This window comes from Perca flavescens, chromosome 2 (assembly GCF_004354835.1).
Source record: "Perca flavescens isolate YP-PL-M2 chromosome 2, PFLA_1.0, whole genome shotgun sequence".
Lineage (NCBI taxonomy): Eukaryota > Metazoa > Chordata > Actinopteri > Perciformes > Percidae > Perca > Perca flavescens.
In genome coordinates, this window is record NC_041332.1 from 26,395,277 (window position 1) to 26,516,851 (window position 121,575).

The 121,575-nt window shown below is 40.4% G+C and overlaps 4 protein-coding genes across 5 annotated transcripts in view; 1 reads left to right on the plus strand and 3 right to left on the minus strand.

Moving 5' to 3' along the window:
- The first annotated feature begins 6,987 nt into the window (after window positions 1–6,987).
- Window positions 6,988–23,205, plus strand: smox (spermine oxidase). 2 transcript variants are annotated; one of them, XM_028564769.1, is made up of 8 exons: window positions 6,988–7,155; window positions 12,511–12,626; window positions 14,148–14,382; window positions 15,823–16,049; window positions 17,826–17,999; window positions 19,626–20,370; window positions 21,592–21,752; window positions 22,664–23,205. In XM_028564769.1, the coding sequence occupies exons 2-8, from the start codon at window positions 12,624–12,626 to the stop codon at window positions 22,814–22,816; spliced, it is 1,698 nt and encodes a 565-aa protein (XP_028420570.1). In that variant the 5' UTR covers window positions 6,988–7,155; window positions 12,511–12,623; the 3' UTR covers window positions 22,817–23,205. The 2 variants fall into 2 exon arrangements, with proteins under 2 accessions (XP_028420570.1, XP_028420576.1); XM_028564775.1 differs by lacking the exon at window positions 12,511–12,626 and having other exon boundaries at window positions 6,991–7,155.
- A 7,814-nt stretch (window positions 23,206–31,019) lies between these two features.
- Window positions 31,020–84,046, minus strand: fbxo41 (F-box protein 41). The gene is made up of 14 exons (XM_028566727.1): window positions 83,944–84,046; window positions 69,272–70,077; window positions 67,313–67,542; window positions 50,769–50,976; window positions 46,543–46,616; window positions 42,640–43,028; window positions 39,041–39,279; window positions 38,795–38,910; window positions 38,156–38,308; window positions 37,899–37,994; window positions 37,660–37,778; window positions 37,138–37,296; window positions 36,161–36,276; window positions 31,020–35,047 (listed from the first exon to the last, which is right to left on the minus strand). Exons 2-14 carry the CDS (start codon window positions 69,818–69,820, stop codon window positions 34,985–34,987), a joined length of 2,511 nt encoding a protein of 836 aa, XP_028422528.1. The 5' UTR covers window positions 69,821–70,077; window positions 83,944–84,046; the 3' UTR covers window positions 31,020–34,984.
- Window positions 84,047–102,347: 18,301 nt separating this feature from the next.
- On the minus strand, window positions 102,348–104,342 carry LOC114562783 (early growth response protein 1). Its single transcript, XM_028589383.1, has 2 exons — window positions 104,264–104,342; window positions 102,348–104,004 (listed from the first exon to the last, which is right to left on the minus strand). The coding sequence occupies exons 1-2, from the start codon at window positions 104,340–104,342 to the stop codon at window positions 102,680–102,682; spliced, it is 1,404 nt and encodes a 467-aa protein (XP_028445184.1). The 3' UTR covers window positions 102,348–102,679.
- A 13,031-nt stretch (window positions 104,343–117,373) lies between these two features.
- mogs (mannosyl-oligosaccharide glucosidase) overlaps window positions 117,374–121,575 on the minus strand; it is an 8,996-nt gene continuing 4,794 nt past the window's right edge. Inside the window, exon 5 of the mRNA XM_028597583.1 lies at window positions 117,374–119,757. Coding sequence (XP_028453384.1) covers window positions 117,987–119,757 — 1,771 coding nt within the window. The 3' untranslated portion in view covers window positions 117,374–117,986. The remainder of the gene's footprint in view (window positions 119,758–121,575) is intronic.

Here is a 121,575-nt window from a genome sequence, read left to right on the forward strand (position 1 = left end):
TACAATCCGGCTCGAAGCCCTCATCGCCGGTACAGCCCGGCTCAAAGCCCTCATCGCTGGTACAGCCCGGCCCGAAGCCCTCATTGCCGGTCCCGTCCAGGTCAAAGCCCTCATTGCCTGTCCTGGACATGATCCCGGGGAGCCTCCCCAAGAATATTTTGGGGGGGGGGCGGTGCGCCTCCTATGGGGACCATGGAGGTCCCGCCTACACTGTTCCCATGGCCTCCAGAGGGCTCGGCCCCGCCGTGGCCTCCAGAGGGCTCAGCCCCACCATGGCCTCCAGAGGGCTCAGCTCCGCCATGGCCTCCAGAGGGCTCAGCTCCGCCATGGCCTCCAGAGGGCTCAGCTCCGCCATGGCCTCCAGAGGAGACAGCTCCGCCATGGCCGCCAGAGGAGACAGCTCCGCCATGGCCGCCAGAGGAGTCAGCACTGCCATGGTCGCCAGAGGAGCCGTCTCTGCTATGGCCGCCCCAGGGCCAGCCAGCTCCGCCGTGGCCACGCCTCCAGCCAGCTCCGCCCAGGTCTTGGGGGACAGCCTGGAGTCCGTCCGCATTCTCCCTGTCCCGGACTCCAGGCTGCCCGCCCCCCCTCCCGTGCCTTCTACGGCACGGGTCGCGCCTTGTGGGAGGGGGGATAATGTCAGGTTTACATGGACTTTTCTGTTGGTTTTCATGGACTTTCAAGGTTCTCATGGACTTTCAGTTTGTGTTTCCCATTCACATTCCCCAGCACTCACTCCTCTCAGCCGTTCACTACTGATTACACGCACCTGCACTGCATTACGCCAGATCATCAGTTCACCACCTGCATCTCATCAGTGACCACTTTCATGAGCAGCACAGACACACTCACTCTTTGTCGAGTCTTGCATTTGTTCACGACACTCTGACTTGCTCTCGTATTTCTAGTTTAGTCCCAGTACTTACTTACCTGTTGTAGGCATCCTGTTGTCTGCTGCTGCTCTGTAGCATTACCTCGTCTCCTGCCGGTATCCAGCCTGTTCACACTACTCTCTGTTGGATCATTGTAAATAAAGCTCACTGCACTTACTCCAGTCTGACTCCTGCTCCTTCCGTGCGTGACAGCACCATTGATTTATCAATACACAGCACAGTTAGACTGCTGATATTTCAGAGCCATGGTCGGGGCCATAGTCTAACTTGCACAAACCTCAGTCAGATAGAGGATCAATGAGTCAGGCGGACAAGGGGGATTGCATTCCCCCTCAAATTGCCTACTAGATAAGTATTTAAGTGCCTGTATTTTATGTACATACATTTTGGGGTGGCAGTAGCTCAGTCCGTAGGGAGTTGGGTTGAGAACTGGAGGGTTGCTGGTTCAAGTCCGAAGTACAGAGGTGGACTGGTAGCTGGAGCTGGTAGCACCTCCTGGGCACTGCCAAGGTGCTCTTGAGCGAGGCACCGAACCTGTGCCTGTTCAGCAATCGCAGCTCACTTTTTCTCTATTAGTACCTGAACATGTGTGTAGTGTGTAATAACAACAGAGTGTACATTTACCCATTGGGGATCAATAAAGAGTATAAATTAATACATTAATACATTAATATAATTAATAGTTAGTGTTAATCCACAGAGTGCACTCTGCACAAGACACTATAATTTCAGTAATAGGAAGTTTCCATACATGTGCTCAGTTCATCAAGACTACTCAAAAAGATAGGGCTGTTGCATCTATAAGGGCCTGTTGTAACTGTGATGCCAAACAGAGCATCCCCCCAAAAAATGTGGTTACTGCATCCATCCATCCATCCATCCATCCATCTTCTTCCGCTTATCCGGTGACGGGTTGCGGGGGGAGCAGCTCCAGCAGGGGACCCCAAACTTCCCTTTCCCGAGCCACATAACCAATGAATTTCAGAAATGTCTCCGGGAACTGTCTACCTCTCCGGGAACCACCACCTTATCGTGGTGGAGAGGTTTGTGTGTCTCTTTGAACCTGAGGGCTGTGTTGTCTGGAGCTTTGTGCTCCTGGTAGGGTCTCCCAAGGCAAAGTGGTCTGAGGTGAGGGGCCAGACAAAGAATGGTTAAAAAACCCTATGAAAAATCGAGGAAGAGGTGAAGTGACCCTGCCCGGAGGAAGCCCGGGGCCCCGTCTGGAGCCAGGCCCAGATGGCGGGTTTGTCAGCGAACGTCTGGTGGCCAGGTTTGCCATGGAGCCCGGTCGGGCACAGCCCGAAAAAGCTACGTGGCCCCCATCTCTCCAGCCCATGGGCCCACCACCTGTGGGAGGAATCGCTGGGGTCGGGTGCGCTGCCACACGGGGGGCAGTGAAGGTCAGGGGCCTCGACGGACCGGACCCGGGCGGCAGACGCTGGCTCTGGGGACGTGGAACGTCACCTCTCTGTGGGGGAAGGAGCCGGAACTGGTGCGGGAGGTGGAGCGCTACCGGTTAGATCTGGTGGGGCTTACTTCTACGCACAGTCTCGGTTCCGGAACCATACTCCTGGATAGGGGTTGGACTCTTTTCTTCTCCGGAGTTGCCCAGGGTGTGAGGCGCCGGGCGGTTGTGGGGATACTCACAAGCCCCCGGCTGAGCGCAGCTACGTTGGAGTTTACCCCGGTGGACAAGAGGGTCGCCTCCCTACGCCTGCGGGTGGTGGGGGGGGAAAACTCTGACTGTTGTTTGTGCATATGCACCAAACAGTAGTTCGGAGTATTCGGCTTTCTTGGAGACCTTGAGTGGAGCCCTGCATGGGGCTCCAGTGGGGGACTCCATTGTTCTGCTGGGGGACTTCAATGCGCACGTGGGCAATGATGGAGACACATGGAGAAGCGTGATTGGGAGGAATGGCCTCCCTGATCTAAACCAGAGAGGTTTGTTGTTGGACTTCTGTGCTAGTCATGGATAGTCTATAACGAACACCATGTTCGAACATAGGGATGCTCATAAGTGTACTTGGTACCAGAGCACCCTAGGCCAAAGGTCAATGATTGATTTTATAATTGTTTCATCTGATCTGAGGCCGTATGTTTTGGACACTCGGGTGAAGGGAGGGGCGGAGCTGTCAACCGATCACCATCTGGTGGTGAGTTGGGTCAGGGGGTGGGGGACAGACCTGGTAAGCCCAAACGGGTAGTGCGGGTAAATTGGGAACGTCTGGAGGAGGCCCCTGTCCGACAGACTTTCAACTCACACCTCCGGCGGAGCTTTTCGTGCATCCCTGTGGAGGCTGGGGGCATTGAACCCGAGTGGACAATGTTCAAAGTTTCCATTGCTGAAGCTGCAGCGAGGAGCTGTGGTCTTAGGGTCTTAGGTTCCTCAAGGGGCGGTAACCCACAAACACCATTGTGGACACCGGTGGTCAGGGAAGCTGTCCGACTGAAGAAGGAGTCTCTCCGGTATATGTTATCCCAGAGGACTCCGGAGGCAGTTGCAGGGTACCAAAGGGCCCGAAGGGCTGCAGCCTCTGCCGTGAAAGCAGCAGGTGTGGGAGAAGTTTGGAGAAGACATGGAGAAGGACTTTCGGTTGGCACCAAAGTGCTTCTGGAAAACTGTTCACCACCTCAGGAGGGGGAAGCGGGGAACCATCCAAGCTGTGTACAGTAAGGAGGGGACACTGTTGACCTCAACTGAGGAGGTAATAGGGTGGTCGAAGGAGCACTTTGAGGAACTCCTGAATCCGACTAATACGCCCTCTATGTTAGAGGCAGAGCTGGAGGATGACGGGGGATTGTCGTTGATTTCCCAGGCGGAAGTCACTGATGTAGTCAAACAACTCCACAGTGGCAAAGCCCCGGGGATTGATGAGAGCCGTCCAGAAATGCTCAAGGCTCTGGGTGTGGAGGGGCTGTCCTGGTTGACGCGTCTCTTCAACATTGCGTGGAAGTCTGGAACAGTGCCAAAGGAGTGGCAGACTGGGGTGGTGGTTCCCCTTTTTAAAAAGGGGGACCAGAGGGTGTGTGCCAATTACAGGGGTATCACACTTCTCAGCCTCCCTGGTAAAGTCTACTCCAAGGTGCTGGAAAGGAGGGTTCGGCCGATAGTCTAACCTCGGGTTGAAGAGGAACAATGCGGATTCCGTCCTGGTCGTGGAACAACGGACCAACTCTTTACTCTCGCAAAGATCCTGGAGGGAGCCTGGGAGTATGCCCAACCAGTCTACATGTGTTTTGTGGATCTGGAGAAGGCGTATGACCGGATCCCCCGGGAGATACTGTGGGAGGTGCTGCGGGAGTATGGGGTGAGGGGGTCTCTTCTCAGGGCCATCCAATCTCTATACGACCAAAGTGAGAGTCTGGGAACCTGGCCTGGGAATGCCTTGGGATCCCCCAGTCAGAGCTGGTTAATGTGGTTACTGCAGTCTTTCCTAAATGTGCATGAAACTGACAAGTCTGTTTGAAGTCCGTACTAGCAAACAAAATACCTGACCATATTATGTTTATTCCAAACAATAGCTAAACGGTTCAGGAAGGAGTGCAGTCTAATCTGCAGAGCTATAGGGACCTAAATAATGTCATCCAAAGCACGATCAAATTGACCTACAGTAACCTCACTATCTGAAGATAGAAGTAACCAGTATGTTAACCCAACAATCTGACAGGAAAAGGTGATTTGCCAAAAATACTAAGCCAGTTGAACAATCAGCACCCTACTCCAGTCGAAAAATAAAAACTGCAGCCCTCTGTTAAAGAGCCACAGTTTCCAAACTGAGAGCGGTGAGATTGAACCATAACAGTGAAGTTGCGGAACCAGACAGCTAAACAATGAGCTAAAACTTGATACGAAGCTCCATAAAGCTGAGGGGAGCAGTAGATTTTGGTGATATAATGCTCAGTCAGTTCATCACTACAAGTGACCCCTTTCACATTGTCACACTGCTTTCACATTGTCCTTTGATATGTTGTTATAAAAATGAATTGATTATAGCGGCTTTAAATGTTCTGCCTTAAACAAATTTAAAGACATACCCTCAGTGTCCTCAATGTCTTTACTTGATACAGTGGCCAGTGCTATTCTTCTTTAATTTGCTGTAAAAGCAATGACAATAGGCTGTATATTCAAAGAAACAGATGAATTGGTCATAAAGCTACATGGAATGCATGACATGACGTCTTTTAATTTTCATATCGAAACTATTGTTTCCCTTTAGTGATATGATTTGTGTAAAGATCTTTAGTTTTCTATAGCAGCTTGTGGCATTTTCTGCTGATTATTCAAATGATCAGATGATTGTCTGACAAACTTCCTCTTTTAACAAAGCACAGACAAAACACAGAACAGGAAGGGAGGCAACCTACAAGATGAAGCGATTATTGGCCTATACACAGACAAACGCTGATTACATCCGGGAGGTGCACGACACCACCGAATCATCTTTCTGTTGATTTATGGGTTTGGACCTGTAGACAAAACAGCTGGGGGTGGCCTTTTGGAGAAGTTAAAGGGTCAACCCACCAAAACAAACAGCGCCTGCTTTCCAAGAGATTTCCTGCTCAACAACGTGAAACAAATCCACCACAGGCACCATCATCAATTTGTATCTTGTCATTGAAAAGACACCATAAACACTTTTTTTTCCAATTACCATCTAAACAATTCTGATTGTTATCTTTGCTGATTGATATATTGTTTATTCTTATTAGGATATTTGCTTTGTGTGTTTGCAGGGTGGAGGTGGAGTTGAGGATGGGTATGCCTTTTTTTCTTGTTTATTATTTTGGTAATTTAATTATTGATGCATTTTAGGATTACCATGTTGTACATTGTAAATTACACTTGACACCACTAACTTGAAAATTGTTTTAAAGACCATTGATTTACCAAATAAATTCTAATAATAATAATGTTATGAATAATGTTTTGTTGTGTTTTTGAGTGTACTTTAGTGTCACACACAGTCAACCTCTCCATTTAATTTCACCCTTGTAGACTCACTCTTTACTGATATTTAGTTTAAGCTTGTGGTGTAGCCTTTTTATTAACTATATTAGACTGTTCATCAGCATCATGAATCATCAAAATCAATTAATAATAATAATGTATTTATTTGATTGGGACAGTGCATGTTAATAAACAAACATGGAATACATGCATGTAAACATGCCGGATTGTAGCCAAGGGCTAATTGGTCCCACCTCAGCAGCATAATGTATTATAATCACCGTAATGCAGACTATAGGCCTATAGTAGAGTCTATATAAACATAGAATTTAATTGATCAGCCCCATTGTCCCGATATCCAATCCAGCTATTTGATTCAGTATCAGCCCAATATCCGATATCGTGTTGGATTGGTGCATCCCTAACCTAAATCACGTCATAACTTTTGGCATTGCCAAGACCACACCCAGGCGTTGTCAGAAGTGTGCTTATCCCCAAACAGTGATCCTAAGGTGTCTACATCCAGTTAAGTTAAACCAAAACAACGACAAACAACAGATTTTCAGTGGGGGGTAAGTTACTCTTTAACATACCACATGTGAAATAATATTTGACTTGATAAACCACATTTGACCATATTGGAAATGGTATTTCCCATGTATTATTGCAGGCTGTTTTTTGTCTCCCGTTTCCCACCTGAAACACACGTGTGCCATAATGCATAAAAATGTCAATATAAATTAGCCTAACTTTGTTTTGAGTGAAAAAAAAGACCAGTATCATATAACTAGGCTATTATTATAATTATTTATATTATCAATAGATTTATTGTTTTTATTACTATTGTTATTATTATTGCTGTGATATTATAGTGTTCACATTTTTATTTAGGCCTGTGTATTCATTTCATTTTTTTTCTCGCTTTGATTAAAATGATTTTCTTAGCATGCAGGATCTCTCTCTCTCACACACACACACACACACACACACACACACACACACACACACACACACACACACACACACACACACACACACACACACACACATCCTGCATGCTAAGAACAACAAACGTGTATTACGGTATTACGCAGCAGCAGGCAGCTCGGTGACAGCAGGCTTATACTGAGTGGGGGCTGGTCTTTGTCGTCATTACTGCTCATATTTAATCAATGAGGAGGCAGCGGCCACGGGAAAACTGGCTGCTTCTGGTTTCCACGCATAAATACAAAGCGGTGCCGGTCTGAGGGAAAAACGGGCACAAAGGAAAGCGGAGCACTCTGAGGTTTTAAAGCTGAAGACCAAGAGAGCCAGGTAACCAGCTGCTCTACTAAAAGCGCATAACAGAATTATTATTTAACAGCGGGGCGGTGGGTGATGGTCAGTGCAGGGCTTTACATGTTGACCTAAAAGAACAGGCTGTATACATGTATTCGTACATAACGCTGGAAATACAGTGAGAACAGCTTATTTCTACTGTAATTGTCGGCGCTGTAAGCGACCGTAAATACGGCCAGATAGGCTACAATATACTAAATAATAATATCACACAGTTGTTTGTGTTGATAAGACAGGAAACGCTGCATGAAACTGTGTGACCACACCGATCACATTAAATGTTAGTTACACTGATGTATTGTAGTGTGTTCTTAGTCTGCTCTGGCTGGAATAAGGTGGATTTGTGTTTTTCGCTTTATTTGTCCGCATTAAAATGTGTTTCGGTTTTGCTGCGTCTTCATCACACGTTGTCTTTCGCAGACAATTAATCAGAGTAACTCAGTGAAGTTGTTCGCTTTGTTTCAAACTGCTGCCACTTTTTTTTGCCACATCACAGTTACGTGGCAGTAAAGGATTTTCCCATCCAGATGAGTTGTCCAGCCACGCACTATATAGGATGACATCAAACACTTGACCTTCTTCTTCGTCTTCAGTCAGATTTTTCTTATCTGTTAAAAGTTCTCATTTCATTATTTGCATTTTTGGTAGCCTACCACTTTCAAATAAGATACCTTTTATAAAGGGTTTATTTATTACCATTAATTGTAACTAATGGCTGTATTAATGGTTAATAAATACATTTCTAATGTTTTATAGGTCAGTTATAATCTACTATAAAAACATTAAGAAAGGTCAGATTAGGTCAAGAAAAACTCATTTAGCTACTTTCTAATAAGCATGCACTTAATAAGCCAAAATGATTTACAATCCATCAGGTCTGCAGGTATAAATGTTAATATTTGATAATAAAAAATAGATTTTGGCTTAAGTAAGTGAGTGGTCAAACCTTCCAACCAGATTTTGTACAACCTGGCAACCCAAAGGTTGACCTTATCCTTGGCTCATAACGGATCTATAAAGCATTTTCAAATGCTTTTCTGACTCTCAATAAATTAGTTACAATTTATAAACTCTTTATAACAGGGGGCTTCTTAGAGTGGTACCCACATTTTATTTCTCAAGGCTTTCAAGGATGTGTTTTTTATGACAGAAATATATATAGTTAGAACATTGTGGTAATACTTTTCCTGCCATCATTGTGTAATTGAATGCATTGTGCCTGTTGTGTGTGTATGTTTAGGAATACTACAATAGTCTCAGGGCACTCTTTATCTGCACCAGGGGAACATCCAGTGTAGTGTGTAGCACAGCCGTGAGGTGTCTGTGTGAGTGTGATTAGTGTGAGTGTTAAGTGTGTGTGTGTGTGTGTGTGTGTGTGTGTGTGTGTGTGTGTGTGTGTGTGTGTGTGTGTGTGGTGCTTCCACTCAATCATCCCAGCTTGGGAAAATCAGAGCTGAGAGAGAAGTGTGGAATGTCTGGCCTTTGGCACGAAGCCCTCAGACTACACTGCATTTTTTTTCTTTGATGTAGAGATGTGTAATTACCATGGTAATGCACACATGGGACTAGAGTTGGAATTATCTGTCCAGTATCTGGTCTGGTCCAGTGTAGGCCACCATTTGTCACTATGACACCTTCTGGCAAAATAAAAAGTAGTCTACATGAGCAACCTGTGCTGACAGCATTTTAGTAGGGGGCTAACGTTAGTAAAACTTTATTTAATGTAGAATAACCAATAGCTTAGCTTACTAAACTTTCCAAGTAGTGTTGCCTAACACTGGTAATAAGCAATATGACAATGTGATTAACATAATGTTATGTTTGTTTATAAACGAACAAACTAGCGTAGCCGCTAGTGTCTGACAGCAATTTACCAGACCCACCAGAAAGTGTGCCGGGCTTAGAAGCAAATTAAAGATAGTGGCCAAACAGTGGAATTGCAACTTCCGGCCTCTTTATTTACTAAGCCGATTGCCGCTTTGGGGATAAATAAAGTTCTACTTGACTTGGCTTATTTGACTATACGGTCTATGGTCTCACGTAGACGTGGCTGAGTCAAGTGTGACACCTAGTGGCAAAAGTTTGGCTTAATATTCAAATGGTTTGACATTTTTTCCACCGGCCCAAGTCTACATGGGACTGATAAAGAAAATGCAGATGGGAATCCATCCATTGTGGACCCAGCTGCAATGTCCACAATTAAAGAGAGAGGAAAGCTGTAAAGGTGAAAGAGGAAGTCAGACACACTCATTTAAGATATTACTGCCCAGGGCTGGCCTTGATTTTAAAAAGGCCACCGGCAAAAGCACTGTATTGTTGATTGTCATTTCTAGGTCAGTGGTAGCCCCCTCCCTCCTCACTTCACCACCACCATGAGCCGCCTATCTACCCAAGGCCAGCCCACACATTAATCTGTGTGCAGTGGTGTAAAGCGTGGCGAGGAGGCATGTGGCGAGTGTATTAACCAGCCGTGGAATAATTACAAGCAACCAGGGAGAGATGCACAATCTCTCAGAGGGGCCAGTGTGTGAAGTAATCAAAGGCTGTCTATGAATTCGATCTGTCATTTAAAATCAGTGTTGCTGCCTACGAATTTTTCGAATCAGAATTTTTCACTGAAATGTGCTTTATTTTAAAGGTTAAGCCCAACAATAACAGATTCATTCTGAGTGATCATTGACTCATTAAAGCTATAATAGAGAGTTTTCTCATGTAAGGATGATAAGATGTTTAAATGTTTCCTGTATTACAGTAAAGTGACACAATCATAGACCGTATAAAAGAAGTGGATGTAGCCACTGTGATGTCATCCAGTGGCTACTTAACTTTCATGAACTGAAATCACAGTGAAAGGGTAAAAGTTCTTAGACGAAAATACGGACAATGCCCAACATCTTTTACTCTAAATGGGACCAGCATTTACTAAATGAACATCATGCAGCAATGAAGAAGACCTAAAACTAGCTACCTAACTAACTACATCTTTTTGCAAACAGTGGAGTTGCCCCTTGCTGGCCATTAGAAAGAAGGCAGGTTTGAGGCACTTCCAATTGGCTTCACTCTTTAGATCTGTCATGTTTGTTGAAGTGTCTCTTTACTAAAATGTCACGATCAGACAAGATTATTAGCCATTTATCCAAATATACGCTCAAAATACAAGTGCACTGTATGAAAGTAGACAGATGAGCAGGAAACTCAAGCTTACAGATCTTAATTTTTAGATATCAGAGTCACATCTTTACATATGCAGGATTTCTCTCTTTTTCTGTCAAGGAAGTTAATGTGCCACTGATTCAAATAGTCCCAAATAGCTGCTAAAATGATTTATGAGGAAAAATGTGTGTCGAAAAGAGAAACCTCTGTGTAAAATGAACAGCTGCCTCGTGTGGGTAGCGCATATACAGTATTTCACATCCTATATATTTGCATTTTGTACCTTATTGTAATTACAGGATGGTTTTTTCTATTACTCACAGGACATTTCTTAATTGGGACTTCACAAACATGACCTTTCATCATAAGTGATTTGATTTGCTACAGGTTATGAAACCATACTAATAGATGTACAATCTGCTGCCAGTGTACATATGTTAATATTATATGTATGATATAATATTTGCATATTTGTACGCAAAACGACGTGCAATAAACCTTAGATTGTATGCTCACAGTCCAGGTCGTGGACAGTGATTTGGAAACTATGATTCTGGGAATCAAACTGATGATTAACAATGTTGTTGAACTGTGTTTTTTTATATTTAGTATTCATGGCTAAGGTAAGATAAGTTTTTAGAGAAAGAGACCGAACTGGAATTGAAACATGGCTTTATTTGGTGGAAACAGTTCAGTGTAACTCAGAGGTTTAGCAGTATGTGTCGAGTACAACAAGTGCAGACTGAAGTATTTTAGGATGATGCAATATGGATACATTAATCTATTATTATCTCTGCCAAGGAGGTAGTGTTTTTGGTTCGGTTTGTTAGTTTGTCAGCAGGATTATGGAAAAACACTTTGGTCAAGAAAGAAGTCATATTTTGGAGCAAATTCAGATCATGTGGTGGATACACAAATCATTTTTCCCATAACATTGTGAGGTAGGGCATGGCCTTGGCAGAGGTCTGCGCTCTCCAAGTGCCCTTCTAGTTAAATATCTTTTTATGTTACGATGTACTGATAAAGTACATTTTCTGGATTAGACACCTGGCAAATCAAGAAACCAAATCATGTAGAAATCCGATATTGCCACAAAGCAATTCTGCTCATTTTGATTGGCTACATCAGACAGATTTATATTGTTTTTCAATATATATATATATATATATATATATATATATATATATATTGTCATATTGCCACTTCTAATAGAAAGACCTGTTCATTAATGTCTTACCCACATTCAGGACGACAGTCATGAAGTCAGGTTAGATGACCTGTGTCCCTGATGACCCGTCCAGATTAGCAGGTTTAACTCACATCTGTGTTGGAAGTCAGATATCATTCAAGACTCTGGTAGACTTTGAAACAGGAAGTTATAGAGATTTACGGAAGTCGCTGTATATGACCCTCTAGTTTTGACTGGTTCCTACTTCAACTTATGTTACCCACAGACATCTTTTCTTGCAGCTCTGGATTGTGGTTTCCTCTCTGACTCTCTTTGTCAGCTCTTGTGACTTCTCCAGCTGAGTTGTCAACTTGTTTGGACAACAACTTGCTTACGACACAGTTTACCAAAAGTCAAAGTTAAATCGAGGTTAAAAACAAGCAGAGATGGAAACTATCCTCTATCAAAGTAATGTGTTGTTAGTGCCAATCAGAGGAAGATGAATGATTTGATATATGTATACTATTCAAATCCACTGAATCTTTTCTGCTGTGTGATCTCAACTTGTGGGAAACATAAGTGTGTATCTGGAACATAGTGCCATATGCACTGTCCTGTGTCCTGTGTTGCTGTGGTAACAAAGCGTGGAATGTGTGTATATTGTGTAACACCAGGATATCACCGTCTTACTTCAGAGGACTTGGTGTTGTTGCTGGAAAAACAGACCCATTTCATATTAAAGGCTCTTAGATAACAGTTATACCAGTGTACATCTTCCATGAAAAACGGACGCTTACTATTGTTAGTAAATTTCTCCACAGGCTTGGAACATCTTCTGAATAGACTCCCATTGTGTTATTCTCACACACAGCTGTCCATGCATTCACAGCAAGCAGCCTTGTGTACAGGAAAAACAAGGTTGCTTGTGTATTCTTCACTTTGAATGTTTGTGTCATTGAGCAATTTCAGTTGAGATGTGCAATAATAAATAATTTCTTATTTGTGTTTAGTCTGTTCTCTGACAGAAAAAACAGGGTTGTGGAGCGCTTTGGTAGCAGATTGGTTACAACGCATGCAGCTGTAAATGTGGGTCATATAAGGAAGAATTCCAATAAGCAAATATATGGTAAATATCGCCATTCATTTTGTGAACTCTAATAAAAATATTTTTCAAGATTAGTAATGCTGTTTACGCCAAATTCCTACCCTACCTATATTATGTGGAAAAAAACTAAACAGCATCTCCTCTCCTCTCTACCAGCGGTGAATACATTAATTATTATGCAATGACGTCATCCGACCTCGATGATGACGTCTGCGATCTTCATTCTTTCTAAACTTCAATCAATATTTTGATGGCAGGAATATGATTTATTTTATTGACAGTTTGGGGAAATGTCCAGCCCCCTGGGCACTAAGCTTTCTGAAAATGTATCAGATAGCCTATTATTGTAGCTGAACAAAAAATCCAAGGTTCTTAAAATACTGCTTACGTTTGTTCAAATTGACAACAACATCAGGGCATGCAAAAATCATCTGTGTGTCTGAAAAAAAACGTTTAGACCCCAGAGGGTCAAGAATCACATGGGGTGTAGTTATAATTATCATTATTGAACCTTGGCATAGTTAAATAAAAAAATAAATAAAAAAAGGTTGTATCTACCTTAATGAATGACGGAACACTTGCAGCCGCTGTGGAGTTTATATTGTTTATACATGTCCACATTGTCTGCTTTGGTGAGGTTTATTTTTAGTAAATTCTAAAAGAAGTTTCAGGCTATTTAATGTATGTACCCAAGGTGTCCATAGCTCTTTTTAATTATCATCAGTCTTTTTTCTTGTATGGCTGAATCTCTTTTCTTGTTATTTTTAGTGAGGAAGGTGGTTGTATATTTAAACTTAATAAACAGTTGTATGTGCAGGCTAAAAAGTGTTTCTATAAAAATGGAATTCATTTTCAACTTGTATATAAGTTGACATTTAATGCAATTCACCTAAAGATTTTTTTAATTTTAAAAGTAGCATCTCATCATAACCCCTCCCCTTTTAAATGTAACGCAGTAAAGTTTACTCATTACATTTTAACTGACCTACTTTTTACATTTTTCCACAAGTACTTTTACTTTTAAGTAAAATGTATTTACAGTAACAGTACTTTTACTTGAGTACAATATTCTAGTACTCTTTCTACCTCTGCCAGGGTAATCATTTGTTTGGACAATGTATTGTCTTTTGTTTACAAGATATGGATATGATAATAAGTTGTTTGCAAATGGTAGATCTGATATCTTGTTCACACAAGACATTATCACATTCACACAGAATAATATATTATGCCCAGAAGCTGGGATCAGTAGCTGAAAAATACCCACCAGGCAGGGACATGTTATAGGAGTGCAGGAGGTAACATGAGCCACCCAACCAGCAGCGTGTGCATTCATGAGTTACTTCAAAGTATGTTATGTTACGTTATAATTTTTTCAAGGTATGTAATGTGTCATTTGTAGAACATATCAACTCAAAAATATGTTGAGTTAGATTCCTTACGCTCAATATTCTTCTTCTGTATGAGCGCCTGTCGCCTGCTCTCTTTGTGTCATAATGGGGCCATTTTTAACATGGGTCCTTCTCTTTATTTTGCCAACAGACTCCATCGAAGAGGATCTTGGACGGCATGCAAAGTTGTGAAATTTCCTCAGACAGCACTGATGATCCTCTTAGTAGCGACCTACGCACTCATCGGCAGCCTCGAATAGTAGTGATTGGTGCTGGCTTGGCCGGCCTTGCTGCAACTAAGATCCTACTGAAAAACGGCTTCACGGATGTCACTGTCCTAGAGGCGTCAGACCACATCGGCGGGAGAGTTCACAGTGTTCAGCTTGGTAAGAGGACGCGTTTACCTGCTGTTACCCCAAACTTTGTGTTACACTTGTTTATGAATAACACCTACACAATGTAACGGTGCTTTGTGCAACACACTTATTCTGTACGATACCTCTGCCTTTTCATTTTTCAATTTCAATTCAAATTTTTTAGGGGTAACAAACAGAAACATCAGGGGAACTTTAAGTAATAGCTCGACAAATAGAAAAATTATGCTCAATAGCTTTTTTGCAGAGGATAAAACTCTAGGAAGTTACTGTTTACTAATTGATAACTCCCTGTTAAGCCACAACATGTCAATTACAGTTTGTTTTTTGTATTCAAATAACAAGATATAACGTGTTAATCATCAGTGAGGTTTAGAGTTGCTGATGGACAGATTTTGTTATCTTTGGACAGAGCCAGACTATGCTAAGTTGCTAACTCACTCCTGGCTGTAGCTGCATATTTAGCGTACAGGCGTGAGAGTGGTCAAACTATTTCTTTGAGGCCATCAATATGTGGGTTTATAGTAATCATTTCCCATAGTTTCTTAGTAACAGTGTAAGTGTTTTTACATAGCACTGTAATGCAGAGAAGTGAAATGTTCAGAAGTTGGGTAGCTCAACGGATATTGTTTTTGTGTTTCCCTGTGTGCACAAGACAAATTGCACATTCGAGAACAAGTATTTCTTCCAAGCATCTATGTCACATTTTTCTCAGCTAGATTCACACAAAGCACTATTTGACTCTTGATACAAGAACAAAGAATCTTCTGATACAAGCTGAAGGAACAGTATTTTCTAATCTGCTTCTTTCATATTTAAAATTAACTTTGATTAGCAAGTACTGTTCATATTAACTTAGAATATTGTCCAATCAGCCAGCCAGACATTCATGCTTAGTTTCCCTAAATAAACAGAATTAATGCACTTGGACGCATGTCTAGTTCCAAGGTAAATAATGGTAATAAAAATAATAAAGATGCCTGACAAATTCTTTCAACTGGCAAGAACAAACCAGTAGGGAACAGCATCTGCCGTGGCACTGATACTGTATGCACATAAAAGAGGTCACGTGTAAAACATACATACAAACTTGTATGTCAGGCACACGGATAATTGAGGATAATTGTGTCTGTTATATAAATGCCTGTTTATGTGCTTATGTAATTATAGAATAATTTAGCCATAACTGGCTTTGCATTGCCCCAGTTTTTATTATATAAATAAATATAAAACATATGCCATCAGCAAAGTATTAAATTAATGGTATTCAAGTGGGCTTAGTGCAGTAGGTTAATTGAGTTGACCTCCTTTTTTAACTGTCCCATTATCTAACACACAAGTGTGATTGTGCCTTAACAAAGCAGACTGTGGCAATGCAGAGTTCAAAGAGATCCATTTTTTTTTTTCAAACTCACACTGATCTGCGTTTCTTTTCTTCTTTTTTTTTCAAAGGAAATGCAACTTTGGAGCTTGGAGCCACCTGGATCCATGGTGCCAATGGGAACCCAGTGTACCACCTGGCAGAGGACAACGGGCTGCTGGAGCACACCACAGACGGAGAGAGGAGCGTGGGACGCATCAGCCTGTACACCAAGAATGGTGTGGCTCACTACCAGACCAACGTCGGGAAGAGGATCCCCAAGGACCTGGTGGAGGAGTTCAGTGACCTGTACAACGAGGTGAGGGGACACATGCACACAGAGACACACGTGAATGGATGCATGCATGGACAAGAGCACAGAGATACTGCCTCACATCAAATATGTTTATGTAAGTTCAATTACTCCTAAAAAATGGATGCTATGCAACCCAAATATTGTTGAAGCTTTATTCTCATCTTAAATTACCACTGATATAAAATGTAAATATGTTGGGCTGAATTGGGGGAAATGTGTATGAAATGATAAACAAAGATATCTAGAATATTTCCACTTGATAGAAAGGTGCATAAAAACATGGAGACCTGAGTTTGAAAATTTCCCTTCGTACAGTATAAACCTCCTACAGCTTCCATACAGGCTGAAAATGTAGAATATATAAGAGGTTGTCAGACAGTGCACATTAAGATGATTTTAACAAACTTGAAGCTAAGGGGAAATAAAAAGCCACTGCTAACATTCATCATAACATTATTAAATAGATCTTCAGCCATTTTGAGGTGAACCAGTAAAGCATGTTGACTTTAAAAGGAATGGCCATTTTCGTTGGTCCAGTTTTCTGCTCTGTGCTCTCTGGCAGCCCGTTAGAGAATGATTATTATAGTTTAAGTAGGTCACGTCTGGAAAAGCAGTTACAGAGAGAAAGTATGGAACATGATCTTAGGTCCAAAATGACCCACCCATGCTGGGTCCTTGTGATAAATCTTCTTCATGAAAGTTCACACCCCAAACCCTAACACCTTTACAAACAGTTTCAACATCCTAAAGACTAGATAGGTTATGGCCTTGTCTACATTAATTAGCCCTGTTTAGTCATCTTGTCTACCTTGCTCCAGTTTTCTTTCAGCCATTTAAAATCTTCATCATGCTTTATGTGTATGTTGTCTATAGACCGTAAAGCTCTTTGAAACAAATTTGCTACTTTGGGGTATATTAATAAAGTTGACTTGACTAGAATTATAAAGCTTCCAAGCTGTTGCCATTTCCAGGGTGTGTTTTTCCAATGGCTGCTGTAATGAAAAGAAGAAAAACGAGACCATGCTTCAGGGAAACCTCAACTTTATCACTCGTTGTGATGTCATTCGGCCATGGCTGACATGTTATGAGTGATGAGGACACACAGTTGTCTGCTATTGCTTCTAGCGCCCTGCAGCTGTTATACATTCTCCCTACTTGATAGCTTACTTTCCTTTTCTATAAATCTGTTAAAAAAAACTTCACCCCGATTAATCATTTGGTCTATAAAAACGTCAGAATGATAACAAAAACACCCGTCAAAATTTCCCTAAAGCCCAAGTTGACAAATTCAGATTGTTTCTTTCATTTATTTATTCAATGTTTATTTTGTATAGGGACACGTATGTAGCGTAAACTAATGCCACACACCACAGCATTTATAGTCTAAGCTCATTTTTAATGCCTGTCCCTAGACAATACAGGAGAATTCAAAACACAAACTCAACAATAGGTGCGTGAATTAAAAACACAAGATTCAGAACTCAACAAGAAAATACAGATAAAACAATACAAGACACAAACCAATATAATAAAGCGCTGACCAACAGCCCAAAAATACTCTTGTAGCCACGACTGCATTTCTTTTTAAAGTGCTATGTGATTTGTGCCGCCTGTGGGGTTTCTCCATCATGCTGCAGTTCACCATTTGAAACAATCAAGTGCTGACCCAATCTGCCCTGAACTGAACTAAACTGGTGGTTTTTTTTCTTCCCTCTGCTTCCTTGACATTCTTCCTCATTCTTCTTCCTCCTGATTACTTTCCATCTCACCCCCCTTTAGGTGTACGAGCTGACTCAGGAGTTCTTCCAGAATGGGAAACCAGTTTGTGCTGAGAGCCAGAACAGCGTCGGCGTCTTTACACGAGACGTGGTGCGCAAGAAGATCATGTTGGATCCTGATGATTCCGAGAGCACCAAGAAGCTCAAACTGTCAATGCTTCAACAGTACCTCAAGGTGTGTGTGTGTGTGTGAGTGTGTGTGTGTGGGTGTGTGTGTGTGTGTGTGTGTGTGTATAGTTGATATACAAACCTACAATCCCTTGGAATGAGAAAGCAGATATTCGTCTAACCTGTATGCCTGCTGGCTGGCACTAATATGCCAAGAGTTAATTAGACTTTATTATTTTATTAATTACAAACATTGGGTTTCCAATTACATAGCATTATGAACTTTTGTTTATTATTTACTTCCTCCTAACCTATAATCCATGTAGATATCCAATGACAATAAATCAGGCTCAGGGTTTGTAATTTGAAGCAGAGCTGTTCATTTTCCTACCACACAGTTGAAACCTGTGGTTTACTCATATCTTTTCTCTTTTACAGCTCTGAGAGCAACTAATGATGACCATTTTCTTTATTAACCGTTTAGTTAGAAAATAGTGAAAAATGTCTGACCCAAATTCCCAGATACCACGGTGATGCGACTTGTTTTGCGTAAAGTGAAAATAAAAGTAATTGTTAGAGGGAATCAACATTGAAGGTTATGTTTTCTTTAGTTTTTTTTGTCTGACAGAGATCATAGAAAACATCTAAGAGCTAAAACTCCCCCCGCCGCCCCCCCTCGTAATTATTGTCCGCATGAGACCACCCACCTTAATTTAAGCTTTGTCTCGCTGGAATTTTATATCAACAGCCATTTCATTAATATATTCATGCAAGTGCTACATTAGTGCTATATTCATTTGAGTGCTCCTGCCCACACACAAAGAATCAGGAAACAGAGCATGTTGTGAACTGCAGCAGAGAACCTACGGTGGCACATTAGCCATCTGCTAACTGCTACCATGCTAGCTCACGATTTAATGAGGCAGAAGCAGTAAAATATTTTTGCTTTTCAATAACACGACACCAGTATGTGTCCTCTGAATAAAACATTTTTAAAGCAGTGAAATCTCATTGAATCATGCTGATTTGTTCAGAGCTGTAGCCGTAGAGATGAGTTGTTGACATACCTACAGTATGAATTCAATGGGTGTTGATTCAAAATGCCAAGAGCGCGTTTGCAAAAGTGATCAAAATGTTGTCTTTGGGTGTAACAGCTAATTTCAGGTTTGTGGTTCAGGTAATTAGGCTGCAGGTAATGTGGTGGAAATATAATTAAATGTTTAATATAACAGGTGATCTGCCCTGAGCAGCAGCAAGATAAATCCCCCCGGCGGTGATGGAGAGGTAAAGGGGTGCTTTTGCATTTGTGATGATTGGTATTTAAATGACAGCTGACAGCAACAGAGAGAACCAATTTTAGCGCAGCAGACGTGAATGTTCCGCACGCTTAACGGCCCCATGAATGTGCTAAAGGCAGAGAGAGAATCATATTCAAACAGAGGCAGCAGCAGTATGACAGGACAACGATGTAGGTGTGTCGCTGTGCTATTGGATAGATGAGATCAGCTGATGTGACCAGCTGATGAGAACAGCTGATGTCATGATTGACAGCCCCTGGCAATGACAGCATGGAAATAATGTGTGAGAGGAGTGAATGGCAGGATACATGAGAAACACAACTACAGGCCTAAGCATGCACAAGGATAGTCTTCCTGACTGAACTTATGCTATAGCTTAATTTCTCCTGTTTCAGGTGGAGAGTTGTGAAAGCAGCTCTCCCAGTATGGATGAGGTGTCTCTGAGTGAGTTCGGCGAGTGGACAGAGATCCCCGGTGCACATTATGTCATTCCTGAAGGTTTCATGAAGGTTGTGGAGCTCCTGGCCCTGGACATCCCCTCTCGCACCGTCAGCCTTAGCAAACCGGTCCGCTGCATCCACTGGAACTACTCAGCCCAGCATCAGGAGGTGATCGCCAAGAGCAGCGACACCCACCAGGACAACAATCACAACGAAAACAACCACGGCTGCCAACCTCGCCAAGACCCTCTCATCCTGGGTCACCCCATTTATGTGGAGTGCGAGGACGAGGAGTGGATCGCGGCTGACCATGTGATCGTAACAGCTTCTCTGGGCGTCCTGAAGCAGAACCACGAGGCCATGTTCTCCCCCTCTCTGCCTGAGGACAAAGTGCTCGCCGTCGAGAAGCTGGGCATCAGCACCACCGATAAGATATTCTTAGAGTTCGAAGAGCCCTTCTGGAGCCCGGAGTGCAACAGCATCCAGTTTGTGTGGGAGGATGAGGCTCAGCTAGAACAGCTGGCCTACCCTGAGGAGCTGTGGTACAAGAAGATCTGCAGCTTTGATGTCCTCTACCCGCCCGAGCGCTACGGCTACATGCTGAGCGGCTGGATCTGCGGGCAGGAGGCTCTGTACATGGAGCGCTGCGATGACGAAACAGTGGCAGAGACCTGCACTGAGCTGCTGAGGCGCTTCACAGGTCAGCACGCCCATACACAAGGAAACAGAGCTGTGTATTTTGGTCACATGTTACCCATCATACAGCTTGTTTTGTGTGTTTTCTAGGTTGATATCCACACAGGAATAATTCCTTTGTGTCTCATTTATTCCCACTGTAACAGTTTTATTCAATCATTATCTAACCAAAGATGATCTCAAAAATATTCTTTATAAAAGATTCTTTTATAAGTCTGACTTCTGTAGATTTGTATGACAGAAAACAGAGAGAGAGATCAACTTCCGTCTTCAAACTCTCTCACAAAGAATCAATAATCTTAAACTAACACAAAAGCATTGGAAGGCTGAGGCTGAGCTCAGTGACTCATACAAACAGCGCCTTGGTTGGGTCATTGCATTACATATAAAAGGAAATGACATAAGCTTCAGCTGTGACGTAAGTAGCTTTTTCCATGACAAAAGGATGACAGATAATACAGCTGAACGAGTGTCTGTTTTTGTGTCCAGTGAGCAGTGGCTAACTTGTCCGGTGTCACCACTACAAAAGCACTGAGCAGAAGGATTGGTCATATGTTAGATAAGATGAAGAAACACAAACACACACACAAATGTGTCACAATTGGGGGCTTTTTCTCTGAGGCTTATCCAATGTTGCTGCTACCCGTTACCTAAAACCACATTTTTGTGCAACAGAGGCTTTTTCCTGCTTCAAGGTGCTTCATTGCATGACTACAGGTTGATTCATTGTTTAGCAATAGATGAGGAATGTGCCGATACTGTGGGAAGGACTTGTTTTTTTCCGCAGTAGTGGCAAACTCTTTGGTAAAGGGATTGCCTCAGAAATAGGTCACAGTGTGATTTCATGATGAGGTCAGTGGACTTCCTATAGATTGTAGACTGTAAATCACACAGAGAAACTGCACGCACACGCGCACGCACACAAACACCACGCACACCATGCATTCCTCATTAAGGTCATGGTGGTTTAATCCCCTCAGCTGTTGATTTAATTACATATAGACTCGCTGGTGCCTTTCTGCTCACAGAGGGTCACGATTTGATTAGAGTTGGCAGATTGGACGTCCCTGTAAAAGGCCTTAACTCAAAGCCGCCACATTCTTAGTGGGAACTGGTTTGATTCTGTAATGCAGTGGATTTTGTCGACACCAGAATGTCCATGACCGTCATTAAGTTTCTGCCGCTACTATCTGTACTGACTCCCTCTCTGTCCATCTGTCCACAGGGAACCCCAACATTCCTAAGCCCTGGCGTGTCCTGCGCTCCTCGTGGGGCAGTAACCCTTTCATCCGAGGCTCCTACTCCTTCACCAGGGTGGGATCCAGCGGTGGGGACTGTGAGAGGCTGGCCATGCCGCTGCCTTATGCCAACAGCACCAAGGCTCCGGTAAGACCACCATCAGACAACACAGGGGGTGGACAAAATAATAAAAACACTACCATTTAATGCAATTCAGTAGCCCTGAAAATAACTACCCTTGTACATGTTTTAATGTCAGAAAGGTGTCAGACTCACATTAATGGTGATAGTGGTTAGTGTTGCTACGGCATTAATTTGTTGCACGTTTCTGTTATTTTGTCCACCACACTGTATGGTGTATAGTGCAATGTGTTACTAATTTAAGGGAAAATTAAGGCAAATTTAAAATGAGATGTTATTTGAGTTTAGCTAGTTGTGATGATATTCTAACTAGTTGTTGATTTTAAGAGGAATTTTAATTCCAATGCTCCATTTAAACCCATATTGATTCAATGTATATTCATTGCACTCTGGATGTTGAAGAACATTTTAGCAGTTAAGTACCTTTACAGCAGTATCTTCACTGTTGTTTACACTCCATGCACGCACTCTGAAAGCATCTGGCTAATGCGACCGTGTCATCACTGCCATGTCACATCGCAGCACATGCAGAGCAAATACAGCTGGTGTCAGGGGGGTAATGAAGGCTGTTTCCTGGCCAGCAGTCTACATCATGAAACCTGATGTGTTCTGGCTGAAGGGGAGAAGGGCCGGGGGGGGGGGATTTGTGTGCGCTCACTTGACACTGTTGAAGGAATGGCATGACCTCTCCACTGCAGTCCTTAAACCCTGTCAAACTAAAATCTAAAGGCCTCAGGAAAGTTACCACAGCCTCCTACATGTACGGCGATAACAAGGGAATCAGTGATGAAAATGAAAAATCATGTTGCTCGAGCAGACAAAAATATGTCAGGATGAATGACACAGACGGCTGTGGTTCTGAATTTGGTTTTCTTCTCTCAAATCTTTAAACCTTTGCTTCCCTCCTCCTTTCTCAGCCTCTACAGGTTATGTTTGCTGGAGAGGCCACCCACAGAAAATACTATTCCACTACTCATGGTGCTTTGCTGTCAGGACAGAGAGAGGCCACTCGTCTAATAGAGATGTACCAGGACTTGCACAGAGCTGAAACCACAAAGCCTAATATGTAAAATAAAATGAACCTCTGACTAGTGAAAAAAGAAATACAAAACTGTTGAGTTTTAAGCTTTTTATCTTGATGATTAAGTTACACTTAAAAGCATAACTCGGGCATTATTACATTAATACGTTTGTTTTTATTGTACTGTAGATTCGAATCATGCTACATTTTTATTTGAGATTTACTGTTCAAAAGTTGCCAATGGTGCTGTCATTTCTTGTCTTTATCATTCTGTCATGTTTTTTTTAATCATTAATTTAATGTTTATAACAACAGCATCTGTAATTTAAATTTTTTGTAAGTGCCTTCTGTACGTACTTATTTCAAAAATAATGAAAATGCTAAATAAAAATTTAGAAAGTTTTAAGAAAATAAAAGTTCTATCATCATCTAACAAGACCAGTTAAGTCTTCTTAATTCATTCAAATATTAAACACACTAGTGTTAGCCATCAGATATCTCCTCTTCATCCACTTCTGTCCTGAATATTTTCCAGAAAAGTAAAACCTCAGGCAAGAGCTGTTTCCATACAATCACCCTTTTTAACGCATGAGAGCAAGGCAGAAAGTGAGTGCACACTCAAGAAAAGCTACAATGCTATAATGTATAATGCCTTTGATCATGGGAGACGTCAGAGCCGAGACGAGGAATCTCAACCCCCCCTTACCAACACCAATGCCTTTGAGGATCTGTCTCCTTCACCGACCCCAATACCCCATCCATGTCACCGTTCCCCACTCACCATTTCCCTTTTCCCCCTCCTCCTGTTGAAGTTCACTGACCAGATAAATGAGCTGGTTACTGCTGGAACCAAACTAATCCCTGCCCTACTACCATTTTTCCCTGCGTACCCCTGCCACAGTTTCGACACAATCACCAAAGGTAAAAAAAACATTCTCTGTCTCCTCAGCCTGATAAGGTTGTTTGCAGGGGCGTAGCACAAAATTCAGCCCTGTAGGAAGGCATTCTCTATGGGCCCCTCCCCGCATCCACAGCTATTCATTCTAGCATCTTTATGGGCGCTCGTGTAATCATTTCCCCCCCCCAGTCCAACACCCCTGGTTGCATGTGTACAAAATGCAGCAAGCTGTGATTGATTGGTGCCAGGTCCAGGCTGCACGCCTAGTGGCCCTCATGACTCTTTCTTCCTCGCTTCCTCAATTTCTGCCCTGATAGGTAGGTTAATAGAAAATTAATGGCAAAACCGCTAAGAAACAGGAAGCACTCAACAGCAAAGTTTAGCATCCATTCCTCATCAGCCACAGCCTGTTGCAAAAAAACGGAGATCATGCTTTTAACACACAAAACTATAGCTTAATTAAACATTCAGTTCAATTCAGCCCCTCCCAACTTCAGTTTTATAAATGAGACTCGAGTGAATAAGAAAGGAGCTGGAGTCGCCATTTAGTTTAATGACTCACTCCAATGCAAGCAGATATCTTATAGAGAAATGTTGCTCCTTTAGAATATTTGGCTCTTCAGCTGAGTTCCTCCTCTCGAGCTATGTTCCTAAATATCTACATGCGACCTAAATACTGTGCAACCTTTTAAGATGGCTTTACTGAACTGCTGTCTATAATCTGTATTGACTTTGACTATGTAGGTATTGCTCGTGATTTTAACATTCATGTTGACAATCCCCAGGACAGAGGGAACTGTTCTTGATAACATGTTCTGACTCAGCATATGACGGAGCCCACACAACAAGGGGCACATTCTGGACTTGATTATCTCCACTGGTCTGAACATTTCCAAGGTTATGGTGACTGACTGATGTTGCTTTCTGTGATTATTCCTGCATTTTCTTTGACAGCACTATCTCCGTGTACAGAGGTAATCAGAAAATGGTATATCACTTAAAAAACACCAGTGAAACATTTATTCAGCTTTTCTCCTCCACCCCCACCCTCCCTGGTGTCTCAGTCAATGAGCTTGTAGATTATTTCAATTCTAAAATTACAAATGTTATTGATTCCATTGCTCCCACTAAGGTAAAAGCTGTCTCTGGTAAAAAGATTTCCATGGAGAAATACAGTATCACACTGATAAGAACAGAATGTCAAAAAGCTCCAGGTTCATTTTGACATCTATAAAGAGAGACTGCATTTATAATTTGGAACTGAGAAATGCAGGATGGCCCTTCTTCTTTGACATTATCGCCAAAAACAATAATAATTCATGTGCCTTGTTTGCTACTGTCGACAGGCTTACAAACCCTCCTGTGTCAATTGCATCTGAACTTCTATCCACCATGGCATGCAATAAATTTGCCTCCTTTTTCACTGAAAAGAATCTGAAATTTAGACAAGCAGTCAGTGCCTCCATATCAGGTACAGGATATGTGTTGTCCCTGTGAAACCAATTTAAATACCATAAACAATTTTATGCAATCAACTATAAAAACTTGGAGGACATTATATAATATCGTAAATGCTCCTCCTGTTGCTTCTATATCCTGACAGGCTTTTTCAAAAAAAGTTTTTATTGTTTGGCCTCAGGTCTTCTACAGATTCTAAACACTTCTCTCCCAGCTCTGAAAACGGACGTCATCAAGCCACTAAAATAACAATCTAGACACGTCACTAATGAGCTTGTCACCTTCCATTTTTAAAAGGTCCCATGGCATGAAAATTTCACTTTATGAGATTTTTAACATTAATATGCGTTCCCCCAGCCTGCCTATGGTCCCCCAGTGGCTAGAAATGGCGATAGGTGTAAACCGAGCCCTGGGTACCCGGCTCTGCCTTTGAGAAAATGAAAGCTCAGATGGGCCGATCTGGAATCTTGCTCCTTATGAGGTCATAAGGAGCAAGGTTACCTCCCCTTTCTCTGCTTTGCCCGCCCAGAGAATTTGGCCCACCCATGAGAGAGAGAGAGACATCATGGCTTTCAAATGAGCAAAGTGGCAGTTGGCCAAGGGCACACCCCCATCCTCAACCTTCAGATACAGTATTAGGGGACCACTAAGGTCTGTATAAAAGCATCCAAAGAGCACCATATCATGGGACCTTTAAGTAAAATCATTGATAAAGCAGTTTTTCAACAGCTTAACAGCTTCTTGTCATTAGAACAACTGTTTTGGTGTCTTTCAGTCAGAGTTTCGACCACACCACAGTACTGAGACGGCTCTTGTTAAGGTATTCAATGACATCCACTTAGTGGCAAAATTTCTCCACAACATAGTACTAGACCGATTGGAAAACTGGGTTTGACTTTTTGGCTCAGTTCTAAACTGGTTTAAATCCTACTTAAAAAATAGAGACTATTTTGTGTCTATAGGTAATTACACATAAGCAGACAAATATGACATGCAGAGTTCCTTTATTCTGGGGCCTCTTCTGTTTAACATCTAAATGCTTCCACCTGCTGAGATTATGGAAAAAACAAAATGTTTTGAAGAAATCAATGATTGGATGTGGCAGAACTTAAATTAAACAAAGAGAAATCTTAGAGAATTTGTTTTTGGAGCCAGAGAGGAAAGATTGAAAGTCAGAGCTCAACTCCAATTGGCAATGTTAAAAACAACATACAAAGCCAGAAATCTTGGTGTAGTAATGGACTCAGACCTGGATTTTAGAAGGCCACATTAATACAATTACAAAGTCAGCCTACCTACATCTTAAGAATATATCAAGGGTTAAAAGACTTATGTCTCAGCAGGATTTGGAAAAGCTTTTATCTTAAAACAGCATCTTTACAGGTCTCCATAAAAAAAATCAATTAGACAGCTGCATTTGATTCATAACGCTGCTGCTTGACTCCCCACTAAGACCAAGAAAGTTGATCACATCACTCCAGTTCATTACACTGGTTTCCTTTCTCTCAAATAATTGATTTCAAGATGTTGTTTTATAAAAAAGCCCTAAATGGGTTAGGGCAAAAATACATTTCTGATCTGTTGCTACATTATGAACCATCCAGACATCAGGACAGGTCTGCTTTCTATGCCCAGAGTCAGAACTAAACATTAAGGGCCACATATATGAAACAAACTCTCAGAAAATTGCAGGTCCGCTGCAACTCTGTGCTTTTAAATCAAGGCTGAAGACTATTCTTTGTTTCTTTTCTTACACTGCACTGTACCTTTTATTCTCGTATTTTATATCATATTTATCTGTCTTATTCTATTTTAGCTTTTTTATTTTCTATTCGCTTTAATTAATTATTTTAATTGTTTTTAATTGCTCTTTTCTATGTAAAGCATTTCGGATTGCCTTGTTGCTGAAATGTGCTATACAAAATAAAGTTGCTGTACCAATAATTTAAGAAATGAGAAAATGTGCCCTCATGGGAAACAGCTGAAGTTTATTCTAATGACCAAATTATTCAAAACCAGCAAGTGCCAAGGACACAGAATTGATGCATTTTGTGGATGTCGACTTGCTGCCAACTACAGTTTAAATATCAAGGATCATCAGATGGAAACTTGGTGGATGAAAAGGAACAGAACGCCCCAAGTTCCAGTGTGAGAATGACAGGCATCCAAAATTGAACATGCCATTTTTTTGTGTTGGAGCCAACACAATTAAAGACAACCAGTGCTATGAAACAGACTCTTTAATTTTGTAGTTCTCTCTCTCTCTCTCTCTCTCTCTCTCTCTCTCTCTCAGGGCAACTTCATGTGCAGCCACATTACAGCTATCAGTCAAACAAAAACGAGTCCGTACTCAGGACAGAGAAAATCTAATCACTTTCCGTGACAGAAATCTTCACTACACATTGACTCCGAGTATGCAGTGTGTTCACAGTAGAAAGTTCACAAAATGAAGTATTCTCAAACCACACAGTGCACATACTAAATAACATTGGTTTATGAGTAGGCTGTCGATGTACAGCTGGAAAACAAAAGTCTTAAATCATATGAAAAACATTTTGCAGTCTATTTGAGAAGTTTAATTGGCAGTTTGACTGACGTCCAACACTCATTGTATCATTTCCTGTCGATGTCAAAGTATGTAGAAGTAAATATTATACTGTCTAGAATTAGTATGCCGTATGGCTCAACTTTTCATTAGGCTCGGTAACCTCATGTTATTTTCTGCACAGAGGGATAATCAGCCACAAGTGAAAACACCTGTGTGGGTTTTCAGGGCCTTTAAGAAAGTGTGTGTGACAGCTGCTACTCTTAGTTCATCTTAATGAGCTTGGAGAATCAGTATGGACCTTTTTCACAGCAGACATTTTGGCTTGTCATAGTAGGAAAAGCACAGCTGAAATTGATAACCTTAAAAGGAACACACCAACTTATTGGGACTTTAGCTTATTCTCCGTATCCCCCAGAGTTAGACAAGTCCATACATATCCTTCTCATCTCCATGCGTGCTGTAACTGTCTGACACTCCCAGCATTAGCTTAGCCTAGCAAAGATCCTGCAGGTAACTGGTTTCAACTAGCCTACTGCTCCGAATAAGTGACAAAATAACGCCAACATGTTCCTATTTACATGTTGTAATTTGTATAGTCACAGGGTGTACAAATAACAAGGTCACATGAGACACAGCCATCTTCTAACCATATATAAACTGGGAACTATATTCTCAGAAAGGCGAATCACTGCTACTTCTGCTACTTGGGTGGAGTGATATGCTTGCAGCAAGAAGCACTGGACAGAGAGTAGAAATGCTTCGCTTTTCTGAGAATATAGTTCCCAGTTTATATACGGTTAGAAGATGGCTGTGTCTCATGTGACCTCCAGGATCTGTGCTAGGCTAAGCTACCGGTGGAGCCGTAGGAAAGAGCGCATGGAGATGAGAAGGGTATGTATGGACTTATCTAACTCTGGGGGGTACGGTGAATAAGCTAAATTCCATCAAGTGTCCCAGTAATGCACAATACCAGGGCCTCTCCTAAGTGGAATGCAGCCATCATTAATGGTTTTGAATACACCTGTGCTTTTCCTACTATGACACATCAACATGTCTGCCGTGAAAAAGGTCTATTCCGCTTTATCAGTAGAGTTCTGAAAATGATTATAAAGCAATTCATCAAAACAGTATAAACTGGACAATAAAACAAGTGGGCCATTAAATATATCAGATAAGATAAGTAGGGATTTCTAAATACATAAATATATGAATGTAAAATAGATTCATTAATACCTATAGACAATAACGTTATCTAAAAGTGCTAAGTCCATGCTTACATAGGCTACCATGATCTGGATAACTAAGAATCTTCCCAGACAGACAATATTAAAATAACTAGTCACATTTACAAATACATTTATCAATATAGTTATATAATATAGTTATAATATATAGTTATCAAAACAGAAGGCTTCCCCCTTTTTACTTTTCTATTGACCGAGTCTGTTATGCTTTTGGTGCTCTCTGGAGCCTTGTTGTGGCCAAAACTTTGGTAATCCACTGTAAGATGTAACATGAGCTTCATCTGCTTATGACACCTCAAGGGCACAGACACAGGAGAGCCAGCCAACTCTTTCACCTCATAGCCAATCAAACCTCACGTTACATTTCATGGCACATTAGCAAGGAATTGCCACAACAACGCTTCCCAGAGTTTCTCCCATGAGCTCTGTGTAAAGACATGAACACAGCGTGCCTCATTGGACAGAGTTAACAATCAGTAACTTTATTTATTACTGTGTGCAATTTAGGGAATGCTCTTTTGGTGAAATTAACTTGAGACAGACTCATAGTTGACTCAAAGTTGTTATGGGTAACATAAGCATACGACTGCAGACACAGAGTAACATTAGCAACCATGTTGGGTTATGTTTCCTTATAAATGTAAGTCCAACATTTACTCTTCTTTTACTTCTGTGTTTGTCAACACAATATCTGTGTTTGTATTTTTTAGGTAGTTGGCTAACAATCGTTTGCTGAGTGGCATTTTCATTATAGTGGCATTATATTTATAACGTCTACTATATATTTTTATACTATACCTGCATTGCCTACTATGTTCATATCGCTGCTTATACAGTGTATTTATACAGAGTACTATGGGAAACTGCTCTTCAGATCTCTGCAGGGTAAATCGAGACAGCTAGCTAGACTACCTGTCCAATCTGAGTTTTCTGTTGCACGACTAAAACAACTTTTGAATGTATACACGTTCCACCAAACCAAGGTCCTTCCCGAGGCTATTTTGCAGAGGCGCTGTCATCAAGTCCGGCGCTTAGTGCCATCCAAGACGGGAATGTGAAAAGTGCAGCGCTCGTCCCTCCCTCATTACCACCACTGAGGTGCCCTTGAGCAAGGCCCTTAACCCCAACCGCTCCAGTGGAGCTGCGTGTGATCAGGGTGGTCCTGCAAAAGAGAGGCTTCCTCTCAGTGAACCTTCCCTGAATAAATAAAGGTAAAAAAATAATAAGTAAACAGGATAGTGTTGCTAATTAAACTAAGTAAAATTCCAGATAATCATTTATTGACATTTATATATATCCAGGCTCATACTATTTGTGCTGAGTATGCTTTTTAAGTATGTGTGCTTTATTTTCTTTCTTCTTTTCTTTTTCAGCAATGAATAACCTGCAGTTAAAGAAGACGCAATATACTTTTTTAAACAGACAGTTTATCAAAGCAGGAAATGAAAATGACATACTGGAGCACCTGATGGTACCGAGCCGTCGTTAAATTTGCTTCACCTGCTTTTCCCTGTGTGTGTGTGTGTGTGTGTGTGTGTGTGTGTGTGTGTGTGTGTGTGTGTGTGTGTGTGTGTGTGTGTGTGTGTGTGTGTGTGTGTGTGTGTGTGTGTGTGTGTGTGTGTGTGTGTGTGAGCGCACACAGTCTATGGTTCCAACTGCAGGATACTTTTTTTGAGATTTCCGCTGCCACCCAAATACAGTGCAGGTGAATTAAATTTATTTCATGATGCTTAAAGCATTCACAGCTTTGCTTCATTCAACGTCAGTGTGTAAAGGCTTCCTTTCTCTATATGCAATGTTTTTGACCCTCTTGAACCTCAGCATTGTGTCGTGAATGCAGAGGTTTTTTTCAGATTGCATTTATGAAATTCAACAGAAAACATATCTTTCAAGACACAATGTCATGGTTCTGTATAGTCCACATACCTCACTGCGAACTGGTGTTAGTGATAGTTCGCTCAAGAATGAATTTGCACAGTACTTTTAAACATAATCTTTTTTAAATAGCTGAAGTATGAACAAATACAATTTAAAGCATTTTTATTGATGACAACAAATGAGTGAAAATGAGTAGTAAAACATTTCCATCTATTGCAGTCATTGCAGAAGGCTGATCATCTTTTGGGAACGTTTTTTTTTTTAGCGACAGAATCTATTTTGTCGTTATAGCAACATGGATGAAGTTCATGGGTCAATTGGCATACCTGTCTATGACAGTCAGAAATGAAAAAAGATTACAAAGACAAACTGCACACTTAATTGCCCAGATAAGTGTTGAGGTAATGTGTAAAATACTATTCAGATGAATGGGCAGAGTACAATCATTCATACATAAGATATGTACAGAGAGGTACATGAGCACTCAGACACTGTTTTTTAAATTGCACAGTATGATACATGATATGGAACTGCAACAGAAGAGGAATACGACTTGATTTGAATTATGAAATGATGAAATAAACATGAGGAAGCACCTTGGTTTATAAGTGATGCTTCAGCTTCTGAATCAAAATGAATAGATTAGAAATGATTCTGCTTTATATTTGGAGAGGCAGAGAATTGAGATGTAAGCCAAAAATTATTCTTGGCACCTCTAATCTGCAGTTTACATGTTTAGCAGGTCCATTTTCACGATGGAGCAAATGTATGAGTGTGAAATCTACAGTATAATGCAAAACGAAAACAAAGACAAAGGTGAGCATAAGGTCATATTGGCAATGAAACCGAAAAAGCACTTGAATGTAGTTGAATCAGTTTCAATCTTTAACTTCCCAACTGATGAGATATGAGAGATGGTGTAAGAGAAACTGTACTTCTGTTCAGTCAAGTTTATATGTAATCGCTGTATTTCCAAAATCTTCCTCCCATGAAACCGATCGGATGAAACCGATCGGTTTCATACCACAACAGCAGGCGCCGCCAGGCATCCCGCTGACAGAAACCAGCGTCGTTTCTGACTAAACCAATGACCAACGGGCCGATAAAAGTGTTCAGGAAAAAAAGTGCATCATATTTTGTCAAATACTGAGAAATAGCTGAACATTAAAAACAACACTCTTATAATAAACATCTGAAATATCTTTTTTTTTTTCTCACTAGTGCAACAACAGACTGAATCAAATAAAGAGAAACGTTATTAACCTGCAGGCAATCAAAGCTCTTTAAACATCTAATAATTTTCTTGTCACAGTAGCAGAACAGTTAAGAAGGCAACTTAATGATTGATGCTTGAACACAAACATGCCAACATTATACACATCGCTCTTTTTTATAGAAATAAATAGCTGAATTATCATCTTTATCCTCTTATATAATTTCCATCTCTATATGACTCTGATGCACATTTAATATAAAGTATCTAATACACAACTGCATTTCAACACTACTAGTATACATAATATAATTCTCTATGTTTATCTTTCATTCAACTTTGGGGAAAAAATGCTTACAGAATGAAGACCTGTAAACTTCAACTTTTTCCACTCATAAGTATGACCTTAATATTATATAACATCAAATGTTGGTCCTTTTTTTCTTCTTGTTTTTGTTTTTTTTACAAACATTATGTACAGAGTAGCTGATAGCGAAGGCAGGATTGTCTAAAACTTAAAATAAACAAGTGCTTTGTGTTTTCTCTATTGTGTCAGCCAAGTTTTTACACCTTTCCCACAAACCGACTTCCCTCGATCGAATCAGTACCAGTGTAGGATAATAATATGCAGTACTGGAAGAACACGAAGGAATGGACACCGACAACCGGTCTCACACATTCACCTGGAACATCATTACTACAATAGGCAGCTACACTAGTCCTCACAAACATTTTTTGACAATAAAGCAGAGAACCCCAAAAAACATCAGCTCACAGCTCTCTGCGTCAGTGACTTTTTGAATTTTTAAGAGCCCCCTGTGACAGGCCCCTGCTCAGCCTTCCTGGAAACTGTCACTGTGCTCTGTTGCACACTCCGCTCACAAACGTGTGTTGTAAAGACAAATGTGGTGTGCAAGGTTAAATGAACAACTTGTTAAGCAACCTGCGGTAAACGTGTTGCAAGGAAAGAGACGTGATGTTCCGCCAGATGTGTAAATCATTTTACAACCTGTTTCAAAACTGTGTGCACAATTTCTTTGAAGTGAAGTGATATTAGGTGGCTAATAGGAGCTCCAGTGATTTAGTATTGCACTTTTATAATGTTTGTGGACTCGCAAGAGAAAATAAAACAATGCAGCAAAGTCAGAAAAATCATGACTTTTGGTCCCTAGTCAAGCTCCAAAAATTCCCATAAATAGTCTTTTCTTTTTCTTCTTCAGCTTTCTGTGCTATAAATTTGTAGTTTCCAAGCTGAGATAAGCGTTATGAGGGTTATTTTCTCAGACTTGACTCCTCCAGAGCTCGAAGACATTATACAACTGTTTTTTTTTACAGACTGAGTAGTACTCCTTATGAATAATAAACTAATCTTGATGTGTAAAATAGTTGGAACACTCCCTTTAAGTTATCTGCAGCAGAGGAGTGTACAGGACTGTAAGTATTGCTACCCATACTTCTTGAGAATTTCTGCAATGTAGGTTTAACTTAATTGTAGCCATGGATTGAATCAAATCAAATCCCTAATTTGAAGGTGATACTAAAGACTGTGAGTTCTGCAAAATAGTAAAGGTGATACATGTTCCTTGCTGCAAAGAGTACATATCACACCAGCTGGCTGTTGGCTGTGTAAATCCTTGGGAAAAACCAGCAGAGGGAGCCAGAGGATGTCAGATAAAAAATATAAATCAGGATTGATCAGGGCCTCGGCCATGATGAGCACTATTAATAGGAATGGCACTGTTATTAGTATGGTAAAGTATGAAAGTCACATCATATATAAACACCTAAACACCTGTATACACCTGGAAACCATGTTCCATATGAAACGCAACACCCTTATGGTCAGTAAGAGCTGCTTAGACTCAAATCAAATTCCAACAAGTTACATTTGATTTGAAGAGGTTAAACATCTGCCTTACTGTACATGGTCCCTCTTCCCTCATTAATGGCACATTGGAGAAAACGCTCACTGGAATGAGGACACACACTGTTACAAATGGCACCAGTTTTTGAGAGAAATACAACTATCAAAGAAACACTGAGTCCAGGTTTGTGATATGACGCTGTTCACATACGGGAAGCAGAGAAGATGGTAGAAGAGGGTAAATGCATCGCTGCCATGCAATTGGCTAAGAAGACTGTCAAGGTCTGTGTGTTACAGTGAGGCTGTCCTTGCTCTCTCCACTGTGCCTGGAGCTGGTGCAGCATGTTTCTGTCCTGGGTGAAAGCAGAACGTGTTGAAAGTTGTACAGTTTCAACACACAGTGCAGTGCGGGGCAGGCAAGCTGGAAAACCATTTATTGAATCCTCGACACACACACACACACAAACATAAAGCTCCTTTCTCGAGACTCTTAAGAACTCAAAATCGCTTGGGGAAATCAATTTATCTGTACTTTCTTACTCCTGCCACAATTCCATGTACTTCCTGTGGAAAGTATGCACTCTTTATAATGTGTTCCTGCCCACGAGCTGTCAGTGTTGAAGGTAGTCTTGAGTATATGTCAAGCATTGCGGAGATGCAGACAGTTAAATACAGTGCTGTCACCTGGCTCCGGCCGTTTCAAGAAAGGAATTTGGCTCTGTACGACGACACAATCCATTTGTACGGTGAAAGCAGAAAATGAGGAAGAGGAATCTGACAGTTTTGTTGTCTTATTTGATATGTATATATACCGGTATATATGCATATATATATATACTGCCATTGTTTGTCCAAATAAGCCTCCCCTTTTAATCATAATGAAACATGAAGGCGATATTGATTTCCCCTTACTGGAATAGTGAATGAGTTTTTTTTGTTTGTACTTGTGGAGTATGCACATTGAGCCTTGGTTCTGGTTCACCGTGGCGATCATCTGTTGTTTCTGCAGACGTATTCAAACCCAGTGGAGCGGGCTCAAAACAGCTGGGTCTTTTTGATTGACTGGAGCCAAGATGGCCCCTCTACAAGACTTGAAAAATCTGCACACAAGATGTTAGCAGAGACTGTCTGCTTTTACGTGTAGGATTTTGGAGAAGCCGGGTCTCTTCTTCAGAGCCTGAAAGAAAAAGGAGGAAGGGATATCAGAATTACATTTTCTCAAAGGCAACCTCTGTATGATTCTTTTCTAAATATCTGACTCTCCCTCTCGTCTTCATACCTTTATGTTTTTTTTCTTCAGTAGCAGTAACTGTGTACAATAACTGTGAAGCATTGCGGTGCAGCAGGTTAAGGACGGCTGTAAGCATCACCTCTACAGAACTCCCTTCAAAAAATGGATGATTAAATACGAGCGGAGAACTTTGGTTTCCTTTTCACAGAAAACTTAAAAAGCGACGGATAAAAATAAATCATAGCCGTTTGCAGCTTTTGGAGAGGTTACCTAACTGCTGAGAGCAACCCCACCATCTTGGGTGTGATATCCAAGAGGAACACACTGTAAACTGACTCATAAAAACAAAACATAAATAAAACCCAGGATTTTACAGCTTCTATATCTCTGTTATTGTGTGGTCAGCTGTAAGAATGACCCGAGCCTCTCACATTAAGCCTCTGCTCGAGTGAGTTAGCACCAGCGCATCCACAACCAACCAGCACTGAGACTTCAAGGACTGAGTCATGGTTTTAAACGATGTGTAGTTGTGATAAAAATAGATCAATCTTATCCTTTAAACAAGTATTGGCCAAGCTGTTAGTCATGTGCATACTGGGGTGCAAAACTTAAAAGACATAGTGGCAGAAAAAAGAACTGTACATTTAGAAACAAAAAAAAAACCTTCTTAACAGAGTGCAGACGTCTTAACACAGCTCACCTCCCTGTTAGTCATTACCTTTACAAAGTCAACAGTGCACTTGATGGACGGCAGAGTTATTTGTGGGAAAACCCAAAACAATATGTATATTCCTGTTGGGAGCCTAAATGTGCACAGAAACTATTATGTATGTATGTGCTTACAACTACTGAAGCCCTGAGAGGTTATTTATTTATTCATTTACATATGTGAAAACAGGTGAAAAAAAAGAAAGAAATATGGCTTGCCTCTATGGGTTTCCATTTACAACAGATCATCCAAAGATGGACCACCATTGTGCAGTTAGAAGAAAGACTTTTTCTTCCTCATGGAAACTTGTATGTGCACATGTAAGAGTAGTGGGTGATGTGTGCTGGTACCTGAAGCTTATTAACCATCTCATCAAACAGTTTTCTAGCTTCAGGGCTGTTGGGGTCCTCAAAGTAGTCTTCTATACCAATCTGAACCACGACAGACTTCAGGTTGCGGCAAACACCTGCATGAGTGGAAGGAGGATTTAGGCAGATGAATGCTTTTGGTGGTTGTTGGTTGTTTCCGGCCTCAACAGGGTGTTCTCATAATACATTTGTACGTATGACTATGAAAAGTAAATACACAGTATTTTTCTTTTTCTCTTTTTTCAGATTTATCAATTTTTAAACAACCTTAACAGTTATATGTATCTGTCTAAATGTAACCGTAACCTATATTGTTTTAGTAGCATAACCTTAAACAGCACCCAAAATATTTCTATTGCCTGATGTTAAAGCTATAGTTTCTGTTGCACCCATGAGGAATTCTAAGTAATGACAACACCACTGTTGTTGCATCCACATGACACAAGCCTTCCGTAATCGTGCACGCGCCCCCACCCCTCCTCCACGCAGTTGCAAGTAGCAAAGGAGGACACTGAGGATTAAAAAATGATGAACTCTTCAGAAGAGGTAATTATTTTCACTCAAGCTTCTGCATGCTAAAGTCGCCGTACGACACAATCTTCTGAACATAGCCGTACTGAGAAATACAGAGAGAGTAGTGTGGAGCAGATAGGCTTAATTAGCTTTGTATCAACTCATTTGGCGATGGCTTGAATGTAACAGACAATCATTAATATAAAAAAAGTTACGCACTAAAGCTTTAATAATACCTTTATATCACAAAAATATTGCATTATTTGTGTGATATATTGAGAGATTACACTGTTCAGTACATTTAAAACACACTTGCAGCACAGTGTTGTGTGACCAGTAGTAAAGTACTAAATCAGACATTACATAATAACTAATAACATGTAAATGTTGTATATTCACAACAGGAGGTTTAGACAGTGAATCAGTACAGCAGTATTCAAACTCACTGTTGAAGTGGAGCAGGGCTTTGGGGGTGACTGGTGTGGAGGTGAGCACCAGCATCTCCAGACCTTTCAAGCCCTCTCTGCAAACCTCTGCTGCCACCTCCTGGTTGATCTCACTCACATGATCCAACTCCAGCACCTGCAGGCGCATGCAGTTCCTCGCTGGTGGTGGCGGGGGGTTGATGAGGAAATACAGAGATGGGTAAGATTAGGGAGTGTCAAGATAGAAGAAAACAGTGCATTTTACAGTAGTGCATGCAAGCCTTTTTTTAAGGTCTTAACCAATGGTGTTTAAAATGCACATTGTTATAAAGAATATGGGAATAAATTTCCTTTTCTAAAACGGAAGTACGAACAAGACACTGGTTAAATGTAGTTTATTGTCATATCAGTACATCCTGATATGACAATACACAAATGTTATGGTCACAATTTAAAAAACATTGTATTTTTCACACTGTAGCTAAAATCACTGAGACGAATTAAACAAAAAATTTAATAGTAGTTCTATAAAGCCATATTTACAGAGAGAGGCCAGCCCCTGAATGCCACATCCAGCCCCGCCCACACCAAGGGCACGGAGGTGCGGCCAACATCTTCCGATCGTCTGCAGGCATCGGTTACTGAAACGGGCAGGTTGTTGGCTAAAAGAGACAAAATACAGTCCATGTTCATTCATTTAATAAGCACTGATATCATAACAGATATTATTAGAGAGAATATTAGTTATCATTTAAAAGTTAGTATATTTCTCTGTCTATTACCATGGGTGTAGCGGCGCCACCTGTAGGGAGATGATGTCTCTACAACCTGCTCCAAGGGCCCAGATCACCTCCTGGCCAACTGGATCTGTGGCACTTCTGGAACACAAGACATGTTCACACTTTGTGTTTATATATTACACACGTAGCACTTACTACAGCACAAACCTGAGTGCAGTCCAATGGACTCATTAAAGCAAAGTCAATGGGGTTAAACTGTACTGTTTGTGCAGCGATGGGACCTGGGTGTTCTGGTCTACCTGTAGGTCACAGCCTGCAGAGCTCGGCAGTAGCAGCTGGCCAGCCAGAGGGAGCGATCGGTCAGCAGGTTGGGGCAGTGTGAAATCTTCAGTATCAGCAGGTTACTTCCTGTGGCCTTTAACAACGCCTCCAGACCTTCCTCCAGACAGCCACTTAGACGGAAATGTGAGGGAAGGTCAACAGAAAAAGACAGACAGACAGAGCAGAGGAAGTAATTCTCCTGTCGTTCAGAACAGCACTCCAACCATTTATAACAAAATGTTCCTCCAGTGTTCGCGTCTCCGCACCGTCAGAGCAGATTGGAGCCGCACTATACTCTCCTCAGACAAAACATTTAGACACAAACAACTTCACTTTTCCCGCTCAAATCAAACTTCTACCTCGTCTTCTTTCAGGAAATGAAAGCTGATATTTTACATGCTGATCATAATCAAACAGCACAAAAACAGCATTCAATCACTTATGTTGGCTTCCTCCAATCACTGTTTAAGCATTCATTTAGAATGTTATTCACTTAAATAGTTTGCAAAGCAATGTGCTTATCAAAGCCAAAATAACACTCAATGCAGTAATAATAAGTAGCCCAAAGTGACTAGGTATTTGTTTGGAAACTGTGTGCAGATATATCTGAGTCTCACCGTGTGGTTTTAAGGTACTCCTCCTTGGTTTCCTTCTTGCCCCGCTGTCTTGGTTTGAGGTTTTGGAGGATGAGGGAATGCGTCTGAGTGCACCACTGAGACAATGTGCTCAGGAACTAAGGTAGAAACATTGCGATCAGTGATTGTAATAAACAGCAAAGACAATACAGCTACATGCTACTGCTTTGATAATGCTACTGACTTACTGTATACACTGCATACAGTATTTAAATGCTAACTATGCACCTTGGAGGAAATGCGAGCGTTCTCTAGCAGCACTCTGGTCCACACAGCTGGGTGACGAGCCACAAACTTCCAGTCACGGCAGACCTCAGCGGCTCTCAGCAGGGTTTTAGTATCCAGGTAGGTGAAGATACAGAAGAGAGCTGCACGCATCTTCAGAATTTCTGGACTGATAACCTCGTTGGATTTAGACGGGCTCTTTTCATGTCGGCATGGCTTGTTGTAAACTCCATCAGACCGACCTGTGGGAAGAAAAAGCCAGAGTATTTTAACCCCTTTAACACAATGTGGGAGTGGTCCGCCCCATGGTAAAACAAAGGGACTATTTTGGATCATTAGAGCCCTGTATGAATTTGGACTTCAAAGCTATCAAGGATTTATTTTTATTTTTTTACAATTTTGGAATATGAGACGGCTTTAAAGTTGGTAGGGAGGTTCCATATTTTTACGGTTTTAGTATATTCTGATGCAAGATTATAAAGTTCAAATCCTTATTATTGGCGCCGACCATCTACACCGACAAACCCAGTCTTTGTTAGATCTGTCAGAAGGCTAGGTGTAAAATTCCACCCTCAACTATGAATTTCATATAGGCAAAGTCATCCAATCTTTTCTCTACCGTCTCATAAAACCCACTGTACAAGTACAACAAAATTAAAATTGCAACTGACGTAGGAAAATACAAATAAATAAGGTAAAAATAAAACATACTATGTTGAAATAATATCAAATACATCATACATGTTTTCATTAACTGGAATAAATCAGAAAACAATTTGCCCAGCTGTCAGACTCTTGACAAAACTAAGAAAAGAGAACATCCTGTATTACTCTTTATTAAATGTTCTAATCCTGGATGCCAGTGTGTTTTAGAATAGATTTTTCATTACTTTTAGCATTTCATGGCCTGGCCCCAGATTAAATCTCTTAGTTATGTATTAGTCTGAGGTCCTCAGGCAGGAACCTTTTGGCTGGGGGCTTCATTTGTTTATATGTACTGTATATGTAAATATCTGGTATTTTATTAGTCAATTTCCTGATTTTGTTCTTACTATTTCACTTACATTATTAACTAATTTGTTTTTTATTGTTATATGTTTTCTTTTTGTAAAGAACTTTGTAATCGTTGATTTTGATACTGAACAACTGCAACGTAAATAAACTTGATTATGATTAAGTATGTAAACTTACAGACGCATAAAAAAAGACCAAATTAATTTAACTCTTTCACTTGAAGCTTGAGAAATGGACTTTAGTTTACTTCTGTTACTGTAGACCAATTTTCTAAAGACAAATACACTTAAATGCCACAAACAATGTTTAAAAGATATTCTGTCACACGGTGGCGCCAACCTTCAACAAGACACTAAATGAGGTTACATAATTTTTTTTTTTTTCTTTCCATCTTTGCATTCTCTCTATTGCTATCTATTGGCTGATACCATGTGTCCAATCCAAGCCTATCTTATTCCTCCCAGCAAGATTGCTCCTGGATGACTAATTTCATCTATGGCCTTGGAAGGCGTCTGCTTGAAACCATCAGGGCTATGAACCATTACTTACACTCTCACTCTCTCTTACTCTTTCTCTTTCTTTCTTTCTTTCTTTCTTTCTTTCTTTCTTTCTTTCTCTCTCTCACACACACCACCTACGCTCGAGACTGCCAAATGCACTAAAAAAGCCGAGCTGTGCGTTACATGCTGAGAAAAAAAACTGCGCTTGTAGATACATACCATCTGATAAAAACCTGGCAGAGACTCTCCCAATAAGGAGAACTACGTCAGAGCAAAGGAATACCAGTTACATGACTTGAGAACTTGAGTGTTACGTGAGAACCTTTCAGTTAATGCGGCAGTCATAGCAGTTCATTACAATTTGTCATCAGGCTCTGGCTCAGTTTCCCAGACTGCCTCAATCCACCTGGTATTTAGAAGAAACCGGACAGCAGGTGAAGAATAATGGAGGGCAGAAGCAGTGAATTAAAGGATTTTGGCAGCACAGGAGAGAGTTAACAGAGAGATGCACAATCTGTGGATCTGAAGAAATGCACGGGCATGATTGGCCATCTGACTTGGCGGCTCACTCGTAGAAGCAAAGCTAAGAATGAGAGGAGGAATGGAGATGACAAAACAAGCAAACAGCGCTCTCGCAAATACCAATATGTTCTACCAAAGTCACAGACACACAAAGAAATTGTATAACAACAACAGCAATGGACAACTTGGTTTACTCATCATCTATAACAGACATGCTGGTAGTAAACAAAATAGTGTAATCATCTTATGAAAAGAGAACCTGAGCTGGTAAAATCACATTGTAAGCATATTAGGTTGTATGCCAATTAGCAGGATTTATACACCCTGAACTGATTATTCAAATTAAATGCATTCAGTTAATATCAGCTTCTTATTTGTCAATGCAGTGCAGCACATATTAAATACTTTTTCAGTTTTCTCATTGATGCACCTGCAATTTGGACACATACAGTATAATTTTGGTTATTTGTCTCATTATGCGTCAAAGTGCTGACTTGCTGGCCTTTTTTAAAGCTCCATTGTGTAATTTTTTTGTTGATTCTTAGCAAAAACCCCTTTGTTCTTTCACAAATATGTGCACATTCATGTGTAATTACTTCCAACAACTAATCAAAGTATTCTCGTACGCGTAGAATCTGCCATTCAGAATCATTCAGAATACATACGAGCAAGTTGCTCGAATGGCGGCAGCCATGTAGGGCCTCCATCTTTAAAATACATTAGCCAAAGAGATTATTCGCGATTGCCGGAAGACTTGAAAGCCTATTGAGGATGGAGGATCACGGCTATTATCGAGGACGTGTAACGGAGTTGCCAAGGCAGTTAAAAAGAGAATTAAAACGACAACGCAACAGGTAAAGCAACAACACCAAAGTTAATATTGGAGTGGCTTTTTTCCAAGATGGAAAGAGCTCATAAGGAGCAAAGATTTTAAAAGGGACACCGAAGTCGCCTGCTTTCTTCTCGACAGGTAATTCTGCCTATTTGTGTAAGTTTTATAGTTGCTTGGCTAACTATAGCATGGTTGTGCATAACGCTAGAATGACGTTTAGGATACTTTTCCTCGTGTCAATGAAAAAAAAGGATTGTAACATAAATGTAATCATGTGTGTCATGATTTCCTGGCAGACAACTCACGTCATGTGCAGTTCTAACACAGACTAGCTACAGCTAGAACAGCTGCGTGTAAACTATTATTACACTGGAAGGAACACTCACTGACGAAGTTGTACTTCTTGTTATAATACGGCCACCGTAGGAGTTAAAATGCGCTAAAGGAGACATGGGGCCTCTTTCCTCCATGTTTACCATATATGCTCATGACTGATCCACTCTCAGTTTGTAGAAGGAGCTTTGGTCAGGCACACAGCGCCAGCAGCATTACAGCGACTGCATCTCAACCTGACCTAGATCCACATCAGTCACTGCTCTTATGGGAGTCATGTTAAGGCTTTTATTCTGTGAATCCTGGCTCCCATGTGTCTGGATGTGAGATTGGAGAAAGTGTGTGACAGTGTGTACATTTCTAAAAATAACGGGTTTGAAGAACTTCCAAAGGGCCATTACCTGTGTTAGGGCGATATCCTGCCCTGCCGTGGTGAGAATATGGAGGGGCAGACTGCTGAACTTCCGCCACAGCTCTCCTCTCTTGTTCCCACATCTCCACCTCAGACTCGGTGGTCCTGGAACCCACGTCCGATATGTCTCCTTCCTCGCCTTCAGTGCTGTTCCTGTAGGGTCGCCGCTGCCAGTTCTGGATAGCCTGTTTACGAAGACCCCAGTTCCGCGATCCACCACCGCCACACCCAGGGGAGCGCTCGTAACCCCCCTCACCCAGCCGGCACTGCATTTGATAGAACTGAGCCTCGGGACAGTCCTCCATGGGATGCATCTCCACGCTGTCACTGTCGTAACCTCCAGAGCCCTGTGAGACAGACTTGATCCGCCCTGATGCTCTGCAGGAAAAGAGAAGGTAGTGTACTATAAATAATGATTGAATTATTAATATTTTTGAAATAGAATACTCAATACTAATATCCAATAACATGCCATACTGTATTCTGAATAATCACAATAATGACAATCAACAACAGAACATAATAAAAACATCAATATTACTATCAACAAAAGACTAAAGGAACAGTTTGGCATTTCGGGAAATTAGCTTATTCGCTTTCTTGCAGAGCGTTAAAAGAGAGGATGATTGCACTCTCATCTGAAAATTCTTAAAGGTCCACTGAGGACAACAGCAGTATTGGTGTTTTATTTGACAGTAGTGGATGCACTTCTGAAACCAAAAGTGAACCACAAATAGGTACTGTATGACTGATAAGGAACAGCTGCATTTCAGAGGATTTATAGTAGAATGAGGTCAGCTTTTGTACGTACTTGCTACAGTACTTAAAATAACCTCCCAGCCAATACAAGTAATGAGCAGTTACAAATATCAGCCTCTCAAAAAGTAGGACATTTTTCTTTCTTTTTCGCCATTCTGCCTTCTCAGTGCTCCCTCCTCTTTCTCTCAGCATAATAAAAAGAGTGGAAGCGTCTGCATGCATCATTTTAGGAATAAATATGAAAGAGAATAACAGATGATACTGCAGGTAGCACTTATCAGCAATTGCAGGGGAAAAGGATGCAAAGAAGATGAGATGCATGTCATGCCACAAATATGAATTTAGATTATGTAAAACCAAAAAAAAGTGTGGCCTGTTTATGGTTTCAACTATCTAAACTGGGTCAATGACAAAACTGTGATGCATTATAGTTTAATGAGCTGGTTGTAAAGCAGTAACCTGATGAAAACTGTTTGAATGTTTTGTCAACATTAAAGGTGCACTATTAGTTCCTGCATGGTTTCAGTGCAATTTCCTTTTTGTCTCAAATTGTAGGCATCTCTCCTTGATCCGCTAGCTGCCTGCCCCCTGAATACGCTGTGAAAAAGCCCGGTCTCGGGAGACAACACAGGGGTCGTCAACGTCAAACAAACACTAGGGGCACAGGTTGTGCACCAAAATACAACAAACCACTCCAGCCAATCACCGACAAGATGGTTGGGGCAGTTAGTCAGTTAGTCACGACAGTTACGGAAACATGGGGAGAAGGGCGAGCTTGCTCTGTTTTGTTAGAAATTTACTTGGAACATCAACAGAAGTGACCATGCAGGAACTCATAGTGCACCTTTAAATCAATAGCAAGACGTAATATGAATTGATCCAAATCGTGAGAAGCTCATGATTACCAATTGCTAATTAATTATTTCGGAGGGTGTATTCAGAATGCAAAGAAGCATCAGAGAGTAAAACGACTCAATAATCAGTGGAAGAAACAACACCCCCCCGCCCCCTTGTGTCATCTCACTGCTTGTGTTGTCCCATAATGTGCAAATCAAAATGAAAAGGTAGCTTTACACAATTAAACAGTTAAATGTCCTGATTCCGATAGAGAAGAATCACATTTACTTTATAAGCATTGAGACATTTTTTTTGAGAAAATTATCATATACCTTGATCAAATCTGTGCATATCTTAACTTTAATACTATCATATGTGAAACATGTAATACAGGAAATTTGTGATGATGTAGACATGTAGACTCATGACTGTGAGGTCAATATAAATAAATCACTAAAGCTGTTGCACACTTGAGATTATGACCTTCATCCCAGATAAAGAGCTATTATTAACCAGAAGACAGAAGGCTAAGAGAGTTTTTGTTGTCTTACCGTGTGTGTGTGTGTGTGTGTGTGTGTGTGTGTGTGTGTGTGTGTGTGTCGTGCCACCAATGATTCAATGGGGAAGGCCTGACAGGTTCTACGTGACGTCACGTTAGGAAATACATTCACACACCAACTGGGAATGACAGTTGTGTTAGTCAGAGTCTTATGCCACAGCCGTGTGTCGGAAATATCCAGCAGGGACACAGAAATACTTCAGTCACACCTCATGTAGAGAGACGTCCAATCTGCACCTCACAGCCTTTACTGAATGAGTCTGACTTATTCCATTATACATCACAGTGTTCAACAATGTACTACATATTACTATCTTAATATGGAAGCGTGAATGTGAAACAACACACAAAACACAAATTGGTGGAATATTTCCTTAGAGCCCAGGGCAACATCTTCCATTCACTTGTCCATCCACGAGTCTATAACCCAAATACATTTAATTTAAAATAATAAAAAAACAGCGAATCCTCAAATTTGAGAAGCTGTTGGAACCAGCAAATGTTTGGCAATTTTTTCTTGATTATTAACTTTAACAATTATTATCAATTATTCTAAAAATAGTTGACAACTAATTTTCCGTCGATCGACAAATAGATTAGTACTTTATCAACGGCTCTGGTTCCGGAAGTGTTTTTCCCCATTCAATCTCTTCATTGACATTTCAAAAATTGCTTATATAAAGAGTTTTAAGTCTGGAACCAAGCCAACCAGCTACGAGATGAATAGTGAGCATAAAACATTTGATTCGGCGCAAAAAAAAAACATTTTGAAAATGGCAAAAAAGTGTAAAGTCTGTGTACAGAAACTATCAGAGACTTCAATGGCAGAAGCTCATGGGTACAGCAAACGTTTCTATGGTAACAGAGACATCGTTGTCATGCTTAGGATTGTGGGTAGTGTAGTTTTTTCTCCATAAGATCACAGATAAAACATGTTTTTCTTAAAACAAGGTTGATTTCATACAGACTTCTACAGGAACAGAAACTTTAGTTTCACAAACACGTAGTTTGTGGTCAGTCTACCTCGGATGGTTTAAACGTTATGGCTGATAATCTAAATCCTTATGAAGAAAATCCATGGGATTTTTACTTCCAGAACCACACTGTTGAGCTCTATTTCTGTAGAGGAGCCATAGTGTTAACCTGCCATCCGAGCACACTCATTGGTCTATGAATGTCACAGAAACCTTATATCTATACAACATAATCTCTGTAGTTTCAATTTCAAATAATGTGGAAAAGACAAATTAATATAAAGCGGGTTGTAACAGGTTGTAACCATGTCACTTCCATTATCTTCATTGTTTTTTCTGAGTTACTGTAACTGCAAGTGCCATGCTTGCAAACATTTATAAACAGGACTGACAAGTTGTACCCCAAAGGCCAGAGGCGGCCAACAGAGTAGATGGTGGTTAAAAGCTCTGCGGCTCCAGGAGTTCTGTTATATTTCCACACAGCTGACAGACAGTGTTTCACTACATCAGCTCTCACAAGGTAAGAAAGAGGAGGTGCACCAAATTCAATTGTTAGCCAAGAGCCACAAAATCTCCAGCTCTTTCCCCCAGACTACTTCTATCAATCCACACAGGATTTCTCCCTGAAAAATAAAATGATTCCTAGTGAGGGTCTACACTTGTACCATTAAACCTCCTTATGGCACAGTGGTGGTCGGGATGCATTACATTTCAGAGGTGGGAAATCGTGTAAATGTGGAAAAGGAGCAGTGTGCTGACTTACCCTGTGCTGGGGGACGAACGTCGTTCCGACACTTGGTACATGCCTCTTGTGCTCCCAGAGTTGCTGGAGTTTCTCTGGAAAAACACAGACATGCAAGTGTTATAAAATTACTCAGTACCCCTAAACTTCCTTAGACATGTCCGGCTCAAATGTGTTCCTAAGTGGGCTACTGAAGAGTTGATAGCAGCCTAGATACTTTGGCTGTACCATTATTTTTTCCACAATCTACATGAAACCTTTAGATAATTGTGATTGTGAAAATTAGGAGTTTTTCATGAGGCTGCAATTCAAAAATTCACAAATTCCCACTGAAAAGATATTAAAATCAAATGGTAAATAAAATCAAAAAGTAGCCTATTTTGCTGTTATTGTGGGAAGCTTCTCTTTATGTGACAGTTCAAATAATCAAAACTGAAACAAGCAACACTAGTGATCTTCTAATTAAAGACATTTTCGGTATGGTTTAGTAGTACGGTTTGATCTTGCTTCAGCTTCCAGATTTGAGCGACATTATGGCTGGTGAGAGCATCAGGCATAAATCAAGGACATCAATGGACAAACCCTTTCCCAACACAATAAGAATAAATGATGATCAGTCACAAATGATAAGTTAGGCAAGAAGAAGCTTGTTAAGATTATTGTGATGATTTTCTCCTGAGGGTGACAAAATAAAAGAAGAAGAAAATGGAAAGGGCTCTTGCGCATTACTGTAATGGATAAATGACATGTCTATTTTATTGGGATATTTCTCATCCTTCAAAATAAAGGTTTGGCACTACAACAGATCAGAGGGACCAGGAATTCCTACAGCAAATGTCATGGAAATCCAGTGACGGAGCTCAATAAATGTAATGCCAAACTTACTGTACATTGGATTTTCATATTTATTTTGTGAAAGTGTAAATCTTTTCATGTAGTGATGCTACAGGAGGTCACCAAAAACCATTAGGAATCATCCACTGGGGATCATGAATATCCATGACAAACGTCCTGGCACTCTGGCCAGGAGTAGACAAGATATCTTGCTCTTGAACAAAGTGTTAAATGGACAGATTAACTGACCGACCGACCCTTCACTCGAGCAACACAAAAACCCTCAACGTCTTTCATGCAACCAAAAATATTTGGTTGTAGATCTGAAAGCAGATGAGAATGGTTTAAGTGTAGTTGATGGTGGTTGGGTGTGCAGCCGGACTCTCACTCTCTCTATTTGCCTGAGAGCAAAATCCTCCTAGTCACTCTTTCGTACACCACTCAAAGCTGCCTGTGCATTGAAGTGTGCAGCCTGTAGCGTTTTGTACGTGTATGTGTGTGTGTGTGTGTGTGTGTGTGAAGTAGTGGCAGGTGGAACTCTGTGTACCAGACTGGCGACGTGCCACAGAGGGAAAATGTGCACAAACATAGACATACATACACTCTCTCTCTCTCTCTATCTCTCGCCCCCTCTCTCTCTCTCTCTCTCTCTCTCTCTCTCTCTCTCTCTCTCTCTCTCTGCTTCTACTCACACAGCTTGTTTCTGGCCTAGTGCCAGTGAAAATGGACCATGGAGGAAACAGGCAAACACCATCCGTGGCTCTCATTCCTGGCCAGCCGGCAGTGAAAGCAGAAAAGGGACAAAACTCCAAGAAATGGATAGTACAAAATCCATTCAGCAGAGGATAAAACTTCAATCTGTTCTTAAACTCAAGTCTTTCTCTAGTCCTCCTGTCGTCTTCTCTGTTAAACGTTTATGAAAAACTACCATCAAATTAAATCTCTCGTCACCTTGCACTTCCTTTAAACACATGCATTAGATTCAGCTCGAGTTGAACTAGAGTGAGCAGAAAACAAGCCATCCATCTGATCTCTCACTGTCAGTCCTAAAATTCCTCTCTACTCTGTGGCTCTAAAAACCTGTCTCCTAGGAGATAAGGGTGAACTTGCTGATGTTGTGACAGAGAGACGGAATGTGAGGTTGTGAGTGTCCGGGCTTCCCTTGACAGTGTAACAAGGTGTCAACCAGTCTGTGACTCCACACCTGTACTTGTCATGTTGATTATTCACAGTCCCGCATGAAACTGATGTTTAAATCCAAAGAGAGGACATCTAAATTTAGGTAGCAGTGTTTCGGTTCAATCGCAGGTCAAATGGCAGAGAAAAAAAATGTATATTTCATTCCATCATATTCAACATGACCGACTAATTCTTGTTTGCTAGAACAATGTCATTTAACGATTTCAGAAATCTTTGCAGCAGGTTACTTAACAGCATTATAAAGAGGTATCACTTACGTTATTGCTTGTACTGTATGGCTATATAAAGTGATGTGGACAATATTTTTGCACTAATGGACAGTGATCTGAAGAGAAGATTTTGTACTTAGAATCTCTCCAAAAATGAGCCAAAAAAGAAATAGCTAATGTTTTCTCAGGCAGGTCTGTACCACATTACATGTGATTCAAAATCATGTTGGAACGTCAAGCAAGAACGAGAACTGGTTTCCATGGCAGCACACAGATTTGTGCACTGAAACAGGTCACACCTTTTGTAAGTGGTGTTGGATGATTGTTTGAATATTTTTTTAAAGAACAGAATGTGTCTGCTTTTTCATTTTTATCATTGTGTAAGCTCCACTATTTTCACCGTTTTGATGCTGAAGGTAAAGCAAACAGGGATCAAGCCTCATAAGACCAATCGATGGTGGATGAGCATCACTTTGATTACAATACAAAAATGCTGTAGATACAAACACTATATGGCCAAAAGTATGTAGACACTCCAATCAACATATTTTATTTAATCTTGGTCTGGAGCTGTTTTTCAGGGTTTGGGCTATAATTCTAGTTAAGGTAAATCTTACATGTAAAGCTACAGCATACAGTAATAGTTTAGACAATAACGTGCTTCTTTAAGTGTTCTTAACTGTTTTAACATGACATCTTGTGCACAAAGCCAGGTCCATAGAGACATGGATTTCCAATTTTGGGGTACTTGACTGGCCTGCACAGAGCACTGATCTCAACCCCGTCGACACCTTTGGGATGCAACGGAAATGGCAAGCCAGATCTCATCAATCAACATCAACGCGCCAATCTGGCACAATCGCTTTTGTGACTGAATGGGAGCAAAATTCCTGCAAAAAAGTTTAACAGCACATATAAAAGTGTTTGGGTGGCCACATATTTTTGGCCAGGTAATGTGTTCAGCCAGTTTATCAAACTTTGTAAATGGGTATTACAAATGTAACGTTGGAAATGTGAATAACTAAATGAGAGAAACCTAGATTCTGAAATTAACAGAGTTATTTTTATATTAAATTATATTTAGAATATTTTTACTTATTTACCTTGCCGTCAGACAGCTCTTTCTGACGGGGAACTGAGGCCGTTATCTACAGTATGCTGTCCTCAAAGCCACCAGACTTCTTTGACAAAAACAGAACACAGGAGTTGCTGGTCTACCGCCGCCTGGATCGGTTAGTTAGTTAGTGTTATTGTGTGACTTTAGTATTTTAAAAAGATTAGGAACTAACAAACAAACTAACCAATCAAGGCAGTGGTAGACCAGCATCTCCTGTGTTCTGTAAGGCAAAAATGACTGTTTATGTCAAAGGAGTCTGGTGGCTTCGAAGAGAGCATAGATGGATATAACAGCTTCAGTTCCCTGTTGGAAAGGCTGTCTGATGGCAAATTAAAGCAGTGAAAATATTCTAAATATAGCCTACACTTAAACTGATATTGCGTCTTTTTTTGTTAATAGGGGGGCTTTTTTTTTTAGGTGGCTAAAATGTGTTTTTCTGCAGCCCCTGTCCACAGCAGTACATTGCTTAGCTTCCGTGTTGGTACTCCTGTCTGCTTCTCCAAACCAGGGGTGTGCCGACAGCCATCTATACACTGACTATGGATACATACCTCATACAACCCCACTTCAAAATATCCAAACTATCCCTTTAAAATGTATCACAAAATTAGATCTGAAACAGTTGAATACATTTTTGCATCACTTCAGGATCAATTCAGCATTTTTAAAACTATTTGTATGTTATATATTATGTATTGTATATGTGTACACTGTATTATTTGTGTTGCCCAAACAGTCCTGAAAACAGGAAATGTCTTAAATATCATCAATACAGCCAAGTCTAATCTGAAAACACAAGAAACACAATATATCACAATGCATTATGTAGTGTGTTCTGAGCGGCAACTCATAGATGCAACAAAAGATACAAGTTTGGATATCCTCACCTGGCGTCCATTGCCCTTTGAGGCCTGCAGGCTGCAGCGCCCCAGGCTGCCGTTCGGCGTGGTGCCACAGCTGCTGATGATCTGCAGCTGTTTTTCGGCGCGGTCTGCTCGGTCCAGCAGCTCCTCGATGAACTGCTGTAGCCGCACCTTGGCATTGGCTTCACGTGCTGCCGTCTCCTGAAGGAACTGATCAATCTGGGCGACTTCCCTGAGGGCAGAGAGTGAATTGGCAATGGACAGTCTTTAAATTCGGGGGTATGCCCTCTTAAAGCTTATTTTGTAAATCTGTCTCATCAGGTGGCAAATTACATATCTGTTGAACCTCGCCTGTGGTGAAAACTTAACTTACATGTTCAGCTTAAATGGTTGCTGCAGGACCCTTTTTTTATTTTTTTATTTAACCTCACTCGCATTCACATGAGTAGCTGTTCTGCACCTTTTTGCATGGAGACTATACACACCGAGGGTTGGGGACAGAGATAATACAAACACAAAGGGAGGCAGAGAAAAAAGTGAAATAGAGGGTGAGAGAGCAGCTGGATATTTATACTGCCGCAGGCACAGCAGGGCCAAATTCCTGTCATTTTAAGGGACAGTGTGTTACTCAGATACAGAGGCAAACAAAAATTCAGACAGCATTAGTAATGGTCTGCAGCCTGATCTATATGCTGACTATACAGTAATTCTTGCAGTCCCTGCAGTGATTTTTTTCAGTGTCGTCTGAAAGAAAATCACTGTATGACTGATGATGATGATGATCATTTGTGTTGATGGTCTGGTGATACAAAATCAGATTATCTTCAGAAGGGTTTAGTCAGATCATATTAACTCAATACATTTAAGCTTGGATTATGAATTATATAAGCGGTCCCTTATGTCCAGTGCCAATGAGCTGTGTCCGCATTGGTGGGAACCGGCCTTGACTTGGTATATGTCCAAATCAGCCACAAATAACAAATTTAAACGAAAAAATGTCAATGTCAAAATGTTATTGTTTAACAATGAAAAAAACATAAATTTAAAGACATGCAGATAAGAGTGGGTTTATCAGAGCTTTGCCTGCTGGCTGAAAACAACGCTATGAGAGCAGTCAGAGTGAAGCTGGACAGCTAAACAATGAGCTGAAACTATAAAGCTCTGTAAAGCCGAGGAGAGCTGCAGATTTGGGTGATAATTCTCTGTAGGTGCATCACCATGAGCAACCACATTGTCACTTTGACATTTGATACAGCAAAATTATAACTCATTACTGTTACTATGCCTTCATAAGGGCTGAAACTGATAATTTCCATTATGGATGAGTCTGTTGTTCACTTTTGGATTAATTGATGAATCATCTAATCAGTAAAATCACAATCATTAAAATGTTCATGAAAAATGGCCATCATTATCTCAGAGCTTTGTTTGTTTGGTCCAACCAACAGTCTAAAACCTATAGATTCAATTGGCATGATATACTACAAGACAAAGCAGCCAATTATTACATTTAAGAAGCTGGAACGAGCAAATGTTTAGCATTTTTCCTTAATACAGACTGTTGTTGATTATTTTCTGCAAACCATTTCATATATGAATATCTTGCCACCACCCAACCCCCTTCTACAGAACTTTATTTTCTCTTTGAATGCCTGTACTGTAAATGTGGAACTGTCTCCAGATGGGACTTATACAATTCCCAGAAGCGGCAGACATCCTCCAGGCTGTATTTTCCTTTATTTATCTCTGCTGTGTCCTTATAAACAGACTCAGCCTTTACTGTCTAAGCAATGCAGTCAGAAGAGCTCAACAAGACTATTCAGACATCTGACCTTGACAAAGCCAAAGGAACCATTAAAAGCTTCAGACCATCACTGCAGACAGAAATGAGGACACAAAATCTGTGTCCCTCCAGTTTAAATTGGTCCATGCTCATGAAATAAGCCAAGCCACTCATTGGAATAAAGTAAATCGATACTTTTACATCCAACTGATGGCAAACATCCTTTACTACTGACTAGAGCCCGACTGAAAAAGTATTTTTAAGGCCGATACTGATACAAATATTATATAACATATAAATAATAACATATGATTTCCCTCACATTAGTTATTGATGAGTCCTCACTAAAATAATATGATAATGCAGTTTAAAAATAAACGTATTTGTTTTATTGTCACAACAGAACAGAGGAACATCAAAATATATTAAAGTTCTGATAAATAAAATGTATAAAAATACAAACTTAAGATATGAAACTTAAAGGGCTAAACACGGGTGTTGTCAACAGGGACATTGTAGAGCGCCCTCTGGTGGACAAACTATGCAACGGCAACACTCATAACATGGTTAAAGGGTGTTTCATCCATTTTTATTTTATTTTTTAAATATTCATTTATCGGCCATTATAAATGCCGATACCGACAGTTTGGAAGATGCTTAGTATCGGCCGATAATATTGGCCCGCCTATATATCGCTTTGGCTCTACTACTGACCATTATAAAATCAAGAATCCATCGAAAAAAAGTAACAACATTCACAGTGAATTTTCTAGAATTGGGGCAAGCTGAGATAAAAAAAAAAAAAATAGTTTGCTGTCTGGCACAGTTAACTTTTCTTATCCTCAGGCAAAAATGATAAAAAAAATAAATCCAAAAGCCGTCTAGGTGTTTGACTTCAGGGAGAAATGAAGTGGAGTTAATTCATATTTGAAAGTTGTAAGGTTAAGAATTTAATATAATTTATATTTGAGTTAATTTACTAGAAATGTATTTACAATGTTTAGTCAGTTAATAATTTACATATTTATGTTACACAATTATTAGTTACATATTTACATGTTTACATATTTAACACAGTCAGAATATTCTGTTGAATCTGCCTCTCTGATTCCCTCATGTTGACCTCAGTCTAAGTTCTCGCTTCTGATTGGTTAGTGCAGTCAAATGGAAGGTCCGAACAAGGAAGTGTTGTTGTTCTTGTGAGTGGTGTTCAGTAAAGTACCGCTTGAGAAAGTCATCCGTCTCCATCCTGCTGTTTATTCTCATAAAGAGTTATCCACTACCACATACCGAACCCTCGCGTTACAAAAGCACTATCAAATCTGTGAGGAAGCAATCAGTGAATCCGTAAACAATATCAAAATTAAATGGCCATAACTTCTCTTCTTTTCCTCTGTGACCAATCCTTTTTAGAGTTTGTCTCTTGGTAATTGCTCATAATGGGAGATAACATGATTTTTATCTACTTTGGGCTCATTGGGCCCTATGCAATTGGGTGTAAAGTGATTGAAAGAGGCCTTTTACTGTACGCTGCCTCCACTACTGGAGATGACACTTCTCACTGTGGCCATTTACAGAGAAAACATGAAGAATGTGTTTGTGTGTGAGACATAAACAGTCTCAGCTCCAAGCTCTTTCAACCATCATCCTTCTCATCCTTGTCAAACTATAAACTCTCCTCTCTGCTTCTAGAAAAGGAGAGAACACAAGAGAACGATTGTGCTAACAGGGATCTCTCTCAGGGACAAACTGAAGATACAGACAGCCAAGGTCCGGGTTTCAACCACATGAAGGGACATAATGGGCTTCATCAATTAAGGGTACTAAAGATAGAACAAACTTCCAGAAAACCTATGTTTTACCCAACTTTGGCTTACCTTTATATCCTGGTTAAAAATGTTATGTTCTCCATTCACTGTGACTGAACTTTAAAGGAGCATTCATTTGAGATATTGAGACATATTAGACATATAACAGTAGCATATTAACACATCCAGCAGACACAGAGCAACAATAGCATTCACATAGAAGCCTTTTTCTGAAATGATGGTGGATTAACTCCAGTATTCACTCTCCACTATATTTACCTGCTGTTTCATGCTGTGCAGGTAGTCTACAGAGCTTTATCGCTGAAAACTGCTGATGAGGGCAGTAAGGGTGAACCAAAACAATGAGCTGCAAGATGCTTAAATGCTTCCTAGAACTGAGGGGAGCTGCAGAGTTGGGTGATAAATATCTGTGGGTTCATCACTATCAGCGATTCAATCCGTTATTCATCATGTTCAGTCCATTGTAAATATAAACATATATGAGTGCAGCTTTAAGCACTCCACACTTTAAAGTTACATCTTTACCTCTCATGCATTTATTTTTCTTCAATTTCTATGAAATAAGTTTCTATTCTTGCAATTTGTGTTTCAATGTTTCTATGCTGTTTACTTCTAATAAAATATGTATGGGAATTCCCTTGGTGTGTGCAATATAAACACAAGATCAGCTTCCATAAATAATTAGATATATATGTAGAACTTGCTCAAAACTTAAAGCCAAAATCAAAACTGACATGCAACAACTTTTTGGTACATTTTAGAGAATCACTGTAGTGATGAGGCTTGTGAGACTGTTCTGCACATTAAAAAAAACGCACTGAAAAGTATAATTTATTTTAATTCGATGATTGGAGCTGTACCTAATGTGGTGTTGGTTAAGCAGCATATAGCAAAAGTTCTGCTCTCGTAATTCAAGTTATTAAACGGAGAACAACAATGACTGAGCCCTGTTTTTAGTTCAGCCTGCAGTACAGTATGATATACAGCCACCTTAAAACTGCTATGGATAAGCAAGGTGTGTATTGTGTTTTGGCATTCAAATTGTAATGAATTTATAATTAGTCTTAGTTAATTATTTAACAGTATTAGATTTTTATTGTTAATGGAGTCAGAAGCACCAACCCCATGAGGACGAACGTGTTGGAGGCAACATAGGAAAGCTTTCCCTCTCTCTCTGTGTCTAAGGAAGAAATGTACGGATGCATCAGACCGCCTGGCAGCTTAACCACTCAGCTGAAAGAACCTCACTAAGCATGGAAATCTTTATCGAGAAGAAGCAAGGGAATCAGGAATTTGGTCAAAAGACTGAGAAAGATGTTGGAAGGTGGGCAGAGGGGGAAAGAAGGAGAAAATGATATCTCTGCTGGATCCTGGGAGACATGCGAGGAGAAAGGGGTAAATCCAGAAATAAAGAGGAGATAAAAAACAGAGGATTGAAGCTGATAAAAAAAAAACATGAAGAGGAGGGAACAAGACTGTGAGGAAAAAACACTGCAGAGGCCAAAGCAACAGACATCAGAAATCTGCAGTCATGTGGAAGCAGAAAGCACAGGAGGTTTGACAAAGGAGGGGAGAGAAACGAGATGTGGCTGCTTCCTGTTGTCAATCCTAATTTCAACACACACACACTCAGATGTACACACACACACACACACACACACACACACACACACACACACACACACACACACACACACACACACACACACACACACACACACACACACACACACACACACACACACACACACACCCCTCGCTCTCAGCGTGACTCACTCCAACACCTCAGAAAGAACGCCCCAAGGTGTCAAACATAACCCGCGTGTTCGTCCAGACGCTGGGGGAGCTGGAAAGGAAGGCCGCCATCTTTTCTGGGTGATGAACATGGAGGTTGTTAAGTCTGGGGCGTAATTCAGAGACAATGACTCGGCCGGTGGTTCCATGCTGGATCCACACAGTGCTCCTAACACCGATTCATGTTCGTGGGTAAGAGGAAACCACATTTTTGTGATCCTTGTTTACAGTTTGCTGACGGTGCCAGAGAGTTGTGTCTCTTTATTTTTGTTTCCATCTCACACACACACACACACACACACACACACACACACACACACACACACACACACACACACACTGAGCATCCAGATACCGACTTTATAATGCATACATGCACTTTGCTGTGATGATGTCCAGAGTCAGCGGCACACAAATTATATTTTCCAAAACACTTATTTGCTAACTTGCCGAGAGTTAGATGAGAAGATGGATACCACTCTCATATCTGTAGGTAAATTTGTGTGCGTGTGTGGGGGGCAACTAGCCTTGAATCTGTCAAAAGGTAACAAGATCTACCTCCAAAGATCACTAAACACTCTGTATCTCATTTGTTTAATCCATATAACAACTTCAGTGCAAAAATGACATTTCACAGATTAATGCAGGGTTACGTGGTGCACAGAATAAACTACAGATGATTCAGCGTTTGACCATTAATTCCTATCAGATATGATTTATTTGATTTAATATCCACTGATCTTACCACACTGTATTATGATGAAGGGCTCAAATGAATGAAATTGTGTAAAGTGAGCTCATAAGACCAAGACATTTTTCATTGTAATTAGATTTATTTTAGAACTTTACAGACAAAGTTTCATGATTAATGACAGAAAGGATTTACGTGGCTAGGAACGGTGTGCCTTGTATGTAAATACAGCAATCAAATATTGGTTAAATTGTTTATAAAGACCTACTATTGCACAACCCACCACCTTCCTATTACCTCCAGGATGTGCAGTATCCACCCGCTGGCTTTACTCCATCACCACCTGCGTCTAGTCTCTGGGGGATCCTGTATCTCTCATCTTCATATTGTTATACACTTTGGATTGATCTGTCCCTAGTGAATTAAATACAAGAGTTAAGCTCTAATGCAACAATGTGCCTCACTAAATCCCAACACAAACACTAACACACAGCAGTTAAGATACAATCAATCCACTGATTACAAAGAATAAGGCCATAGTGCTATATTTAAGCTTTACCACACATTCCCTGTCAGCACCCAAACAGCAAAGACTGCTCTTAATCTCTGCTGCTTTCCCCCCATGATACTAGAATAAGGGGATTGTTGCCTGATATCCACTTAAAATTTGAGAACTTCTTGTCCCTTTACGCTCTTGGAAATAGAAAAAGCTCTTTTCTTGCTAAATTTAGGACTTGACAGCTTGCTAACAAAAATCTAAGCTACAGTTTTTTATCAAATAAATGAAAATTGGCTTTGAAGACCATAATAAATGTCCTATGCTACTGCATATGCTCAGAGGAATAATGGAAAGCTAAGCCAACAATGTTTCATTTCCCTAACACTTAACAGACATAACAAATAGTCTAGTATAGCAAAGACATCCAGCTATGACAGGCATGATTAATAAGGCATGGTCTTCTGAAGGATTCTGTTTAAATGTTAATTACAACCACTGGTCAGCCTCCTTTCACAGTTGTCATCATCTCTGGCCATTAATTCAAAATTATGCCTCATTAATATTAAAGAGCAGCAGAGATGATTGACTGAAAGGCCTGCATGTGGAAGACGAGGCTGTTGCATGAATACAAGCTTTCTCCGCTCTAACAAAGGACAGCTGCTTGTGTTTTGTGTTCTGACACCTGAATCAAATAGTGATTTTTTTGGATGGGTGGGGGCAGGTGAGACAGATCTCTAGGCTACATTGTGTCATCATCATGTCATAATGTCACACATTTGTATGCATTACGCACAAACACACAAAGAGAAAGGCAGCACGAGGAGATGTGTCGAGAGTATGGCTACATGAAAAGGAGATGTGAGACGGACAAGGATGAAAGGGTGAGAGAAAAGGGATGATGAAAGAGACGCAGGCTAAAATGGACTGTTTTTAAAGCCTCTCAGAGACGGAAAAAAGCATGACTGGTTTCCCAAGAAACCACTAATCCATGTTTTAGCTCTGGTCAATCAGGGGAAAGTAAATATTTTATTGTGGCTCGACCAGTACTCTCAAAATCTAAATCCCCGTTACAAATCACACATGGATGAGTCACCCAGAGAAACAACATAAAGGTGATGACGTGGAGCACTTACAGAAATGGATTATTATATCATTATGAAAGAAAAGGCCAACTGAAATTCAGCTGTAAGACAGAGAATGCTTGTTTGCAATAATAAATGTGTTTTGCTTCTGTAATTGCAATCATTTTCTGATAAACAGAAGTGCAACTGGAACTAAATTGGGGAAAAACAGACATATGTATGGAAATCAATCAATCAATCAACATTTATTTATATAGCAATTTACAGCAACCAGCAGGTATCCAAAGTGCTTTACATCAGGAACCAAGAATAAAACAACATATCATACAATAAAAAGAATGAAACATAAAACAGTAAAATCAGAAAAGGTTACATAGAAACAGGAGGAGGAGAGGGAAATTGTCACACCACTACTACGTATTAAAAGCCATTCTAAACAAATAGGTTTTGAGTTTGGATCTAAAAAGAGCTACATCTGTAATAGTGCAAATATCAGGGGGTTTTCTTGTTGCAGAGTCTCGGGGCAGCAACTGCAAAAGCCTGATCACCCCACAGTTTATACCTTGTTTGTGCGATAGACTACTGATTCTGTACTACATTTAACAATTATTATAACACTAAATATTAAATTTAAATAATAATATATATAATTAATAAATTATATCTGTCTATATCTATATCTATGTGGCTATCTGCCACATGGCGAGTAAATGTTTGTACCAAAATAGTTTTTCATTTTGGCGAAGGTGCAGCTACTTTCTTCTGTTGCTCTGCTGTCTGCAGAGCGGGGAGCGGGCCGACACACGCACACACACTGGCGCACACACACTGGCGCACACACCAGACGCCAGCCACCACGTCACTTCTGTTTACTGCTAGCGATCATTTACCTCAGGCTAATTAATTAGCTAGTAAGTGGCGATTTTTGGCAGCCAGCCTTCCAAAAGCTAGAACAATGAAATTAAATGTTAACCGATCATTAACCATTGACCGACAAGCAGGAAACAGAGTCTCAGTTCTCCTGTCCAGGACGCTCTGGCACATTTTCCGCACTCTGTGTCCACAGACAGCTGTAGGCTTGTACCGGTTAATGTTCTGTGCATTGTCGGACGCATGCAGCCACTTTCCTTAAACCGCTTGCGAGACTCCACAGGCGTTTATGTCCGAGCCTGTCTCCCCCGCTTCCACCTGCAGGTTGTCAACTGTGTGGTTTGGAATGAAAGGAGGGCGGCAGGCGTGTGTTGCTTAGGCAGCTGCCTTAGCTGCAAAGTGCTGCAGGAAACCCTGTGAGAGACTGGTCTAAATTTGGACAACACTGTGGGGTCAAGATGAGGCTTCTTAAAGTGCCCATATTATGAAAAAAATCACTTTTTCTGGGATTTGGGGTGTTATTTTGTGTCTCTGGTGCTTCCACACGCATACAAACTTTGAAAAAAATCCATCCATGCTGTTTTGAGTGAGATACGGTTTCTGAATGTAACCTGCCTTCAGTCTCCGGGTGAGCTGGTCAAAATCTGCACAGCTTTCTACGTCACTAGCCGAAACAAGCTGGCTAACCGTTAGCATGCTAGTGTTAGCGTGCTAGCGTTAGTGTGCTAGCGCTAGCACGCTAATGCGAGCATGCTACCTCGTTCTCAATGGCAAAGCACTACTACAACACACACAAGTTCACCATAATCTACCAAAGAACTACTTACATGTGCACACTCGTTTAGATGTCTCCCAGCTAATCCTGCCTTGTAACTCACCGAAGTTGGAGAAATCAAAGAGAGTGCAATCAAAGAGAGTACAGAAGAAGAAGAAAAGAGGTCTCACTCTGTAGCTTAAACAGAGACCAGGTGAAAAGAGGATCTGCAGCAGTGAGAGAGAGCTGTGCAGTACAACAAAAATATGGTGTTTTTGAAAATTAAACCATGTAAACCTATTCTGGTACAACCTTAAAATACAATTATGAACCTGAAAATGAGCATAATATGGGCGCTTTAAGGAAATGGGTAGTAGGGCTGCAGCTAACTATCATTTTCAGTAATCAATTAATCTGGTGATGGTTTGCTTGATTAATCTATTAGTCATTTGTCCATCATAAATTCCCAGAGCCCAATGTGATGTCTTAAAATTGATTATTTGTCCGACCAACAGGCCAAAATTCAGGGATATTCATTTTACAGTGATATAAAACTGAGAAAGGCAACAAATCTGCACATTGGAGAACCTGTACCCAGAGAAATTTGGGCATATTTGATTGAAAAATTACTCATATATTCATCAATCAATATCAAAACAAAATCATTTTCTGACCATTGACTAATAGATAAATTGGCTAACATATCAGCCCTAGTATAGACTTTTGTAAGGCATACAGACATTGTAATCTATACACACCAGCAACACTCATTCAGCTCTATGACAGCTTGACAGCTCAAAAAAGGAGAGAAAGAAATCCTGACAGCATTGCTTCAATATCAGCGTTCAAGTAGTCTTGCATAGCCAGACCTTCACAGCCCTGTATCAGCGCTGGGTTATGGTCTGGCTACGCCGCGTTAACATTCTAGGATAGGGGAAAAAAATGTCTGGCTTGTTTGTATTTCTTTAAACCAATCTCTGCTAACACACGTGCGGTATGATGGTGCCCTTGCAAAATCATGTGCAAAATAGATAGAAGAAGGGGAGGGAGCTGCACCAGATTTCAGGCTTCATCACAGCAATGTACATCCGTTGAGCCAGACCTTTCCACAGAAGAAGCACACACATAGGCTATTGACACTAAACCCCAGTACAGCACATCCTCCAAACATCCGGCATCTGCTATGTGGACCCTTTCACGTCAGTCTTAACAAAACGGGGAAGAAGACAGGCGTGTCCACTGATAGACTGGTTGGAGCATCCTTCCTATTTCCCTTTGTCTGTCGTGATTCAAAACCTTTCATCCAATCTCAAGGACACACGTCAGTTTCTTCTAACGGTAGACATGAGCAGCCATCCACTCATAAATCCTGCTCTATCTGAGTGCTGACATCGACTGGATCATCCATACACTACAATCTGGGTTATCTAATATACAGAACCCTATCTTGCTATACAACACTTTATATCGCTGCTGGAAATCTGAATGTCTACGTATTTACATTTGTTTGACACAGAGTGTAATTAGGCTGGTCTTATTGTCCAGCTGGTCTTAAGTATGTAACAGTGCAGCTAGTACAAAGTGCATGCCAAGAAGATTTACAATTAATAAACATATTCCACATTACAAATGATGTACAATGCATTCTGGGCATGCATTTCTGTGTTTGGTGGCAGCACTGCAATCTTTTCCTATAATCTGAACAATTTATTGGCGTACATTACATCTGTTCCTCCGGGGTTTGTGTGGACAAATATTACTCGAGACAAATTGCACTTTAATATTTATATTAAAACAAAGACCCTCAATTACACTCATGTGAGAGGTGTCCCACTAATTTTCAAGTCGACATTCTTAGATGTACCACATCACGATCTTACTCTGAATTATTTTCATTAGAGAACCTTCAGAAGTCTTGCCGATCTAATACTACATGCTCCTCTCTCTCAGACACTAATTAGGACGAGTTCTCTCTCTGCCCTGACAGCTTCACTTTGCATTCAAAATTGCTGCTCAAGCTTATTTTTTGAGAGGAGGCACTGTGACAGCAAATAGCCAGACTCCTCCATGCTCTGTGGAGCCGTTAACAGCCTCTTTCTTTCTGGGCACTCTTACTTTGTCATAGCTGGCTGTAGGAATAAATCAAGCCTCAATGTTGAGGCCTACTGCAACTGTGCATGCTATGTGTGTGCTAAATATGATATAATAACCTGACAGGAGTTTTCTCTGTACTGCTATCCTCGTTCTTCAATACAGAGACTATGAACACCTGCACAATCTAATACAAACAACTGCAACACTGCAACATTTAGTCGCTCCCCTGTTTGTAAAGCACGAGGGGTGTATAAGACCAATCACAATATAACACAATCCGACACAACCATGCCAAAATGTACAGCTAGAAAAAATTACCATAATAATCACCTTTCAAAACACAATGGAACATTATAAGCTTCACAAAGGAATCGTTGGTCATAGGGCTGCAACCAACAATTATTTATATGGTCTATTACTTTGCCAATTATTTTCTCACTTAATTGGTTTGGTCCAGCCTCTATCTTTAATTATTTTCTTATATTTGTTACTCTATTATTGCTCTACATGCTTATGAATTTTCAATAACCTAGTAATATCAATCGTTTAATCTTCTTTCTATTCTTTTTTAGGGTGACTTTGTAATATCTGTCCATGTGTGTTGCATTTACAGCAATGTTCATTATTGTAGACAGACAGACATACAAACAGACAGACCGATTGAAAGAGGTATTACAAATGTAAGGTGATTATAAAGTAATTAAAAAGTAAGACTTTGCACTGCCGCTGTTAAATTAACCAGTAAATAAATAAACAATCATTGCTGTTTAGTGCCTTCTTAATGATGTCTTCAAATTGCTTGCAAATCCTCACAACTGAGAAGCTGGGACACGAACATGTTCGCCATTTTTACTTGAAAAATAGTTGCTGAATATTTCTGAGGATTGACCAATTGATAAATTGATAAATGTTTTAGCTCTAACTTGTTTCAGGGCTGGACTATTGGATTGAAAACACTGCACAGGTCTAAATAATGACTAAATCAACCCGCCTGTACGTCACATACAAACTTTTCCAGCAAGAATGGAAACACTCAAGTATTAAAAGAAGAGTGGCTGTCTGATAATCTGGCTGCCACTGGAGCATACAGTATTATGTCATCCTGCAGGAGCACTCAGTGAGGCCAGCCATCACTTCCATGTATGAAACGGATCACAAACTGAAGATCAAGACATTTTATTAGAAATAGCTCTTCAAAATGATCTACTTTAACAATAACAAGACAAATGGCATATTAGGAATTGCAATCATTTCATAACAATTAAATAAACCTTGCTGTATGTCATCAAGCAATCCCTAATAGCTGGAAAGATTACCACAGTACTCAACATATGTCTGTGACAGACACTAAATGAGGCTGTTTTTCTACTTTAAGTGAGTCTGTAGCACACTGAAATGATGAAGATAATCGTCCCACCATTTTTCATTTCTCCTCAGGCTCCAGTTTCTGCTGATCACAGCTGCTACCATTTATTCCAACTGCTATCAAAGGCGTGCTTGAGGGACTCTGTTATTCATTTAGTTTTTGACTGCTACAGTGATGTTTATCATTATGTTTTCAGTGACTGTTACGTTATGAGTGTGTTTTTGTGCGTATTGTTTGTGAATGAATGTAAACTAAACTGCACGCTGAGATTATAATGAGCACCAAGCTGAATCGAACAAGTTTACCTGAGACGTTTTGTATGCTTTTCATAATTATTTACAGTGTTTCTGAGTGCAGAATAAATTATTAAACCATTTCATATTTTTATGAATAACGCTGCGAGCAGCAGAAGGCAGTTTGTGGGAGTTTCCTCTGGTTGCATGGCAACTCACAGTGAGGTGACTCGCATGTTAAGCATTTGACACCACTGATGTATAACATGATGCATATCTCCTTGAGAGAGTTTCACAGATTCTCCAAAGTCACTCACGGGTATTAAAGTTTTTTTTTTTAAAGAATCAGCTGTGTGTATAAGGTTGTTGGGCAGCCATGTTTAAGCCAATAAGCTGCTCTATGTCTGTTAACTTCTGCTTAGTCATCAAGCCAGCAGAACATTCACCGACCGTGATGCTCTTTTTCCACCTCAGACTTACTCTGTATTTTAAAGTCTGAATGAGCTCACTGTTTGACTGCCAGCTTCTCCTCAAAGAGACAGAGACTGAAAATGTGTGTGTGTGTGTGTGTGTGTGTGTGTGTGTGTGTGTGTGTGTGTGTGTGTGTGTGTGTGTGTGTGTGTGTGTGTGTGTGTGTGTGTGTGTGTGTGTGTGTGTGTGTGTGTGTGTGTGTGTGTGTATGTGTGTGTGTGTGTGTGTGTGTGTGTGTATGTGTGTGTGTGTGTGTGTGGTGTCACACAGCCCAGGTGGGGATTTTAGGAATATGACCTTCCCAGTGTGATGCTGCCACGTTTGGTATGCATGACCACAGTACCCTTTACAACAGAGAGGCGGGACTAAATAGAAGAAAAGCACACTTGTCTTCTGCTCATTTGACCCGATGAAACACTGTTTTGTATCTTACTATCACGAGATCAGCCAAGTCAGCTGCCATTACAATTAGTACTACCGTCTCTGTTATAAGACTAGGATAAAAAAATATACAATAGTTTTGTCATATTGACACAAAGAGACACTTTTGTGAAATAGCTGTGACTTGGAGGGACCAAGATGACCAACTGCAAATGTACATATGTATTGTCATACAGCAGCATTAGCTAAATTCACATTATCTCAGGAGCACTGAAACACAATGAACGACTCTAGTGCTAAAACGGTTAGTCAAGTAATCGATTAGTTCATCTTTAGGCTATTTCTAATAACATTTTTGCTTGATAAAAGCTGTTCTCTTTTCTCTGATTTATATGATTAAAAAAACTAATTAATCTTGATGTTTTAGAGCTGCTGGTCGGACTTCACTGTGAAGAACATCGGTGAAGCAGCAAGGAATCTGGACAAGAGACTGAATGAACACTGGAAACTAACATGAACTTTCTGTGAACACCTGACCAGAACAGAAAAAGCAACTGGGAAGGGGTTAAAGTCGGTGGACAACCAAAGAAAAATCAAAGAGGACATTATGATCTTACCCCATATACATTACGACCAATTGTTTTTAACATGACCTAAGCTCCATACTTAGGTTACATGTAAACCACTAAACCATCTGCATGACAACTGCAATTTTATCCACTGATGAAGGATATGAGATGTGGCTGAAAGTTAGGGGAAAACCAAGTAAGTGAACCTTGTAATAATGTTATTAAACTTGGAAATCCTGATGAGGTATATTCTGACATTTTAAAGATGAAACTATTAATCAAAAATAATCAACACATTATGGTGGGTAATGAAAAAGATTGTTGATTGCAGATGCACATGACACACATAATAATGCTTCAGTATTAATACCCAAAGGCCTTTAAATGTACATCACTTTTGTGCCATTCATTGATGCCTTTACAAGGAATCACACACTTCCATACAGTGCAGTGAGATGTACAGTTGTGTGTTTGTGATGAGATTAGACGCCTTGTAAAGCACCTTTCTGTCCCTGACCTACTGTTGACATTCAGGCCTGATAAAGAAACAGAAGAGGTGATAAAGAACGCAGAGGAAGACTGGCTGTCCTGTCAGATAGACAGTACAGATTCCAGATGACTTTAATATGAGCCTTGAAAAACACTTGTCAACACTTGTTGATCACTTTAACAAAGCAAATAGGTGAAAACAAGCAAAGGGCCTGCATTTGTGGATGCAGCAGCTAGGAAAGTGCTATATCTTAATCTACACAACTAGACAGAAACTATGTTTTAAACACTTGTTCACCCAACTAACAATGAACACAAAATAACCTAAAAATAAATAACATAAATAACCTGTCACATTCTTCTGTTTCCAGAGCCGTCTTTTCCTATTAGATTGCCATTGTGCCTCATAAGTCCCTTTTGTAAACACTGTAAAAACTGTGACTGTGATTCTTTGACTGGTCAAATATTGTTATGGAAATTCAATGCATCTTTAAAAAAATAAAAATAAATAGTGAGAGGTTTGTAAAAATATAATCGTAGAGGATGCATTTTTTCATTTATTACCTTCCATTTTAACATAGACTGAGTAAACACAATATATTTTATGCGCTACCGCTACCCTGTCAAACTAAAAATAGCATCAATGTTTGGAGCACACAATAAATTACTCCGGGATTCATTTCAATAAAAGCTCTGAAAATCAAATAAATAAAGCCCAGTCTTGCTCACTCTTTGTGCCATGCTGTGGGAGAGCTCCAAATCATGATCATCAGATTCAGAGCCAGCAATAACTTGCATTAGCACACTGATGATTTATATCCAAGCGCTCCTTCTATTTACAGCAGCCATACTTTTAACTAGTGCATGAAGCAACATGGCAGCTTCACGGAGGGACTGGCATGAGTATCTGCTGCCGACCCAGCTGCTCCTGTCCAAATCTCCATTCAGCATGAACAGCTAACCAGCCCTGGAGGGCCATGGTGCATGGAGACAGCAGCGGGACAGATGCTGACCACATCTGGTGGGTGGATGCTACTGACACTTACACCATAAACTGAGGGTTAGAGGTGAAGGAGAGGAGTGTACGAGGGTTTGTATGCATGACAATGCATTTTATGAAAGGAAGAACGAGGAGAATAGTTAGGAGACACAGTCAAAGGGAAAGGTGAAGAAATTGGCATCCGAGTGTGCTCATGTTTTACTTCTTTCCTGCTACATTTCATCCCACCATAAGTCATGTGGACTATAACCTTTGTATTAACAAGAGAGATGGATAGACCAATCGACCGGCATTGTCATCATCGTCATCTAAACAGCAGGATGTGAGAGTGAGACTTCTTTTGGACACACAATGAAAACTAGGGCTGCAACTAAGGATTATTTTCATCATTGATTAAGGTAATGTCTTCAAATTGCTTGTTTTGTCCGACCAAGACCTAAAGGTATTCCAATTTACTATCACAGCAGACAAAGAAAACCAGCAAATATTTACATTTTAGAAACTGCAACCAGTGAACTAAAAGAAAATATTAATCCATTATCAAAATTCCAGCTCTAATTAGAATACATTTCTTGATTTCCTTTAGATATTAGGAAAGCACACCAACAGGCCAGCTGTAGCACTAAGTCGACACTCAGTCCGAAGAACAGATATATCACTTACTGTTGTTTGTGATTGAGCTCCTGCTCCTTGTTCACTAGATCCTGTTTGAGGTTGGCTAGCATTTCCACAGAGACGTCCACCTGCCGAGAGAGCTCCGAGGCCTTGTCCTCCAGGTCTTGCTTCTCCTGGCTCAGCCGTTCGCTCTCCAGCTTGGCCCGCTCCAGCTCCGAGCTCTTCCTCTCCAGCTCTGACTGAAGACGACCGACGCGGGCCGCTATTTTCTGCTCCACCTACAAGACAAGACACTTGAGCTGCCTAATGTCCCGCCATAATCCCCACATTGTATGAAACGCAACAAGATCATTAATTTTCTCTCTGCTGCTGAGCTCAAAGTTCTCAAAGCAGATCGAGAACAGACTGAGACTAATTAATGTCTAACCTAATGACAGAGAGTATTTTCCTTCAGGGCCTCTGGACTGTGCAATTACCCACCTGCGGACATCAAACTAGCAACCAGGAGCAAGAGTGTTACAATCTTGGAGTGCTATCCAAGCAACACACCCATTTCAGGGGTTTAAGTTCCAAAGTAGAAGAGTGTTGAAAATATGAATATCTGAAATTCAAAATGTGAAGATCTGAGGGATTGCAGGTGATTTCCATAGTTTACAATATACTTTACTTCGGCATTATATTTTGTTGATTTTGATTGAATTAGAGGTTAGATTCCCTGCCCGAGCCCGAGCCCGAACTTGATATTTTCCGCCGCTATCCTCGGGCTGGGCCCTTGATCAAGCATTTGTGTTATTTAATCATGACTTTATTAGCCTAATTCGGTGGGGAGAAGGCTATGCCTCTCCAACTTCTCCCGTAGCTCTGGGTATATGTCCTGCACTGACTTGAGTGTGAGGTAAACTATGCTACATCGTGTCTCCCCCATCTGCAGCACTGTTGTCGGCCAGTGCGTCAGCATGCAGACCGTGGCGAATGACAGTATTATTAGATGATCGAGACAGCAAAGTCTCCTCTATGGTTCCAGGGCTTTGATTATGTTGCTGCCTTGATCTGTTACCCACACTATTCGGCTGGAGTTTTTTTGTACGTTTCTTCATTCGGATCCATCTGCGATCCATTCCATTCTGAATAAACAAACAGCGCAGTTTACATGCTTTGTCCTTATTCATTCGGCACTATTCATTAAGATAATTCTAAACAGATATCTGTAGTTCAAACAACTCGGAACTGTAGTTGAGAACGTCAGTTGTAACGGCCCACGTATTAAAAAATTGTCTGGTTTAAATCAGGCTCTGGCTCATAATTACAGTTAATGTGTCGGGCAGGGCCGGGCTCGTACACAACGTGCACTGGCTCGGGTAAGGTCGGGCTTGATTTTTTGGGCCCGATCTAAGATCTAACTCCAATCATTCGTGTACAAGAAAGAAATTTTGCAACATGTAGATTTTTCAATCACCAGTAGCCTACTTAACTGGAATTAGGCATGCACACTTCCTGTGTCATGGAAAAGTTTCCTCTGTTGAGTTTATATTTTCTACATTCTTCTTGTGTTTAAAATATTCTATGTGATTACAGCATCTTTCAAATCAATCTAAAAAATTGATGTTTTTTTTATTTAATCCTATTCATTTATCCTATGTATTCTTAACATGCCCTGCTGGATCCTTGGGTCATGAATTGGAATGTATTGTTTGATACTACCACTAGGGGGTGCTGAAGTGAGAAATGTTCAAATTCAAAACATTTATTTAAAAAGATTTCTCCAGTAAAATCATTATTTGAACATAGTAACAATCTTACCACTAAATATACATAGAGTGTGTCCAGCTCTAACTGTATACCTAATAGCTATATATTTATAATTTTGCTTAATTTGCTGTTAGCTTTACATATTAGCGGTATGTTTGTATCTGTATCACGTAAATTTGTTCTCTGTTTTACGCAAGTATATTGAGTCACAACGCATTTGACCAAAAAAGTTTTGATAACCATAATTATTATACTGACCTCTTCAGACAGCTTCTCCAGCCTTTCATCCAGCTCCAGCCGTTCAAACGCCCTAGCCTTCAGCCTGGCCAGGCCCTCTTCGTAGGCCGCCTCTACTGCACTCGCCGCTACATTAGCTGCCACTGCTACAGCTGTGCTGGGGTTTCCATGGGGACCCGGGTCTGCGGATGTCATGGCTTTTTTCATAAAAATCTCCCCCAGGGGAAACTCCACATTGGGAATATACCGGGCTGCAGTGTTGGAGTTAGCCGGGGTCAAACTCAGGTCGTCCGCACAAGGAAGCTCACGACAAGGGAAGTGCCGCTCCTTTAAAGCTGAAGGCCGCAGGGGCTCAAAAGGGTCGTTGTTGTTGGCAGGTGCGAGGATAGCTCCCTCAGCCACTAGCGGCAGCAGAGCAGCAGCGTCACATACACTGTTGGATTTGGAGAGGACGTAGAGGGTCTCGTACGTGTGGTTGTACTCCAGGTGGGCACGTAAGGACGACAGGCTTCGGAAGCGCTTGTGCTCCCCGCAGCGAGGACAGCGGTATGGCAGGTCCAGAGAGGCCATTCCGTGCAGTAACTGCAGGAGGAGAGGGGGCACTCATGCGGCACAACGGTAGCGCCAGTATGAGGGCACAGAGGTCAAGCATGTGACAGATCCTCTCATGGTGAAAACATGGCAACAGGGTGACAACGGCAAGTCGGTAGGAGGAAGAGAGATCCCATGTCCTATGGAAGAGCCCAGCTCAGTCACATGAGCACACATAGTGGCAACATTCAATTGGTCTTTTTACTTCATCTGTCATTGTTCCCCTGCCTGAGGTCCTAGAAACAGAGCAAATAAATTACAAGTGAGTTACAGTGCTTTATACTGTGAGTTTTGGTATAACAACAGATGAGAAAGAGAATCAAATGAACAAATGGACATAATCAAGTTAAATAAATGACAGAAACTTGGTGACAAAGGCCATTCCTACAATTTCCCTTGGGATAAATAAAGTTTATTATTAAAGTTTATCTTATTCAATCTTATTTTAGTGCAACTTCAAAACAATAAACTGGGGGAATACTGTGTACTCCAGAACCAAATTTGATAAATATATCCAGCATTTTCCTGCAACAGGACCAAGTTAATCCTGCTGCTTTAACTTTTATGGACACTTACAACTTGTGATTTAAGCATTTTGTTTATCGTCTTTCATTTGAGCAGAAAAAAGTGGAAAGCATGCAGTGAACCATTAGTCAATTGTAAACAAGGGAAAAAAAGACAAATTCAAGTTAATAGCATGATATTAGCTTTCTTAGACATCTTTGCAAAATGTGATTATACGTATGATTATAGATATAATTTATATTTACCACTCCAGTAGCCTGCTGCGTCTGAACTCTCTAAGTAGGAATCTTGATCTGTAAATTTACTGGTCAAGAAACATGAAACCTGCCTTTTAACATAAGGGTTAAAAAGCAAACTCCTGCACTTGTACCCTGAAATACTCAGAAGAAGAATGGAGGGAGGATTGGGGAAAGGAAATGGCTCCATTAGTGAGAGTGCTTGTTAGCGCCAACACCATCTTCTAGTCTGAAGTCTATGAGGTCAGCTGGACAATACTCCAAGTTCTTTACAAGGGCATCTGGTAAATAAAACAAACCTCCACCAACAGTAACCAATTATAAAAAATGGTTAATGTCAATTACAACGTGTTTTATCACGTTATATTGGACAGCGGCTTTCTATTTTACTTCAAAAAATTCTACTGTTAAATGCAGTTTCTTTTGAATTATTTAGATAAGAACCATCTTAAATGGGCTGCTGTCATATAATATGTTATTATGTAAAAGCGTCATATCATGCCATGTTTCCTTGACCATTTCTAGCATTAATAGAGAAGATCTGCTGAACTCCTCCTATACCATGTTTAATGTTGCTTAGCCCAATATAGCAAATTTCTTGACCCTCAAGTATTGCTGACTATATGTTTTTTTTTTTTTTTTTTTTTATCAAATCAAAGGGTGCTGGTTTAAGAACCAAGAATATTAAAGCCTTGAACTTGGTGTACAACGCCGCCTCCACTCACATGGTCACCATATTAAGTAGAGTGGGCACAGTCTGTATTTCAACACGGACCATTTGGACTCTTACACCTGGGTAGAAACGGTGTTGTACACCAATCCGAGACTGACACTTGAACCAAAAAAAGACTCTCTCTCGCTTAACTTTCTACAGCAGCTTTTAATGAAAGAAGCAGTAGGCTGTGACATTGGCGGTGTGATCACAAATCACAGATGCAGAATAGTCTTTACAGAGGGCTTTTACATTGGAATTCCCCAGAAGTCACTGAGACGGTTATTAGAAGTCTGGTGAGGCTGGAACAGGGAGTGTACTGGCAAGCCGTGCCCACTTATTAAAGGAGGAGGATTTCATAGACCCAGTCACTACACTGCAGACAGCAGGCATTTCTCATCTGCTTGAAATTACGAAGTGAGGTATTTAACTGGGCAGGAAATGGAAGGGAAGTGAGGCTTTGGTAGCCTCATGTCACATCCTGCCAATAGAGCTCAGCTGAGACGTCCCAGAGGACTGTCTTTATTCATTTATTGTTAGTGAATAGTGGATGTGTGTGTAACATAAGACACACAGTTAGCCATGCCCTTTAGCTTTCCTCATTGCTACCAGCACCAAAGAGTAAAGTTTACATTTTCTGCATTTATTTTGAATATTTAAAAAACATTACAAAAAGCACCATTTGCAATGCAACCAGTGGTTAGAGTGGTTTTACACTGACAGATGCATCAGCAGCAGCTCTTTTGTCCCCTCCCCCCCCATAATGTCTGTTTACTTTATATTATAGGAACCCTATTCTGAGTGGTCCTTACCATCAGAGGACCCTGTAACTGCAGTGAACGGTGTTCTGTAGTAAGAAACAACAATTGTTTGATGCATGGGAACACATGAGGTAGCCTGGGAATAGTTCAAAGTAACATCTTCAAAAGGTATTCAGTTTACATTTATAAATGACAATGAGAAACAGAAAAGCCTGCCATTCGAGAAACTGGAACCCGAGAAATGTGTCATCTAACGTTTTGCTTGAAAAATAACTCAAGCAATTAATCGATTATCAAAATAGTTGCAGATTATTTTTCTGTCCATTGTTATGCTTAAGTACAGGCTTCAACAACCAATCAAGAGAGGAGGCACATCACAAACATCTGAGGCAATTACAGAATCAACAATAAAATCATCCATAAAATGAGACAAACAATATACCAAGTAAGATGTATAGAATGCAAACGATAGATTTCAAACCAATATACTCCTTTTCTGTAAAAATCAGTAGCAACCAAAAATCATCAGCCTTACCAAACCAGCTGTCCCATCTGCATCTAGTATACAGTGCTCTCTACCTTCTAACTGCCAACTGAGAAGCTGTGGGACCAGATGCCGTATACAAAGGTCCTTTAAGTAAAGGCAGGGGGCTTGGAAACAGGAAACTCTCAGTGCTTCTTTGTCACTCGTGCACTGATCAAAAGCACATCTGCCACAATAACAAGGCCACATTTTGTGTCGTGGCACTATTTTGGGATTAAAAAACATGCAGCACAGAACAGCTCTGTCATAATAATTGAGAGCAGCCACCTGGTACTATGGCAAAATATACCAGAGAGTGGCATAGTATTTAGCATTAAGACGTACAGTGTTTAAAAACATTTTTATGCTTAATATGAGCATTAAGAAAATACTGTATTAGTATTGATGCTAATTACGAGGTTTATCTTTCCTTTGAACTTGTATGCACTGTTAGGCACTTGTATATGCACTGTGTTTAGTTTGTCTCTGATTTATGTACTGTAAGTCCAGGGCTGATGGGAATACACAGTCATTAGTAAAGATCCGGATACTGTTACTACTACAGACCACATACTTGACAGACATGACTGGCCATCAAAAATATCACCCTAATTGGTTGTTTTATTTCTGTTTGAGTTCTGTTGAGTCTTGAGTAACCCTAATGTACAAACCTTTAATGGAAAGCTACTTTTTTAAAGGCTCCCAAAGCTCTCTCTGCTGAGAAACAGAAACAATGTCATTTTCATTGTCTGTCAAATGCAAGCTTCCACACAGGCAAACAAGCCATTTAAGTCAACGCATAGATAGACCTACATAAATCAGAACACAGGCTTCAATTTGACTATGGGTTTTGTTTTTTTAACAACAAGGGCATGACTAAAGGGCTCTTTATAAATTGCTGTTTTACATCAGGGCAGTAACTTGAAGTCAAGGGATGTTTAAAAATGGAGGTGGAACTTCAGAGGTTGTCAACACACACTGTCCATTTCTATTGCGCAGATAAAGGTTTCTGAACGTAACGAGTCCCAGGTGGGTATTCTCAAATGGACAGAGAGAATAAAGGTATAGAAAGATGGTGATAAAGAGCAAGAGATGTGAAGCTACAAGAATGAGAGAGACAGAGACAGTGAAAGTGTTTCACAGTGATGGGGAAGGCTATATAGATACTGCAGGAATTTTTACAAATTGTAAAGAAGTAATAGATGGCCAAGAGCACATAGCCCCTGTAAAATACGTTTGAAATTATGTGAGCTTACCAACAGGAGACGGTTTGTATTTTTCTGTTCAAGAGTAGGGCAATAATACAATTATTGTTTATTAAAGGCACCCTGTGGAGTTTTCCACAACTGGAAGCAGTGTGGAGCAGTGTTTTTATGAATGGGTGCCTGTTTTGTTAGTATCGTGTGCATATCCACAAGGATGCACATGTGCAACACATTCTCATACCTAAACATTAGAAAAGGTCGATTTCCAATCACTCCCAAAGCAACATACTGTATATGCTGTTCTATTTACTGCAGTACAGTGACCGTTTTAAACATGACGTGACGATAAAACGTGAACGCAGCAGCTGTTTTAATTATGTGACTGTTCGATTTAACGTAATGGCAAAAAAAGGTCCATAAAAGTCAGTTAATTTCAAAAAATGACCGTTGACTTTTTGTTTTACACGGGACACAGAACCACGGTCTCCTGAGTGAAAGTCCTGTGTTTGTTTGAAACCCTCCACCAGCCCAACCTCCCTCCTTACTCTGAATTTGGCACTCTTATACTTTGTCACCTTACTTCCTCGTTTTGCTCCCGCGATAATTGCTACGGCCAAGAGAGGACGCCGCCTAATAGCAAACGTAAAGATGGGTCGTTAAGAGCTGCTACCGCAATGGACCTATATGGTCGTTTTCTGGGTGAGGACGGTCCGACATGTGCATGCACGGTTTCACGCTTTTCCACTGATCCTCAGTTGGTCACAGTAACATGTTATGAAGTGTGGAAGCGTGGAAGGAAGAAGAAAACGTTTAGCAAGCAAACATGAATGTAAAGAATGAAGGTTTAAAATTCATCAAAATATCCTTTCTGCAAATGTGTTATCAGGGATGAAAATGCTTCCCACAGGTTTATTAGGCCTCAAGGAGACATTTCGGTGAGTAAAAACTTTTTTAACATGAAATATTCCAGGGTACCTTAACTTTCAGTGGAATCGTATTGGGATGATCATATTATGCTAACATTTTATAAAATCCTGCCAGCAAATTGTCATTTGAAAGTAGCAAAATGAGGTCAATTCGTTTCATCATTTTTTTTTATATGTGATTGTTTTTGTTTTCCATATTTTTATATATACTTTTAAACTGGAGATGAGAAAGACACTGATCACCAATTGCTACTGACAGCTAGGCCAGCAGTTTGCATGGCAGTTCCAACGTCAATGGTGTGTGCTTGAGTGAATGAAAGGCACACTGTAAAGCACTGTAGTATAAAAAGCACTGTATAAATGCAGTCCATTTTCCATTTGATTACAGCCATCGCTCAGCCCTAATCAAGAACGAATAAGCACTCAGTCATAGTTTGGAGACATAAATATGCTGCTTTCATATACTTAATAGTATGGTGTAAGTGTACTTAATATGATTTTTGTGTTTAGGACCTGCCTCAGCCTTCAGTATCAGAGTGTTGAGACACAGCTGGAAACGTTAACATTGAGGCAGGTATTAACTCTCTAGCGGAATAAGATGCTTTTTTATCAGAAATTATTACAGATATACATTTATACATTTATACACATCCTCACCCTCTCCCTTATTACTGCATCTTTTAATTTTAAGCACTACAGCTATGTGGTCACTGGCTAACAGTTTGTGTGCACAGTAGGCCTGCACGATTCGGGGAAAAATATGAATCAAGATTTTTTAGCTTAGAATTGATATCACGATTCTCTGCCACGATTTTTTTCTCACGAAGTGTAATGTTTATTGCACACATGAACCATGACAAAACAAAACAAATGGGCAGTACCAAACAGATTTTTTCTTTGGCACCTATAGCACATTGTGCATCACCACAAGCCTGTAAACATAGAGGCTTCAATGAATAAAGAAAATAAAGTATATACTGGCCATTTAAGTACAGTAGGCTACCAAAAATAGTGACATATAACACATTGAACTAAATATGCCCCTGATACAGGCTCTATCTGAACTCCTTGAACATGTATTTACATAATTAAAACAAATCGAAGTCAACCCAAAAGCACAGCAGCATTTTATCTGCTTAAGAGTAGAAAAGTTTCAACCCTCAAGCTTCGCAGATCCATGCTAACAGATGTGTTAATATTTTAACCCAACACTCACTGCAAGCACGACCATCTCAGTGGCTGATCCCTCTCTGACTCAGTCTACCCAAGGTCATTCTCTTTTTAAGTCTCTTTCTACTTTTGCAGAATTCTTTAAAGTTTTTTTCTGACACCACCCATGGTAAAAAAAAAAAAAAAAAAAAAAAAAAGTACCGACTTGAATACCGTACTGTATTTAACAATTTGGCATTTTGTTATGCTTTCTTGATTTATTAGATCTAAGCAGGTTTTTCGAACTCTGTAAGCAAATTAACTTGGGTGTCAATGCTCTGCACAGCTGTTAGCTCTATAAACAAGTTAGAAAATGAATATATAGGTCAAACAATCATGACATTTCAGTTTAAATGCTTCTCTTTGGCTTGTGTTGTTTGTTTCTCAAATTTTTATTTTCTTTGTAAATACATTTGGTTTTGGTTTTCATAGACCACTGTGAAAAGGAGATGATTACTGGAAATGTTCCAGATTATTTTTGCATTACTTAAACTATGGTTCTCAGCAGGAAACCGATGGAATGCCTTCTCCAGGTAGGGAATGAGTCCTTACCCCAAGTGAAGGAGTTCAAGTACCTTGGGGTTTTGTTCGCGAGTGAGGGGACAATGGAGCGGGAGATTGGTCGGAGAATCGGCGCAGCGGGTGCGGTATTGCATTCAATCTATCGCACCGTTGTGACGAAAAGAGAGCTGAGCCAGAAGGCAAAGCTCTCGATCTACCGGTCAGTTTTCGTTCCTACCCTCACCTATGGTCATGAAGGCTGGGTCATGACCGAAAGAACGAGATCCAGGGTACAAGCGGCCGAAATGGGTTTCCTCAGGAGGGTGGCTGGCGTCTCCCTTAGAGATAGGGTGAGAAGCTCAGTCATCCGTGAGGAGCTCGGAGTAGAGCCGCTGCTCCTTTGGCGTCGAAAGGAGCCAGTTGAGGTGGTTCGGGCATCTGGTAAGGATGCCCCTGGGGCCCCCTAGGGAGGTGTTCCAGGCACGTCCAGCTGGGAGGAGGCCTCGGGAAGACCCAGGACTAGGTGGAGGGATTATATCTCCAACCTGGCCTGGGAACGCCCTCGGGATCCCCAGTCGGAGCTGGTTAATGTTGCTCGGGAAAGGGAAGTTTGGGGTCCCCTGCTGGAGCTGCTCCCCCCGCGACCCGACACCGGATAAGCGGACGAAGATGGATGGATGGATACTTAAACTAGACCAACACTGTCACCAATATAAGAGGCCTGAGGAACTAATGATATGACTCTTACTAAATGGAAGCATCGTGTTAGTTCAGGCACAGCACCATAGTCACGCCTGAATTAGGGTCCCCAGCTTCCTCCTTAAGTGCTATATTTTTGCTATTGTTGACTTAACTAAGATGTAATGTCCATTTCAGTGTTTATTAGGGGGAATCTGTTCTCCCAGGAGAATTCTTGTAGCTGCTCGGATTCTTTGAGAGCTCCTTCAAAGAGCAGAGCCTTTTGTGCTAAATCTAACTGTATACCCAGTTTCTATAAATTAGCAATTCCTTGATGTGGGTGTCTGACTAAACTGTGCTTACATTTGAAAAACAAGGCTTTAAAGCGTTTTAGTGTGTAACTTTTTGATGTCAATGAACGTCTGTTTCATTCACAGTCACGAAAGGCTTGTGTCATGTGGACGCGCTGACAGTTTTGTTGTCATTACTTAGAATTCCTCATGGGGGCAGCAGAAACTACGCACTGTAGCTTTAACAACACCATGATAAGCTGGCATTACCAGAGGCATAGATGGACAATATCCTTTGTCCATCTTTGACTTTCTATGCAGTAGACTTGCAAAAGCATTTTTAAAATCGGTGCTACATGACCAGAGAGAAGAAGCTGTGATATTCCCTTTCGCTCAAAAGCCTACAGCTACCAGAATCCACTGCATCGGACAAATAAACGCTTCCACTGGTTGGTGACATACTGCGGCACGTTAAGCTCCTCTGTATTGACAGAGAATGGCGACATGCTGCTAACAAAAGATTTGAACAGTTAAAAAGTACACTAAAATATGTTTCTGAAATCATTTTAGGCTTGAAATAGGCAATGCAGTAACAGAATCTTGGTTTATATTTGATCAGCGCTGCCTAGTTTTACAGTTTAATCTGAGTTCGGTCTGAGTTTGAGGAAGAGAGCGAGGGGCAGCTCTCTCTCTCTTTCGATCAAACCCTAAGTGACAAGTTTTGCATCAAGCATATCACTTGATGGTTCTTCTGCTTGCCTCTAAGTAGGGAGATCTGGGCACTGGTACGATGGAAGAAAGTTTAACATTTAATTTACACATACTACCAACATTATGATGATACCAAGTTGGTTGAATATCTATATTGAATAAAGTATCCCTTTAATTCAAACTCCTTACATTATCTGTGTGAAGACATTGCAATTGAATTCTTAAACTCTGCACCATGTGCATAAAACACCAGCTGGCCCTCAAGCTACACTAATGACGCGACTGTTAAATGTTCAGCTCCAAAGGATGAACACCAACTATTAAACTTGGTCTGAATTCATTCATAAATAATAAAAGTCGCCAGTTAAAAGCAAATGTCACTCAGCTTCTGAGGCCAGGAGCTCCATGTCACAGTCAGCTGAGATTAATTCCTGTGTGCCTGTGCTCCATGATCAAGATTTGTTTTGCTTGGAGGTGTGGGGGGAACAGAGTGAGTCAAAGTGTATCATAGCAGCCATGTCACTCCTCTTCACCTAGAGATGCTGCGGCGCTGAACTCAAGCTAGCAGTTAGCAGTAAGTTACTGTACATACTGGAGGTGCCGTGACTGTATGAGCAAGGTATGAGAGGTGTGACACGAGCATCAGCCTACGCCTCAACAATGGAGCGGTTTGTCATGTGTATAATGTGCTCCTCCCACTCCCACATATTATATTCACAGCCAATGCAACGATGATACTAAAGATCCAAGTACATAAAGCAAAATAGTTCACATTGCTGAACCCTCTGCATTATCATACAGTATGATAGCATCAGTGTAAAATGCGCGCTAAAGACTGCAAGCTTTGTGACCGCAGCCAACATGGACGAGAACCCTTTGACGTGTTCCCCCGGACAGGCTGCATTACAATATATAGACTCCTTTAGAAGCTGAATGAGAGGTTTAGTGAAAGACCCTAATGCCTTTTAGGCTCCTACACGTGCACGTCAAAGTGTGTTAGTCCTGAGAAAAGCCATGGGACTCCCATGACAGGACAATCTCACGACCTGTGGCTCCTCACCTGACAGCAAAGGGCAAACCTAATCACTTATGTGGAAAAGAACTCGGCACACATTGGTTTTCCATTTGAAGAAGACCAGACAAAAACATTTCATCTCATGTGACAGTGTTACCATGACAACCCCTTTTTTTGCAACACCTTGAAGACAGGCAAATATAACATACTTAACATCTATACATAATCAAAATCAATGAACACAAAATAACTAATTAAAATAATTTCATATCTACCATTTAACCATCTAAAGAATTAACCAGTGGATTCAGCTTTGTGGTCATTTACAAAGCTTTGACCTGACTAACAGCTCTGCTAAGAACCTAACCTTGTTTCGAAGACTTGAGATAGGTCTGGCTACACCTCTTATCTATTCTGGAATATGGGGAAAAAAACACTCTGGCTTGTTTGTATTGCAAAATAGATAGAGGAGATAGCGGAAGTGAAGGGACATCCGGCACATCTCATGTCAGCAATGTACACCGTTGAGCCAGACTAGTTCAAGACTGAAGCGCTCCTTTAGGGCAGCTTTGTCTTGGCTGTAGTTGGAGATAAAGCCATCTCATTAGCTTGTAAACATAGTGCAGCATTTAGCTGCTAAGGAACCAGATATTTTACTCAGGAGTTAGTGGAGACCAAAACCAGAGCTAAAAGAGAGCAAAGTGGACTTACATCCATCAGGTTGACACAAATAGGACTCCACATGAATGATAATGTTGCTATGTTACTACTGGATGTGTAAATAAACAACTATTATTTAACAAGTTCCCCATATCAACTTAAAACGTGAGGATATGTCACGTCAAAGTGGTCAAATAAAATCAGTTATTGAAGGTTTAAAGTAACAGCCTGTCCCTCTATTCAAAGTGTAAAACGGATCTTACGATAACATACTGTAATTGTCTAAACGCACAGTATAATGCACCCCCTACTTTTTCCAGAAAAAAAGAAAACTTTGTAACTGTTGATGAAAGTTATTAATTACGTAAAAACGTATAGTAGCTATCTGTCATTTGGCCAACACTTACGCAAGAGACAAGCAGTATTAACATTCAGTTGCCACATGTGAGACTGAAGACAAACACAAAGCTAAAGCTCTCACTGCAGTGACACTGAATGGGAGCTCGGCTCTGGATGAGGCAGGGATAGTGAATGACATGGACTGACTTTCACAAATGTGAGCTGATAGACAGACTGATTCCCCGGCTCACCGCTGTCTACTATTGATCCAAACTGCTGTTCACATAAAACAATTATCCTCCAGTATACATACATCAACAATGCACGCCAGGAGGATGTTGTTAAACACATTAACGGCGCAGGTTCCTTCTGAAATCACTATGTATGTCGGCAGGCATGAACACGTACAGTATGGGTCCATGTATAAAGCATGGGGGTAGCTTTGTTAATATTCTGCTTGCTTATTTCCACAGACAAGGAAGAGAGATTAGATGAATACCGGCTTGTTAATGGAAGGAATATAAAAAAAACTAATTGATTTTACAGTTTCCACAACAGGTAATAAGTGCCATTAATAAGTCATACCAACTGTTTACCTTGCATTTAGTGGCTTTACTCTAAGCTACTCCTGCCTATGCAGGTAGCCCTCTCATATATACTTAAACATTTATTACCATCAGCAAGAGCAAGGAGTACTACAATCAGTCAGAGCTGGATAAGATACTCAGTATCTCTTATCTTCTTTAAAACACAAGCAAGCTTCTTATGTACATACGTTAAGCTCCCTGTGCTGGCCTAAACAAGACTGGGGACATAGCTTCTGTGAAGGACGTGTGTGGGAAATGATGCAGGAAATGGCCTCTGTGATTTGTGGCTGCATTTCAACAGTCTCTTAGGTCCTCTTATACTCATTAATCCTGAGCCTGTGTTGGCATGATATTCAAGTTGCTGCTAGAGGAGTGAGAGAATCAGTGCTGATTACATATTTCCTTTTTCAACCTCACTTACTTATGGCACACTGTCTGAGGAAATAATTCAAATGAAAGAGCATTTCCTAAAATACAAAAAACACGTCAATCATAAGGAATATGGCGTTATTCAATGGTTTTAAAACAATAAAGAACTGAAGAGTCAATAAACATTGCATTAGTGCAATTTACACATTAGTGTCAGTATTTTTCCACAACCTGTCTTTGGATGTTACAAGCTGTCAGAAAAGTTTAAATGCCCCAAGGCCAGAATCATGAGCCTGATCCTTGATTTCCTTGAAGTGATGGTTGGATGAACACCATTTTACACAACAATAACAGAGCAGCCCAATGATGCCTGAGCCAGCTGTGCATGCATGGGCACAAACACAGTCTTGTTATAATAGAAGTGAATACTGCGACGTAGTGAGTCGTAAATTAATGATTAGCTAAAGGGAGAAACTGTCTGATCACAAGAGAATGGACACTTACGGCATGACACAAGATAACAATAAAATAACAAGTTTCAAATTAGGCACAAAACTGAAAATGAGTCCGGACTTATTGGGGAAGAGAATGCTTTTGTTTTGAAGGATAAGGCTGTTTATATTCTGTATTTTTCTCTAGAGCTGAAACGATAAATTCATTGACAGAAAGACTAATTTTTGGAGGAAAACCCAAACATTCTCTGGTTCTATAATGTGAGTATTTGGTCATTTTCTCAGTTTATTTATATCTAAATATCTTTGTATTTCTGACTGTTGGTCAGACAAAACAAGACATTCAAAGACATCAATTTTGGCTCTTGGAAAATGTTATTGACTGCGTAACCAAAGTCTGATTTTGTTTATTTCTTTGTGCTATTTTAGGAAAATACTGAGCCTTTTTTGAATGAAACCTTTGTCAGCACGCTCGAATGAGCTTGGAGAGGTTAAGGGAGTCCGAAAGTTTTGAGAGACACACATGTGCAGTGTTCGTTTTGGTAGTTTCATGGAATTTGTAGGAAATTCTCCTTTAAAAAGCCTAGGTGGTAAGTGTCTAGCATTAGGACCTGCACTGAAATACCTGTGGGATATGTGAATTTTAGTGTGAGTGTTGCTATAGCTTGTACGCATGAACTGACCGACATCATTTGTTTGTTTGTTTATTTAGGATCCTCATTAGCTCCTGCATTGCAGGTGCTATTCTTCCTGAGGTCCTTACAACTCACTTGAAAATGTGGCAATGCAATGACAGGTAGATCTGCATCCCTGTCTGACCTGTGAACCTCACATCCAGATAGGTAAATGTCAGTCAGCCAGTCAGCCAGATAGATAGATAGATAAAACTTTCCTTACTGTCCTAAAACGGCACAAATATAAAACTGTAAACACATATTCAAGCGTTTTCCAACGGAGGATTTCTATTCCCTGTGGTAAGCTACTGAATATGGGATTCACTGTCACATTTCTGAGAGTCATGCACACATGCACACTGAATGAAAACACATATACGCAAAGTAATATAACCCCCCCCACACACACACACACACACACACACACACACACACACAGACACACACACACACCAATGGGAATATTCAATGCTAAGAACTGCACAGTAAAATATTCTGCAACCTGCCTCACGTGAGAAACCCTCTGCAGTGATATTTACATGATGGCTAAAAACTGCAGGTTTGCTATCACAAAATCGCTCTTGGACTAGTGAATGAAGAAGCCATGGGGTCACATGCACGTAGCATGTGTGTGCATGTTTAGCTACTGCTGCAGTGCAGATACAGAACACAGCTTAGTTCATGACAGTTCAATCTAATCTTACTTTACACAAAATCCCATCAAACATGTTGATTTCCTGCTTTTACTCTTAGAGTTATTCCTCCTCTTTTCAGCATGACTGCTCCAACTTTTGTCACATCTGATTTCTACAAAACACAGCAGCAAATAGGCCACGGCCCACTGACTCTGAGTCAGGTTTCTTATACATTGTAATCCCAAACTGTCACTTCAGCAGTGTGTGCTGCTCAGGAGAGTTTGAGGCGTCCCATGGGAATATTTTTATTGGAGTGTGAATATTACAGTCATGATTTCATTGGACTCTTTCCTCTTGAATCCAAATGTGCTCAGATGAATATTAAAAACCTGAAATGTGCATGAAACCTCCAGTCTGTGAACGTGACTGCAAGAATATAATATATTACATGTATTTTATGCTAAACGGGTTGCACTATTATAAGCAGACACATTTAGCGTTAACTTATAATAGAGCTCATTCTAATAAATATAGCAATAGCAGGTACAATCCCCCACACATCCAGGCCGGTCAAAGTCTCCTGTCGGTCAGGCTCTCGGTTGATAACCGCTTAACGATGTGACAGTAAACATTGCCACATTTAACGCAAAAAACAAAAAACAAAACACATGGATCCTCATATCTGCACTGCACATGGATCAATCACAAGCAGCGTATAATGTGGGTGTGGACGAGCGGCATCACCAAATGTCATCGTGTAGCCTAAGCAACGCACGCCACCGTAATGACTTTAAAATGCACTAACAGGCCTGAAGTCAGGTTAATGCACAGCAATGCTGATGGCAGCAGCTGTGCCCTCTCGGAGGAAAGGGCGACAGCCTGGCATGTACCCGATTTCCTCCTGTTTTCACAGCAGCACTGGCTCATCGCTGGACTGGACTCGTACGTTGCATAGCCTACTCTCCCTGCACAGGAGCAGCGGCGTCAATGAGGCGATAATTGAAAACATATACACACACACGAACACACGCCGACACAATTGTGATTAGAGGAGGGGGGTTAAAAAAATTGAAAGAAATGTCCGTCTTACTTACCTCGCAATCTTCTCCCCATTTTTTTTCCGCTTCAACCAAGGAACCGTTCCAGCCTTCGCTGACGTCACACAGCCTCTCTCTGCAGCAGAGAGCAGCAGGCCTGCAGAGGACGACCAGGGAGGAGAGGAAGGGAGGAGAGAGAGAGAGAGAGAGAGAGAGAGAGAGAGAGAGAGAGAGAGAGAATGCTTGAACAGATGCAAAAACACGAATCATAAAAAGAAAACATCACTCCCATCTTCTTAAGCTCAGAATTGCAAGCTGTTGAAACTGTCTGGTCCTGCCAGCTGCTGCTTTGCTTTGTAAATCAATAGGCATCAAGTACATTCATCATCTCTCTTATTAAAAGGCAGGAAAAGGCGTATTCAATATATGTTCTACACAAATAGCCTGCATTTTTGCTTATCTTTGACATGTTAAACCCCATTATTGAATCTGAATAACCATATCGTTTATAAATATCGAGTATTTAAGGAATAGGCTACATATAAAACTGTAAACATCAGAGCCTAACTTTTTATTTTTTTGCCCTTTTACTACTTTTATTTTATTTGTGTGTGTGTGTGTGCCAGTATATGGATGTGTGTTTGTGTGTACATGTGTATGTAATTGTATGTATATGTGTGTGTGTGTGTGTGTGTGTGTGTGTGTGTGTGTGTGTGTGTGTGTGTGTGTGTGTGTGTGTGTGTGTGTGTTTGTGTGTGTGTATTTATGTATGTATTACTGTTTATGTATGCACTGTGTTTTCTGTTTTGGTGAAGGATAAAAGGTTTTAAAACTGTCAAGATGTTTAAAATATGAGCTAGGCTAACGATATGTATTGCCACAATAAATAATTAAGAAAAAGTAAAGGGGAGGGGGAATTGTGAAACACCCTCCATGTGTCATAGCTTTTCCTGTTTAGCATCCTGTCACTCATCCAAACAATATGTTTCTCACCTTGATACAAAGGGAACATGAGGAGTCATGCAATCTATGGACCCCCAGCTGTTTTTGTTCCTGGTGGTCACGTAAAGTTTAAACAAATGAATGAAGACTTTAAAACAAGACTATAAAACTGTAACCGCTGTGGCCACAAGTGATTATCATGCAGCGATTATAAAGGATGAAACATAGGGCGTCTTCAAGTCAGCAAATTTAACCATTAATGTCCCTTTACTATCTATCTAACATCACCAAAAATGTGCCACCATAAGCTCCTGGTCATACCAGACCAAGTGAGGATGCTAACCGCAAAACCTCTAAGTGAAGTAAATTAAGCCAGGGTATGTTTTATAGCTCATGGATTAAACTTTAAATTTGTACCGGTAATAAAAAAAAAATTAAAAGAATTTATTTTGTATTTTAAACAGTCTTGTTTTAACATTAGCAGCTGTATAAATATAATGTAGTCCATTATAAAACATCCCCGTAATCAACAGTACCTTTGTGTAGCTTCTAATGTTCTGTTTTTGTTGTCAGTAAAGCTGAAACAAACAGGCTAATCAGGCCCTTGTTGTGCGGGTTGGCTCAGTGGGTAGAGCAGGCACACATATACTGAGAGGTTTATGCCTCAATGCAGAGGTCCAGGGTTTGAATCTGCCCTGTGACAATTTCCTGCATGTCTTTCTCACCTAGCTGTCCTGTCAAAATGAAAGGAGGAAAAGCCCCCAAAAAAAAAAATCTTTAATCAGGCCCATGTTTTATATCCTTGTAAAGTAAGTATCTTTGGTTTTTGGACTGACTGTCACTGAAGTCTGGAAACTGTGATGTCCATCACTATTTCCTGCCATTTAATAGACCAAATAATAAATGGATTGATCAAGAAAATAATGGTCAGGACAATGAAAATAATTGTTAGTCGCAGCCCCAGTTGTCAGAGAGGTATTGTACTGTGGTCAAGTCCCCAGTATTGTGTCAGAGAATCTGGGGGTTTAATGACGTGAAGATGAGTTTGCACATTGCAGTTATAATCAAACATAATGGGGTTATTTGTTTTTTTTCAGTAGATTATTGCATTTGACTGTTTTAGGGCAAAAAAGTGGCTTTGGGTAGGTGATGTTGCACTGGGGACTTTGGACTCTTGACCTTAATATTTCTAAAATGGAGTTTGTGTGTTTAATGGTGTTATTAGACTGGATTGATTGGTGTAGCTAATATGGGCTAGATATTACCATGGAGTACATCAACTTAAAATGTAATGTAATGTGGTCACATAAACAACAAAAACACTTGTCAGATCAGCTTGCATGCTGTTTATTTCTTTGTGGTTACTTGACATCACAAACTTTGAGAATGCTCTGGGCCTTTGTATGCAGGGTGTTGGTGTGGGGGTCATGACAACTCTTGTTGTTATGTGGTGACGGAAAAGAGAAAAAAAGAGAAACACAACTACAAATCTGCTAACAGTGCTTCATTCTCCAGCTGATGTTTTGGTCCCATGCATCACAGCCCAGGGATATGTTCCGTACCATCGGAAAAAAGAAAATCTGTGTATTTACAGCAACTAGTATTTGCCTTTGTAAACCAGCCAAGAATATTTTTACACGATGAAACAACATGCTACAACACTGAAAGCAATGCATTTTAAGTTGGTGAATCCTAAATCTCATGTAATCAGTTCAGTTCAGTTTATTCTTTGTCCCAAAAGGACAATTTGTATGCAGCAGAAAGACATCACATGAAAAATATACAACACAAACCACACAACAATTAACACAATAAAAACAGCAGCTTCAGCCTGAGTTAAGAATAAATAGTTGCAGAGTTGTATTGGAGTGATAATGAAAGTAAAAGGAACTACAAAAACTCAGACAATAGGTAATAATAATAAAGATAAATACAAATAAATACAGGGGTCATTAATATAAGCAAGGGCTATCACCTCCTCTTAACTGTGTTGAGTGCCTTAATGGAAAGACGAATGAAAGAGTTTTTATATCTCTGAGCAAAGGGGGTGCTAAAACGTAAGCCAGATGGTAATAACATGTATTCTCCGTACAGAGGGTGAGTGGTGTCCTTGCAAATAGACATGGAATTTTTAAAAATCTGTTTGTTAAAACTGTCAGTAAGGCTACTGAACTTCACACCCAGTATCTTGCTGGCCACATTCAGAATTTTTAAAAGCGCATTTCTATCCTTGATGGTGAGGTTTCCATATCAGCAGATGATAGAAAATTTCAGGACAGACTCAATAAAAGCTCTGTAGAACAAAGTCATTAATGTTTTGTCCACCTGGAATTTAGCAAGTTTCCTGAGTGCAAAAAGTCTTTGTTGGCCTCTCTTGCACACAGAAGCAGTGTTCAGTTCGAATTGACAATCGGTTGACAATCAAGGTGCCCAGATATTTGTAATTAGTCACCATGTCTATGTCCTGGCCCTTGATAACACTACTACAGGGGACATTGGGATGACGTCTGAGATCAATGGACATATCCTTAGCTTTTGTAATGTTTAGATGAAGGAAAGCATTCTCACACCAGGCAACAAAATCATCAACCACTGGACCATGATTTTGTTGCCTGGTGTGAGAATGCTTTCCTTCATCTAAACATTACTCTGAGTCTCTTTTATCGGATTGGGCTCCTGTTATTAAACATATCATCACACATGTGATGTTAATTGGTCCACTCAGGGTGTCATACAATATTTGGATGAGCATATCCAGCGTGTGCGTGTGCATGTGTGTGTGTGTGTGTGTGTGTGTGTGAGAGAGAGAGAGAGAGAGAGAGAGAGAGAGAGAGAGAGAGAGAGAGAGTTGCAGAACCCCAGAAATCCCATTTATGAACTCAAGCACCACTTACTGGTCAAAGACAAGAAGTACACCATGTACATATCAGAAATTAAATATTAGTTAACACTTCCCACATTGTCTCCATAATGTTCTTGGTACATGTGATGAATTGAAATAGCATGAAGTGTGGTACATGTTATTCATTTTACTGTGCAATACACAACACCATGTACTGAGGGACACCAGATGTATTACACTTGTGGCGTTTAAACACACAACTGTTTGTGAGTGTAAAGTGACATCAATTTTGCTATAAGAGATACAAAAATCATGTTACAGAAAAAAAAAACTCAAAGCTATCACCAGTCATGCAATAAATTAGAACAAGAAAAAAAAAACGATTTGCATAATTACCAAAATAACAGTTTTCAACATTTGTGACACATATACGATTGTCAGCTGTAACAACAGACAACAACCTGTTTTGTTATGGTGTTCTGCATCAGGATGCCAAATAATCTGATACAATTCGTTCAACTAAGACATTTTACTATTTTTTCAGTGATGTCTAAAATGTATTAACTCTAGCTTAATTTTGAAATTGCAATTAAAAAGTCTAACCCTTTTTACCTTCAGTACACAGAACATTAAGGTGTCAACTGGTCCATAATTCATCACACTCCTGCACCTGACAAATTATTCATGCCAAATGTCAAAGTTTTCCTCACTAATTCTCTCCGTAAAACCCGCAGGAGATCAAAGATACAATGTGTTCTTTATAGCCAATGAGTATTAATTTTAAAGGTTTTCTCACTGCGGTAAATACAGTGTACTATTGTCATGCAGTTAGAAGAACGCTGATGTTACAGAGAGAAAATGTTTCTGCTCTAAAATCATTCTTTTTAAACGTCATTGTGTATGCACAGGAAACACACATCACATAAATCTGATGTTGTTTTATAGTTGCTGTAGAATTAAAACTTTGGCATTTTGAAAATCCTTAGTAATATATATATATATATATTAAATGGAAAGAAATCTTATTTATTTATTTATTTATGTAAAAACCAAGTCTTGTAATTTATAATCTTGTCAGGTTAGGGGGGGTGTTAACTACCTTAATATCCTTTATTTAGCTAACATGCAAGGTCAATACTGCACATAATATAATCATTTTAATATAATTTCATTAACAATGATTAAGCATGCAAGGTTTGTTAAACAGCGCTTCGGTTTTTATGACTACACCTGCTGTTATCAAACCATTATCTGATAACAGTATGAAACCATTCAGCTGTGCTTTTTAGTCATTTTAGAGCAGCCAGGGGGGCTTTATTCTACCTTATGTCGGCCTAACGCTGTCCTGAAATCACTGTATAGCAATGTATCCATTAAACAACAAGGAGCCAGACACACAACCTGATGAGTTGACTAAATAAATAAAGATGAATTGATGTTTATGGTTTCTGATGACAAATAACCTTTTATAGTGGTAATTTGAAATGTAAATGTAGAACTCTCCATAGATGCTAAGTGACAAATATGCAGCAGATTAAGTGGTGCTTTTCATATATGCCAATAATAATTATATCTACTCGATGATGAAACAATCACAGGTGCATCTTTCTGTTTCATGTAGCTATACTGTCTGCTATATCGTTGAGATTTCCCTGCACTTCACAGTTAACAGCTGACACCTTCAGGCTGTTTCTAAAACATATAACCCCTTTCATAATTAAGAAAAAAAAGAAGTAAAAACCCAAACCTGATACATCAATCTCTACCCCTCTACGCCCTCTACATGCCGCTCTCATCCAGTCATGACAGGGAAAGACTGACACACAAAAGCTTAAAAAAACGCTCTCCCTCGGGAGATTTTGATAGGATGAATACGATGCTAGGCTGTTTTCTCGTTCTCACGTCAAAAACCATGGCAAATTTAGACCGAACACCTTTATCCATCCCTCCTTATTCATATTTATGAGAAGTGACTGACAAACTCATTGTCTGGTAATTACAGTGTGGTGAACCTTCATTGTTTTTAGATTGGTAGAGACTGAGACATGCTGTGCTTTGGCTTGCTGCACTAATGCAAACCTCTTCCATGTAGATATTATTAGTCACTGTTTGCTTAGCAACCACAACACATGTCTGACATTTTTGTACAATGAAAACGTTTTGCCCAGAGTTTATTTTATTTTTGCTGAGGATTGTTTTAAAAGAAAAAAAGGGGTGAAAAGGAGAAAAGGACTGTAAGGTTGGATGAAAAGTCTTATTATTACTAGTATTATGTATGCTGCTCAACATTATGTTGAAGTTATTTAATACTCATGCTTTTAAGTGACGTCAACATCAAATGTGAAATCAATGGAGGGGACAAACATGTGGTGATATAATTCATCTTAAGGGAACAGCTTAACTTTAAAGTTTAGGGACAATACTTACCCCCCAAGGTAACTTGTTATTATATTCTAAAAATAAATGAGCCTGTCTATTTGACTTTAAGATTAATGTCATTTAGTAGGGCATGTTAGACTTAATCAACCACCCTTAAACACATCACTGAGCCAAGGCTGTATGATGTTGCAACAACATGTCAACAACAAAAAAAGAGAGAGAGAAAGCAGTTAAAACTTTGAACAGTAGGGGGCGCCGGTAATATGCAAGGATTAACTGATGAACATTATACCATTTGCTGATAGAAATACAACAGTACTTTTTAAATCATCAGAACAAAATCAAATAAAATATTAGAAATGTCTGTAATTGTTGACTGTTGTTACTGCTATCTTTTTGTCAGCCTGTATTTTTCTTATTTCTTAAATCAGATAATGCTCAGAAATGATCAGCTGCAGTGTAATATGTATATAAAATCTGACTGCCATCACATTTTCTGTAAACATTGGAGAGAAATTTCACAAAGCTATACACTCACTGATCAGAGACCTCACACAATGCAAAATGACAGCCATCCTGGCTCCCTCAAAGGATGAGGAATTCTTGCTACATTAGTAAGTCAAATAGGCTTTTGCCGTCTGTTAACACTGAGAGTAACAAAATAGAACAAGATGCAAGCCTGTGGGAGCTCAGCCAGTATCAATATATCACCTCAAATCATTAACACATTCGCTGCACAACAATGCAACTCAACTGTAAGTGTACAGTTCATCAGCAGCAGCAGTCCAGCTATGAAAATGAGTGTGTGCCGACACACTGAAGAGAGGCCAAATATAAAACATTTGGAAATCACTTCAAGAACTATTCAAGAAACAGCAAACAGCGCTGCTAATACTTACATTTGGCGTTTAACAAATGCATCGGTATTCTGCAGAAATGACTACAACGCCAGCCATTGACGAAACATCTAATTTCTCCACTGATAAAAATGTATATTTAAAAGTCTTTCAATAGTGTGGTTTGGTCCAACAGCCATTAAATAGTTTCTAAGTGTTGCAGGCAGTGCAAGCTTTCATTTTCATGAAAATATCACACCTAGAAATACTGTAGATGTTTGTTTTTTTTAATTGATTCGTCAAAATGCAATGCACAACCAAACATGAGCAAATCAAAAAGTTTCCGATGTGTTCTGTGATTGATTTGCAAAGTTGTCCTTCCTTCAGTAGACAGAAAATACATACTGGCACACCTGCAACAATGCTCCATTTAATACAATGCATGCATATAAAAAATAAATGCATTATAGGTCATTTTATACATCTTATATTCAACCCACCAATATCATTTCTGCAGGATATATCAGCAAATATTACATATATAACACAAAACATCTAAAATGATTCTTTGTGTAAACTGCCACAATATTGTCATTGATGAGATTACTGTAATGCGCATCTCCAACCTTTACAGGAAGGAAAATATGGAGTAAATTCATCTTGAAAATTGAGACATAATGATGGACAGAGGCTTTTGTGTTGCAGGCAGCTCAATGTATGTATAGCCAGTGTTGAAATGATTTCTGAATGGAAACTGCAAACGCATTAATGTCCCAATATAGTAATACACAGGCCTTATAGCAAAACCCCATGTATCAGAATGACAACGGTTATCCACATCTCTGCATTCTTTGCTTGAGCCATGGATGTTGCCATAGTAACACGAGTATGTCTTATCAAGTACGGCCCTTGTGATTTTTCACTGCAACTTATTTAGGCTGTTCACTGTAGGTATGACAACAGGCTTTTGAGTTGTTGCATTCATTTCCATGTTAATAGAGTTAACAGCCATTGTGTGTGAGCTTAACCTTTGATCTTGCCTTGTCAAATTGTTGTCAGCTAATATTAAATTAGCCTAGTAATAGAGGCTTTTTATGCAAATGATGTAAAATGCTTTAAACTATAAATAGGCATAATTCGGCTGAGAGCTGATATGATGGTCCCTGTGATATCAAAACATTTTTGCTGCGCTTTAATGATCAGATTGTGAAAAGCCATTTATGATAGAGGATATTCAGAGGTGCTGATGTTGGATGTTAATCTTGTTCATCATGATCACAGCATTTTGGATTTATGGCTCAGCATGCATAAAGCAGGATTTCTGCAGTTCTGTTGCAGAAGAAGCCAAAATATTAAAGGGCCTGATTCCACACTGATGCCACCAGATTCTATATACAAGCAACATCAGAACAGAAACATTTTAATCTCTGCAGCATATTTGAACTCGGTAGTCACTTTGTAGCTACAACTCGTCACACATATGCGCTTTTTTCCTCTATGAAAATAATGAGACTGTTTGATGTTAGACCACTATGGGCTGTAATGAGAGGAGTAGACTGTTCAGGATGCATGAAAGCTCTTCAGTCCGTTTGGACCATGAGCGACCATTACGGCGTGGGACCGAGACACTGTGGAGGTCTGCTGACTTTATGAAGGAGTACGGAATTTAATGATGGAGGCAACAGCTAAATTTGTCACCCTTTTAACTTCTCGTGGAAGGAGGGAGGAAATATATTTCAGAGGTGTTAAACACAGGGAGACCTACAACATCCGAGGGCAGAGTGAATGGGCCATATGAACAGAAGCACGGTCACATTAAAAAGGGCTGTGTACAGTACAGGTGCAGTAGGGGATCACAAATGAAGAGAATCTGCTACATAAATTAAAGCCCTTGATTGTACGAGCTCTGCGACTGTTTAAGTGATTGTTCAACTTCAATCATACTTCTGTATTCGTTCATAATGATAATTTCTTTGAGGGTTATTCTTTGTTCAAAAAAATACTGTTTTCACGACCAGCAAAGTGATGAGTCCATAAATTATCTTTTTGCTCGTCCAGAGGCAGGAAGCAGCACATCTACCTCTCATCATATCAATCTCTTCCTCCTTCACAAGACGCCACTGTCAGTGATGCCAGAAGAGACACAAACACAGAGAGTGGATGAGTAGGAGGAGGGAGAAACTGATAGTGATGGAAGGATCAGCATCTCTTCATTTATCTGCAGGAGGATAGAGGAAGAGCCCCAGCTGAGATGGGGTTAATATTTCTCCAGCCTAGGTTCTGGGGGACATTGTGATTTGTCACCTCAGTAGTAAGCCAGAGTGCCAAGAATCTAGTTAATGGTTAGACACAGCATCCTGCCACTGGGCACCATTTTGGCTCCATAACAAAGGAAGGCCTGCCTCAGCCACAGAGTACTGAGGAAGACCAGGGGCCCTGTCACTATCAGTCTCCCCAAATATGGCAGTTCTTGATTAGTTAATAGTTAACGGACATGTGGAGTCATCAATCCTGAGGGGTGACAAGGAGTATAAATGCACAAATACACAGACAGTGGGAGACCAATGCTGATGCTGTAAACATATCTTGTTAACAGGAAGCAGACCCTATGCCGCCACAGCATTGAGTGACAGGATCACTGATGACTGACAACAGAGCAGACTCTTTTTTTCTTTCTTCTTTTTCCTCACTAAGCATTTGTGCTGCTATTTTTTTTTTTCAAAGCTGAGTGTTGCATTAATCCATTTATTTATTATTTGCAGGAAACTTGATGTAGGAAAATGATTCATGGGCAACCAAATGAAATGATTTGCACCTTTGACACAAAGTATGCATTATGCCGTAATGCCTGAATCGGGGGGTTGTGAAATAAATTGTACATATGTAATCTAATGTATAAATACACATTTTATAGCATTGTATATGCGTATCTAGTGTGCTACACTATAAATTACAATTTTAAGTCCCTTTAGTTCTCCATTTTGAGCAAAGGTATGACTTGCCATACAAAGCTACAAAAGCAATTACAAAAACTACAACCTGAATCACATTGTTAATTCACATGGTGATTGCTTACAACACAAGACAAGAGACTTTGGGGCCTGCAGTGAGCAGAAAGTGTTTTGATTTTTAAATGTGTACTGCTGATCTGACTCATACATATGAAAGCCCCCATTTAAAGCGCCAAGAATCACAGGAGGGGGACAAAACGCGTCTCTTTAGGGTTCCAACACTCTACAGGTTTGAGATCAGAGACAGCTTCTGTCTGATATATGGCCAGGGCTTTTAGGCTTGGGAAACATACTGCATCGTATACGCCCCTGAGTGACCCCAGCATGGCTCCTATATACTCAGACAGGGAGAGATGTCACTCTCACCAGCTAAAAGCCACTGGGGGGGGCAGAGCTGGCCATTATGCACCACTGGGGGGAACAGTAAGGAATAAGGAGGGGAGGGAACTGTGTCATAGCTCTGCTATGCTGCTAACCAGAGGGGGGTAAAGAAGCAGGAACAAGTAGGCAGTGGTAGAAAAAAAGTATTCAGAGACTATACTTAAGAAAAAGTAGTCATACAAAAATGTAAAATACTCCATTTTAGTGCTGTAGCTGGAATAAGTGGAGGGTATTTTAACCACTGTATATACTACTGGACAGTTTAATCTTTATTAATGCAACATATAAAATCTAATGATATCTGAAATTGAGTGGAGTAGAGGTATGAAGTAACAGAAAATGGAATTTATCTGAGGTTAATATGAAGCTTCAACGGTCAGAATTAGAAATTGAAACCACTTTTACTTGTAATGGTGTATTTTATACATTTTGGTATTGCTACTTTAACTTTAGTAAATTATCTGACTTCTTCCGCCCACAGATGGAAATTACAGCTGTTGTAACTTTACAGTAACAGAAAGGATCAGACTCTATATGATATGATTGTTTTAAAATTGTCACAGCTATAAATCAGCCGAATACAGAATAAATAAAAAAGACTGGAGTCTGGTCATCCTGTCATCCCTGAGATGGACTTGACTAAAAATTTGATCTATACATCTACAGCAAAACTTAATCGATTCAAACTCATAGAATTGAATAGAACAGAATATAATAGAAAGGAGTATAGCATAATAGAATAGAAAGAACACCTAACAGAACACAACAGAATATCATTAAATACCATAGAACAGAATAAAACAAGACAAAATAGCACACAATATGTTAACCCTTTATTCCATCTGTATGAATGAATAATGAATAATGAATAATTGTATTATTGTGTCATGTATACAAGAAAATATGCCCAGCCCACACCGGCTTACAAGACACCATTACTTAGGACAAAGGACCAGATGCCAAAGTAACAACATACCCTAAACAAATAAACCTTCTAGTGTATGATTTAGGTCACTCATAAACCTGACTTGAACATAATGAGGCTCTGTGTTCTCTGTTATTCTTTACTTATGGCTCCAATTCATAGCCAGAATTCAGCAGGCATTAAAACAACTGTTGCGGCAGAGAAAGTAAGCCGCTAATGCTGAAGTAGCTACATTTTGCATACATTTCATGGAGCTCCAAAGAGCGATGCTTGATTTTGATGGTTAATTTAGATGCAGAATACATACTGTAGTTGGCGTTGAGGCTGGTGTGCACATGCAAATCGTCGCCCTGCTTGACGGGAGGGTGCACTGTATGAGCTGAGCATGTTCAGCCCACTCATTTTTATACTACTAGTCTTTATGTCCCAGCCCCCTCTCACAGTCTCTGATTCCATCTTGGCAATGACAGACATGCACGCACGCACACACGCACGCACGCACGCACGCACGCACACACACACACACACACACACACACACACACACACACACACACACACACACACACACACAAACACTAATACACTTCACATACACTCTCAATCGACCTCACTTCTGTCTCTCAGTGAAAACACACACATGCGCACAGTTTCCTCAGACTTCGACACATTCTCTCTGCTTCTCTATGGGTGAGCCTTCATTATCTAGAGAGAGTGCCAGTGTTTGGCCACAGTATGCCTCCTTTCCAGCGTTGAACTGAACAGCCGAGACATAGGATGCTGGTAGTGACACAGCTGTCAAAGACATGCCTCATTACTGCTGTTGCAAATGTCAAAGCACTAAAGTAATCACTCACAGCTCTACCGGACACATGGTCATACGGTAATTGATTTTATGGGAAGAGGGGTTAACAGTTGTGTGTATTTGGTGATGTTATATAGATAAGTGGATTTTACACTTTTTTTTTGTTCCAGACAGTTTGCATGATGGCTGTATGGTAATGTGACAGCAGGTTTCTAGATATTTGCAACAAGTAATAGTTTTTTACCCACAAGCACAAACTTCCTTCAGAGTCATTACTGTAAATCCAGGATGCTACTAGCTGTGAATGGTCCTCTCATGGTAGTTGATGATATCTGTGCACCCAAAGCTTATTTTCCTCCACAAACATCAAAGTTATTCTGCTGTCCATTTCATTGTTAACAGGTTGACTGTTCTAGCAAAAAAGTGATGACAGCATAGGTGGATTTTGTGTGTGTGTGTGTGTGTGTGTGTGTGTGTGTGTGTGTGTGTGTGTGTGTGTGTGTGTGTGTGTGTGTGTGTGTGTGTGTGTGTGTGTGCACATCACCTCTGACATATATCATGACTGATTTGAATGATCATTCACTGTTAGAGGAAGCTGTAGTCCTCTGCCACCAGCTGATAGGGTTAATGTTTAACATTTCATCCTATTGTGATGAAATGTTGTTCCTTTGTTGTTTTATTCTATGTTACATTATTTAATTCTTCCTTTGCCTAATTATAGTACCTCACAGATATGATTATGTATTTTTAAGGCATACTGTTTCTGCCTTCCCTGTTCTACCTGTAAAGCACTTTGGGTCAACTGTTGTTCGTTTAAATGTGCTATACAAATAAAATGACTTGACTTGACTTGACTGTTGTCACTAGCCGCTGTCATAGCCATCCAAACTATACTGAGCCACAGATATATAAGTTACCTTGAAGCATTAGTTATTTTATGTCTCTGCTATTTAAAACTTGTAAAGACAAATGGTCAGAAGAACTACCAAGCAAACGAAAACTGAGAGCTTATTGTGCTATTAAGCATACCTACCATACCGAGCAATATGTCAGAGCTCAGAGGTGTATTTGTGCTCAGTTAAGATTGAGCATTCTGCCTTCGGCTGTGAAAACTGGATGCTTCCATTCAGTCCCAGAGGAGGACGGAAACAGTCACCTTTGTTATTTGGATGAGGTTAAAAGTGAAATGCATTTTATATTCTACTGTTCTTTTTATCATGCTCTTTGAGTTAAGGTTTTATTAAAAATGTATGCCAGACATCCTAGCCCATTTGATATGACATATGAATGTAGATTAAAAGACATGTTTAAATGCAGTTTTGTTAAATGCTTACTCGATGTATGAGAGCGTTGTATGTTTAATTTGGTAAGTTTATAACTGACATGTGTTTGACATACAGTATGTATACAGTACCATGTCTTGGCTTGCTTTCTCTTTGTTTTCTCTTGCCTCTTAGTGGTGTCTTGTAAGACCATGGGGGCTGGGCAACTTTAGGTGTATGACACTTGAATAAAAAATATTCATTTATTCATTCATATACATTTATTCATGATAGAAGGAGGGAGAGAAAAGCTAATCAGATCTGTGTTGTTGTAAGGAAAATAACAGGTTGTTTTGATGGCATTTCCATTTTTCCTTTAAAAAAAAAAAAACATTGATTTTTTTTGTAGGTGCCGGAAACAAACTGTAAACACAACACATATTTTCACCTCATCAAGTTAATATCGGCAAACTTGTTCATTTAAACCTCCACAATCAGCAACATTAGCATTGATTTGGAGTTGTGTTTCTGGCTACCTGTTCAATATTCCAATGAGGAATGGAAATATCTGTCTCTTTAGCTGCTTAATGCTCCACTATGTCCAGCTGCTAGCTGCTAACTTTGTCTGTCTGCTGTTCGGTGCTGAGCATGTAGTGCACAGTGGGCTTTTAAAGCTTTTCTTGCTAAAACAGCTGCCTTAAACCAAAATAATGATATGACAGTAGTAAGAGTGAAACAAAACATTAAAGGTCTGAGTTGTAACACCAAAACAATGAGCTGAAAGATGCTAAAATACTCCACAGAACTGAGGTGAACCACAGTATCAAGTGATAACTCTGCAAGAGTCCCCTTTTACGTTACACATAATCATTTGATTTATGATCTATCTGTTAATATAAAAAATACAGACCAACAGGTTGAGAATAAGTAAATACATAGAAAGCTGTTTGTATGGACTGAAATCATTATTCCCATTGACTGTCCAGATTACCAGAGGTTGCCACAGTATACACACAGCTATACAAACAGGGCTGCTGCAGCATTGTAAGGGCTCAAACCTGGAATGTTCCAAGGGCAGCTGTACATTTTCCTGAATTGCTATAAAGTCATTCAGCTAGCTAAGTTATGTTTGCCGCTTTCCATTCAATTTAGATGCAGCATATACTGCAAGTCCCTTGAAGTAGTTACCATAGAGATGTCGTTCCCAGGACAAAAGTGGTAGATGGCACTCCTTGACCCTAGAGTTGACATTTAGTTCATGAAGGAGCAAAGAAAAAGTTTTTTTCTCACTCTTGTGCTTTGCCTGATCAGTAACACAAATGAAGAATTTGGAAGCCAGAAACAATGGACAGAATTAAGCACTTTAAAATGTTTGCATAACGAGCTCCTTCTCGCCACAATGGTTCTCTTCTTTTTAATCACCTGCACTCTCCAGACCACCTACACCCTTCTTCATGATCAGATACAGGACCGACGGGCTGATGTATGATCCGAGGAATTAATCTGCTAAGCCTGATTGCCATTACTGCCATGCGATTATGCACCTTGATTACTGAGCCCACCCCAAGGACCATGACTGCCCTGGTGCACATTTTAAAGGTGCGCATAAAATTATGTGGTGATTACCCCACAATAGATCAATCCACGAGCGAATGAGACTGTGTGGCCATATAGAGCGTCTCAAGTAGGACTGTGATTATTAATAGGTACTTGAAGTGACCTGATACCTGAAGCTTGAACCACTGAAACTGCCTCATATCCTTCATATAAGCAAATGAATTCATTTTCATACATTCTGAAAGTCATTATTGGATTATTGTTGTAGAGGGAGAATTGTTTAGAGTTCAAGCATGGTTAAAAGGGATGTTGGGCTCTTCAGAGACGACTGGGGCTGTACTTGTCCTTCTTGAGATAGACTTCAGATATTTAATGGCAGCACAGATGTGGATGGGCTTGACACTAAGGAGGACATGCTTCAGTTATTAGCCTATATAATATAGATGTACTGGGGTTCAGTATTTACTTGTGTATGTATATTAAAAAATAGATTATGCAGAAAAACAAACCTTTGTGTGCCAATCAGAGGAAAGAGAAAGCTTACAAGTAATGAACATGTAAGTACACATCATTCTGCAATGACACTTATCCTCAGAATATGGGCCCATCTAATCCTTCACTGTCCTTTTTAAGGATTTCTTTTATTTAATCCTGAGCCAAAGTACTCATTTGGTACAGCAGATAACTAGTCCAATTGATTTATCCAGAAGCAATCCTACATTAAGCGATAAATTGGATGAGACAATGAAGAAGGGAAATCACATCTGTTTATGGTTTTCATATGGAATATGTTAGTCACACACAGGCACTAACCTTGGATAACCCCCACCCCCCACAGTCCTAATGTTAACATGTTTGCATTAGTAACATCCTGGGAAGGATTTAATGGACTTGATGTGCTACCATTTACAGCAAAGGTCTGCTTTCTGAGAAATCATGGTTCTCAGTGGTGGTCATGTGCCCTCTCTGCACAATTACTTAATGGCTTCAGCAATTACGCATATCTACAGGAGTAAAAAACATAAATGTCAGTCAGTGGAAAATAACAGATTTATGTCTTTAGTCTGCAGCAGAGCATGAGTTAGGAAGGTTTATGACATGGTTAACGTATCCGATAAAGACAATGCAGCTGAAGCCGTATGCACATGCTGTAGATATATCAAGGACCATTTACAGTATGCAAATGTGAATTTGAGCTTCCAAATGCACAAATGCAGAAATTCCATCACTGGCCAGAGTTCAATAACTCTTCAGTCTTCAAGTGTCTAGATAATGGTCACTGTGACTGCACATCACTGCAATTCAAAACCCCAACTATCCATCACTGTACAATGTTTGACAGTAAAACAACATGGATAAGGGAGTGCGTGTTGATGCCCGTTGGGCCCTGTGCTTTTGTAAGTGATGATGAGTGATGGACAGGAGAGGATGGGTGCATACTATTCACAGTGCTCCATGTGGCAGCTTGCATTTTCACACTGGTACAGTATGTTTGTCAGCTACAGACAACGCAGGCACTTACGCATTGCCGTGGGCAAGCAAAGTAGTGTTCTGCCAGCCGACAGCGTCATGGGCACATGCATGTCCTACCTACCACAGCGGAGTCCCTGGCCTGCATGGTTTGCAATGACAGATTTTAAGATCTTGGCATCCTATAAAGATGCACAGGGCACCATTTTAAGTATAGACGTGCCGTCTTCTCCCCCAAATCTCTATAAGTCACATTTGCTTACGTTAAACATTACTTGTGCTAAGCTCAAAGTGCTGAAAATTGTACCACTTCACGTGAAAAATCCCACACTGTCACAAAAAGAAGCAATGGCTTGCACCACCCTTTTTATTCTAGTAGAGAGGTATTAAGGCACCATTAACTGCATTTACAAGAATGCACAGGCAGTTTTGACAAGAGGAAAATTCAGTACCAGCATTCGAAAAAACTACATGATAATAGACCATAATCACGTTCAGCAATTGAGTGAAAATTAATATCTTTTTATTGCAAAAATGGATGAGTAAATGAACAAAGGAATGAATGAATTGAGAGCATCAGATCATCTCACTGACATGGCAAGAAAATGTCCTGTTAAACAAGTTTCCTGTAGAGATTACCATGGCGCCCATGGTGTTCATCTCTACATTTAGAACACGAGAAACGTGGTCTTTGAAGTCGAGGGGATTCAGAATCACAGCGTTGAGTAATAGGGTTTCACTTTAATGTGTTTGAGTCAAAAGCCTTGTGAGTCACAGGGCAGAACTGTGATGTCTAATGTTAGGGCTACAGTGTGGACTGTTACAATGTCTATTTTGGGAGGGGATACACTCATCTGAGTGATCTGATTGGGTGGGGGGTGGGGGGTCTCAATGCCGTATGAAACAGATTGGGCAAAGTGAGAAAGGGGAAATAGTCATTTTGATTATTCTAAACCATGCACAAGAAACTTGTTGCTTCCAGAAAATGTTTATTTTGTTCATAAACCTTTCATAAAAATAACAACATCAATATTAATTTAACGTATAGTAGAAACTGTGTATGTACAAAATCTTTACTTGAACAGTTAATATAACTTAAGGCGAGTTCAATTACTTATTTGCAGTACCCCGTTGGTGACAATTTCACCAACACTAAACTTTTATTTTTTGCTAAAATGAACATTTCAGCATACAGTATATCCAGCAAAATATACCAGGTGTCAAAACCCTTTCATGGTAAAGTCCAAGATAAAGTCCACAAAAACTCGCAGCAATGTGTGCTACCTGATTACTCAAAAGCAATGTTTAAATGATTTGCTAGTCATTTCTAGCTTGATTAAACATACTTCTGTACATACTGTAAAATCATTTTTGTTGCAAAGCCGTACCACTACTAGTGTACATACTGGTCCTTTTTAATAGATCAGCTGTTCAATTAAATAACTCTTATCATACCAACAAAGGGATGAAGTGCGAAAAATTTTCTGATATCAAATTGTAAGATTTAAAATATTGTGTTACTAAACAGTAGCCCTCGGAAACCAAGACATTATTAATGATTTAGAATACATTTCACCTTGATAAATGACGCTCAAATGCGATAAATGTAAAATATACAGTTAGCTATAAAAATACAAAGAAGTACAGTAATACAAATATATTTATTTCCCATTTATGATATATCTTTCACAATTGTAATAATCCAAACAATTGTAACACAACACAAAGACCAATGACAAAAAAACACTGACAGCCAAATGATAAGAAGTTAAACAAACACTAAATTTGATCAAAGATGGACAGCTTTATGGTCAAAGCCATAAATATGTTAGCCTACATTCATGTCAATAATCCTCCCTGTGGAGTGAAGGAGTACCTTGACAGTGGTTGATATTCCGCTTAAAGGAAAGAAAACACTGACATAAACATGCATTTTAAGAAACATAGTCCAAACCATTGCTCTAAGAATGCTAAAAGCAGAAAATAAGAATCTTAAATGGAGATATTAATAATCTGTAAGTGCAATCCATCCAGGCTCAGAGGCATGGAGGTTGGAGCTGTCCAGATGAAGAGGTGCTGAACAGCAGTCATGCAATGCCGCAGCAGAGATGTTTGGCTCTACTGACAGTAACAGCAACAAGTCACTGTTGATCTGTTTACCGACTTTTACAACTTATGCATCTTTGCATAAAGTCAGCAGCATCAGCAGCAGGCAATAAGGCCGAAGCAGACCTCTCTCTTCCTTTCTGCTCCTAAAAAAAACGTCTTGTGCCAGGCATTGGCTTGCCAGTCAAACTAACTCAGACATATAATTGTAGTTGGCTGGCTTATCTTCCAAGACGGAAAGATACTAATGTTGTATGTGTGGACACATAGCTTTGTCTTCAAATTCCCTCGGGAAGAGTGAAAGTCCACGCACCGGTGGTCACCTGTGGCTTTATTTCCATTTTCTCCTTCTGTTTCAGGTGTACACGTCCGTGCCGTTTCCTCTCGTCGCTCCGGGCGAACCGTTTGCCGCAGACGTCGCAGGAAAACGGCTTCTCTCCGGTGTGAGTCCTGGTGTGGGTGGTAAGGTGATCGCTACGGCTGAAACTGCGCAAACAGATGCGGCACTGGAAAGGTTTGTGGCCTGTGTGGATGCGGATGTGTCGGTTGAGCTCATCCGATCGGGAGAAGCGCCGGTCGCAGCTCTCCATGGGGCAGGTGAAGGGTTTCTCTTTGGCTGGGCCGTGAGAGGCGGCGGGGCTCTTCCTGGCCCTGGGGGGTTTCGTCGCGCGGGTGGTGTAACTTTGGGCGAAAGAATCTGGCAACAAGGAAGAATACAGGATGGAGTCTATGGTGCTCGGTAAAGCTGGTGATGTGTATAAGGAATCACACTGATTAGATGGCTGTGGAGGTTCGGGGAAGGGTTTCAGGTTAGAGGAGAGGCCCATCGGAGGTGGTGGGAGGTAATTATTGTACAGGGGGCTGGAGTAACTCTGAGAACAGGTATCAGAGAAACATGGTTCCTGTTTGATACCTCCCTCCACTTTAAACTCCATCTCTGGGTTGGGACACATTGGGGGGAATGTGTCTAAGAGTTCCTTAACGTCCATCTGCTGGTCAGGGGGGAAATCGCTTGACATTGGGAAGGTTTCTATCTGGAAACTCGTCTCCAAACAGCCAGATTTGTTAAATGTTCCCCACTCGTAGCAGCTGCTTTCAAATTCATTCTTGACCACGACAGGGAAAGTAGCGGCCTCTGACTTTGGTTCATCCTTTTCCTGGTTTGAAGCTCGGGAGGAGCCGAAGCTCAGCTGGACGGTGTCTTGGGCCTGGCCGCCGGCCTGATCATCAGCATACCTCGGGCACGTCTGATCTGGAGAGTATACAGGGGGGGTAGGTCCGGAGCAGGTGTAGGATTGCCTCTTGACGCCGGGGTCTCCAAAATTGCCATTGCTGTTGTCCATCGGAGCAGGCGATGGATAAGTTCCCCGACTGTTGCCGCTGTGTTGCACTTCTGAAAGTGGCAGTGTGGATATACCCACAATCTCAGTGATCATATTGAGAAGTGTTTCGGTGCTGCACGGCGCTCCCTGAGATGCCTCAACATAGAAACTGCCAGAGTAGGCGAGCGAGGAGGGGGTGTAGGTGTCTTTTGGACACTCGCAGGGGTTAAAAGCAAATTCCGAGTTGGAAGCTTCGGTTTTGAGGGTTGCAGGGGTTCCTTCTGTTGAATTAGCAAGAGAGAAAACTTTGTCATCGCGAGTGTTTTATATTTCAGAATTAGTGGAAATTAAAACGAGGAAGAAAAATCAGTGTTACATAAACATTCATGCGTATTTTGGCACAGAAATGCCTTGATAAGATCCCTTGATATACACGGCTGCACTGAGAGAGTTATCTATCCCTGTGGTACCACTCCTATTTAACACATTTAAATGACCATGCATGCACATTTTATCGACAGTGCAAAGATGCGAACTCACCGTGGCCAAACTGGGCAGGTACCCCCCGCTCTGCATCGACATACACCTCCTGGTTATCTTTCCGCACGCTGTTTTCCATTCCCAGGGAAGAACTGTTGCAATTCTCAAACTGAGGGTAAAAAGAATCTTTCGCATTCAAATCCATATTGTTCAACATTCTGATGCACTTAGAAGTCCGTCTCTCCCAGTGAAAAAGGTAAAAATGTAAAACAAATTATGCAGGTGAATGTTTTCTTTAAACTCCCCCTTTTGATGGTTTTCAACAAATGATCCAAAGTGGTATGTGTCAAAAGGTGTAAAAAGCAATTAAAGGTATTCCTTTTCGTCTCTGCTCCTCGGTAGGTATTTGCTTGCTGTGGATTTCACATCAGCGACTTCCCCTCTCTCTCCTTATATACACATTGGCAGCTCCCTCGGCCCTCCTCCCCATTCATCAGCTCCAGTGAGAGGATTCCCCGCTGCGTGTAAACTTCATGCCCATATATGGACAGAGGATGTGACGGAGTCCTCCCTCCCCTAATCCTCCCTCCTCCTGTACTGGAGAGATGGAGTCTGACGTTGCAACAAGTGGCAGCAGTGTTGAGTGATGAACCGTTGTAATTATTGGTATTTCTTTCCACAGTAAAGACTTATCATTTCAATTAAACGAATATTAAAGTAAAGACGGTCTCGTTTCTCTTGGTATCACCCTCCACCTCTCAGAATAACACGGAGGTCTCAAACGGCGTAGGTATCCGCCGATTTAGTTTTAACCGTCCTCTCATGGTATGAGAGGTAAGATATGGTAGAAAAGTGGACAGCAGCGCCGTTTGACTGACTTGATCACTCACAGGAGGGAATTTTTGGAGGTAAGAAGCCATGCAGCCGCCAGTTCACAGGGGGCTTACTGGAAGGTAACGTAGCGAGTAATGTGACTTAAATACTCTCAGGGAGTCTGGAATGAGAATAGGGAAAAAGGTGGAAGACAATGTCATCATCTTAGAATATTCCAGGATATACTTAAAGGATATAATACTCAGGATATAGTGTTGATGTGGTGTATAAAAGAGTAAAGCAACAAACTAAAGGACGATTAATAGACTAAAACTCCGAGAACCTGAACAGATAATAAGATAGTATCCTAAGTCTGAGTCTGCCAGGCTGTCTTTGAAGTAAACACTACTAATGAATTACTTCGTTTTAAAGACCAATACAAAAACAACCCTGCAGTCCAGTTTAACTAATTTCTCCCCTGACATCCTCCCTATCCGCCTCATATCTGGGCCAGACTGCATGGCCTACATGTTTTCTAGCAGTTGAACTCTTCCTGGCAGTCCACCTTTTTAATTTACTTTCACAAAATGCTCTCCCTCTCTTGTGGTCGCTGGAAATTGTGGTCGCTTACACCATCAGGGCGAATAACTGCAAAGCCCGGTCTAAACGAACCCCTGGCCTTTAAAAGCATTGAAGGGAGTCGATAACACCCCTGAGGTGTTCAGTAGTTGAACCCAACTGTTCACATGACATTTCAACCCCCAAAGCATTTTTTTTTCTTCTGTTTTCTGTTGCCGGGTGCACTCCGTGGTCACACTTCCTATTACAAAAAGTCGATACTCTTTTATAGGATGTTGCAGTCTGTAGCAGACCTCTGGCACCGGTTGGAAGTTCAGGACCACGGATAGCGACGCTGCAGCAGCATTCCGCCGCACATGAACCAGCAGCATACAAACACTTTACACTTTCACTTTATACTCAATGGTTCCTATGGTTCTGCATTCATATGAATGGCGTTATTTTAGTATAAAATCAACCCAATCAGACTATGAAAAAAAAGTAAATGCTAACACAATGATTTTATATTAATTCTATATTGTTTATATGTATGGAATGATTTTAGTCTTTTCAAAATATGTAAATGTAAAATATGCTGCATTTTTATGGATAAAAACCCGGAAACAATTAGCTCCACCATGACCAATTACAACCTTAAGTACTGCTCAGATGTTAATGTATGAAAGACAGGAGCCATTTTGCACAATGTCTTACTTTTGATACTTTAAATGCATGACTTTTACTTGCGATGGAGTGTTTTTAGTGTGGTATTGCTACTTTTTGCATAAATTATCTGAATACTTCATCCATCATCATATTTATACTGTATATATATATATATATATATATATATATATATATATATATATATATATATATATATACGTGTGTGTATAGCCTTTATTGATGAGAGGTCAAGAGTTTACAAGCAAGAATGTATAAGATAAATGGACCAAAGCTTTAGAAAATCACACAACTACAGACAGGAGCATTTTACTGATAACCACATCATTTCTTTAACTGTTCTGAAAAAGCTCCTGTGAGCTCTAGCCATTTGAATAGTATCATAGATCTGTTATTGACATGATTAACTGAAGATAAGAAAGCTTGTGGCCTATATGGAATAAAATATATTGTGACTACTGCAGCACAAATGCAAAGAGACTATTAGACAAAATACACAGCCTGCTTATACTAGACTACTCAAAATGTAATGTTATCTCCTTTAATACTGAAGGAGCAGTGGAAAATGTATCAAAGGATCTCTGTCATCTTTTTAAGGTAGTGTATGATAATAGCATATAAGCTCTTTCATGGCAGCAGTGACATTCTACTGAACAAATCGTTTTCACCTCAGATGTGCACTCTAATTCTAGGCCCAGAGATGTTTAGCTTTGAGGAACTGCCTCCAAGTAATCCAGAGTCTATTAAAACCAATCTGATCACACAGAGTTCAGATCACGGGATGCTGTTATGATAACTGCAGTGTGGCTAACCTCTCTCCTCCATAAAATGCCACAGCACAGGGACTAAGTAATGGATTTATGTAATGTTAGCACTTACTGACATTATAGCGCAGAGGTAACTCCATACCTATGAAAGTTAAATGAAAGCCTTTGCTTTATTCCTTTCCTCATCTGAGCACTGTAAGACAAAATGCTCCTGTTTCTTAGGGAACGGGGTGGTAGGTTGAGAAAGAATGTAGAGGATTATTCCATGTTCTAACAAGTATATTGACTTCAAAAGAGGTTCAAAGTACAACTGGCTAAGGACAGAAGATGAAACATTGCTTTAATGAAAGGATATTTGGCATTGAATGGATCGTTGCAGTAAAGCACAAGTGGAATGCTTTAATATAGTCCTGATCTAAAATAGGCTCAACTTGTAGTATGTCTTATTCATTTGAACTAGAATGTGTGTAACAAATTTCATGGCAATCCATCCTACTGTTGTTGAGATATTTCACTAAACCACAAATAAAAAAACCTAGCAGTGTTGTGACCAAGTCATCTTTGCTCAAGTCTCAAGTCATTTGGTCCAAGACTCAAGCAAGTTATGAGTTATTTTTTGAGGGCAAGTCAAGTCACAAGTTATCTCAAGTCAAGTCGAGTCCTTAGTTAAGGCAAGTCAAATCCCAAATCAAGTCAAATTTTTTTTACACCCAAGATAAAACACTCATACCTGTATTATCCTGTCTTTATAAGGAGAAAAGACACTAGAACAAAAAGTATGATAATGAATATAATCTGTATAATAATAATTGATATTCAGTGAAATGAACGTAATCAAAGCAAAAACAGATTATTTCTTTTAAATCCAAAAGTGATTACTCGTGGCAGAGACGCAGCCGTTGTGGTGGTCTGGTCCGACTAATGAGGCTTCATTACGCGTCTTTGATGTTACGTGTTGCCATAGCAAGGAGTTTGACTGACAGCCAGTCATCCAATCATGACAATCACATACCGCAGAGCTTTTTGAGTCGTCCAATCGTTATTCAAAGTTTGTGCTGCTGCCGCTGCATAGCATACTTGATACTTAGACAGAAATGTGACAACATTAAATTATATTATTTTATATTCAACAGCTAACAGTCAAACTTATGAATACACACAAGTCATCTGAGTCATCATGCCTCAAGTCAAGTCTTGAGTCATTAATTTACAAGTCCAAGTCGAGTTTCAAGTAATTTATTTTTTGTCAAGTCAAGTCGCATATCATCAAAATGGTGACTTGAGTCGACTCGAGTCCAAGTCACCAAGTCTCAAGTCCATATCTCTGCCTCATAGTAGCGCTACAAGAAAAGTCAGAGGATCCATTATCTAGGAACCATAAATGGGGGGGGGGAGGAATCGAAAATCGTATGTGTCGTGATTTTTTTGTGACGATTTTAGAATTTATTCTTTTCCTTCTTTTTTAAACCAATGATTGATCTAAATATTTTGTGTGTATACAGTACCGCCGACAGCGACTACATCATATCCGTTTCCAGGAAAACAGACCAAAAGCAGCAAATGCCATGTTGTCTTTACAAATTAATAAATGTCAGACTGACTGACTGACAAGTGATATGTGATATGCATTCTTTAGGAAAACAGTTTTTAGAAATGTCTCATATATTGTCTCTATAAGTACATTATTCAACTTTTGTTTTTGTTAAAGAAGGAGAAGAAAATCGCAATACTCAATATTATCGAATCGCAATACAAATGGAATCACAATACAAATGGAATCGGCAGCCATGTATTGTAAAACAATCAAATCGGGACAAAAGCATATCGTCCCAGCCCTACTATCCATACAGTAGATGTTGAGATATTTCACAGGATAAGTGAAAACTTTGACTTGCTGGTGGCACTTTCATCTTCTGGGCACCATGAATACAATTTAATGGCAATTTATCCAATAGTTGTTGAAATATCTCAGTCTAGACCAATGTAGTGGAGCGACAGACCAACATTGCCACCCCTAGGGCCATTCCAGTAGCATTGCTAAAAGAAATGCTCCTGTACAGCAAAAAACACAGCTCATTTTACATCAAATAAATCCTGTGTTTTTCAAAGTACAGTAGTTTAGTCTCTACATACTTAAAAAATGTTCTGACAATTACAGACCTACTCTGACTTGCATGTTAACTGTCAAACAGAACACATTTCAGTCTCTGTTGATTAAATGGTTGATTACATTACTCCTGCTGTATTGATTGTGTGTGTGATGCCTAATATAGCTTTTATAACTTACGTGAAAGCTTTGTGCCCCAGGAAGATGTAAATACTTTTCTTTATACTGCATATGTAACCCCCTGGCCGTGTTATTTTTTAGGTTCACTCCTGGACAGGGTGTGGGAGTTTTGCTTGCAGGTGGGTGCCTGATAGAGTTGAAGAGGCAGTGAGGAGTGACTGCCCTCTGAGATCACCACCTGCAAGGCGAAGGATAGGGTGGACAGGAATGTCTGTTCTATATTTTCTTATTTTGACTTTAAATACTATTCGTTAGTCTCCATTGGAGTTACAATTAGAAAAAAAGATGCTATGCAGACAACGCTAAACTAATCTAATCCAGTAATACAGACAAACTTTCCAACCTTCCAGGGACAAATTGTCCCTTGCTGTATTGAGCTTTTCTGAAACAGAACTACAAACAACATATCAAAATAAAAGCATTACCTTTTAAAAGATACTAAATTCAGCTTCAGACAAAGCTGATACAAATGTAAGGATGCAATCTACAAGCTGTGGCTTGTTGTTGATTTTGCAAAACTGTGCAGCAGTCAAGCTATTGACATAAACTAAAGGTACATCAATGGATTGTATACCGTCTTTTTGGGTTCTATCTATGTTAGAATTTAGACTTTCAAATCCCCATGAGACGATGACCTCAAGTCTCAGCCAGAGACCAGAGATCATCAGAGGCCATTCAGCAGTAATGCTGGCAAAATCACAGTTATTATTCGTTAATTTTTATTGTTATAACTATTGCTTTTCTCCTGAAAAGTAAATTGTAATTCTGGTCTAAGCCATATCAGGTAAGTGGAGGACTTTCACCCATTATTGAATCATTTTATCAGTAGTTTCTGTTCATCTATGGATTTGCAATAGGGATCCAAAATTGAGTGTACAGTACAGCTCGAGTTTTCTTAGCCTTTTAAAACCCAGACTAACTGTTGTCTCAAGATCATAAGAATTGAAGTGTTGAAGTGCTGATTCTGGCGTCACACCCACATTACTACTCAACAGCATAAAAAAACTATCATTTAGTACTTAATAATTCTTAATTCAAAATGAAATATATCTCACTTGATGTACAGTAGCTCCTTAGAGTCTCAAAGCCTTGGCATTTTGTCAACAAACTATGCAACCCACACTGTTGAGAGTAAATAATAGAAGAACATTATCCATACCAGGAAATCCACTGAGATGCAGAGGCTTCCATTTACTGTTTGAAATAAAAAAAAGCACTCCAAACCTACCATGATCTGAAGAGGTTATACTGGAAATACTGTACTGGATCTACAAGAAAAATAAATAGAAAAACTAAGATTTAAAAAAGACAAGGTAGGTTACAGCTTCTCCTGCATCCATATAGTAATGAAATGCATATAGATCATACAGTACACGCATTTACATTCAGCCTCAAGTGCTATGTTGTACTTTTGACTAATGCCTTTTTAAGTTTGTGGATCTAAAGCAGATTTTTTGGAGCAATCCTAAGAAAGCCAGGGTTGGACTAGAGCCGGAGAAATCCATCTGCCTCCCCCAAATCACATTCTGACATGTCTCACAGTCAAATCTCCCCCCTAGGCGTTAGATGAGGGAACATCTTCAATCTAAACCTGGATACAATAGGGCCTGTAAGACACCGCAAAAATGGATTGGGAGTGCTAAAACCACAGAAACCTCTGCCGGAAACACGACTTTCTATAAATACAAGATACTCGCCTCAGCTGCCAAGTTCGTTATTTTCTCTCCCTCTCTCCCTCTCTCTCTCTCTCTGTCATGTTGAGCTCTGCATAGTTATATATACTACATCATCTTTCAAACACTGGGCAATTGAAAGAAAAATAGCACAAATAAGAAAAATAAAAGCAGCGGAAGCGTGGTTCTTCTTTTGAAGGAACATCTCTCTCCTGCTCTTCCTCTGAGAGTGGGAGTGGGTTAGGGAAGCCCGGTACCAGGCCCCGATGCTGCTGCTGTTTGTGTGGCAGGTTTCCCGTGCAATCCAAAAATACTTTCGCACTCGCCCACTTTGGTCCCCAGCCACCTGTACTCTTTGGTTCTACAACAGGGATGGGTGAGAATCATATTCAGCTCTCATATCGTGATTGCGGAATGCCCCAGTGTTTCTTTAACCATGCCCCCAGACTCCTCCACACACATTGCACTCGCATGGCTCCCACCTTGCCCTCTTCTCTGCTGGATACATGCTTGCAGCACTCTGACAGTCAAATTCTTGGGCCTGATCCAGCTACTGTACCTGCTGTTACACAACGGCTTGGACATGTTCAAGAGAAATCCGTGAAATAGAACAGTAAATTTCCATATTTTTAAATCTTTGATTCAAACTAAAGAATGCCTTCACTCCCAAATAGCTGGTGGTATGCTATAACAGTAGATAAAGTGTCAAAATGAATTCATCTAGGTTATGTGCTTTAACGGATGCAACAACAATCCCCTTTAGACTGAAGCTCAATAACATCCCCTACACAAAATCATTATCACGCAACATGGGACTAATTGCATATACTTTTGACCAACAGAAGTTAACGTCTACATATTCTAGTCTCTGACTCATCTGCACCCACACATTGATTTCTATTTGTTGCCCCTTTCCCCTATCTTCTGACACCACGACATGTATGGAGGATCTCAACGTTAATACTGAGTAACATGCACTCAGTAAGGGGCCATGCAATGCAAACAGATTCAAACAAATAGCTAGCAACAGACATGTAAGAAAACAGATGAAGAATGTTAAGAGCTTGCAGCTAACAAAAGTAACTATGGAAACAGCCAGCTCTACATTGCACTAGCTTCCACAGCTCTCTCCAGAAATAAAAACTGTTGGGCTAAGAGCGAATCAGGTAAAGACAAAAGATCCCGGGTGAACCTATTTATAGTGGGCCTTACATAACATACATAGACCTATGTTGGCTGAGGCAAGTTTGGTGCTCAACAGCAAGCTTCTGGGGGCAAAGGCAGGGTACAGAGAGCTGGAGATGCTGGATCCTGGAGGGTATTTTATAAAAAGACATGAAGTATAAACAGCAATTAGGTGAGTGTGGATGATGATGCTGATGGCAACTGAATTAAATAGAGGAAGGACGGCTTACTGTTTTGATGTTAGGAAGAACAAACACTGTTACACTGTCCTGGGAGGGCAGTGATGTCAAAGCCGGAGTTCCACGAACAACATTAACATGCAGTGAGCTAATGAAAATTGACACATTAAACAGTTCATAGCCATGAAGCTTGAGGGATACACAAAGACAGAAAATGGATAATGCATACGTCACTAGGAGCAAAAGTTCATTGTCAGTTTGCCCAAAGGCCTTGTTTATGTGTATGGGAGGCATAAAAGTTGTGTCAGAGGAGTGTGCACACACACACACACACACACACACACACACACACACACACACACACACACACACACACACACACAATACTGTGGCCTCAGGACAAAACATCTGACATCTCTAGTGAGATGATACGAACATATAAGCCCACATACGCACAGAAAACTTGTGTGAGAGCCACTGTAATGCAGAAGCAGTGATCATCTAGAAATACAGCCTGCCATCATATCTTAAATCCAAATTGAGCCATTAGCATAATTATCCACTTATACCGCTTTAATTCTAAGTAGCTCTCCATTGTAAGTAAAATGATAGCTAAGCTGTATTCAAAAAGCCTCTTTTACACTCACAAATGCCTTATTAATTAGCTCCCTCTAGCATAAGTTCCCAGTAATTACATTCAATACAGCAGTCAGTGCTACAAGGGGGGTATTTCCAGCAACTATTAGACAACTTTATAATTACTCTGCAGATGTATAATGATTTCCATCATAAAAATATTCTATTTCAACACCGAGCAACAGCCATTTGGACACTTCATTCTCTCCATGCTCACTGCAGTCACTAGCAAATCCATTGGTAGTAGGCAATCACAAAATATTCACTATATGGAAGCTCTGATAAGGTTGGGATGATATGCAAATTAATACTCCCTGACTCATCTGTTTATTATGCAGTCACATTAGTTAGCTCTGATGCTGTTTGGCTATTATCCCATCTCACTGTGAAAAAGGGTCTTGGGTGAGGGGGATGGATTGCGCAGTGAGTGCTTTAGTCACACAGATTGTCCGCACTCTTCAAAGAAATAAATGCATTTCGACTGTAGTTGCATGGAGGGGATGTGGAATCCATTTCCTCTGAGAGAAACAGCGAAAGGCAGAGGATATGGCTCATCTGTGTCCAAATCCCTTGATAGCGTGTTTTGCGTTAATAGGTCAAAGGGTCAAATGATGAGCTTGTGTCTCCCAGGACTGAGCCCGAAGGCAATCATTGCACATGGATAAATCATACGTTAGTTGTGTTTAGATCTAAACTCATGATTCAGTCAAATGAATGTCACAATGTTAAAAAATGCTAAAAGATGGATTTGAAACCTTTTCCTAGTTGCACACAGGTACAGTGTTTATTCGTGTTGCTGTTCATCTACACTATCTACCATGAATAGAAAAACTGAGAGACATAATATAGCATCTAATAAATGTGGTGAAGCTACGATCTGTGGCTTCACAGCCTATCTGCTGTTCTGCTAACTGATAGAGGCTCTATTTTTAGCCATGCAATCTTAGTGCACCATGCTAAGCATTCAACTATACAACTGCACATCTAGTCCATTCAAAGGATTCATAAAAAGTCTGGAGGTTGGAACCCAGTGGTCATGCACACAGACTGAGAGCCTGTATCAGTGCTCCCAGTACCTACGTTTTATATCTGGTGTCAAAGTATTAATAAGAACATTGCCACTGTATCCCCCGGTGTGTGAATGTATGCCAGCACGTCAAGGAGTGAAAAGATTTTGACATCCATGTACTCTCAATGCCTTTTGATTTTAGCTAATTAAGCACCAAGCCCTTACAGCAACTGTGCTCCATGGAAACCATGTGAAAAAGCAGATTGACGTCAGCTAGAGGCCTTGGAATGTGCAATCTAACAAAGGAGAGGACAGGGCTGCTGTACTTAAGGTCACAGTGTGTTGAAGCTACGGTCTGTTTTGACTGAGAAAGGACTGACATCTGTACTGAATGTGCGAGGAGTTGACTGACTGCAAGCTGAATAAAAAATGTCCTGCAATTTCAATACTTCATATTACATGCAAAACAGGGTATGTCAATACCTATGTCAATAGCTGGAACTTAAGGCAAGTAACAATGTTGGCTTAATATTTCAAGCAAATCAAATTCCTACTGTTAAAGCTGTACATTGGGTATGAGGATAGAATACCCCAGCTCTCCACTGTACTGTCAAAAATGCATTAAATAATACAACTTTTAGATTATTATTCATATTTTTTGGATAATATTCACCCATAGGCATAGGAAAAATACAAGAAAAAGGAGCCATGGGGGGATTTTATCTTTCAGCAATAAGAGCAACTTTACTAATCCAAGATATAAAATGTGCACACATTCAAAACCTTGTAATGCTGACTGATGTGCGTTTACAGTACATGTATCTCCTGTAACACCGGGGGATACAGTGGCAATGTTCTTATTAATACTTTGACACCAGATATAAAACGTAGGTACTGGGAGCACTGATACAGGCTCTCAGTCTGTGTGCATGACCACTGGGTTCCAACCTCCAGACTTTTTATGAATCCTTTGAATGGACTAGATGTGTAGTTGTATAGTTGAAGGCTTAGCATGGTGCACTAAGATTGCATGGCTAAAATAGTGGCTCTATCAGTTAGCAGAACAGCAGATACAGTGGGGGAAATAAGTATTTGACCCCTTGCGGATTTTGCAGGTTTGCCCACTTACAAAGAATGCAAAAATCTACAATTTTAATCATATGTACATTCTAACAGTGAAAGACAGAATCCCAAAGAAAATTCCAGAAAATCACATCATATGAATTTATTAAAATTGATAACCATCTGATGAGGAAAAACAAGTATTTGACCCCCTGGACAAACAGCAAGTATTCTGGCTCCTACAAGCCAGTTAGTCTTTCTTTAAGACACAGTCCCAATCCGAACCAATTATCTACATCAAATATACCTGCCTCACCTCGTTACCTGTATAAAAGACACCTGTGAACACCCAAACAACCAGCATCCAACATCACTACCATGGGCAAGACCAAAGAGCTTTCTACGGACATCAGGGACAAGATTGTTGATCTGCACAAGGCTGGGATGGGCTACAAGAGAATCGGAAAGCAACTTGGAGAGAAAAGATCAACTGTCGGTGCAGTCATCAGGAAATGGAAGAAGCACCACACCACCGCCAACCTCCCTCGGTCTGGGCCTCCACACAAGATCTTGCCTCGTGGGGTGTCCCTGATCATGCGAACGGTGAGGAATCATCCCAAAACCACAAGGGGGGAACTGATGAATCAACTGAGGCCGCTGGGACCACAGTTACAAAAGAAACGGTTGGTAACACACTACGCCGTCATGGATTGAAATCCTGCAGCGCACGCAAGGTCCCCCTGCTCAAGAAGAAACATGTACAGGCCCGCATGAAGTTCGCCATTCACCACCTGGACGACTCAGAAGAGGCCTAGAAGAAGGTGATGTGGTCAGATGAGACCAAAATATAACTTTTTGGCCTCAACTCAACTCGTCGTGTTTGGAGGGCAAAGAACACCGAGTACAACCCAAAGAACACCATCCCCACCGTCAAGCATGGTGGTGGCAACATCATGCTTTGGGGATGTTTTTCAGCCAAGGGGACGGGACAACTCCATCGTATTGAGGGGAGGATGGACGGGGCCATGTATCGTGGAATTCTGGACTGACATCTCCTTCCCTCAGTGAGAGAGCTGAAGATGGGTCGAGGATGGGTGTTTCAGCACGACAACGACCCTAAGCACACCACCAAAGCAACAAAAGAGTGGCTGAAGAAGAAGCACATCAAGGTTCTGGAGTGGCCTAGCCAGTCTCCAGACCTGAATCTGATTGAAAATCTTTGGAGGGAGCTTAAAATTCGAGTTGCCAGGCGACAACCTCGGAACCTGAATGATTTGGAGGCTGTCTGCAGGGAGGAGGGCCAACATCCCTGCCGAAATGTGCACAAACTTTGTCACCAACTATAAAAACCGTTTGACATCTGTGCTGGCCAATAATGGCTTTTCTACAAAATATTAACATGTTGTTTGTCCAGGGGGTCAAATACTTGTTTTTCCTCATCAGATGGTTATCAATTTTAATAAATTCATATGATGTGATTTTCTGGATTTTTCTTTGGGATTCTGTCTTTCACTGTTAGAATGTACATATGATTAAAATTGTAGATTTTTGCATTCTTTGTAAGTGGGCAAACCTGCAAAATCAGCAAGGGGTCAAATACTTATTTCCCCCACTGTAGGCTGTGAAGCCACAGATCGTAGCTTCACCATATTTATTAGATGCTACATTATGTCTCTCAGTTTGTCTATTCATGGTAGATACTGTAGATGAACAGCAACACGAATAAACACTGTACCTGTGTGCATCTAGGAAAAGGTTTCAAATCCATGTTTAAGCATTTTATAACACATATAACATATGTATAATGTTTATACATATGTTGTTCACAGCCTTCTTTTTTAAAGTTAATTAAGGACAAGAAATTATCAATAGTGTTTGCAAAGAAAGATTACTGTCAGCTGATGTTTTCATCCACAACAATTCACAAGTGGCCGTAGAATAATCACCAATTACAAGCGCCCTGTGTGAAGATGTGCTAGGGTTTGAGTTATAACAACCAAGCTCAAATTATAAAGTAAGGACAGGTCAGGTAGAAGGTCATTTTTTGGCCTACTGCATTTCAAGCAGAGATTGTAGGCTATGATTTAATTTAAAAAATGCCAACATTAACAAAAAAGTACAGCATGACAAAAAAAAAATATTTAAACCATTTATTGTTTTTAACAAAACAAAACCAATGCCAATCAATGTTGTATTTTCTTGCCAGTCAGCCAACAGGTTGGTGGCTGCTTTAAGAAGCAGTAATTTTAGAAATGTTGAGCAAGACTTTTTGTAAGACTAAAATCAAACAATTAAATATAAAAAAAGACCATAATCATTAAGACAGAGAATTTAGGACATACTTTATGATTAAAGACAAATGGCACAATAAAGAATAATGGCCCTCGCATGTTTTCCCAGATAGAGACTTGTGACAAATCTGATAAGAGTTGTTCCTTTACAGCATCATACAAATAGTGTGTAAGCATGAACAATCCCTCAGAGAGATGAACAAGCGGTTTTCTACATATTAACGAAAAATAAAGTAATCCTGTCTTGATTTTCGTTATAAAAACGTTGCAGTGTGACGCAATGAAGTTGCATGTAGGAAATGAGTTCATCAAGTGTTTCCTAAATGCATCTTAATTATTAACTGAAGGACTAGACTAATGGCTTTACATACAGCAAAGACAGGGTAGCTGCACTTACACTTGTTTGAAATCGCCCTTCCAAGAATACTTGTGTGAAACCTAGTATTTTAATTCAAGGTTAAATGTGGAAATGTGATCATGAATGCCTATTTTTCAGCTGGATCTTGTAATTACCGTTTGTTGAGTTTAATCAACCAGACAAGACCTATTAATATATCTTAACACCTGATCATGTTGTTGTTTCAATCACATCCAGATAAATGAAGGCCAATATCTTAGAAAACGATGAAATCTATAGAATCAGTACTGTTCAGCCATCATTAATACGGTCAAGGATGACCAGCCGGTAAAGGGATGGCTTCCTTGGCCCCTGCCAGTGCTGTCATTGTACTGTTCCCAGATATACCCTGTTTCAACATACTGTCTATAAACATTATTGATGAGGTTAGTCCTGAGTTCCTTATAAAGAGCAGCTGCCTTCTCTTGGTATGGCCCTTCTATGTTGCTGTAGTGGTGCAGGGCTCTGACTGCCAAGTAGTTGATGTTAATCCATATTGGTCCCCTCCAGTAGGGGGCATCGTGTTCTGTGTTCCGCTTCATATACAGTGGATCAGCCTTAGAGATTGAACGTAGGCCATAGGGTGTCCACAGCTTATTTGAGTCTCTCATGTCACTGAAGATATGTTCTAGTTTAGGTGAATCAGCTGTAAGAATGTGCAGTAAGAAAGGGAACAAGCTAACATAACCCAAAGCATTAACATACTGCAGCTTGGGGGCCCGGCGGACTGAGCGCACAAGGCGTGCCACAGGGAACTGATGACGAGGTTGTCCGGGAGGCACATACACCTTCTCCTGCTGCAAGGACACTGCCTGGGTGTGGTTGCCGTAGTCACTAAAAGCATGAAGTTGATCTGACCAGTGGAGCTCATTTAGCAGGTTGTTGTCACTGAGCACCTGGTGGGAGAGTTCATAGTCCTGATGCGGCTCCCCTAGAAGGCGGGCTATACTTGCCATGATGCCTGAGGACAAGGCCATCCAGCAGTGTAAATCCACATGGCGCTCATCAGCTGATGGGTGTGAGGCCCGAGGGTAGTCATCCAGCCCAGAAGTCAAGGTCTTGGGATTGAGGAAAAGATTAGTGTCCTTGTCACGTCCACGCCAACGATAAGAATTTGGTAGGGGCCCTGTCTGGGTGGTGTTGTACCATTCAAACCAGGTTTTCAGTCTGGGGAAGAGCCGCCGGAGGAAAGGCAAGGTCGGTTGAGATGCTGCCTTCTCTGGATTTGAAGAGAGCTGTTCAATAAGTTCCTGAAGAGCTAAGAAAAGAGTAGGTGGGTTGGCATTCTCGTTACGCTGTACTACAAACTCAGCTGGGACTTTACTGCGAGCCTCGTCTCCCAGGATCTGCTCACGGGGAATCCAGCCCTCCATATTCATCAGGTCTATCCAGTGGGCAATAGCCTCCCTTGTCACCTGGGGATCCCATTTGCTCAGCAGCAGCTGGTGAAAGCCCTCATCCCAAAGGAATCCTCTAGGAAAGAAAGACCGTGATGGTACAGCAGTGAATAAAGCGCCTTCAGGGTACAGGAGCGGGTATTCATTGTAGACCGACTGTACCACTGACTGGCCATAAAAGTAGCCCATTCCACCCAACATGTTGCTGAGTGCCGCTTTGGCAAACTTAATGTGTGCCTGGCTAAAACCTTTGCTCTCAAGCCCAAAGGTCTTCTCAAACTTAGAGTCAAACTCAGCTTTCCTCTTTTCCAGCTCCTGAGTCATGATTGAGCCCACTAGTTGGTTGGGACGGCTATGGAAGCTCCCAGACTCAAACAGAACTTCGATCTGGAATGGCGTCTGGACGGTCACCTGGTGAACGACAAAGTCAATCTCTTTCCTTGTGTCAGCGGGTTTCTGTTGGTTTTGGTGGTGGGGGGGCTTGTAGGTGTCTATAGCTATGTAATGCCTCTTCTCACCAGAAGGAGGGCTGTAGACAAACCTGCGGTTCAGACTTTGCTTCACAATGTCAGTCAGCTTCTCCAAGCCAGGAGAAACAGTTTGAAGATAGTTGTAGCTAGAAAGACAAGAAACTATTGTTAACTCTGTGTTTTTTTCAGCAGCGAGGAAAAAAGGTTAGGATTATCAGAACGTTTGGTGATCCCGAGCTGCCCCAGATTCCCTGCTGGATCAGCAAACTTTCTGTTGCTTTCGTTACACAGGTTAGACCCTGCCGCTGGCTACCAGCCCGCTGTGATCCCTTGCACTGGGGTTTGCGCTGGCTGAATTTGAGTTGCTACAGCTGCTTACTTAAGGTCTGTGTCACAGTGTTACCTGATTTATGGAAACAATCTTGCATAATACCAGTACCTAAAAAGAAAACCGTTGAGCGTATGAATGATCTAAGACCCGTGGCTCTAACCTCCATAGCTATGAAGGTATGTGAGAAAATCGTGTTAAATAGTCTGAAGCCTCATGTGGAGCATTATCTTGACCCCTGCCAATTTGCTTATCAGAAAGGGAGAGGGGCAGAGGATGCTATTGTCTGTAAACTGGACAGTGTCTATGCTCACCTGGATGCAGGGGGACGGTGTGTGAGAATTCTGTACTAAGATTTTAGCTCAGCGTTCAATACGATACAACCACACATCATTGTAAATAAGCTTTTGATGATGAAGGTTCCAGGTATATTTATCTATTCCATTCTAAATTTCTTAGAGAACAGATCTCAATTTGTTGAGCTGAACTCAGAAGTTAAGTCAGACAAGATTATGACAAACACAGGTTCACCTCAGGGAACGGTTTTATCAGCTTTTTACCATTTATACTGCAGACTACCGTCCACAGCAGGCAAGCTGTCAAGATGTTAAATTTGCTGACGACACAGTGCTTATTGGGTTAATTGAAAATGATGACTATAGTCACTATCAAAATGAGATAAAAGCTTTTGTTGATTATTGTGACACTCATTTCCTAGTATTTAACGTTAAGAAAACTAAAGAATTAGTAATTGATACAGGAGAAATAAGATGACAACTAAGGCAGTGGAAATCAAAAGGTTCAGTAGTAGAAAGGCTGAACACATACAAATATGTGGCCATTGTTTTTAATCATAGGCTAACATGGTCTGATCATGTTGACTTATTGATGAAAAAATTAAGTCCACATGTATATTGTATGAGGAAGTTGCAGTCCTTTAAGGTGAATACGGATGTGGTGAGAATGTTTTTTATGTCAGTGATATGTAGTGTTTGGAGTTACTGTGTGGTGAGTTGGGGTGGGAATGCTTGGGCAACTGAGAAGGCCAGGATTGATAGAGTGACTAAAAGGGCTTCAAAAATGGTGGGAGAGTTAAATACAGTGGATAAAGAATATGACCGCCTGGCAAAAATAAAGAGTGACCCGGGTCACCCTCTTCACAGTAATTTGACTGGCAGGGGTATGGAACGTAGTGGTAGGCTAAGGCCTCTGACACGAACTAAGCGGTATACTCTCTTTTATACCTCAGACAGCACAACAAGCACATTTTTATAATTTCTGTACTGTATTTATGTATTGTATTTGTATTTATTGTACTGTATTTATGCTCTCTTTTTATGGGCATTACGGCGGGTAGGAGCACTGTAATTTCCATTTTTATGGATGAAATAAACTTGACTTGAGCTGCCGCTCGCTCTCCTCCCAGTGAAGTAATCTCCCAGCAGTGGGGTGTGAGGCAGAGGGACAACAGGATGAGCAAGCTAGCTAATTCTTGTCTCATTTGTGGTCAGATAAACAGTAAATTCAGCAAATTCAGTGCCCGGGGACCTGCGTGACCCATGGGAACGCAGCCGTGGAGGCTTTCGTACCTGATTGTCCTTCTGCCTGAGGAGACGTTGTACTCACGCTGTTGTTT

Excerpts from the sequence above, each read along its gene's own strand:
- LOC114562783 (XM_028589383.1), bottom strand. The coding sequence starts at position 104,342 with ATGGAAAACAGCGTGCGGAAAGATAACCAGGAGGTGTATGTCGATGCA. Across the intron at positions 104,005-104,263 it reads ACCTGCCCAGTTTGGCCACG|AAGGAACCCCTGCAACCCTC; the intron begins GTGAGTTCGCAT and ends CTAATTCAACAG.
- fbxo41 (XM_028566727.1), bottom strand. The coding sequence starts at position 69,820 with ATGGCCTCTCTGGACCTGCCATACCGCTGTCCTCGCTGCGGGGAGCAC. Across the intron at positions 37,297-37,659 it reads TCAGGGGCTGGCCTCTCTCT|CGAGGAACTGCATGCGCCTG; the intron begins GTAAATATGGCT and ends CGCCACCACCAG. Across the intron at positions 35,048-36,160 it reads AGATGGTTAATAAGCTTCAG|GCTCTGAAGAAGAGACCCGG; the intron begins GTACCAGCACAC and ends TTTTTCTTTCAG.
- smox (XM_028564769.1), top strand. Across the intron at positions 20,371-21,591 it reads GCTGCTGAGGCGCTTCACAG|GGAACCCCAACATTCCTAAG; the intron begins GTCAGCACGCCC and ends ATCTGTCCACAG. Across the intron at positions 21,753-22,663 it reads CCAACAGCACCAAGGCTCCG|CCTCTACAGGTTATGTTTGC; the intron begins GTAAGACCACCA and ends CTCCTTTCTCAG.